We start from the raw sequence: 144179 nt of genomic DNA, 5'->3' as shown, positions 1-144179 counted from the left end.
GATGCAATCAAGTCTTTTAGAGTTGCTACTGTACATCAGTGATGCATAAGTGTCTGTTAATGACAGCAGGAGTCCTCTGGGAATTTAGGCTTATATGAACCACAGCCGGTAATAAGAGGACGAAACAAATGACAGCTGATGTCTTCAAATGGAAATGAAACAGGGATATTTCCAATTACCACACATACTTCTGAGACTCTTTGTACAATGTCTGCATCCATAAGATAGGTAAGTTGCTATCCTTATTGGTTCAACCTCCACAAGTATGCAAGGTTTCAAATTATACACTAGTTTATATCAGACATATTTTTAATCTACCTGATTAAGAATTATGTGACAGCTACTAACTACTGGACTTATATGCTTTCGTGTGAACTGAAAAAGAAACGTTTTAGTAGCTGGAATATTGCTAGCAGGCTTCTGAGTTTACAGCTGGCTGATAAATAATCACATTGGCCTCAAGGGCTACCTGGATTTTACTTCTGAACAATATATGCTTTTTTTAAAGACTAGCACTGTCTGTCTGGGTACTAAGTGCTTGCCTGCTCCCCCCACACTCAGCTCGTATATTTGCAGAAACAGATATTACAGCAACACAGAGAGCATCCAGTTCTCCCTTCTCACAACAAAACAAATCCAGTAGAAGGCTGCAAATTCCTACTACTTTGGAAACAGTATTTTTAATTTTTAAAAAAATTATGTGGGACCAAAGTAACACAACTAACTTTGGTATTCAAGTTAAAATTTCAGTAGTTTTACTGTTTAAGATGGCTTTCTGCTGATCACTTTAAAATAAGGTGTCATAATTAAGAAAGAAAAAATAAACCATGAAGACTAGCATAGACCCAAATTGTAGCTCTTAGTGCCACCTAGTGACATGTCTTCAGCTACGCAAATTTGGCTATAAATGGGAGTCTCCAACAGCACCTTTCACCAAAGTCTGGATCTGTCCATGCTGTAGGTTCACTTTCCAGACATCACTGTAACTATGAGATATATACTCATATGCCACTTTATCCTAGAAACCAGCCAACTTTCCTATATGTTTCCAGCTACCATTCAGAGCTACCAAACCCACAGATATACATACATATATTCCTAAAACTGCACCTAGAAAAGTGCAGAAACAGACTGAGAAAACCATAAAGATAAATCCTGGAACCGCCTATTTGACAATGGTCCAAAGAGAAAGCAACAGAATGGCAATAGTACAAAGTCTGAGTCCAGTGGCACCTTTAAAACCAACGAAGTTTAATTCTGGCTATATGCTTTTGTGCACATGCAGACTTGTTCAGATCTCTCGGCTTGGCTTCGCGAACGAAGATTTAAGAAGGGTGCAGATTGAAAGAAAATGGCAATCATTCTTTCCTTGCAGCTTTCCTTGCAATCATTCTTGACTGTATAATTATCAAAGATTCACAGCCTGTCCTGGAAGGTGGTCTCTTCTCAGGGATCTTACATGGAGCATCTGTCCTTCCTTACAAACATTTACCAGTCAAGACTGAATAATTACTCAGTAGCAACAACAGATCACCCAGCAGTTTTTTTTAAAAGTCTAATGAGTTGCCCTGAAAACAAACCTTGTTCCAATCTGTCCTCATATCTACCCAAAGGACACTATCTTAGGCTCCAATGCCTTATCATAAAGGGCTCATTCACTTGCGTATCTTGGAATGTTATATCTTGCGCAGGGCTTTTTTTTGTAGAAAAAGCCCAACAGGAACTAATTTGCATCTCAGACCACACCCCTGACACCAAGCCAGCCAGAACTGCGTTCCTGTGCATTCCTGCTCAAAAAAAGCCCTGATCTTTCTTAAGAATGCATTGCATGCCAGCAATGTCTGTTATTTATATAGGTGAGACTGTTGTTGCTTCGCCACTATCACCGCACAAAATAATAGATACAAATCCAGACATTAAAATAGCAACTGTGGAGCGGGGAAGATTTCAGTTTCCCTTTTAGACTTGAAAAATGTCAGCAAAGACTTTAAAAGGGAAAACCCAGTCTGAAGATGCTGAGTTGAAGAGTGACGCTATCAGGATCAATAGAGACTTGGAAAGGATGATTACATAATTGTCACTTGGAGGATGCTCCTATATGTTATTCATCCCAAACGGAGAGTGAGTTATACTACCTCTGAATCTTTTTGTTATTTTGACTGCATTATCTCCTTGTTTCTGTTCTGCACAGTAGTGTGACACATCTAAATATTGGATTGCTGGGTCTCCTAGTCTCACATTGTAGCTTCTCACTCCAACCTCTGTCCCTCCTTGGGGCATACATGTCACATGTATGATGAAATGGGCTCTGACCATTAAAGGTCTATACCACAATAAACTGGTTAGACTTATATGCCACTGGTTTGTGTTTAGAGTTGTCAGATCCAGGTTGGGAAACTCCTGGAGGTTTGTTTTATTTTTATTTTTTTTATTTATGTCAAACTTCTATCCCGCCCTCTCCGCAAGCGGACTCAGGGCAGCTAACAATCTTCATATTTACAAGTTAAAACTAATAAAACATAGTTACAATTTAAAACCATTACGTGGTGCTGTACCACTACAATATAAGCAAATTCTTATTTTCTGATGGTGATCACATAGTAGCTCTATAATGATGTGGGTTGGCAGTTCTCTCCTGGCTAGATATCAAAGGCCTGTTGGAACAATTCAGTCTTACAGGCCCTGTGGAAAGTAGAAAGATCCCTCTGGGAGAGCATTCCACAGTTCTGGTGCTGCCACCAAGAAGGCCCTAGCCCATGTCAAACGCAACCTAGCCTCCTTTGGTCCAGGGATGGACAGTAGATTTTTTGTCCCTGAACGCAGTGCTCTCTGGGGCACATGTGGGGAAAAGCGGTCCCGCAGATAGACAGGCCCCTGACAATAAAGGGCTTTAAAGATCAATACCAACACCTTGAAATGGACTCGGAAAACAATAGGTAGCCAGTGCAGCTCTTTCAGCACTGGCTGAATGTGCTCCCACCGAGGGAGCCCCATTAACAGCTGTGCCGCAGCATTACAGTGATCTATTCTTGAGGTGACCGTAGCATGGATCATCATTGCTAAGTTGTCATGGTCCAGGAAAGGGGCCAACCTCCACACCTGTCGAAGATGAAAAAAGGCAGATCTAGTAGTGGCTGCTACTTGGGCCTCCACTGTAAGAGGACTCCAGGAGCGCACCTAAGGGGGTCTTGGTCTTAGGGGCCGGTATTAGTGGCACCCCGTCAAGAGCCGGCAGATGGATCTCCCCACCCCCACAGACCGCCCCGGCTCAGATAGAGAACCTCCATTTTCATTGGATTCAGTTTCAACTGACTCAGCCTGAGCCAAGATGCTACAGCTTGAAGAGCCAGGTCTACATTTTCCGGGGTACAGTTGGACTGGCCACCCATCAATAGATAGAGCTGGGTGTCATCTGCATATTGGTGACATCCCAGTCCATACTTCCTGACAATCTGGGCAAGGGGGGGCATATAGATGTTAAATAACATCGGGGACAGCCTGTGGCACACCGCATATTAGTGGGTGCCTTTGGGATGATTCCTCCCCTATCACCACCCTTTGACCCGACCTTGGAGAAAGGAGGTCAACCATTGCAAGGCGGATCCCTGAATCCCCACGTCGGCAAGGCGGCTAGTCAGTAGCTGGTGGTCAACCGTATAATAACAGCACCGCTGAGCCGCCCTGATCCAGGTGTCGCATGAGGTCATCTATGAGAGCAACCAGAACCATCTCCGTCCCTTGACCTGGTCGAAAGCCAGACTGGAATGAATCCAGTGCGGAAGTGTCATCCAGGAATCCCTGTAGCTGAGTTGCCACCGCCTGCTCTATAACCTTACCCAAAAAGGGAAAGTTTGATACCGGCCCTGGATCAGGGCCGGTTGTCAGTTCCAGGCTGAGAAACACCTGGAGATTTGGGGGGGGGAGCCTGGGGAAGGAGAGGACCTCAATTGGGATACAATGGCATAGAGTCTACCATTTTCTCCAGGAGAACTGATCTCTGTAGTCTGGAGAGGAGGTGTAATTCCAGGGGATCCCCAGGTTCCACCCAGAGGCTGGAATCCCTACAAGGCTTAATTGATTCTGGTTCTGTGGTTTGACTGGGGAGAGGGCCCAGGAACACTCCCTGCTCTCCAGGCAACTCCCTCTTTGGCCAGGGCATTAATTGCTGAATGGCTGGATATGAAGCATGATTCAACAGGGTTGCCAGGACAGCTTTGGGACAGGACATGGAGAATTGCTGGCATTGTGTGTGCATTATGTTACTTCCAGGGCTTTTTTTTGTAGCAGGAACTCCTTTGCATATTAGTACAGGGCCCACTGTAAGCTCCAGAAGGATTGGCTACATAATGGGTGTGTGGCCTAATATGCAAAGGAGTTCCGGCTACAAAAAATCCAAACTGGTTACTTCCAGGAAAAACTGGAAGTAACATAATGTTGCTCCAGGAATCATAAGGAAGCACTCTAGAAATCCAGGGTGAAGTGACACATACATGGGGCAGTGACACATGCATCATGACGTCACTTCCAAGAAGTTCCCTAATGTGACTGAGTGGATTCCCATTATACAAAATCAGGGAATCCCCTACTCCCACGTTGGGACTGGCAACCATAAATCATATTGAACATTGGTATGACTGTGATTAAGTACATGTCTTCCTCCAAGGAGCTCAGGATAGTATGCATAGCTCTTATTTTTTCCACTTTATCTTCACAACTGCCCTAGGAGGTAGGTCAGGATGAGAGAGAATGGCCGAAAGTTATCAGTAAACTTAACAACTGAATGGGAATTTGTAGGAGGTCTCTCAAGTCTTATACCAACGCATCAACCACTGTGTCTGTTAGGGCTGAAATAGAAGGCTTTCTGCACATCTATTAAGTTAAAGCCACACTAAAAGTCCCAACTGTTCCTAAGCTGTTCCAGAAGGGTAATAATGATAGTCTTCCACTGCGCATACATAGACATAGACACACACACACACACACACACAAAGGGATGCCAGCCTCCAAGTGGGACCTGGGGATCCCCCAGAATTACAATTTATCTCCAGACTACAGCGATTGGTTCCCCTGGAGAAAATGGAAAAACTAGAGCAGGGGTGTCAAACATGCGGCCCACGGGCTGAATCAGGCCCCTGAGCAACTGGCTGTTGTCTGCTTCCTTCTCCCTCTCTTGCTTTTTTCTGCATTACAGCTTGCTTTGCCAGGCTTGCTCAATCTCACAGGAGCTACAGAGCAAAGCCTCTATTTTCTCTATTGGCTGAGGCTCCTACCTTTGGGAGGAAGGTGGGAAGGGAGACCTTGCTTTGTCAGGCTCTCTCAGTTGCACAGCAGAACTACTGAGGCAAACCTCTCTTCCTTATATTGGCTGAGGCTCCTCTCCTTCCTGGTCCCCTGGGGAAGGAAGGAAAGAGCAAGAGCTTCCTTTGCCCAGTTCCCTGGATCCCATGGGAGGAATACAAAGAAAACACCTTTAAGACCAATGAGTGCTAATGCTCCCCAGGCTCCCCCCCAAATCTCCAGGTGTTTCTCAGCCTGGAACTGACAACCAGCTGCAGTAGAAGTGTCTCAGCTGCAGAAGGAGAAGGTGCTTGGATCTAGAACAGAGCCGCTGGAGAGGTAAATGAGACTTGATTTGCTTTTCTAAAACTGCTGGGGAGCATTCCCTAGGGTTGCTGTGGGAGGTAACTGTGTGTGTGCTTGGTGCCTGCTGGAGAGGGGTTTCTGATTGCTTTTGTGTGTCCTTTGTGTAGCTGTTGTGAGTGAGGAGAGCTTGTTTGCCTGGGGGTGATTGCTGGCCCTACCCTCTGCTGTTGCTCTGGCTGTTGAGTCAGAGGTGGGTGGGGGCTTGAGCCTTTAATTTGCAAGGCTCATCCTTGCCAGAGGCACGAGCTGAAGGAATCTTGGTCTGTGGCTCTTAGCTTGGGGGTTCTGTAGATAGGTGGGTAATTACCCACAAGTAGTTTCAAGTAGCAGTTGGTAGTGGGATTTAAAGATAAGTGAAGATAAAGAAAATTTTGAAATGGATTGCAGCAGTATTGCTGGTGAGGGAGCAGAGGCAGTAATGTGTAAAGACTGTGGGATGTTTGTATTTTTACCTGAGAGTAGCATGAATTATACTTGCAGCAAGTGTAAGTTAGTGGCCCTGCTGGAAAAGAAGATACAGGGACTGGAGGCATGATTGTCCACACTGCAGTGTATAAAGGAAGGTGAGGATTTTCTTGACAAAACGCATGAGGAGCTCTTGAAAGGACAAGAGACGGCAGAGGAAATGGTATCTCAGCAATTAGAAGAGAAGCCAACACAGGAGGAGGGTTCCTGGTAAAATGTAACCTGAAGAAGAAAGAAAATCAGATTATGTTATGAGCCCCTGCTGCTCAGCAATAGGTTCCAGGATCTCCCCACAGTAACTGATTTTGAACCATTGGAACAAGGCCTACTTCCCCAGCCTCCACGAAGCTTGAACAAAGTTTCTCAGGATCCTGTGGATAAGAAGCCTGGAGCTTCTGCTCCCCAATATAGGAAGAGGAAGGTGGTGATGATTGGAGACTCCTTGCTCAGAGGTGTGGAGCCCAAAGTGTGCCATCTGGACTTGTCATCCTGAGAGGTCTGCTGTCTGCTGGGAGCATGCATCTAGCATGTGACAGAAAGGATTGGAAGACTTATCAAGCCCACGGATTATTATCCTTTCTTGCTGATCCACATGGGAATGAATGATACTACCCATCATAGCCCTGGACGTTTTAGAAAAGATTATGTGGTTCTGGGTCAGAAGGTGAAGGACCTGGGCGTACAGGTTGTGTTTTCGTCAGTGCTTCCTGTTGAAGGCCATGGCTTAGGACGAGAAAGAAGAATACTTCAAATAAACGACTGTCTGTGTCGATCGTGTCATCAGGAAAGATTCGGATTTCTGGACCATGGCTTACACTTTCGAGATGGTGGTCTTCTATCAGGAGATGGTTTGCACCTTACGGCGATAGGGAAAAGGGTGTTTGGTAACAGCCTTGCTAACCTAATAAGGAGGGCTTTAAACTAAATTGTATGGGGGAGCGAGACAATAATTCAAAGCCTTGTATGATGCCAGAAACTGGGGATAAGAACATTAAAGATTTGCAGAGAGTGGCGCATACGCTAGGTAATGTTAACTTGCAGGCTTGTACGGAAACTAAACCCTCGGGATGCATAAAACATGGATTCCGATGTCTCTACACTAATGCACAGAGTATGGGAAACAAACAGGAGGAACTGGAAGTTCTAATAAAGAAGAAGAATAAGATATTGGATTTATATCCCGCCCTCCACTTCGAAGAATCTCAGAGCAGCTCACAATCTCCTTTACCTTCCTCCCCCACAACAGACACCCTGTGAGGTGGGTGAGGCTGGAGAGGGCTCTCACAGCAGCTGCCCTTTCAAGGACAACCTCTGCCAGAGCTATGGCTGACCCAAGGCCATGCTAGCAGGTGCAAGTAGAGGAGTGGGGAATCAAGCCCGGTTCTCCCAGATAAGAGTCCGCACACTTAACCACTACACCCAAAGGAAGGAGACTATGACATAATAGGCCTTACTGAAACATGGTGGGATGACACTCACAACTGGAATATTAGGATTCAGGGGTACAACTTATTTAAAAGGGACAGGCAAATGAGAAAGGGTGGAGGCATAGCAGTATATGTGAAGGAGGTATATACGTGAGGAAATATGTGAATCGGAGCAATCAGAGTCTCTGGGTAAAAATAAAAGGAATAAGAAACAACAGTGCTATTATTGTGGGGGTCTGCTATAGACCATCAAGTTAGGCAGAAGACTTGGATGAGATACTTCTACAGTAGATTGCAAAGTTCTCCAAGAGAAGAGATACAGTGATCATGGGAGATTTCAATTATCAGGATGTAGAGTATCGGACTCTACACACGCGCCGCGCGTCCTCGGGCGACCAGGCACAGCGCAGGGAAAGTCACGGCCAATCAATGTCAAGCGCGGGAAGTTTAACTGGCCAGGATTGGGCTGGCCAGCGGGGGGGTTGTTCCGGGGTGTTTGTATATATTGGCAGACCCGGCCGCGTGTTCCCCAGTTCCGTAATGTACTAGCGAATAAAGCCTGAAGTCTTCACCACGTCTCGTCTCCCAGTACATTACACTGGCGACGAAGGTGGGATCGAGCTAGGTCCGGCCGCCCGAGGGGAACCAGACCTGGCCGGAGACGAGGAAGGCGGAGACCGCAGGATCGCACAGCCCGCCGCCGCCATGGCGAACCCAAGTGTAACGACGGGCCATCTTGCAGAGTTCAACCCGGAGCACCCCGAGAGATGGGAGACCTACACAGAAAGGGTCGAATGCTACCTGCGTGCGAACCTGATCGAAGATGACGACAGGAAGAGAGACGTCCTGCTGAGCGTCTGTGGAGAAGAAACCTTCGAGATCGCACGGGGTCTCTCCGCTCCGGCGAAGCTGACTGAGAGGACCTACGGGGAGGTCGTGAGACTCCTCACGGGCCACTTTTCGCCCCAACCGTCCATCGTCGCCCGCCGATTCCTCTTCCACAAGAGGGACCAGAAGTCGGGGGAGACAGCGGCGGTCTACCTGGCGGCCCTTCGGCAGATCGCCGGGAACTGCAGTTTCGACAAGAGGGACGAAGCCCTGAGGGACCGTTTCGTCTGGGGCCTCCGAGACGAGCGACTGCAGCAGAAGCTCTTCGCAAAGGAGGAGCTCACCCTACAACAAGCCTTCAACGAGGCGACGGCGTTCGAGAGGGCCACCAAGGCGTATGGCCAGCCGCGGGGAGAGGCAGTACACCAAGAAGAAATGGGACCAGAGGACCGAGCAGAGGAAGAAGCGTTCCAGCTCCGACGGCCACAGAGGACAGAAACTCGGGTCCCCGCGAGACAACGAGCGACGGAGAGGGCCCCCACCAACCCCAGCTCCAAGTGCGCCAGCTGCGGCGACCCCCACGAAAGGAGGGACTGCCCGTACCGAAACCTGGACTGCAGAAGCTGTGGGAAGATGGGCCACATCGCCCGGGCTTGCCGGGCCAAGAGCAGCCGTCGACCACCGTCAGCGCATCACGATTCCATGGACACCCACACGACGGCATCCACCAGCTTGCAGGTACTGAACTTGCCCCTCGCAGCCCCGGACAAGGTCAAAATGTCTGTCCGGATCGAGGGCGCCCCCTGCGTCATGGAAGTAGACTCGGGTTCCTCGATCTCCATAATTTCAGAGGAGACCCTTACGAGACTATGCCCCCGCCGCCGCCTCCAAACGAGGCCAGCGGATTTCGTACTGAGGGACTTCCAGAAAAACCCGGTTCACGTCGTGGGGTGGGCCCAGGTGCATGTGGAGAGGGGAAGCTTTAAGGGGCCCCTAGACATACTGGTGGTCAAGCGCCAACTGACCACCCTTCTGGGGTTAGCTTGGTTCCAACCACTGGGGATCAAGCTGGTAGGGGTGGAGCACGTGCAGGCCAGCAACTTCGAAGGGGTCTGCCAGGAGTTCCCCGAGGTTTTCGATGGGTCCCTGGGGAGCTACAAGGGGCCGCCCATCACCCTACCGATTGACCCCATGGTCCGGCCCATACGGCTCAAAGCGAGGCGCGTCCCGTTTGCCCTAAAGCCGAAAATTGAGGCAGAACTGGATCGCCTCACGGCCCAGGGCGTCTTGGAGCCTGTAACTTATGCGGCTTGGGAGACCCCCATTGTAACGCCAGTGAAACCGAACGGGGACGTAAGGATCTGCGCTGACTACAAGTGCACGATCAACAAAGCGCTCCAGGATAACCCGTATCCAGTCCCCGTAGTCAGCCATGTACTATCGACACTCGCAGGGGCACGGGTTTTTGGCAAGCTGGACTTAGCACAGGCATACCAGCAACTGCCAGTCGACGCTAAGACAGCAGAGGCGCAGACGATCGTGACCCACAGGGGGGCGTTTAGAGTTAAACGATTGCAGTTCGGGGTGAGCGTGGCTCCGGGAATTTTCCAAAGCATAATGGACTCTCTCCTTAAAGGAATTCCCGGAGTGCAACCCTTCTTCGATGATGTTTTAATCGCCGCCCCGAACGAAGAAGAGTTCAAAGGCCGCCTGCGAGAGGTCCTCCGGAGGTTCCAAGCGGCGGGGTTGAAAGTGAAGAAGGAAAAATGTCTGTTGGGGGTTCCGCGGGTGGAGTTCCTGGGATTCGCCGTGGACGCGGCTGGAATTCACCCGACTAAGGACAAGACTAGGGCCATTGTGCAGGCCCCCGCTCCCAAAAGCAAAGCGGAGCTACAAAGTTTTTTGGGTTTGCTGAATTTTTATCACTCGTTCCTGCCCCACAAGGCCGCCGTGGCGGAACCGTTACACCGTTTGCTTGATAAACAAGCCCCGTGGGTCTGGGGGAAGCGCCAAGCCGCGGCGTTCCAGGCAGTCAAGGACCTATTGGTCTCGAACGCGGTTTTGCACCACTATGATGAAACCCTGCCACTGATCCTGGCTTGCGACGCCTCCCCCTACGGGGTGGGAGCGGTCTTGGGGCACCAACTCCCGGACGGGAGGGAAGTGCCAGTAGCATACTATTCACGGACCCTATCCCCAGCGGAGCGGAACTACGCTCAAATCGATAAGGAGGCCCTGGCGATCGTGGCGGGGGTGCACAAGTTCAACGACTACCTCTACGGTAGGCGTTTCACCATCGCCACTGACCACAAGCCGCTCCTGGGCCTCCTAGCTTCAGACCGTCAGACCCCCCAAATCCTATCCCAGAGGGTCCTGAGGTGGAACCAGTTCCTGAACTCCTACACGTATGAACTGGTACACCGCCCGGGCAAAGCCATGGGACACGCCGATGCCCTCAGCCGCCTGCCGCTCCCCATAACAGAACCCGATCCCGCCCCCGCACACGGGGTAATGCTCATTGAATCTCTCCCTGAGCGCCCACTGCACGCGGCAGAGGTAGCCCGGGCAACAGGGAGGGACCGCATCCTGGCACGGGTCAGGGACTGGGTGGGGAGGGGGTGGCCGGCAGGCAAAGTGGAAGAAGTGTTCAGACCGTTCGCGTCCAGGAAGGACGAGCTATCGACACACAAGGGGTGCGTGCTTTGGGGCAGCCGGGTGGTGGTTCCCCCCCCCTTGCGCAAACAGGTACTGGAAGACCTCCACGAGACCCACCCGGGCATCGTGAGGATGAAAGCCCTGGCCCGTAGTTATGTGTGGTGGCCGGGCATGGATGAGGAAATTGAGGGGTGGGTGAGGAGGTGCCAACCCTGCCAAGAATCCCGGCCCGATCCCCCGTCAGCCCCGGTCCACAGATGGGAGTCTAACAGGCGGCCATGGTCCCGCCTCCACTTAGATTTTGCCGGCCCGTATCAGGGCCAGATCTTTTTTATACTTGTGGATGCCTACACAAAATGGTTAGAGGTGATTCCGGTAGCCTCAACCTCCACGGCGGCAGCCGTCCGAGCACTCAGGAAGGTCCTATGCACGCACGGGATCCCAGACACCCTGGTGACGGATAACGGAACGGCCTTCACCTCCCGGGAATTCCGGGAGTTCACGGAGAGGTACCTCATACGACACATAAGGTCCGCACCATTCCATCCGGCAACCAACGGCCAGGCGGAGCGGATGGTGCGGACCACCAAGGAAGCACTGGGGAGAATAGTACATGGGGATTGGGACCACCGCCTCTCAGCCTTCCTGTTCCACCAGGATCACCCCAAACCCTATAACGGGATCCAGCCCCGCGGAACTGCTCATGGGGAGGAAACTGACAACCCGTCTAGACAGGCTGCACCCAGACCGGGCCCCCGAGGTCCGCGGGTCCCCAGAGGTCCGGGAGGCAGTGCGGGGGTTCTTTCCGGGTGACCCTGTATACGCGAAGAACTTCGCAAGCGGCCCCGATTGGGTCGCGGGGAGAGTCCTTAGGGTGACAGGTTCCAGGTCATACGAGGTGACCACCGAGGGGGGCCAGGTACTAAGACGGCACATAGATCAGCTGCGCCGCCGCACCCTACCCGAAGAAATGGAGGAGGCAGGGAATAGGGAACAGCTAGCAACAGAAGCGCCGGAGGGGGCCCCGCCAATACAGGAACTACCTACTTATGATGCCCCCAGAGACACCGAATCAGAGCCGGAGCCAGAAGCAGACCCCAGCGTCCCACAACCAAGAGCAGCATCGCCCACACCAGAACCAGACCCAGCTCCACGAGCGACCCCGAGGAGATCGACACGGGAACGGAGAGCACCAGCATACCTCCGGGACTATGTGGTCTGAACTAGGGGGGGAGGAGTGTAGAGTATCGGACTCTACACACGCGCCGCGCGTCCTCGGGCGACCAGGCACAGCGCGGGGAAAGTCACGGCCAATCAATGTCAAGCGTGGGAAGTTTAACTGGCCAGGATTGGGCTGGCCAGCGGGGGGGTTGTTCCGGGGTGTTTGTATATATTGGCGGACCCGGCCGCGTGTTCCCCAGTTCCGTAATGTACTAGCGAATAAAGCCTGAAGTCTTCACCACGTCTCGTCTCCCAGTACATTACACAGGACATCTGTTGGAAGTCCAATTCTGCTAAAAATGAAAAGTCAAATAGATTCCTGACTTGTCTTGCTGACAACGTCCTTTTCCAGAAAATGAAGAAGTAAACAAGGAGAACTGCTATCTTGGATTTGATTCTCACCAACAAGGAATAATTGATTGAAAGAGTGGAAATAGTGGGCACCCTGGGCAGTAGTGACCATGTGATTTTGGAATTTACAGTCTTAGGGAAGGGAAAAGCTATACGTAGTCAGACTTATATGTTGGACTTCAGAAAGGCAAACTTTGATAAACTTAGAACTATACTGGGTAAAATCCCATGCTCAGAAATACTTAGGAGGAAGGGGGTTCAGGAGGGATGGGAGTTTCTTAAAAGCGAAATACTGAAAGCGCAATCACAGACGATTCCTACGAGAAGAAAAAATGGAAAAAGCCTAATAGTGGGCACCCTGGGCAGTAGTGACCATGTGATTTTGGAATTTACAGTCTTAGGGAAGGGAAAAGCTACCTAAATGCAGAACTTTACCATCATCTGGTGCACAACAGACCTCCCTCCTTTTTCCCCTCCATTTAGAGTGAAAACCTCCTCTGTGGGCTGCCTCAGGGGTGCACCAACTCACTTTCTGTTAGGAAAAATACTTTGAAGCAAGATGGGGAGATGAACGAAGCACTGTCTGTCTGTACTGACACTCTTCCATAAAAGGTGTTACCATTATTCTGGGATGTGGCCAAGATGGCAACAGATGGTCATTACCTAATCTATCCCTGCCTAGTCTATCCTCATTTAGGCAAGACAGGAAAGGCACTGACTTTGGTGAAAACTTTTGCCCTTCTCATGTCTTCTGGCAGACTGTTCCATCAAACCAATGGCAGGACAAAAAAGGCTTTAGAAAATAAAACTTGATATCAACAAGTGCTTGGAGAAGTAGGGCTGTCAAGCCCCCGGTCAGGGTGGAGGTTCCCCTGCACGGGAGGTTCTCAACCCGCCAGCCCACATTGGGCCCGTGGAGGAAACCTCCCCCGATGTCGCCGGCACGATGACATCACGCCAGCAACATTCCGCGCAGCTGCTCTAGGCATTTCTAGGAAAACTCTATTGTTTTCCCAGATGCTCTAACCCAGGGGTGTCAAACTCATTTGCTATGAGGGCTGGATCTTGACCTTGTTGGGCTGAGCCATTTGTGTCATAAAATATAATGCCAGGTCAGAGAGATATAAACTTTACATTGGACACAGACAAACGCACACACTCAGCCTAATCCACCTCACTGGCTTGCTGAGCCTCAGTCAACAGAAGGAACAGAGGCTTGGCTCAGTAGTTCTGCTGTGCAATTGAGAGAGCCTGGCAAAGCTAGCTCTCCTTCCCCCACTTCTCCCCAAGGGAGGAGCTTTGCTGTGTAGCTCCTGTGTGATTGAGCAAGCCTGAAAAAGCAAGCAGTGATGCAGAAGGAAGCAAGAGAAGAAGGAAGCAGATGACAGTAAGTGGCCCGCAGGCTTGATAGGAGCCCTCTGGGGGCCTGATTCAGCCCCCAGTTCGCATGTTTGACACCCTTTTTCTAGACCCACTGGGGAAACTGAAACCTTCCTGATAGCATATACCTGAGACCAGGCCTGTAGGTACAACAAGGCCTCTCGGGGCTTGCCAAGCCCCACAACTTCCCATCCAGTCCATGATCCCCAACTTCCAGTGTTTTATCACACCTCCCTCCCTCCCTCCCTTTGCTGTGTCTGTCAGAATTGGCTCAATAGCCCTGCTGAAAAAACAAGCAGTGACCCACTGGGGAAACTGAAAACCATTAAGTCTCTAGGTCCTGATAGTATATACCTTGAGACCAGGCCTGTAGGTACAGCAGGGCCTCTTGGGAACCGGTTCCCTGATTGCCAAGCCCCACAACTTCCCATCCAGTCCATGACCCCCAGCTTCCAATGTTTCATCAAACCTCCCTCCCTCCCTTCGCTGGGTCTGTCAGAATTTGCAGTGGTGGAGAGTTCTTGCTTTTGTTTTGCATTTGGAGAGAGTGTGTGTGTATTCCTTTAAATCTCCTTGCGAGGGAAGCTACATTGGGGGGTTAGGGATGCCAGACTGCAGGTGGGTGACAGGAAAAAACCCTAAGGTTCTGTGACAACCAGCCTCAAAAAAGGAAACCAGTGAAATTATAAATGAATGAAAAAGATTATTATTATTCTAAACACTCAAATGAAAAAATACTATATTAATATACCCTGATGTACAGAACACCCAGATGCAAAAGAAGGACATAAATGAAACCATTTACAAATACAGTCTTAAGTTTTATCCAATAGTCCTTCAGCTTCAAAGGGATCCTCGGTTCTGCAGCTCCTGAGGAAACCGCACAGTAGTTCAATTCCAAAATGGTTCACTATGTCTTGTACATAGCAGTCTTGAATGCAGCGACGAGGTAGTACTTTATATTCCCTCATCGCTGTGTACTACGTCGACGCTGTGTTCAAGACTGCTGTTATACTATCTCAGAGCTAGGAACCAACATCAGGGGAAGGCCTCGACCTCTACACCTTGTTCTTGACCATTCAGAAGAACCGGTTGGTTCTTCTTATGCTCTTACAAAGGGAAAATGACTGCCCTATGGGCAGAAACAGGAAAGCCTAGGTTTCCCCACCTACTTAGCCATCCAGCCTCTATTGTGATCTTTCCCAAAATGCTGTGGGTGAAGAAGGTTTGGAAAAAAGTGGAGAAACCAAGGAGATGCCAGAAAACTCAACAGTGCTGTGGGGAAGTGAGGGGAAAACCTGCTTCTCAATAGCATCTAGGCTGCGGCAAATCCACCTGTGGCAGTGCCCTCCAAATGGAAGCTGCTCCGGGTTCCATTGGCGCTGCCAAATTCCTTGCCTCCCCAAAGAACCCTTCTGGGCCAACTGTAATTTCATTACATGTTTATAGGAAATTCAGTCAAAATGGAAACTGAGGGTCCCACAGATAGTTGGGACTGGAGGTGCCTCCAAATGGGGACTGGAGTTTTCCTGGAATAATCTCCAGACTATAGAGGTCAGGCCTGTTGGTGAAAATGGCTGCTTTGGAGGGCGGACTCTACGACATTCTACCCCACTGAGTTCCATCTCCTCCCAAACCCCTCTCTCCACAGGCTGCATCTCAAATTTACAGGAGTTGGCAATCCAGGAGCCCTATGGACATATAATTGTGATGTAATCAGGTTGCTGATGATGCGTTGTCTTCTATTATGATGTGCTTAGCAGGGAGAGGGCAGCATTGAGTCCCTGAGAGCAAGCTGTAGGGATGGAGAAACAGGGACCTGAGAGGAGAAGATGACTCCTGCCAGATAGTGGAAACTCTCAAAGGTGAAAAGGTCTGGCTGGTCCAAAAATTCTCTGCTGCACCATGAGATCGGATAGGTGTGCCCCAGAATCCTTGTCAAAGCACAGAGCAAGCTGGGTAGGAGGGCAGGGGACACCTATCCGATCTCCCCATTACTTAGTCAATGCTCCAAGATGTTGGCTTGCTGAAGACTGAAGAGGTGAGTAAAAAGCTTTCGAAAGCAATAGCCAAAATCTAGAGCCTATAAGAAAGGGCAGAGAGAATAAACAGAATGGAAAGAAAGTGAAGATTAAAGATAGAGAACTGGAAGCTGCACATCAGTGAGAAAAGAAATTGAGGACAAGGACAGGCCCATAATATTTGGGTGAAAAGGAAAAACTTGTTCTTAAAACATATCATTATGGAACTGAGAACAAAGAGGAGGAAGGGGGCCAGTGAAAGTGAGGTGGACGTCAAAAACTATTTATTGATTTTATTTAGATCATTTCTATTCTGCTCTTTCCCAAACGGGCTCAGGGAGGATAACGTTTTAGAAACAGTATAAAACAACAATTTAAGCCAACAAAAGTGAACAATACAGTTTGGATGCTCAGTTGGGCACATCATAATATACTGAGAGTCTCAAATAGCAAATAGAATAAAACTAGTATTTAAGCAGAGGTGGTGTCTCAGCATAGTGCCAGCTGATAGAATGGGATGGGACGCCTGTTGCTTCAACCAAAAGCCTGGTGGAATAGCTCCGTCTTACAGGACCTACGAAAAGGTAACAATTCAGTAAGGTCCTGGATACCTAAAAGGAGCTGATTCCACCAGGCTGGGGCCAAGGCCGAAAAGGAAAAATGCAATGGGAACAGAACAAAATAGGAAAGGAAGTGATAAAGAAAGTAAGAGAAAAAACGTGAAGGAAGAGTGAGAAAGTGAAAAGAAGATCAAATAAGCAAACATGGAAATCCAGTCAGCGCTCTCTATACAAAACTTCAGGTTGCCTCTGGCTTGTCATGGTCTTTTCAGATGGGGCCCAGATGATGTGCAATTATCATTCAGAGAATTTGGGAAGGAACCCAGGGTACTTATCTTGTCGAGTAGAGTTCTTTAATGGGGCATTTGGTTGAAGCTAAGATCTTTATTATATGCATCCAGTGCTGTTTTTATTATTGTTCTGTTTCTACTTTATTGTTTTCTTGGTGACTGAAGTTGTTAAGTATTCATTGTTCACTCAGCCACCTTGTGTCTTCGGTGAACTAGGAAAGGTGGGAAAAGAGGAAAAAGAAAAGGTGATGGTAGAAGACATTGATAAAGAAGGAAAACTGTTGGCCCAATGTTTTGGTATTCTTGAGGGAAAGCTTCCCCTTCTAGAACTTTGGGGAAATGTCAGATGATGCAGATGATGCCCTGGCCACAGGCCACGGCCGATGCAGATGACGCCCACGGCTGATGCAGACGATGCCCAGGTTGCCGCCCATGGCTGATGCAGAAGACGCCTAAGTTGCCGCCCAAGGCTGATGCAGATGACGCCCAGCTCAATGCAGGACACCCACAGCTGATGCAGACGACGCCTACGGCTGATGCAGTGGACACCCAGGCCGCCACCCATGGCTGATGTAGAAGACGCCTAAGTTGCCGCCCAAGGCTGACGCAGATGACGCCCAGTTCAATGCAGATGACGCCCACAGCTGATGCAGATGATGCCTAGGCTGATGCAGTTGACTCCTACAGCTGATGCAGTGGATGCCTAGGTTGCTGCCCAAGGCTGATGCAGAGGATGCCCAGCTCAGTGCAGATGACACCCACGGCTGATGCAGATGATGCTCAGGCTGATGCAGTTGACGTTCATGGCTGATGCAGAGGACACGTAGGCTGCCGCCCGCAGCTAATGCAGAGGATGCCCAGCTCAGTGCAGATGAAGCCCACGGCTGATGCAGACGATACCCAGGCTGATGCAGTTGACGCTCATGGCTGATGCAGAGGACGCCTAGGCTGCCGCCCGCAGCTGATGCAGAGGAAGCCCAGCTCAGTGCAGATGATGCCCATGGCTGATGCAGACAATGCCCAGGCTGATGCAGAAGTGACTTTGAAGAATTTGGTACGATTGAATGGGCAGTGTAACTGGCTCCATGGTGAGTATTCCTAAATCCAAGGATGCAGAAAGTACTGCAGGTAGAAAATCCTATATCCCGTCCTCCCCAGGTGCCTTCACCCAACATCAGTGCTATACAACCTCAGTGCACAATGCGTCCATATGAAACGTGATGTGGATTTGTTTGTCAGCTGTGGGACCACAATCCAAAGGTAACAGGTGGTTCTTTTCCATCAAAACCGAATTTGTGACCCCAACCAAGAAGAAGGCATTTGCTAGTCACCACAGGAATCTTAGGTAGGCATCTGGCCATACCTGGAGAGGGTGGAACTGCTGGCCGAATTCAAGAAGGATCTGTCTGTTGGTTGGCCATTCTGTAGGCAGGGCCGGCACCGGGGCTTTTGCTACCCCAAGCAAGGCCTTGCCCCCCGCCCGCCCTCCAATGGCTCCATTTGCACAGCGGGCTCCTCTTGAAGAGCCTGGTGTGCAAACACCCGGGCCCGCTCCTCCTCCCCATGGTGCGAAGAAGTGAAGCGGGGCCATATGGTTCAAGAGGAGCCCGGCGTGCAAGCCCCCGACCGGCTCCTCCTTCCAACGACGCAGGACCAGAAATCAAAGCAGATGGCTCGGTTTGCACAGCAAATGCCCAGCCCCGCTCCATCTTCCAGTGACGCAGGGAAGCCAAGCGGACCAGCTGGCATATGGGGAGGGGGCTCCTAGAAAAACCATTTCATGGTGCTTTATCGCTACAATATACAATGTAGGCGAGTTCTTCTTTTCAGACGGTGATCACCTAGTACTCTATATAATGTCGGGTGGCAGCACTCTCCCGGTTAGATATCAAAGGCCTGTCGAAACATTTCGGTCTTACGCATTCTCATTTGCCTGTCTGTTGTTTGCTGACGTAAGAAGTAGAAGGGTGATGCTCCCCACTGGGTTTCTACAATTCGTCAAGTCTCTCCAGCAGAACCAGTCCTGTGCTGACAGATCTTCTGCTGTTGTGGAGAGTAAGAATCCCAAGGTCCAAGGGCCCCAAGATCTGAGGAGGAGGGATGTGATCCTTTAGAAGGGATTTGATCACTAGGAATAGAGTGGGGTCTGTGACTATCATTTTGACCACATGGTGACTTCCCTGCCTGGTGGGCAGGTTGTGGACAGCGCACACGGTCTAGATAGGCTGATAGACAGTGCTCGGGAGGAGTTAGCAGTCAATGCTGCATGTTGACACAAATTACATTGGGAAATGTAGCCATGTGGTCCTGGAGGAAAAAATCAGGTTACTAGGCAGAAAGTTAAAGGGCTAGGACCTCAAAGGTAGCATTTTGGGAAGTGCTGCCAGTTCCATGCACTTGGCCTGCTGTTGAGGCACAGGTCAGGGGTCTTCATGCATGGATGAGAAAGCGGTGCCGAGAGGAAGGGCTTAGATTTGTTAGGCACGGAGGAACTTTGTGGGACAAGCCAAACCTGTACAAAAGATTCAGGCTTCACTTGAACCAAAAGGGAACCAGGCTGCTGGCAATTAATATCCAAAAGGTGGCAAAGCAGCTGTTAAACGAATCCCAGGGGAGTCTCTGTTTAGGGACAAATCAGTCTGCATAAACACTTGGGGCAATATTGACAGGAACTTGGGAGTGAGGGCATGATGCTGAATGAGGGCCATGTACGGTGACTAAGGGGCCAAGGGAGCGAGGGTTACTGGGGAAGAAGAAGACTGCAGATTTATACTCCACCCTTCTCTCTGAATCAGATACCCAGAGCGGCTCACAATCTCCTATATCTTCTTCCCCCCCACAGGAGACACCCTTTGAGCTGGGTGGGGCTAAGAGGGTTCTCACAGCAGCTGCCCTTTCAAGGACAACTCCTGCAATAGCTATGGCTAACCCAAGGCCATTCCAGCAGGAGCAAGTGGAGGAGTGAGGAATCAAACTCAGTTCTCCCAGATAAGAGTCCGCATACCAGACTGGCTCAGTACGCCAACGTGAGAATTCTCTGAGCCAAGATAAGGGAGCTGGAGTGCTTGGTGTTCAATGACAATTTAGCTATAGTAGGGTTTTTTTACTATGATGTACTCCGCTCTGAGCCCCCATGGGGGAATGAGCGGAATATATTAATAATAATAATAATGCAACAACAACAACAATCTCAGAAACATGGGGGAATGGGGAAATCAATGGGATACAGTCATTCCTGGGTATAAGGTGGAATAGGTTTGTGGTGCTGTGTTGTATATCAAAGAGAGCATAGAATCAATTAAGTTAAAAAAACATCAGGGGAATTGATTCCCCAACAGAGGCGATATGAGTGGAAATACTGGGCCCTAAGGATTACTTAGAACTGTGTGGGGTGGGGGGGTGCTATTGCCCACCTGATCAAACACTTGAAGCTGATCTTCAGGGGGAGAAGGAAACAAGGGAAGTGACTAAAGCACAGAATGTTGTTATACTGGGAGACATCAACTACCCTCACATTGACTGGGTAAACATGTGCTTGAGTCATGCTATAGAAATCAGATTCCTAGACACTATGAATGGCTATACTGGAACTCTGTTGGTCACAGAGCCTGCCAGAGGGGTAGTAATTTGGGATTTGGTTCTGAGCAGGTCTCAAGAGATGTAGAGGTTGTTACACCAACTGGGAACAGTGGCCACAATGCAATTAAGTTCAGCATCCAGGTGAACAGAAAGCTACTCCTACAGTCTAAAACTGTAATGCTTGATTTCAAATGGGGAAAATTTCAAAGAGGGAACTTTACCCAAATGAGGGGAATAGTAAAGAGGAAACTGAAGGGCAAACACAAGAGAGTTAAATCCCTAAAGTGTCACTGAGAAGGGCAAATGATAAATCATGTAAATAAAGTAAAATAAAGTAAGGCTATTCTACTGGAATTTGAGACTCTCACAGCATATTAATTGCTGTGAGACTGAAAGCCTTACAAGCTGTTATGGAGGAACTCAAGGGAGGAGAAGTGGTAACAGGGCCATTGTGGGAAAGGGAACAAAACAAAGAGGCCGAAGGGGGCAGGGAGAGAGAGCGGAGAACTTATGATGGTACAGAGAAGAAGAGAAGGAACTTGGAAGTGTTCATATTTATACTATCCTTGTTGACAAGTTGTTAAAATGCAGTTTGGATCCTGTTCCTATTAGGTGGATCTGTAACTGGCTGACAAATCACACCGAAAGAGTGTTTGTGAATGGTTCCTCATCCTCTTGGAGAGGAGTGGCAAGTGGAGTGCCTCAAGGATCTGTCCTGGGACCTGTTTTGTTCAACATCTTTATAAATGATCTGGATGAAGGAATAGAGGGAATGATTATTAAATTTGCAGATGATACTAAATTGGGAGGGGTTGCAAATACAGTAGAAGATAGAAACAGGATATAGGATGATCTTGACAGGCTGGAAAACTGGGCTAAAATCAATAAAATGAATTTTAACAGGGATAAATGTAAAGTTCTGCATTTAGGTAGGAAAAATCCAATGCATAGGTTTAGGATGGGAGAGACCTGTCTTAGCAGTAGCATGTGCAAAAAGGATCTAGGGTTCTTAGTGAACCATATGCTGAACATGAGTCAACAGTGTGATGCGATTTGTAAAAAGGCAAATGCAATTTTGGGCTGTATCAAAAGAAGTATAGTGTCCAGATCATATGAAGTGATAGTATTGCTTTACTCTGAACTGGTAAGACCTCCCTGGGAGTACTTTGTTCAGTTTTGGGTACCACATTTTAAGAAGGATATGGACAAGGAGGGTGATGAATATGGTGAGGGACCAGAGGAGGGTGATGAAGATGGTGAGGGACCTATGAAGAAAAGTAGAAGGAGCTAGATATTTAGTCTGGAGAAGAGGTGGCTGAGAGGTGATATGATCATCAAGTACTTGAAGGGCTGTCATATAGAGGATGGTGTGGAATTGTTTTCTGTTGCCCCAGAAGGTAGGACTAAGATCAATGGTTTGAAATTGAATCAAAAGAGTTTCCGTCTTAACATTAGGAAGACCTTTCTGACAGAGTGGTACCTCAGTGGAACAGGCTTCCTCAGGAGGTGGTGGGCTCTCCTTCCTTGGAGGTTTTTAAACAGAGGCTAGATTACCATCTGACAGCAATGCTGAACCTGTGAATTTAGGGGGGGAGAGGTATTTGTGAATTTCCTGCATTGTGCAGGGGGTTGGACTAGATGATCTGGGGTCCTTTCCAGTTCTATGATTCTATGTATATCCAGTTTGCTTGCATAACTAAACATATCAGAGTTGAAAATGTTATTAAAGCAGGACTGGCCCTAGGGTGTGTGGCACCCTAGGCAGGCCCATTGCCCGCCACCCCCCTCCACGGTGCTGCCCCCTTCTACAGCGCTGCCCTGCAGCACCACATCCACCGCCTGCACAGCAAGAGAGGAGTGATGGTGGTGGGGAAGGCAGAGGCAGTGCAAGAGCGAGAAAGCTGGCGCGAGAGCAGGGAATGTGGCAGGAGAGCAAGAAAGCTGGCATGAGAGTGGGGAAGCTGGTGCAAGAGTGGGGAAGGTGGTGTGAGAGCAAGAAAGCTGGCACAAGAGTGGGGAAGCAGGTGTGAGAGCAGGGAAGGCAGCACGAGAGTGAGAAAGCCAGCACGAGAGTGGGGAAGGCGGTGCGAGAGTGAGAAAGCTGACACGAGAGCAGGGAAGGCGTCTGCGAGCCACACGGGGGGGCACCCAATTTGGCGTTCCCCAGGGCCAGCGCCCTAAGCAAATGCCTAATTTGCTTAGTGGAAGGCCTGGATTAAAGACATTAATTGTGATTGAGGTATTTCTGTGGCACTCTTGTGATAATGAACACATTATTTGAATTGTGCACCCCTGGTACAGCTTCAGAGCCATTTTGTGGGCATATTTTATTTTACTATTACTGTATGTGCACAGACAGCATTGAGTGCATCTTGTCATTGCCTAACTGATATAATAAGGCTTGTTTGTCAGCTTTCAATGTAAGTACAATAAATAACTGTGATTATGCAACAGAAAAAAATTAAGACAATGATCTCCATTAAACCTTAACAGTTATTTATTTAAATAATGCATGTATTATTGAGGAAGACCAGTATCCCTGGTCAGATTATGGCATGGGTTCTGTAAGGGAAGATCTTGCATCACTAATCTGTTACAGTTCTTTGAGGGGGTGAACAAACATGTGGACAAAGGAGACCCAATAGATGTTGTTTACCTTGACTTCCAGAAAGCTTTTAATAAAGTTCCTCATCAAAGGCTCCTTAGTAAGCTCGAGAGTCATGGAGTAAATGGACAAGTCCTCTTGTAGATCAAAAACTGGCTAATTAATAGGAAACAAAGAGTGAGTATAAATGGGCAATCTTCGCAGTGGAAGATGGTAAGCAGTGGGGTGCTGCAGGGCTCAGTACTGGGTCCCATGCTCTTTAACTTGTTCATAAATGATTTGTAGTTGAGAGTAAGCAGTGAAGTAGCTAAGTTTGCAGATGACACTAAATTGTTCAGGGTGGTAAGAACCAGAGAGGATTGTGAGGCACTCCAAAGGGATCTGTTGAGGCTTGGTGAGTGGGCATCAACGTGGCAGATGAGGTTCAATGTGGCCAAGTGCAAAGTAAGGCACATTGGGGCCAAAAATCCCAGCTACAAATACAAGTTGATGGGGTGTGAACTGGCAGAGACTGACCAAGGGAGAGATCTTGGGGTCATGGTAGAGAACTCACTGAAAATGTTGAGACAGTGTGCGATTGCAATAAAAAAGGCCAACACCATGCTGGGAATTATTAGGAAGGGAAGTGAAAACATATCAGCCAGTATCATAATGCCCCTGTATAAATCGATGATGCGGTCTCATTTGGAATACTATGTGCACTTCTGGTCACCGCACCTCAAAAAGGATACTATAGCATTGGAAAAAGTCCAGAAAAGGGCAACTTGGATGGTTAAAGGGTTGGAACACTTTCCCTATGAAGAAAGATTAAAACGCTTGGGGCTCTTTAACTTGGAGAAACGTCGACTGCGGGGTGACATAATAGAGGTTTACAAGATAATGCATGGAATTTATTTATTTATTTATATTTCGATTTGTATCTTGCCCTTCCCACCAGAGTGGCTCAGGGCGGCTTACAGCATATAAAATCAACATAGGTTTGGCTTTAAAACATCAATTAGCAACAGTTTTAAACAGTTAGTTAATAAAACATAAAAACCAGCGGTCTGTCAGAATGCACACTACCACCATCCAAAATTCCCAGTGTCGGTTAGTTGTAAGCCAGCCGGAAGAGGACTGTCTTGCAGGCCCTGCGGAACTGCCCAAGGTCCCGCTGGGCCCTCACCTCTTCTGGTAGCTGGTTCCAACAGCAAGGCGCCGTTACCGAAAAGGCCCGATCCCTGGTAGATTTCAAACGGGCCTCCTTTGGCCCGGGGATTACAAGCAGGTTTTGAGAACCCGATCTCAGTACTCTCTGGGGAACATGTGGGGAGAGACGGTCCCTAAGGTAGGCAAGTCCTAGGCCATATAGGGCTTTAAAGGTAATGACCAGCACCTTGTACCGGACTCGGTATATTATTGGCAGCCAGTGCAGATCCCGAAGCCCTGGCTGAATGTGCCCCCATCTTGGGAGCCCTAATAACAGCTGGGCAGCGGCATTCTGCACTAACTGCAACTTTCGGGTTTGGCACAAGGGCAGCCCCATGTAGAGGGCGTTACAGTAGTCCAACCTCGAGGTGACCGTGGCATGAATTACTGTTGCTAGATCGTCGTGCTCCAGGAAAGGAGCCAACTGCCTCGCCCACCTAAGATGAAAAAATGCAGACTTGGCAGTGGCTGCTATCTGAGCCTCCATTGTCAGTGAAGGCTCTAATAGTACCCCTAAACTCTTGACCCTGTGCGCTGCTGTCAACGGCGCCCCATCAAAGACTGGCAGGGGGATTTCCCTTCCCGGGCCACGACGACCCAAGCAAAGGACCTCTGTCTTCGCCGGATTCAGCTTCAGTCCACTCAGCCTAAGCCACCTAGCCACCACCTGTAACGCCCGGTCCAAGTTTTCTGGGGCGCAGGCAGGCCAGCCGTCTATAAGTAGATAGAGAAAGTAGAGAAAAAAAGTACTTTTCTCCCTTTCTCACAATACACGAACTCATGGGCATTCAATGAAATTGCTGAGCAGTCAGGTTAAAACAAATAAAAGGAAGTACTTCTTCACCCAAAGGGTGATTAACATGTGGAATTCACTACCACAGGAAGTGGTGGCAGCTACAAGTATAGACAGCTTCAAGAGGGGGTTAGATAAAAATATGGAGCAGAGGTCCATCAGTGGCTATTAGCCACAGTGTGTATGTGTATATTTTTTTTTTGGCCACTGTGTGACATAGAGTGTTGGACTGGATGGGCCATTGGCCTGATCCAACATGGCTTCTTTTACATTTTTATGTTCTTATGTCTGTGGCAATTGTGAAGTGCCTACCAAACAGGTAGTCATTGAATTTGTATACTCCCGCCACGATTGCCAATGCTTCCTTATCTATTTGGGCGTAGTTGCGCTCACCCTGGGTCAAAGTGCAAGAGTAATAGGCCACAGGGACCTCTCTCCCATCTGGGAGTTGGTGTCCCAGGACAGCGCCCACTCCGTAAGGGGAAGCATTGCATGCTAAAATCATGGGGAGGGACTTGTCAAAATGGTGGAATACCTCATTTGAAACCAAGATGTCCTTGACCGCCTGAAAGGCCGTGGCCTGCTTTTCCCCCCAGACCTAAGGGGCGCCCTTATCTAGGAGTCTGTGTAGGGGTTTCACCAGGGCTGCTTTGTAGGGAAAGAATGAGTGGTAAAAGTTTAGGAGCACCAAAAAACTTTGTAGCTCCGCCCTGCAAGTGGGGGCCAGAGCCTGCACTATCATCCTGGTCTTGTTGGCCGTTGTGTGAATACCCACGGTGTCCATCGCAAACCCCAGGAACTCCACCCTTGGCATCCCAAGTGAGCACTTCTCCTGCTTAACCTTGAGACCCGCATTCTGGAAACAGCGGAGCACCTCTCAAAGGCAGTGGCAGAACGCATCGGTGTCATGTGCCGCTATTAAAATGCCATAGAAAAAGGGTTGTACTCCGAGAATCCCTTTAAGGAGAGAGTTCATTAAGCTTTGGAAAATTCCTGGAGCCACACTGACCCCAAATTGTAGCCTCCGCACCTTGAAAGCACCCCAGTGCGTAATGATGGTCTGAGCCTCAGCTATTTGCTCATCCACTGGAAGTTGTTGGTATGCTTGGGCCAAATCCAACTTCCCAAAAATCTACAAAAGGACCCCTGAAGTTAAGTAACAGGAACTGGAACTGGATATTTTTGATCTAAATTTAACACAACTACAGAAGAAGACTGGTTGAATCTACATGTTTCATTGGACTTGTTATATTTCCTTAACTTCATTCCCTTAACTTTTTCTGATCTCTTGGTCTCTAATCTGCATTTTGTTAGGGTAATAAAGTTTTTTGCTGGTTTAGTGCCTTGTCTCCTTTCTATTTGTCTTATCTCAAAGATTTACTGCACAAATCTGGGAGATTTGTAGACAATAGACTGGGCAACTCCAATTTTTGCCTTAGCGTTTTGTGCTCTGACTACACATGTAAGGGGACACTCTGGCATAATAGACATGGCATGGGAACTGATTTGGTTAACAATACCCTGTGCTGCCGCTGAAAACATGGTATTTAATTTATTATTGATTTGTTAACTTTCTGTGTTTTTTTCTCATGGCACCATCCAGAGAAAACATTCCACACTGTTGGTGTCAGTGCTCAGAAAGCTCAACAACACACCCTTAGTCGTCACTTCTGAAACAGGCACCTTTTGGGGGGGGCCACTGTGTGACAGAGTGTTGGACTGGATGGGTCATTGGCTTGATCCGACATGACTTTTCTTATGTTCTTATGGTTGTGTTTTTGTCTTTTGAGTCAGCCCCCATCCCAGGATGTTCCCTGCCCTGAAATCTTTTGTTGAGGAGCAGGGCTAACAATGTTTACAATTTTTAAAACCTACTAAAATGATAAAGGCAAGAGCAGAATCTTCCTTGTCAGTTGGAGGACGTTCAGAGAAACACAGGATCAAGTCAATTGGATGCAGAAGCAAACATGCAATCAGTACAAGAGGAGTACTAAGGAAAGCCCAAAAGATACTGTGCCAGTTTAAGAGACCCACTTGTGAGGTCTTTTAGACTAACACAATATATTCTGGCCTCTCAGAATCCCTTTTGTGATTGGATATTACTGAAATAACCAACCTCAGGGAAACTTAAGACGTATTTGATTGCATTTCAGCAGGGCTTTTTTTGTAGCTGGAACTCCTTTGCATATTAGGCCACATACCCTAACCCTGTATTAAGAGCCCTGTAAGCTTTTGGAGGATTGGCTACATCAGGAGTGTGTGGCCTAATATGCAAAGAAGTTCCTGCTACAAAAAAAGCCCTGCATTTTAGAAACACACAAATGACTAAGTCACAGTACTGCTCGGTATATGAATGCTCCCTCTGGCATTTACCACTTGCACAGCTCAGGTTTCTGACTTAAGAAGAAAATAAAAAGTTTAGTTATTTATTCCATGTCCAACATGAACATGTTTCTTTCCCAGCCAAGAATAATTCAGTGTCCTAGTTTAAAAGAGTTATTTAAAACTAATCTAATGAAACATGAGAAAATGTATAATTTAAAAAGATAAGCAAAATATACTGGCATATGTTATAGTCTTATGAACGGAGACAAATACATGACATTCTTATTCTGTGTACATTAGATGTAATTAACCAAAGCTCTATGTCTGTTATTCAAGAAAGGCACCCTCACTGAATTCAGATCTAAGAAGCGCCCACATCACGAGACACTGACAGCATATATAGATTGCATATAAGGAAACATGTTTCCAGCTGAACTATGCTTTATTCCCTGCTGAGGCTCGTCTCTCCTCCACAAACCATGTCCTTCCTAAGATCCACCCCCAAATCTCCAGTACTTTCCCAGATTAAAGCTGGCAACCTTATCTGTTGCCTGGGAGTGAATCTGGGACAATTATGAACCCTGCAGAGCTTCTACTCTATGCAAAAGTGATGCAGGGTCAACGAAGTAGATCAGGTACTAGTCAAGATATTGACTACCTACAAAGCCCTTTATGACCTAGGATCCATGTAACTGTGGAAACATCTCTCCTGCTTCATTTTTCTATGGCAGACTCACTCATCTGAACAAAGACTACTGAAGGTGCCATCCTGCAAATGGGTAAGCTTCCCATACCCAAACATTTTATATTGTGGCTCCCACATGGTGTAATGGCTTGCTTAATAAGTCAGGAAGACTCCCACACCCCTGTTGGTCTACATAATGTATAAAACAGAACTGTTTAGGAGGAAACTTTTAGGAGAGTCAGTTTGGTGTAGTGGTTAAGTGTGCAGACTCTTATCTGGGAGAACCGGGTTTGATTCCCCTCTCCTCCACTTGCACCAGCTAGCATGGCCTTGGGTCAGCCTAGGGTTGCCAAGTCCAATTCAAGAAATATCTGGGGACTTTGGGGGCAGAGCCAGGAAGAAGAAGAAGAAGAAGAAGATATTGGATTTATATCCCGCCCTCCACTCCGAAGAGTCTCAGAGCGGCTCACAATCTCCTTTACCTTCCTCTAGGGTGGCCATAATAGCTGGAGGCCAGCCAGGGACATCTTGAGGGGGGAGTGATGTGAGTGCGCGCGTGCAAAGCACACGCCGCCGGAGCAGGAAGTGACGTCATTTCCTGTGACGTCATGCCACCGCCGGAAAAGGAAGTGACATCACTTCCTGTGACATCATTTCCCCCGCACCACCTGCCAGAAGCAGGAAGTGACATCACTTCCTGTGACATCATTTTCCCCAAATGACCTCATTTCCCTCCGCCGGCTGTTTCTGATAGCCCTGCGCCCCCTCTTTCATTTGATATGTGTCCCGTGCGGGTGCCACCCTCCCGCTGGGAGATGCCACAAAATGAGCCCCCTTGAGGCTTATGGCGGCAGGGCTCGGGGGAAGCGAGCTAGACTGCTGTTCTTTTGAGGGGTTATAGAGTGTTTCGAGCCCGTCCCTGTGGCATCGGTCCCATCGTTGTGGGACCCAGGGGGCCGGCGCAGCGGCCCGCTGAAGCAGCCTGTCGGTCACTTCCGGGTTCCGACCTGTGTTATTAGTGACAGGCTGCTTCGGCGGGCCGCTGCGCCGGCCCCCTGGGTCCCACAACGATGGGACCAATGCCACAGGGACGGGCTCGAAACACTCTATAACCCCTCAAAATAACAGCAGTCTAGCTCGCTTCCCCCGAGCCCTGCCGCCATAAGCCTCAAGGGGGCTCATTTTGCGGCATCTCCTGGCGGGAGGGTGGCACCCGCACGGGACACATATCAAATGAAAGAGGGGGTGCAGGGCTATCAGAAACAGCTGGCGGAGGGAGTCGGGAGCCCACCCCACTGGGAAGGAAGGAGGGAGGGGGGGAGGAGGGAGGAAGGAGGGAGGGAAGGGGAAAGGAAGGAAGGAGGGAAGGAAGAAAGGAAGGAGGGAGGGAAGGAAGGAAGGAGGGAGGAAGGAGGGAGGAAGGAAGAAAGGAAGGAGGGAGGGAAGGGAGGAAGGAAGGAAGGAAGGAAAGAAGGAAGGAAGGAGGAAGGGAAGGAGGGAAGGGAGGAAGAAAGAAAGGAAGGAAGGCCGGCCGCCCCCTCCCGCCAGCCGCCCCCCCCGCTTTCGGCCCCCTCCCTCCCTGCCTGCCTGCCTGGGGGGGCTTACCTTCTCCAGGGCGTGGGTGGCCTCCCCTCCGGGCGGGCTGGCCAGGAGGCGCAGCGGCGGCTGGTGCTGCTGGCGGGGCTGGCGGCGGCTGAGGAGGAGGCCACCGAGCACACCGACCCGGGGCCTCCCGCCATGCCGCCGCAGGCGCCGCCGGCCTGCCTCCCGCTCCGGCCACGGCCTCCGCCTCCGCTGCCGTCTCCGCCGCCTCCCCCTCTGCCGCCGCCGGGCCAAGGCCCTACGCCAGCGAGAGGAGCCGGTGGGCCGCGCGCGGGGAAGGCGGCGAGTGAGGGAGCCAGCGTCCCTGCGCGTGCGCACGGCGGTGTGGCGGGCATGCGCAGAGCATGCCACACTGCCGTGCGCACGCGCAGGGACGCTGGCTCCCTCACTCGCCGCCTTCCCCGCGCGCGGCCCACCGGCTCCCCGCTGGCTAAACCGGGACCTCTAATGGTCCCGGTATAGCCAGCCCGGGAGGCGGGAATTGGGGGCCAGAACCGGGACTTTCCCGGGTGACCGGGACGGTCTGGCCACCTCCTCCCCCACAACAGACACCCTGTGAGGTGAATGGGGCTGGAGAGGGCTCTCACAGCAGCTGCCCTTTCAAGGACAACCTCTGCCAGAGCTATGGCTGACTTTGGGGGTGGAGCCAGGAGACATTGGGGGTGGAGCCAGGAACAAGGGTGTGACAAGCATAATTGAACTCCAAGGGAGTTCTGACCATCACATTTAAAGGGACAGCACACCTTTTTTAATGCCTTTCTTCCATAGGAAATAATGAAGGATAGGGGCACCATCTTTTGGGGTTCATAGAATTGGACCTCCTGGTCCAATCGTTTTGAAACTTGGGGGGTATTTTGGGGAGAGGCACTAGATGCTATATTAAAAATTTGGTGCCTCTACCTCAAAATATAGCCCCCCCCAGAGCCCCCAATACCCACTGATCAATTCCCCATTTTTCCCTATGGGAATCGTTCTCTATAGGGAATAATAGAATGCCCTGTAGACATTTCCCTCCCCCCCCACGCTTTCTAAAACAGGGGGGGGAGGGCCTCCAAACCAGGGAATCCCCTGCCCCCATCTGGGGATTGGCAACCCTAAGTCACAGCATTCCATGGTGCTAGTTTCTAGAGTATCTGCCCCCTCTTTCAACACCCCCTCTTGGTGGCCCAGTGGTGGCTTACAAAAGCAAAGAGACAAAAAAAAGGGGACGTTTGGGTTCATTGGCCAGGGTATTGTGCAAAGCTCAAATGCTAGCAAAACATTTAAGAACAGAATTTAGGGGCAAACTTATGGCCTTCTCTGTTTCTCTCCATCTTTCATTCTCTTGGACTGACAACAATAACACTCCATTCCCAGTCAAAACCTGATATTTCTGGCTCTTAAGGGGGGGGGGGACCCTCTGCAAAACCTTTTAAGTTCTTTTTTTAAAAAAAGCAAGAGAGACCGAAGAAATTAGAAATACTTCCTGCTTTACAGGTTACTTTTAAAACACGGGCTGAAGGTTGGTGAACAGACTCTCAGTATTCGCCCTGGATATAAAAAAATATACAGAATACCCCCGCACACACACAGAAGCCTGGAGTCAGCAAAGCTGTGTAAATATCTCCTCCCCCCCATCCTCCCCCTTTGGCAGGTAAAGGGATAAAAGACATTTTTCAAAGTGATAAATAACCCCTGACAGAAGACGGGAATCATCTTCAAGTCACAAGGATTGTGAAGAGAAGAAAGAGGGCAGGATGTCGCCACTCAGCCCGTTTCCAGTTCATTCCCTTCCGTCGAGGTTTTCACTGCTCTTTCAAAATAGATGCGTTTCTTTGGAGAGTGGGGAACGTGGAGACAATGGACCATAAAAACACACGCGCAAACAGACCTGCCAGATCAAACGAAGAGTCCTTCTAGGTGCGGAGAAGAGGCGGCAGCGCAGCGGCGTCGCCCGCTCCACTTCTGAGGTAAAATGAGAGAAGGGGAGGGTGGAAGCAGGCCAGGAGCCTCAGAAGGACCCAGACTCGCAACTCGCCACGCTCCTAGCCTGCCTCCACCCTCTCCTCTCATTTTACCTCAGAGGTGGAATGGAGCGGGCGACGCCACCTCTTCTTCACTTCACCTAGCTGCTCCTCCGAGATGGGCTCAGAAGGACCCGGACTCTCGGCTCGCCACGCTCCTTGGCGCCGTTCCCCCATCCCCCCACTTTCAAGTTTTTGGAGAGCGGGGGAAGAGGCTGCAAATTTAGGGGTCCCCCGCCAGGGCAGGAGGGTTGGGAAGCCTAGGTCAGCCATAGCTCTGGCAGAGGTTGTCCTTGAAAGGTCAGCTGCTGTGAGAGCCCTCTCCAGCCCCATCCACCTCACATGGTGTGTGTTGTGGGGGAGGAAGGTAAAGGAGATTGTGAGCTGCTCTGAGACTCTTCGGAGTGGAGGGCGGGATATAAATCCAATATCTTCTTCTAAAGTGAATAAGGCTGTATGGAATTTGAGATAAATTTCATTGTGCATATTATGCTGGTGTGCTTTCTTTCCATTTTCCCCTAAATTTGTAATTCAGTTTTATTACTGCATTTATTGTATGTAATACAATGTTTAACTGCATTGTTCTTTAATCTTGTAATTCCTGTTTTACTGTATATATTATATTGTGTTTTTTTGTAATATTCTCTAATGTTGTTGGTTGTATACATTGTATTGCTCTTACTGCTTTTGTGTAATCTGTTCTGAGTCTCATTAAGAAATGTAGGCTATAAATGATGCAACTAAGTAAATAAATAACATCTGACTACAAATATCACCCCTCAGAGGAGTGTAATTATACCAAGGATAGGCAAAACCTTTGTCCCACTGAAGAGGGACCCCTGAATAATTAATGAATACCTCAATAATAATAATGGAAAATATGGTTGTGCCTTCAAAAGAGAATGTCTGATGCAACATTTAGAGTGACTGTTAAGAGGCCCCTCAGAGGAGCTTCTGCTAAACTGTTAAAACCAGAGAGGCTAAGGGTGTGAATCCAAGATAACAGGGGTCCCGCAGAGAAGGAGCTTCTTGCTGATAACAGAGGGACAGAGCAGGGGAAAACTACAAGAAATTACTGGAAGGAAAGCAGGAGGTGGAGCATTTGAATTAGATAAGAGGGGGCTTGTCTGCTTGTTTTGGGGATGAATAAAAATGGTCAGAAGGCTGATGATTTTAACTTAGTCATTTTGAGCTTATGCTGGCAAGTTCTACTTTGATGTCAAAGTAAAATACCTCGCTTCAAACCAAGCAATGTGTGGGGCTTCGTTATTTACCTGCTACACCACCAGCTGTAGGCTCATCATAAATACTCCTCTTTTTTCTGCACAACACTTCAATTTGTTAGCATTCATCCATTCCATCAAAGTGTTCAGACATTTGTTCAAGGAGTATGAAGAAGAAGAAGAAGATATTGGATTTATATTCCACCCTACACTCAGAGTCTCAGAGCGGCTCACAATCTTCTTTATCTTCCTCCCCCACAACAAACACCCTGCAAGGTGGGTGGGGTTGAGAAGACTCTCACAGCAGCTGCCCTTTCAAGGACGACCACTGCCAGAGCTATGGCTGACCCAAGGCCATTCCAGCAGGTGCAAGTGGAGGAGTGAGGAATCAAACCCGGTTCTCCCAGATAAGAGTCCACGCACTTAACCTCTACACCAAACTGGCTCTCAATAGTATGCTGCTGCTCGTGGTTTTGATGAGGGGAGAAAAATCAAATTTGGGTGTTGAAATATTGGTGACAACAGACACAGTCCCAAATGACAAATATCCAAACAACTACACAGATGTTATGAACCCCAGCAGGCCAAATCATTTAATGTACAACAGCGCCTAATGCTACCCTTTGGCACTGTTCTGTAACATTAGAACAAAACCATTGTCAAATATTAGCTCAAATTACTCTGATATGCAAGATCACATCCCTCCCTCAGGGCTTTTTTTGTATAAAAAGCAGAGCAGGAACTCATTTGCATATTAAGCTACACCCCGACAGCACCATTGTTCCACACAGGAACTCATTTGCATATTAGGCCACACACCCTAACACCAAGCCAGCCAGAACTCTGTTCCTGTGTGTTGCAGACTTGTTCAGATACCTTGAAAGAGAATGGCAGTCATTCTTCCCTTTGCAGCTATTAGTTAGTCTCTTCAGTGTATTATTATCAAAGATTCACAACCTATCCTGGAAGGTGATCCTCTCTTCTCAGGGACCTTACACTGAACACCTGTCCTTCCTTACAAACACCTACCAGTCAAGACTGAACAATTACTCAGTAGCAACAACAAATCATGCAGCAGAGGGGCGTTTCTTTTAAAAAAAGTCTAATGAGTTGCCCTGAAAACAAACCTCGTTGCAATCTGTCCTCATATCTACCCAAAGGACACTATTCCAATATAACCTTTCAGAAATCAGAGATCACTTTTAGATACACCACAAACACATTAGTAGTACAATCCTAGAAAGAGTTACCCTTCTAAGTCCACTGAAGTAAATGAGCTTAAAAATCTATAACTCTGTTCAGTATTTCAAGCCAAGCTATTATTTCTCAGCGTTAGCCCCTCCCCCCAGCACTATCAAGATAACAGCCTACCTTACATGGCTGTTGTAAATATTTGAGACAATATATGTGAAGTACTTTGAACATGTGAAATGCTAATGTGATGATAGTAGTTAAATTTCAAAATTGGCCGAACAAGAGAAAGTTACAAGTCTAAAAGTGCTGTTGTTCATCCCTCTCCGTAAGAAATATAATTCAGTTTAGCTGTTGATAGGATAGATGTAAGCCGAAACGATTACCAGCTAGGATCGGGAATTTAATAGTAATGACTTTCTTGGAGGTTTGAAACCCACTGAAACATCTTCTGTCTCTTTTAAAAAGGCCTGTGTACAGGTTTAAAAAAAAAAAAGGCTCGGGGGAACGAAAAGCGCATGCTTATATTACTGACGCCCAAATCCTCATCTCTCCTCCCACTCCTTTCACGGGAAATGCCATACGCATGCGTATTTCCGGTTGAGAACGACGGCGAAAGGGAAAAGAGCTTCTTTCGCACGGCAGGGAGGGCGTCAAGACGCGTGCGCAGTGCGTGTTATGGAAATAGTGCTCCGGAGCGTGAATTTTCTGGCGCGGCCGGAAGTGTCCGGAGAGATTTGAGTGGAGCGTCCGATTAGCCTCCCCTCACCCATTGCGGGCGCTATGGAACCGGGAGCTTGAGGGCGAAGCTGATGCCTTTAGCCCAGACATGTTAGCTGCTCCCCTCAGTGCAGGTGAGTCTACGAGCCGCTTCCGTAACCTCACTCCCCATCATGGCCCACCGCGCTCTTTCTTTAGGTGGGCCCGCCGGCCCCCTCCGTCATTCGCTTCTGCGTTCCGTTCTGGTTTCTTCGCCTTCCAGGTCTGGAGGCCTTGACTTTGGGGAGCAGCTCCGTTTCACGTGAGGGACATGTTGGGTACAGCAAGCAACGGCGGGTGGGGGGAGTGGCCCTTGGCGGGGCTTCGCGGTAGCTCGTGACTTCCCCACCTTTTCTGCCGTCCGCTTTCTTTTGAGTTTGAGGCATCGGATGTGCCAAGCCGGAGAGGAACTCTCTTCCGTAGAGTGGAGTAGCTGCCGTTGGGAAACAGTTCTCAGAAGAAGAGCTGACTGGTCATCCAGTCCCGCTTGAGAGGACGCCGGGGAACCACTAGGCCATGTCCGCGCACTACTGTAGGAGTTACTTCTCCAACTTAGCTAGCTGCAACCAGGTTCTCTGACTTTACGCTGGAGTAAATTTTGTTCGCCTATAAAGTATTACTGGACTCCTGTTTAATTGGATGTTAAGGTATCTACTGTTTTTACACATAAGGGTACTGACACATATTTTTAATCTGGCCGATGCAAGTTGTACTAATGCTGCCACATGGTTTGTCTGAGGATGCAGTCCTGTGCACACTGATATGGGGCAAATCCTATTAAGTTTTCTTGCAAATACATGTGTGCAGATTTCAGCTGCAAGATGTGAATTGGGAAGTTCCCTAGTTGACCTTTCTGTGCATGCATGCATGCTTGTTCTCTGAGAGCACTTCCGCTTTACCAGTATAGGATAGAAATGCTGACTTTAGTGGGCAGGATTGTTGTAAGATGCGTAATGACAAGATAGTGTAAGTGTAGTTCTTCAAATGCCTGAAAGTGATATATAAATGCTAAGAAGTATCACATAAGAAAGGTAGTAATTTCCACAAACTCATTTAATATCTTAAGGGCATCTGTCGCTTGTGTATATTTACTGCCCTTCCTTGCCACCAATGGCCTAACCTGAAATCTTGACAACTGCAAGAATTGTCAGAATTTGATGTAATGTCTGCTGACAAGCAGAGTGTTAGTGTCTAGTATGAGGATGAACTTTTTTTTTTGCTCATGGTTCATTTAAAAATAACAACAACCTCAACCCTGCACCTGTGAAGAGCCTGGTGTTGTAGCAGACAAAGGTGGGGATGAGGAATAGGCAAGGGTTGTACTGGCTAAATTCAATGGGAGGAAGCTAAACCTTGTGGCTTGGTGCCAGTGCCTCAGTCCCTTGAGTGGAGATCTGTGTGCTGATCAAAATAATTTCTGTTGTTATGCAGTATGTGTGCCAGAGGTGCCATCAGAGAGGATAGAGTCCTGTTGATATTGAAAGAAGTAGTGATCTGACCACCCCTGGGAGAAAAGAGACAACTTTGGGTAGGGGTGAGGTGGCCAACTCCATGTTAGTTTCCCGTTTCCCCCCTTTTTAGGGTAGCTTTATTGAACATATGGTAGCAGAGAAGCTTAAATGTCTCTGGATGAAGAATCTTCCTTTGATCCTTTTTCAGTCTAGATCTCCCCCCCCCCCAAAAAAATATTATTATTTTGAAATTTTAGCAGCATTAGGAGCCTTGTGACAGAACACCTTGCACTTTCTGGTAGGAATATTTCCCTGTTTATCTTGCTTGACTTCTCAGGAGTTTTTGTTACTGTGAATCCTATCGTTCTTGACTAATCACTGAAATATCTTGAGAAATTCCTTGAGGTAAAGATACCTTGAGTAGTGTTCCATGGCGTAAGATGGTCTTCGGTTATGCCAGTGTAGCTTCTGCCCTGGTGCATTGGTTTGCATCATGCTGCAGGATCCCATTATTTATCAGTTCTGTTTAACATCTATGAAACTATTGAGGGACCATCTGAAACTTTTGGGGATTGAGTGTTAATCTATATACTGATGGCATCCATCGTTGTGTTTCATTAAGTGGCTAGGAGTAGTTGCCTTGTTTCGTAGTATCTAGAAGCTGTGACCAAATGGATGAAGTTAAGCATGGTGAAGCTGAACCCAGACAAGATGGAAAAAGTACTGATGGGGAATTCCATTGCTCTGGAGGACAGTGAAACATTAAGCAGCATTTTCCTATCTTAGCATGTCTGAAAGGTCTAGGATCCTGCCTTGTCTTGCACAGCGTCTCCTTTTAACTGTTTCTTTTGCTTTAAATTTTCACAGTCCGTTTTTAGAGAGGATGGATCCTGCCATGTTTGTTCATTCTTTCTGGAGGCTCTAGACCAGGGGTTGCCAAACTGTGACTTGGCAGCTACTTGTGACTCTTTCACACATACTGTGTGGCTCTCAAAGCCCCCTCTGCCCTGTTGGCTGGCTTGGAGAAGGCATTTGTCTCTTGAAATCACTTTGCCAAGCCAGCTGGCAGCTTGGAGAATGCATTTAAAGTTAAAGTTGCTTTCTTTCCACTTCTCATTACCTCCTCCCTTCCCTCATCTATTTACTTTCCTTCTTTCCTTCCTTCCTCCCACTCTTCCTTCCTGTCTGGCAGCTCTCAAACATCTGATGTTCATGACTTGTGGCTTTCAGACATCTGACAATCATGTCTTGTGGCTCTCAGACATCTGATGTTTATTCTATGTGGCTCTTATGTTACCTGCTCTAGGCTTTTGCTCATTACAGTAGTCATTATGGAAGGGTTTACCTCTCAAGACTGTTGAGAACTTTGTTAGGTGCAGAGTGCAGTTGGTTTTCTACTGATAGATACAGAGAAGCAAGAACATATTCAGCCAATTTTGTCTTAATGTGAGACTCAGTGTTGTTTTCAAGTCATAGGTCAGGCCATTCTGTGAGTTTCCTTACAACGTGAAGCAGAGAGTTTACTGTCCTTGATCTCAGTGCTATAGGTCTTCCTCTCTTGAGGACATATGGTGGTGCTTCTCCAGCAGTAAGTGAGGAAGAAGTATAACTCCCATTTACTTCAGATGGAATTTGCTGATAGGTTTCTAGTTTTTCTGTTTTTGCTGTGTTTTGTATTCATCTGTGCTTGTATGTTGTTTATCTGAACCACTTAGCTGTGGAAATGTGGCATATAAATCTATTTCCTGCTTGCTCATCCAATAAATTAATTCTAAATATAAAAGGAACCTTGTCTCATTTTCCTCTGTAAATAAGGGTTAAAGCTATTTTAAGGAATTCTCTTTAAGGGCAGTAGCTATGTGTTGGTTAATTCTGTGTAAAGGCTATTCAAGAAGCTTTTTTGATCTTTTGTATTCTGTTTAAGGAAGGGGCATGATCAGCTCTGGAAATACTGATTCATATTCATAGTTAATACATTATAAACTTTCCATACTTTGTTGGCAGATCTATACTAGAGATGAACCATACTGGTATGCTTGTTTCATGTGAGAGCTGTGACAAAAGAAAATCAAGCCAAGAAACAAATCCAGACAGAAACATTTTCTTTCTCATCCCTAGAGAAGCAGATTTCAACATGGATATGTCAATATTTCAAAATGCCAAATAGCTTGTTTTTCATGGCTTTACTCAGCTGCTTCAGTTGCATGGGTGAAAGACAGAGCATCTTTAAGACCAACAATTTATTCATTAGCTTTTGTGTTCCTTGCCACAGTGTGGGTATATTTTGTTGGGCTCATTATGCTGTTTGTGTGTGTGCTTTGTCAGTCTTGTTATGCTGTGGGTTTCCAGGATGCAACTGGGTTTGCCTCCCTTTTTTCATTGTATTTTGCCGTCATGATCCAGTCTTTCTCAGTAGGAAAGCAATGTTTAGATGAGGAATAGCAGCAAGCCAGTGAGGTGGATTAAGCTAAGAATGTGTGTCAGACCAAGTTTACCCAGCACATTTCCTTTGTAGACTGGGGATTTTGAATCTAGACTTCCCAGAACCTAGACTTATACTGACCACTATATATGGCTGTCTCTCTGTTCTTGCATTGCCTCATAGGAAGTGCAGTTATTTTTCTGGGAAGGCTATAGTTTGTAGACAAACACATAGCCCTCACTCTGTGTCATGATAACTTCATGTGTTCTTGACCAGCACATGAAGTAGTTTGTGTACAAAAGCTCATGGTGCCCAGCCATTTCACGTTTTCCCCTGGGTCCTAGGCTTAGAGCACTGACCATGAGATTTCTCTAGTGAATGTCAATGCATCAAAATTAGGTTTGCAGCTTACAAATACACAACTAAACAGCATACTCAAAATTTCTACAGCACAGGCATTTCGATGCAATAATTCAGAGCAAGTGGGGTCAGTTATCAGAGACTGTTAAATAAACAAAATATTGCAAGAGTGCTAATGTTTTAAGCATGTTTTTAATTTAAGTTTTAAAAAATCTTCAATTGTTTGTGTCCTTTTAAACATTTATATCACCGCTGTCTGGCATTACATTTTATGACACATATGGCCTAGCCCTCATAACGAATAAGTTTGACACCCTTGTTTGTTTGTAGTTAAGAGCTGGCATGAGCACATGTCTGGGTAGTCTTCATATAAATGTTCTAAATAAATTCAGGAAGGAAGAGCTGCTGACTTTAAAAGTCAGTCTACTCCAATGCAGCCTGTTGGAATCAGGTGCTAGCAGCTCTGAAAAGGAGACATTGACTTGTCCTTGAGGCTGGCACAGACTTTGTTTGGAAGAGGCCAGAGTAGCCACAGTTACTGGGATAGCTGACTGGGTTGCCAGGTATGTGCAGGCCCCCTGCTGAATTCCACCACATCTCTGCATTAGTGCTCCAATGACAAAGACAGCCAGTTTGGTGTAGTGGTTAAGTGTGCGGACTCTTATCTGGGAGAACCGGGTTTGATTCCCCACTCCTCCACTTGCACCTGCTGGAATGGCCTTGGATCAGCCATAGCTCTGGCAGAGGTTGTCCTTGAAAGGGCAGCTGCTGTGAGAGTCCTCTCAGCCCCACCCACCTCACAGGGTGTCTGTTGTGGGGGAGAAAGGTAAAGGAGATTGTGAGCCGCTCTGAGACTCTTTGGAGTGGAGGGCGGGATATAAATCCAATATCATCATCTTCTTCTCGTCTTCGGCAGCTATGGATTTGGGATTGCTGTCCAGTGTTCCCTTACCTCTTGAATCAATAAGGCCAGGCTGTTCCTCAGGCAGGACTACAAATGTAAAATTTTGGGAAACTTTCAAGCTGGGGATGGGGGTAGAGTTTTCTTCGAGGAAAAAAAACAACTTTATTATATTACTAGGAATAGGGCCCATTGTGAAGAAAAAAACAACTGGCTCTAGAAAGAGGCTCTGAGCGAGTGCCCCCCTACCCTTGCTGTCTTCCCACCCACCCAAGTGAGAGCATTCACTCCCCCCCCCCAGCTGAAGAGGAGTTGATCTCTGCCATCTGGAGAGGAGTTGTAATTCTGATCTCCAGCCCTCACCTGGAGATTGGCAACTGTGGTCTCCTAGGGAAAAAGCATTGTACTTGTCTGAGGTCCCTCCCTTCTTCAAATCCCACCCTCTCCGGAGTGCACCCTTTAATCTCCAGGAATTTCCTAACCTGAAGTTGGCAACCCTATCTTCTTCCCTTTGTCTGCCCCTCTGACTTCAGCTTTCCATCACCCCCCCCCCCCTCCCTGCAGCCTCTACATAGAGAAAGTGAACTGCAAACTGCTGCACCATGTTCACATCTCTGGGGTTGTTCTCTGTCCTCACTGTGCTCCTGACAGGTCAGTAGGCATGTACAACTCCTGGAAAGCTGGAGGGCTGCAGCCTGTTAGCAGAAGGTGAACCAGCTTGGGACTTTCAGAAGTTGTCTCCAAGAGGTCACCATTGGTTGGACTATAGGCCTCTTAGATGGATGCAAATCATGCATGAAAGTGTAGTCATGATGGTTGCTGTGGCTCCCTTTGGCATCAGTGATACGGCATTTCTTGGATCAAGTAAAATGTTTGACTCTTGTCGTATCTCTACTGGGTAGGTGAAAAGCATGGTCAAGTCTTATCTTGATTAAAATGGCACCCAAATGGAGAACCACTGGCTGCATGGTTACCAAGCACCTGCTTCTGTCATTTTGAGCATATAGAACGATTCTTCCACATTGTCAGCTTTACGTGTTGATAGGAATTGTGGATTCCTCACAGTTCATAATTTACAGCAACAGTAGCCACATCATTTTTCACCATGTCTGTTAGGCTTCTTTAGGATGCCATCCTAGTTGGCTGGTACTTTTGCTCAAGAGGTGAGGGGGTTCTCTTCATCCTGGTTTGTTCTTTCTTGTGAACTGTCCTGGGGATTAAATACTGATATAAGACATTCCTCTAAATGTCCCACTCATCTAAGGACAATCTAAAGCTATAGGTCACAGGTGTCAAACTCATTTGTTACAATGGCCAGATCTAACATAAATGTCACTTTGTCAGACCAGGCCATGTATACCATAAAATGTAACATGAGGTACCAGAGACATAACTTTATAAAGGTGATTTCAGCTGCTGAATGGCAATAGCAGGTAAATGACAACAGCAGGCTTGATTGGATTGGGTGTGATATGCAGAGAGGTGGTAGGTGCGGAGATACCAGAAATGGTAATGAGACAGGAAATGTAGGTCTCAGTTCTGTCCAGGAGGATTCAGCCCAGGAGAATGGGATTAGAAACCTGATATTAGAAACCACAACATTCAAAAACCAATGGGGGAACATTTAACCTTCCAGGACATTGTTGTAGCTGTTCTTTTACAAAAGATTTTCAGTAGCTGTTCTCTTACAAAAGATTTTCAAAGTAAGATTAGAAAGAGACACTGCTGAATTGCAACTGACAATGAAGGTCAATGAATCCTCCAGGGCTGAATTGAGAACTAGGTTTCCTGTCTGATTACCAGTGCCTGCTATTGTCATTTGTTGGCAAAACAAGGCCAGTACACTGTGGACAAGTTGGGTTAAGATCCGGGAGCCAACTGCATTATGCACTGGAAGGGCTGTTGTACCCTATTTTTCAGATCTTCCATGGGTGACTGAACTGTGTACTGAGGTTTATTAGTGCATCATACCTACATTTAGTCCATCTAACATGATTGCAGCACAACAGCTCTGGCAGCTACAGGTAAACACAATATTTACACATGCCAGGAGAAAAAAAATTCTACAGAAAAATATAGCATTGGAAAATTTTATGCCCCGCATCACTGGTTCCTAGTACAGCTTCCAAGGTTGTGTTCAGTATCTGCATGCCTTTTTCTCTTAAAGGAAATAAATGTTGACTCCTTAGGAAGTGTGAAGGTGTAGATGATATCCTTCTGAAAGTGTTAGTTTTATTTTCAGTGATGTCTCTGATTATAGCAAAGATGAAGACTGAAGCTTGTGTTGGGGCCATATGCTATTACAAAGTTATGTTTTAAGCCACCACTTTGAATATTCCTGTCTAGATAACTAGATCTTATTTACCTATCTTTTTTTCTTATGGTAGCACACTAGTTTGAAAGGAGACTTTTTGCCATTTGTTCTGTTTGACTGAACGCTGAAACAATGGTAAAGAGTTGGGAAAACTTCTGTTTTACTGCTTCATTCTTGTTTTGTAGGATAAGTACTACTTCTGGTAGTCTCTGATCTACAAAAGACACTTGGGTAACTAGCAGTGCTGAGTGGGCTAAACATTTCTTCTGAATGGAAAACATTAAGATCTTTGTGTACAAAATACTATGTCATGAGTGTTTTGTGTCTGAGCTGTCTGGAGCCTGTTCAGCACATCTCAAATAAGCAACCTTGTTTGTGCCATTGCATGTTAGTTTGGTGTAGTGGTTATGTACGCCAGTTTGGTGTAGTGGTTAAGTAGACAGAATCTAATCTGGGAGAAACAGGTTTGATTCCCCCACTCCTTCACATCCACCTGATGAATGACCTTGGGTCAGTCACAGTTTTTGAAAGAGCTGCTCTCTCAAGACCAGGGGCGAGAAAGGGAAGTTGACTGTAACCACTCTGAGACTCTAAATGAAGGGTGGGCTATAAATCCAATATCTTCTTTTTCTATATTACATGTAACAAAATGGTTCCTGAAGACACTTTTATAAAATAATATATATATTACCTGTTTGTAGTACGTGTTATTCTGCTGTCACTGCCTTGTCTTTACACTTGCGTAAGACCATTTTCTACTATGTTTAACCCTATACCAGGAGTGGCCAAACTGCTGCTATGGGAGCCATATGGGGCTCTTTCACACATATTGTGTAACTCTTGAAGCCCTCAGCACCCCATCAGCTGGCTTGGAGAAGTCATTTGTCTCTCTAAATGGAGAATGTATGTAAAGTTAAAGTTGCTTTCTTTTCACTTCTCTGTCCCCCATCTGTTTTCCCCCCTTCCTCCCTCCCTCAGTTGTCATACATCTGATGTTTGTTCTATACGGCTCTTACGTTAAGCAAGTTTGGCCACCCCTGCTCTATACTTTGTTTCCTAGTCCTGCTGCATCGCCTATTAGATGTCCCATTTTATCGATTGCATTGACTTATACTGTGTAACTTGCCTTGAGTCCCAGTAAGAAAGGCGGGCTGTAAATAATGTAAATAAATAAATCTGTTGGTTTCAAGAAATGGTGTTTTGGCTTCAGTTTCATACTTTTAATACTTTTGAGTATTTCTTTTAAAAATCAGGAATAACTTTAACACTTAGGAATTCTGAATAGACAGTAGGCCTAGGAAAGACTATTCTTTCACAATGTCCACTATTTCAAAGCCTCATTATATGCACCTGGAGTTCATTGCTTTTCAGTTCTGTCAGAATTAGGTACTGTAGCTGAGAAGCAATGAACTCCAGGTGCACAAAACATATCACTTCAACCTTTGTGTATTCACCTTTCTTGATAACTATGGGTGTGCAGAAAGTTATTTTTCAGGTTTGGGGGTATTTATGAATATAAGGTGTTTTCTGATATTCCCAAGTTCTAATACTGGTATGGTATTTCGAATTGGGAACTATTTAGGAAGCCCAATTTTCTTTAGCACCATTATGCCTTATGAGGGTACCATTATAATCAGTGGGTCCTCATAGGGTATCATCTGGGGAATTGATCTGGGGTTATCTAGGGCGTGGGAGGCTGGTTCTTTGCAGCATAACAGCTGGTGCCTCCTAAAAAAAACCCCTCAAGTTTCAAAAAAGATTGGGCTGGGGGTCCAATTCTATAGGCCCCCAAAGAAGATGCCCCCATATGTGTGTTTAAAGCGATCAGCCCTAGGCAGGCATGGCCTCAAGACACCCTCTCTCAAAGGCCAAAATAGGCCTGGAAAGAACCCTGACCTCTTCCCTTGTCTTTTACTGACAACCTAGCCTGGAATACTGTGGTGGCCTAGCAACATCCACCGTGGGACTCTTGCTTAAAGCTACAGCTGTGCCTTTTATCATTTGGGGAGTTTTAAATCCCCAAATGTTTTGTGTGTGTGTTTTTAAAAATATTTTACGTTTTTCTTCAACCTGGAACTCTTTTCAGGTTTGTAGAAAGAGCCATCTTCTCTGTTAACAGCTCCAGTCATTAGATTTAAGAATTCAAAGATTTGGCCAAGTTAGCTATTATTACATAGATGATAATATAGCAGCTGCCTGAACACACAACCATTCTTCCTAGAAAACATGTAGAGACCAAATTTGTAACTGAAGGTGTGCAGTATAATAAATGTATAATATAGAATTCTTGAGAAGTAGACGTAAGCTAACCATCAGACTGAGTTCAAATTTGAAGTAAAAATCACAAATGTGATGTCAGATAATAACCTTTAAGGCCCTTAGCAGCCAGGGACCCACATATCTTTGGGACTATCTCTCTTGGAAGAGCGTTGCACTCTGGGAACAAAAACCTTCTGGTGGTCCCTTGCCTGAGAGAGATCCAGCTCCACCTGGCTCCATTCACCTTCTAAAAATACTTGGCGGGGACCAGGAAAGGTGTTGGCAAGCATCATAGTGCCCATGGACACCACACTGGGGATCTCTGAGTTACGTGTTCATTAAATTCTGTGTGTGGTAGTCTCTTACAACAACCTTCTATTTATGCAGCTAACATTCAGGAATATTACCTCATTATAAAATGTCCTTATACTTTTCAGTGTTTGTATTCCTAAAACCAAAAAGTAACATACCATTACACAAAGCAAAATTCCAGCCTCCATGTGTTAAGTCTTAAAATAATTGTGTCAGTTTAAAGTGTTACCATTGCTCATTCCTTGTGTAGTGTCAACTTCAAGAGAGCAAATGGTCTGAACTTTGTGTATATAGTGGGGGTGGCCAACGGTAGCTCTCCAGATGTTTTCTGCCTACAACTCCCATCAGCCCCAGCCATTGGCCCTGCTGGCTGGGACTGATGGGAGTTGTAAGTAAAAAACATCTGGTGAGCTACCGTTGGCCACCCCTGGCATATAGCTTGCAAACATTGCATTTTGGATTCCTATGCTACTTTATTGCATCTGTTGGGGAGGTCTGCACACATCTCTGTGTGCATGAACTTCAGTTCAGGCTATTGAATGATGATGCTGGTATCTTGCATAGTGTATTTTTGGTTACATTGCAAGCCATTTCTTTAGCATTTTTAAAATTAAAGATGTAGAATTTCTGGGAAGTTGAAGTCATAAGGAGAACCCCTATTGTCTGATGAAGCATGCTTTTAGCACATGAAAGCTTACATTCTGAATAAAACTTCGTTGATCTTAAAGGTGCAACTTAACTCCTGCTTTGTTCATAAGGAGAACTGTTTCCGGGGGGGGGGGGGGATAATGCAGAAATTGGTGGTGATGAGGATTTATGCTATACTTTCCAGACTGTCTATTTGTATGTTTGGTAATTGTCACCTGCTGGGAACAAGGCAAATTACCACAGGACTTTCGCGATGCAATCATCATCACCCTATACAAGAACAAAGGGGAAAAGTCAGACTGCTCCAACTACCGGGGGATAACCCTGATCTCCATCGCAGGCAAAATCCTTGCTAGAATACTCCTGAACAGACTGGTGCCCACCATTGCAGAAGAACTCCTCCCAGAGAGCCAGTGCGGCTTCAGAGCTAACAGGAGCACCACCGACATGGTATTTGTTCTCAGGCAGCTCCAAGAGAAATGCAGGGAACAGAACAAGGCTCTGTATGTGACTTTTGTCGACCTTACCAAAGCTTTCGATACCGTTAGCAGGAAAGGCCTTTGGCAAATCTTGGAACGTTTAGGATGTCCCCCAAGGTTCCTCAGCATGATCATCCAGCTACACGAAGACCAGCGAGGCCAAGTCAGACACTGCAACGACCTCTCGGAGCCCTTCCCAATAGGCACAGGTGTAAAGCAAGGCTGCGTTCTCGCGCCAACTCTCTTTACGATCTTCTTTAGCATGATGCTTCAAAGAGCCGCAGTAGATCTAGATGATGACGATGGTGTCTACATCCGCTATCGCACCGATGGCAGCCTGTTCAACCTGAGGCGACTAAAGGCACACTCCAAGACAATGGAAAAACTCATCCGAGAGCTACTGTTTGCTGATGATGCTGCACTCGTCTCCCACTCGGTATCAGCTCTGCAGCATATGACGTCCTGCTTTGCAGAGGCTGCCAAGCTATTCGGCCTAGAAGTTAGTCTGAAGAAGACAGAAGTTCTCCACCAGCCTGCACCCCAGGAAGATTATCACCCTCCCTGCATCACTGTGGGTGAATCAGTTCTGAAGACAGTCCAGCAGTTCAGCTACCTGGGGTGCATCATCTCCTCAGATGCCAAGATCGACAAGGAAATTGACAACAGGCTGGCAAAGGCAAACCGTGCATTTGGCCGACTGCACAAAAGAGTGTGGAGCAACAAGCATCTGAAAAAAGGCACAAAGATTAATGTTTACAAAGCGGTTGTGATGACAACCCTCATCTATTGCTCCGAATCGTGGGTTTTATACCGTCATCACCTGCGACTCCTTGAGCACTTCATCAGCGCTGCCTTCGCACCATCCTCAACATCCACTGGAGTGACTTTGTGACCAACACTGAAGTCCTCAAGCGGGCAGAGGTTACCAGCATCGAGACACTGCTGTTGAAGACGCAGCTGCGCTGGGCAGGGCATATTTCTAGGATGGAAAACCACCGCCTTCCCAAGATTGCCCTGTATGGCGAACTCTCCACCGGCCATCGAAATAGAGGGGCACCAAAGAAGAGGTACAAGGACTCCTTGAAGAAATCCCTTAGCACCTGTCACATCAACCATCACCAGTGGTCTGACCTAGCCTCAGATCGCAAAGCATGGAGGCACACCATCCACCAGGCTGTCTCTTCCTTTGAGAACGCACGCATAGCTGGTCTTGAGGACAAAAGGAGATTGAGGAAGAATCGCACTGCTACAGGACCAACCCTAAATCAGACTTTTCCCTGCAGCCGCTGTGGCCGGACCTGCCTGTCCCACATTGGTCTTGTCAGCCACCAGCGAGCCTGCAGCAAACGTGGACTACTGCACCCTTCTTAAATCTTCGTTCGCGAAGCCAAGCCGAGAGAAAATTGTCAAAGACTTATAAAAGCCTCCAAGGCAAAACCGCAGAGTGCTGTAGTGTGACTCCTCACAACTGCAGTATCACACTTTCACTAGTTTCCTTAACTAACTTTCCAGCCAGAGACAAAAGAACTAAGTCTCTTTTCCTCCCTGGTTTAAGATCAAGCTTTCAAAGTAGGACACTTAAAATTCCTTTGATTCTCATAGCTGTAGCCATTAAAAACTAAAGTAGTGGGTTCAGATTGAAGCCCCCAAACTCAAGAACATCACAAGACATAATTGAAGTGTTTTATTAAAAAAATGTGCAGGAATATTCAATAAGAGTAGTGAACAGAGACAATAAAATAATAAAGGTGTATATCTAACCATTTAAAAGCATTGTTTTAGTTATTACATTGTTATATCACATCCTCTCCTATACAGCCTTGAAGCCATAAACAAAACACACTGAAACATTAAAATACCACTAGCTAGTCAAATACAATAACAATAAAAAGATTAATAAAACACCAATAATATAAATACATTTCTAGAGAGTAAGCTTTTCACCAATTACTAAGTATAGAGAATGGGCAGTTCCACAAAATTTGACTAAAGGCCTGATGGAATAAAGCATTTTTACACATCCTGCAGAATGCAGGAAGATACCATGGAGTGTGGGCTTCATCAGCAAGCTGGTTCAAAAGGGCAGGTGCAACAATCAAGAAGACCCTGGTGAAAGATGCAGGCCATCTTGGGGCTAGGCGTCTGCAAGAACCCCAAGACACTGATTGGAGGAGGTGTGTGTGGGGGTAAACTGGGAAAGGTGGTCCCACAGGTATGAAGGCCTCAGATGAATAAGGGCTAAAACCATCACCTTGAATTGGCACAGGAAACTGAGAGCTAATGCAGCTGCCTCAAGATAAGGGGTGATATGACTCAACCGTGGAGACCTGGCCAGTAGCCTGGGAGCTACATTATGAATTACCTGCAGTTTCCAAAGTGTCTTCAGAGGTAGCCTTATGTAGAATGCATTAGTAGTCCAATCTGGAGGTAACTGTTCTACGGTTCATTGAAGCAAGGTCTAACTTGGACAGATAGAGGGCCAGTTGATGAGCTTGGCGCAGGTGGTAACACGCAGTCTTTGCCACCATGAACATATATTTGTTCAAGGGAAGAGTCAGACCACACCTCCAAGCTCTTTACAGTGTCCATTGCAGTCACTTGTATCCTGTCGATCATTGTGTGACCTGACCTTCCCAAGCCACATGACCTCATTATTTGATTGATTTAACTTCAGTTTACTGTTCCCAGTCACTCCAACACAGCATCCATGCAGGAGGCTAAGGTTGAAATCCTGACTGTTGATTGCTTCTCAAGAAGGGGGTGAAGCTGGGTATCATCAGTGGCACCAAACTGTGAATCTGCTGATGACCTCCATAAGAGGGCATATATAGGTATTAAAAAGCATCAGGGAAGTGGATGATAGACCCTTGTAGATCAGCACAATTCAGCTGTGTCAACTTCTCTCACCTGATGGCTACCCTCTGTGATCCTGGAGCATAGAGGAGAACCACCACAAGGCAGTGCCCAAGGAAAACAAGGCCATTGGTGACCATTTGGTGCTGGTCAGCTGGGTCAGAGGCAGCCAACAGATCCAAAAGATCAGCAGCTCTGAACGGAGTTTCAAGTTCAAATTCCAAAATGGGTTCAAGTGAGCATGACCCATCTAGAATTAAGAAGTATGCCAAAGTTAGATGTAATCCAGACAAAGGGCAAAACGAGAATGAAAGGTATTCATTTATGCCAGATAACCTGTGTTTAATAAACAACCTGTGTTGGTGTCATGAGCCCTGACAAGGAGGAGCTGGAAGGGTTAACAGACCTGGAAGAGTTGCCAGCCAGTTCCTCAGCTAAACAAACAGCAGCTGGCCCATCAATCACCTGGCACCAGTGTCAGATGTTGATGATCAATCTCCTCCAAGCTCTCCTCCTCCCATCTCAAGAGTTCGAAGCAGGCTTCGGAAAGAACTTTCAGAGCGAAGACATGAGGTACTCCGATGCCTCAGATCTCTCAGCCCTGAGTTCTAGCAGAGACACTGCCACCCAGGGAGCAGGCTGATTGAGACTCCCATATAGCTCCCACCCAGGACCTGGTAACCTTGTGGAAGCAACAAGTCTGTTTTCTGGCTTGCATCCACGTTCCTTCCTGATGCTGACCTGCTTGATTTCCTTGGCACTCTGACCTTTTGGCTTTTGGACATTGACTTCTGACTTTGTGATTCTGCATTGGTGACTTGGCTCCTGCTTGACTTCCTGGACTTTGACCTTGGACTAGCTTTGGACTCCTGCCTGCCTGCACTCTGAGAATGTGACAGATTGCTTCCATCACACACTCACTCCACAAGATGGATGAGGAGGCAAGCAGAGGCTCTGGGCAGCTAGCAGCCTTGCTCACTCAGGTACACCACCTCACTCAAATGGTGGCTCACCTGCAACAGCAGCAGCAAGCCACTGTCGCTGCCCCACCCAAGTGCCCAGCGCTTCCCCCAGAGAAAATCACTGGGAAGGTGGAGGAATTTCCTGCATTCCTGGCACCGTTCAAACTGTATATTGAATTACGTGCCAGAGACTTCCCCCTTGAACTAGCTTTGGACTCCTGCCTGCCTGCACCCTGAGAATGTGACAGTTGGTATTATTCTAGTTGTCCAGTTAATGTATAGCAAATGATATAACCAATCATGACCAGTCAGGTATATTGCTACCTAGGTGATCTGATGAATTGCCTTAATGAGATCACATATCCTACAGCTATATAGGACTTAATCAATCAAGCACCTACTTCCACACATGGGTCCTTGCACTAACAAGATGGAATGCGTTGACCAAATTCCCTCTGAATTTTTTGACCTTGAAAATGCTAGGCCTAATGGTCTGGTCGGCTCCTGTGTCATCTCCCTTACCTCACTCTTTGTTTCCATGATTTTTACTAGGCCTCAGCATGAACCAGTATTTCTGAATAGACACTTTTTTGCTCACTATGCTAGATTCCTCGTGTGATGAAGTGTGCTTAAGAGCACACGAAAGCTTACATTCTAAATAAAAATTGGTTGGTCTTAAAGGTGCAACTTGACTCCTGCTTTATTCAGACAAGAGACTGTTAAGGGAGCTAGTGTCTTGATATAATAACATGAAGATAAACCATGTGCTGGGAGTCAGTCCACATCGCAAAGTTCATGTTGGTTTTCATATGTATCAGGATTACTGTTGGGGAGAAAATAAGAATAATATCAATTGTTTATGTGTTTTTGGTGGCTGAAGAGTTTGATGTTTTTGGAAAGCAAACTGGAGGATGAACAATGATGGCTGGAGAGGTTCTATGTCAGTTCAAGGGATGTAAAATGAAGTGACTGCTAGATTAGGGTTATGCAACTCAGACTTTTACCCAGATCACAATGGTCTGCACAAGGCCACTAAGTAGATTACCCTGGGCCCTGTCTTATAGTCTCTGGGTGTCCTGGCTGGCTACATGGGAAGGCTTCTCTCAAGAGGCAGCTGGGATGCTGCAGTTGCAACAGTGATTGGAGTGCTATGACTCAGGCTTTTCAAGAGGGGAGGGAGACAGATTTTGGGTACTGGCTGAGACTGTGGCCATAGGGCAGGTTCCCCCATCTCATGTAACTGAATTGTTGTAATGGACCATATTTTGTGTACTTCTGTTCTATATTCTACAGTAAATGGCGTAGGTTTATAGGTAAAAATAGCTGTCAGCTTTTTAAAAAGGGCTTTGTGTTATACTTCTTAGTACTGAGAGCTTGTGGTAGACTTGATACCATTTTTGTGGAATGACAATTTTTTTAACTTAATCTAGTGTATAATTTTAACTTGTTTTCTTTTTTCTTGTTCTCTTTGTTCCAGGTACAGACTTCTCTGGAGCATAAAGGCACTATGTACTCAGAGTGGAGGTCCCTACATCTTGTAATTCAAAATGATAAGGGTCACACCAGTGTACTTCATAGCTATCCTGACAGTGTGGGGAGAGAGGTGGCAAATGTTGTTGTGCGCCCTCTTGGCCAAGCTTTGAATGCTTCACTACCAGCTGAGAGTGTATTGAAAACAGACAAAGAAGTGAGTATCATCTGCAGATCTTTCAGTTTTGATGTAATGGTCAGTGAACAGCTTCTAGTAGATTTTAAATAGCGTTGCAATCCTAGGTCTGCTTACCTAGGAGTAAGTTCATTATAGAACTTATTATAGAAATGATTTAGAGTTGGGAGTGAGCAGTGAAGTGGCCAAGTTTGCGGATGACACTAAATTGTTCAGGGTGGTGAGAACCAGAGAGGATTGTGAGGAACTCCAAAGGGATCTGTTGAGGCTGGGTGAGTGGGCGTCAATGTGGCAGATGCGGTTCAATGTGGCCAAGTGCAAAGTAATGCACATTGGGGCCAAGAATCCCAGCTACAAATACAAGTTGATGGGGTGTGAACTGGCAGAGACTGACCAAGAGAGAGATCTTGGGGTCGTGGTAGATAACTCACTGAAAATATCAAGACAGTGTGCGTTTGCAATAAAAAAGGCCAACGCCATGCTGGGAATTATTAGGAAGGGAATTGAAAACAAATCAGCCAGTATCATAATGCCCCTGTATAAATCGATGGTGCGGTCTCATTTGGAGTACTGTGTGCAGTTCTGGTCGCCGCACCTCAAAAAGGATATTATAGCATTGGAGAAAGTCCAGAGAAGGGCAACTAGAATGATTGAAGGGCTGGAGCACTTTCCCTATGAAGAAAGGTTGAAACTCTTGGGACTCTTTAGCTTGGAGAAACGTTGACTGCGGGGTGACATGATAGAGGTTTACAAGATAATGCATGGGATGGAGAAAGTAGAGAAAGAAGTACTTTTCTCCCTTTCTCACAATACAAGAACTCGTGGGCATTCGATGAAATTGCTGAGCAGACAGGTTAAAACGGATAAAAGGAAGTACTTCTTCACCCAAAGGGTGATTAACATGTGGAATTCACTGCCACAGGAGGTGGTGGCGGCCACAAGTATAGCCACCTTCAAGAAGGGTTTAGATAAAAATATGGAGCACAGGTCCATCAGTGGCTATTAGCCACAGTGTATGTGTGTATATAAAATTTTTTGCCACTGTGTGACACAGAGTGTTGGACTTGATGGGCTGTTGGCCTGATCCAACATGGCTTCTCTTATGTTCTTATAGAGCATGCATAGGATTGTACTGTAAATAATTTGTGCTCTGAAGCATATGCTGGTGTTGTTCTGTAGAAGGATTTTCTTTTTTTAACCAAAGGAAATAACATCCTTTGTGTTTCTGCAAACTGGGATATAGTCTTTTTTTTAGTCGCTACAGTTCATACTAGCAGCTAAAGTTCTTATTTAGCTAACTTGGCTCAATATGTGGCCTAATAGGAAAATATTGTTTTGCTGTGTTATCAGCATAGCATACCCTGTCAGCAACCTTTGATATGATCTTTCATGCCTTGTTAGACTGGTTGGAGCAGGAATTTGAAATGTTTGGCACAGTCCTACAGTAGTTCCAGGTGTTGCTAACAATATGTCTAGATGCTGCAGTCTCTGTCCTGGATGGTGTGTTGAAGTTGATGAGACTCCCCTCTACTTCACAGCCCCCCACATAGTCCCCCAGAGTCCCCTCATTCCTCAGAGTGCTACTTCCAGCCTTTAGGGTTTTTTTCAGGAACAGCTCTCCTGAGAATTGCTAAAATGCCCCCAACAGCAGAAATGCCCTTCTAGCAGTAGGGAACAAATATTAAATCCAAACAGCATGGGAACCAGCATAGTGTAGTGGTATAAATGTTTCTAGGATCTGCGCAGTCAAGTTCAAATCCCTACTCTGTCATGGAAACTTGCTGGGATGACCTTGGGCCAGTTACATGCTCTCAGTGTAACCTATCTCACAGGATTGTTGGGAAAATAAAATGGAGAAGGGGATAATATTGTAAGCCATTTTGGGTTCCCAGTGAGGAAAAACAGGATACTAATGATGTACAATAAAAAAATACCCATTATATTTCTCCCTTGACACAGCACATTTATATTTGAGAGCTCAGAAAGTATATCTGACTTTAAAAGCAGTTTTGAGCGAAGGTAGGAGATAAATGAGCACTTATTGTGCAATAAAATCGCTTTATTTTGGAAAATGTAACAGGTGTAGGCACAATGAGATTCTTATTCTCTAGTATGGTGTTTTTCCTGAATGAAAACTTAAGGAAATTATTTGATGTGTCCTCAGAGTGCATAGCAGTTTGAGCATTTGATTTATGCCCCTCTTTTTTCATCTCCAAATCCCACAAGTGGCTAAGTCATGACAAGAACACAGCAAATATAATTCAGTACAAAATAAAACAATAAAACCACCAAAGCAAACAGCTTAAAAGCAGATAACGTTAGCTCTAATCCCTTGCACAATTTCTTTAGTTTATAAAATCAAACCTTTGATGAATCAAGGTGGGTCAGGTGTCCCAAGTGACTTTAGTACTGCAGCAATGAAATCCATTCGGTAAACAAGAGCATTTCCAAATTGTTAATTTCATAATTTGTGTGCGTGGTTGTGGTTGTACCTGGCTGAATAAGTGGTTGTTGTTTTTCTTTTACTCTCTATAATGGATACTGTATCCAAAATGATATCTTGTAACATAACTGTAACACAATAGGAGAGCATGTTCCAGCTGGGCTGCAGCTCAGGCCTTTAACTGATGGCATGTTAGGCATGTCTGAGTTGTTGTCTCTTCCCTCATTAGAGCGTTACCATCTTCCTTCTCCCTCTCTCTTGCTTTCTTCTTGCTAGGCTCTCTCAATCATACACGAGCTATGGAGCAAAAGAGCTTGCTTTGCCAGGCTCTCTCAGTCACACAGCAGAGGTACTGAACCAAGCTTCTGTGCCCTCCAGTGACTGAGGCTCCTTCCCCTCGTTTCCTGGGGAGAGAGGGAAACAGCGAGAGCTTACTTTGCCCAGTTCCCTCAATTGCACAGGAGAGGTACAAAGAAAGCACCTTGTTTTCTTCAAAGTATGAGCTTTTTGCCTTCCTACAGGGTGAGACAGAGAGAATGTGTTTCATTGGGCTGTTATGCCAGAGTTCTCCTGGGTACAACTGGGTTCCCTTCCTCTTTTCACTGTATTTGTAACCCCTTGATCCAGTCTTTCTCAGTAGGAAAGCAATGTGAACTATTTAGATGAGGAATAACAACAAGCCAGTGAAGTGGATTAGGCTGAGTGTGTGTCCAGACCATGTTCACCCAGCACATTTCCTTTGCAGACTTGAGATTTTGAACTTAGACTTTCATTATTGTAGACTGATACTGACCACTATACATTGCTGTCTTTCTATTCTTGCACTGCCTCAGCGGCTGTATTCCTGAGGAAGACTATAGTTTTGCAGACAATCACATAGTCTGTGTCATGATGCCTTCACATGTTTTTGACCAGCACAAGAAGCAGTTTATGTACAAAAGCTTGCCGTGCCCAGCCATTTCATGTTTTCCTCTGCATCTTAGGCTCAAAGCATTGGCAATGAGATTTCCGTAATGTGTGTCAATTCATCAAAAGTAGGTTTACAGCTTACACACACCTGATCAGCATACTCAAGATTGCTACAGCAAAGACATGGTCTCGAGTTTTTGATACAATAATTCAGAGCAAGAAGTGTCAGTTATTAGAGAATAAACAAAATATTGCAAGAGTGCTAGTGTTTGAGTGTTTTTTTATTGTAGGTTTAAAAATGTTTGTGTTGGTCTGTGTCAAGGGTGTCAAACTCATTTGCTATGAGGGCTGGATTTGACATAAATGAGACCTTGTCGGGCCGGGCCATGTGTATCATAAAATGTAGGGCCATGTGTATCATAAAATGTAATGCCAGGTAGCGGACATATAAACTTTTTAAAGGGCACAGACACACAATTAAAGATTTTTTTTTACTTAAAATAAAACATGCTTAAAATATTAGCCCGCTTGCAATATTTTGTTTTACAATCTCTGATAAATGTCACCTCTTGCTATGAATTATTGCATCAAAAACTGGAGACAATGTCTGTGCTGTACCAGTCTTGAATATGTGCTATTCAGGTGTGCACATCTGTAAGTTGCAAACCTACTTTTGATTCATTGACATTCATTACAGACATCTCATGGTCAATGCTTTGAGCCTAAGACTCAGAGGAACATGAAGCAGCTGGGCATTGTGAGCTTTTGTACAGAAGTTGCTTCACGCACTAGGCAAGAACATGTGAAGGTACCATGACACAGACTGAGGGCTGTGTGCTTGTCAACAAAACTATAATTTCCCCCAGAATAATGACTACAACTAAAAAAAAATACAACTTCCCTCCGAAAAACAACTACAAGAACAGAGACACAGCCATGTACAGCGGTCAGTGTCAGCCTACTATCTGAGAAGTCTAAATTCAAGACCCCCAATCAAAGGAAAATGTGAAAGAAAATTTAAGGAAAATTTGCTGGGTAAAACTGGGGTGGAACACAGTCTCAGCCTAGTGCTGATATTTCTCTTCTAAATAGTTCACATGCATTCCTATTTAGAAAGACTGGAGGGCATGAGTACAGTGAAAAAGAGGAGAGGAATCCAGTTACACCCATAACAAGCCCAACAAAACTCTCTCTCTCTCTCTCTGTAGCAAGGCAAAAAGCTCATATCTTCACTAAAACGTTGCTAGTCATAAAAGCACTCTTTGTAACTCCTGATGGTGGGGACTATGCAAAGGAAGCTCTGGCTCTTTCTTTCCTTCCCTGAGCATGAGGAGGGGGAGGAGCCTCAGCCATTAATTAGAAGGAAGAGAGGCTTGTCCCAGTAGCTCTGCAGGGTGATTAATTGAGCCTGGCAAAACTTAATCACCCAGCAGAGCTACAGAGCCAAGCTCTCTCATTGGCTGAGGCTGCTCCTCCCTCCTCCTCCCTTTGGGAAAAGGTAGTGGGGAGAGGGAAAAGCTGCATTGCTGCCTGGCTTATCTGGGGAGAAACACAAAATGGCTACTGAAAAAAAGCAGGCAAAGGAAAATGAAGCAGATGACAGCCAGTTGCTTGAGGGCCTGATTGGAGCCCTCTGCGGGCCTGATCCGACCCCCGGGCCGTGTGTTTTACACCCCTAGTATACGTCCTTTATAAGGTTTATATCTCTGCTACCTGGCGTTACATTTTATGACGCATAGAGCCTGCCCTGACGTCTTATTTATGTCAGATCCATCCCTTATAACAAATGAGTTCAACACCTCAGCTTTAGTTCATTTAAGTGTGTTAGTTTAAGAATGAGCAGTAGCAGAACAAAAGGGTGTAAAGCAAGATTCCAAGCTGACCAGCATTGAATTGATATGTTAAAAAGCATACTAGTTTGTAATTTTGCTGCTTCTGGTACAACAACAAAAAAATAAGAACTTTTATTTTGTTTCCCAGGAAGGAGTGATTCTGAATTCTTGCAGTAGGGACCTTGTTTATGCAGTCTTCACACTGGCTAAATTACTAAATGCTCAGTAAATTAGGAGTCCAGCACATAAATATCCCCTCTCCCTCCACAGGCAACTGCTATACAGTGTATGATGCAAACATGAGCTAGTATGTTCATTCATGTGTGCACTAAGCTTTGGTAATCTTGCTGACCTCTTTCTGTGGCTGCCAGATGAGACAGTGATATATTTAAAAACAACCACAAAAAGTGTGGTACTGTAACACTTCACTTTTCTTCTAGGTAAAATGGACCATGGAGGTAGTTTGTTATGGCCTTACGCTGCCTTTAGATGGCGACACAGTAAAGTACTGTGTTGATGTTTATACAGACTGGATTATGGCTCTGGTTTTACCAAAAGATTCCATTCCTGCACCCATTGTGAACGAGCCAAATCTTTATGTTCAGATCATTCTCAAACATCTGCAAAATCTCTTTGTACCAAGGTGAGTAGCAACAAATAGAAAATAATTTTAGTTTAATGTATGCAGTATTCTTAACCAAGTGTTTCTGACAGATTAGTAGCTATAACATAGACTTGGTCATATTTTAGTTTAATGGATCCATTCGTTTATAACATAGGATGTAAAAGAGTCTCCTATTTTGGAAGAAAAATTAAAATGAAAGATAATTTATAAGAAACTGGATTCAGGTGGGTAGCTGTTTTGGTCTGAAGCAGCAGAACAAGCTTGAGTCCAGTGGCACCTTTAAGACCAACAAAGTTTTAATTCTGGATATAAGCTCTCATATGCACATATAATTCTTCAGATCTCATATCTGAAAAAGTGTGCATGGTAACTGGATGGGAGACCATGAAGGAAGACTGGAGCTACTATGCAGAAGAAGCCAATGGCAAATTACCATATTTTTCGGTCCATAAGGCGCTCCGGACCATAGGACGCACCTTCCTCCTGGGGGGCGATCCGCTGCCTCTGCCTCCGATCCAGCGCTTCCCCCGCGCCTGCCTGCCTGGCTCCATCCTCAGACACCCACAGATCGACCTTCAAGGGGGAGATCTGCTAGTTGGACGGTGGCCACATTACCCCGGTGGTAACGTTAGCTTTGCAGAGTGCGGCGTTTCCAAGCTGAGGCTAAGAAATCCAGCAGGCTGATGAGAAGCGGGGAAGGCCCAGCCTCAGCGAAGTGGAAAGGGATGGAGCTCTTTGAGGCTCAATGGCATAGGAAAGCAAGACTGGGGGGCGATCCGCTGCCTCTGCCTCCGATCCGGCGCTTCCCCTGCGCCTGCCTGCCTGGCTTCATCTTCTTCAGGCAAGCGCTGGGATCGCTCCACGTGGCCCCTCCGCAAACCCAGCGTTTCGCGAGCGCCAGCTGTGGAGAAGGCAGCGTGCTTCCTCCTTGTCTGTCTGCCTGGCTCCACCTCTGATGCTTAAAGCAAGCGCTGGGATCGCTCCCTCCGCTCTCCGATCCCAGCGCTTGCTTTAAACATCAGAGGTGGAGCCAGGCAGACAGACAAGGAGGAAGCACGCTGCCCTCTCCACAGCCGGCGCTCGCGAAGCGCTGGGTTTGCGGAGGGGGCGGGTGTTTCCTCCTTGCCTGTGCGCCTGGCTTCAGCTGTGATGTTTAAAGCAAGCGCTGGGATCGGAGGGCGGAGGGAGCAATCCCAGCACTTGCTTTAAGCATCAGAGGTGGAGCCAGGCAGACAGACAAGGAGGAAGCACGCTGCCCCCTCCGCAGCCAGCGCTTGCAAAGCGCTGGGTTTGCGGTGGGGCCACGTGGAGCGATCCCAGCGCTTGCCTGAAGAAGATGGAGCCAGGCAGGCAGACGCGGGGGAAGCGCAGGATCGGAGGCAGAGGCAGCGGATCGCCCCCCCCAGGTACGTACCTTCAGACCATAAGATGCACACACTTTTCCCCCCACTTTTTTTGGGGGGGGGAAGTGCGTCTTATGGTCCGAAAAATACGGTATTTCTGCTTATCTTTTACCTTGAAAACTTTATGAGGTAGACCTTCAAGGGGGTCATCATGAGTTGGTTGTGACTCGATGGCGCATTTCTCCTTTCTAGTTTATATATCATCATTGCTGAATTCTGTGTTGAAGCTTACCAGACAAGTTCTGACAAGTTTTCTTTTTTGGTAAAATCATTTAGACCTTGTTGCTTAGGATGGTGGGAACCATGATGTAATTGGTTGTTTAAAAATGGATCTGTGCTCCTTTAGAACAAGGTGGCATCAATGACACTTGTTAACCCATGGTAGTGAAACAAGTTTGCTCTGAATTGTTGGGAGCCATAGCAGCCATGAATTATAAAGGTTATGAGTCTAGATACTTATCTTAAAGTTAGTAAGTGTTCAGCTTGCCTGTTAAACTTGAGTAGTGTTTTGTGTACCCTTACAGCAGTCCCATTGTTGTGCCATTAATACTTGTTCCTGACTGCCTTTTCTGTTTTTATTGTGGGGAAACATTCATTTGTTTTTCTTGAATATATGTGAACAATTCATAATTGAGAGCGCAATATACTTGCTTACTTTCTGAATTGTGGCATTACAATACCAGATGTGAAAAAGCAGAAGGTCCACAATAGTGAGTTCTGGTGCTGATTTTGATTCTCTTGTATAGGATTTAAAGGGGCTGTCTTTTGGCACCATGAAGACTAAAGGAATTTTTGAGGCATAAGATTTTTTGGATTACAGCTCGCTTTCATGCACCACCTCTTCTTGTAGGAATTGTATGAAGTCTCTAGCAGGTCACCATATGTGGCTCGTAGGTTATTTTCAGTCTGGTTGCTCAAAGGTTCCTGAATCATTTATATTAATACCCCACCTTTCTTTCATGGAACTTTAGGCAGGCTGCATAGTGCTCTCAGGTAAACCCTTATCGAGGCACTTACCAGGGCCAGATATGCTTAGCTTCAGCAAGATTGTGGCATTGTGTGCTGTTGGACCATGACCTGAGAGTTGGTACATGCTTATGCAATTATTGCATGATTTGTATATCTACAAATCTATTGATGCAAAATGATTCTTAATGCTGTTTTGAATGAGAGAGCCTTTTAAAATAATATAGTTTATGAGGATTCCTGCTTTCATTTTAAAAATCCCCCTGTCATATTGAAGATTTAAGTGTGGATGTTCTGCAACTTGTTCTTAAGAGCTGTTTCTTTGGCTACAGGCAGGATCAAGGTTCCAGTCAGGTTAAACTGTGTTTGCAAGTTTTGAAAGCTGTGCAGAAATTGGCTCATGAGTCGACCACCATGGCTCGAGAAACATGGGAGGTTTTATTATTATTTCTGCTACAAATTAATGACACTCTGCTGGCAGCTCCAACAGTGCAAGGTTTGTATTCATCTTTCCCCCCATCTGCAGTTTGCAGTGTGTAACTTTGTATGGTATGTGATCTCAACAGGCCTCAGCCTCTAGGTTTGTAGCCATAACGAATGAGGTTGAAGCAGTGAGTCTCCTGCATAAATTCTTAATTTGGGTTTCTACAAAATGATTATGCACTTCCATTATGATGATCGCATAAACATTACCTGGGTTGTTGAACTTTGTGTTCACAGATGCCATAGATAGTTTGGATATCTTTGGATATTTAAATCTGGTGACTGGAGCTGTGAACAGGCAAGACAGATCATTCTACAAGCTTGAAAAGGGCCCTAGGTTTGCAGAAAAATGTGAAATCTAAAAAAAAAAAAAAAACACTGGGCAGCTTTAAAAAATAAAAAAATGATAAAAGGAGCACCTGTAGCTTTAAGCAACTGATTCCCTCAGTGGCTGTTGCTAGACAACCATAGCATTCCAAGCTTGACTCTGTCAGTACAAGGCAGGAGGAAGGCGGAGGGCCCTTTCCAGGACTATTTTGGCCTTTGAGGAAGAACTTACTGGGGCCAGGCCTGGCTAGAGTTGCCAGCTCCAGATTGGGAACTGGAGATTTTTTTAAGGTTGGGTAAGAATGCCACTAAACTTCAATTCACTTGCAGTATCAGTAAATTGAAGTTTGGTGGCATTCTTACCCAGCTTTAAAAATACTTTCTGTAAAGCTTGAAGCAATACCTGAAACAAGGATACAAGTGCAACCTTGTTCTATTACTGGACTGCTGGCTGCACTCCGAAGAAGATATTGTACAGTGTTGACATCATCAGTTCTTTTCTGCTCTTCACTTCTCACTACCAGACTCCCTGATAGGAGACAGCACTGAATTCCGTTAAAAGGATATTGGGACTTTTGCTGGTCGTTTTGAATACTTTTTATGTGGTTTTGTATGAGACTGATTAATTTCATTATTGATGTTTTACATTGTTTACTAAAAGGACTTTGATACTATCCTTTGTTTATTCTTTGAGGCTGGTTATCACAGTAGTTTTGTGCTTGTATTCGCCTTACCTACTACTGTGATTCTGTTGTGTTGCTTAACCTCCAGGTGGGAGCTGAAGATCACCCAGAATTACAGTTGCTTTCCAGATGACAGAGATCAGATCCCCTGGAGAAAATGACTACTTTGGAGGGTGGGCTTTAATGGCGTTGTACCCTAATGAAGTCCCTGTGCTTCCAAGGCTCCACCCCCACATATCCAGAGAAATACCCCAAATAACCCAGTCTCGATCTGGCAACCGTAAAAGGAACTGATCCCTGTAGCTGCAAGATCTGTTGTGATTCCAGGAGATTTTCAACCCTCACCCAGAGGCTGGCAACTCTAGAAGGAGAGAAGGCAGCAGGAAAAGAGAAGGGGCTATGGGGGCTTTCAGGAAAGAGGAAATAGTGGAAGAGGGAGATGTGATGCCTCTTGCAAGTCCTTGTGGGTTCCCCTTTTGTATGATAGTAATAGCCATGAAGATCTGAATTTTGATTTACAGTGAGAAGTTGTCTAAAGTGAAATATAACTATGATTTGCTAAAAGAAATGGCTACAAGATATAAATTATGGTTGCCCTTTAGAATTTTGTAATATACACCTAAGAAACTTAATCCTACATTTTAGTGATAGGCCTGTGCTGCTGAGGGTAGAAGCAGATAGCAGACAGCTCTTCATGTTATCCTAAAGACTTTTAGCAGGTCAAGAATTGGTTATTGTGCATTCTTGTTGCTCTTTGCAACACCTATGACAGTATTCTTATCTACAGTGTTATAGGATATACTTTCCAATCAGTGTGGGGGTTCTTCCATTACACAGGCATGGGCTAGAGTGCTCCATACTAGGGATGTGCATTCGGATATACCTGAGTAAAAAACATACCCCAAAAATACCTTACCAGTATTTTTCAGGTATATTTCAATATCCAATAGACATCCAGGATTTTTTTAAAACTGGAAAAATATTCAAAAAAAAAACCCCAGGATACATTTGAGATAGAACTGAAAAACAGTGGAGAGGCTGAAGCACATGGCTCTTGCATCTCAGCTGATTGTTAGGCTTTCTTCTGCAGTCCCTTTAAACTTTAAAGGGACTGCAGAAGCCGGCTCAAGAGTCAGCTGAGCTGGTGGGAAGCAGAGAGTTCCCTGCTGGGTCAGCTTTGGGCTAGCTTCTTCTGCAGCCTTGTTTAAATAGAGCTACAGGAGAAATTAGCCCAAATCTCAGCTAACCTGGTGGGAAGCAGAGGGCTCCCCTCTGGGTCAGCTTTGGGCAGGCTTCTTCTGCAGCCATATTTAAATAGAGCTACAGGAGAAGTTAGTCCAAAGCTCAGCTGACCTGTCGGAAATACTGTTCCCTGTGGGTCGGCTGTTTGTTGGGCTGCCTTTTGCAGTCCCTTTAAATGCCTTCTGTTTAAAAGAAATGCAGTAGAAAGTCCAAAGAACAGTTGACAAGGAAGCAGTCTGCTCCTCCTGTCAGCTGTTTTTTGGAACTTTGTCTCTACTCCCCCCCACCCTGTTTTTTTTCTTCTCAGGTCTGTTGGATCTGAAAAAATAAAGGATTTCCAAAGAAACACAGATCTGAATACAATACTGATATTGGGATCAGGGATTTTTCAGAAATCCTGGATTTTTTTTCCCCAGGTTTAATAGACCTAAACTGCAAAATACCATTTTAAAAAATTGCACACAGTGATGATGATGACAAACCATAAATGTGTCAATAGGCAGCACTCCAGGATTGTATTTGTACAGCTGAATATGCTTCAAGGTTGATGATAGGTAATGAGGCATAGTATGGAAATACTTAAAAGATCCTGAGAGATGAACAGGGATTTCCAAAGATAATGTTATAAAAATATGCACTAGGTCATTGTGTGTGTGTGAAAGATGAAACTTCCTTTCTCTCCCCCCCCCCCCCTCCAATTATAGGTGGAATTGCTGAGAATCTGGCTGAGAAGTTGATTGGTGTGCTGTTTGAAGTCTGGTTGCTGGCCTGTAACCGGTGTTTTCCCACACCACCTTACTGGAAAACTGCCAAAGAGATGGTAGCAAACTGGCGGCATCATTCTGCAGTGGTGGAGCAGTGGAGCAAAGTAATCTGTGCCCTGACAGCCAGGTAGGTGAAACTTTGTCTTTTTTCCATAATTCAGTTTGATTATGTAAACTTACAATGCAAGATGAAAAATTCCAGCAATTGAATTTTGTGTTTTCAGGTAACGTGGTTTAAAAGCTTGTGACACAGCATTATGTTTCAGAAAGGGAATGCTCTTCACTAAAATTGGGCTGGCCAAAGCACTTCTTCCTTGATTTCTAGTTTTGTATGTCGGTACATTTCACACAAAATACCATTAGGGTTGCCAACTGCCTGGAGGAAAGAAAAAAAACTCTGCCTCTTCAGCAGATGTTTAATGCAGTGTTATTTACCAGGTAATGTGATGTACCTTTAGCTATGAAAAACTCTGGCTTTTTTTGAGGCCTGTTGGCAACCCTAAATACTATCTGACCCTAAATACAACCCTAAATGCAAGTTTGCTGATGAGAGGTAGGATTCATCTCTGGCCTATGAGGTGAATTGGTGAGGGCAGCCTGAGAGGCACTCTGAGAACATAGCCACATTTCAGGTCCCACTCTAAAGTTAGTTGTGCCAGGCTAATGCTTACCTGAGTGAGATGAGCAGCAGGAGAAGAATGTTCTGTGTGTGTGTTTTGTCTCTTGTATAGATGCTGCAAGCACTCTGTTTGCACAAAACATTCCTTGTATGTAAGCTTGAGTGTTGCATCTAAAAGTCTCTTTTTTGTGTGGAAACTTTAATGTTAATTTATCACTTCCGTTTATTTCAGGCTAACCACATATATAAGAAGGTAGTAGGTAACTAGGAACCTGTAGGGTTGATCTGCTGTAGTATCTTAATTATACACAACTGTACCATGTGGTGCCTTGACTTCTGTATGATTAAGTAAGAGTTTCCATTACTGCTCAGTTATGCATTTGACTTATGCATGTCTTGAGACTGGGTAGCTGGCAGATAGCCAAAATGGGTGTAATGTGCATAAACTGCTAAATGGGTGAAATGGGCATACTTTGTCTAGGTACCAGCTATAACTGAGCCATGGTATTCTGTGTCAACAAGAGTTTCAAAGTTGACTTCAAGGGCCAACCCACATAAAGTGCACAGTCTCATCTCAAGCTCATCATGGATTCATATCAGTTGAGCCATAGTAGGGAGCTATCTTCCAGGCTAAATGAAGATGGTAGAAAGCATTTTTTTATTGTTGAATTAACTTCTCCAGAAATAGGGTTGGGTCCAGAATAATCCCATGGCTCTTATCAGAGACAGCATGGGTTAGCTGAACCCCATTAAATGTGACAAGTACACTGTCCTTCAGGGCCTTTGTCTTCCCAGCCAGCATTACCTCTGTCTTGTCAGGATTCAGTTTCAACTTGTTCACTTTCTGTAATTTAACTATAGAAATCACAGTTACATTCTAAGACCACTAAAAAACCTATACAACATACTTTAGTATCTTTGAGGCTGCGTAAGTGTATATATATGTTTTGGGACATTTCTTTCCTTGCATCATTGTATAATCTATTACGTCCTTATCTTAACAAATTCTTCTTTACCAGCAATTTTGCTACATCTGATAGTCCAAGAGTATTCTGAAACTAATTGTGAGGAATCACTAATGAAGGAGAAATAGGGTAATTAACGTTAAACAGGTGATGGCAGGATTTTAAAGGTTTTATTGAGGAACTAGCTCCAATTTAATATTGATGCATTATATGTAGTTAGGTAGACTAAAAGCAAGAAGAACTATAAACTCAATGATGGTCTGATTTGTCCTCTAGATTGCTGCGTTTTACATATGGACCTTCATTTCCACCTTTTAAAATTCCTGATGAAGATGCCAGTCTGATTCCTCCAGAAATGGATAATGAGTGTGTTGCCCAGACTTGGTTCCGCTTTTTACATATGCTCAGGTACTGTACTTGAGAGAGGGCTGCAATATTGTCAGCATGTGTTATATATGAGTCTTTTAAGGCTGCAAGGTTTGTTGGAATAAGATTTCTTGTAGTCAAAGTTACAGCTTAAAACTCAAAAGTTGCTCCATGGATGTCATAGCCAAAAATCCTATTGATTGTAACAAGGTGGTATTCCTAGATATGTCTTACCTGCATGTAAATAGAAATGTATTAATTCTGGTAATGTATTTTATAGTTAATTAATTTTTTGTTTGAGTTCCTCGGTTGTGCCCAGAACAAAATCTTAGATTCTGGTTCTCAGTATTTTATGAGTTGGGGTAAAAAAAAATTCTTTTGGAGCTGTTAATACCCCTTAATTTTGTTCCCTGCAGAAACATAGCTGCAGTCTAATCATTCTTCTACACTTTATAACCTCTCTGCTGCTAACTATTATCTCTCAGCACTATCTTAATTAAGTGCATGAAAGCTTCATGTACCCCATGGTGACCACTCTTTTAATTTTCAACATGCTTTGCAGTCTTTTTTGGCCAGATGGCAGCTGACCACTGCTCCTTGTAATGGGATGCTGTCAGCTTTTGAGAAACTTTTGTGGAAGCTGAAAAAATTTCTAAGAGAAACTTAGTGTAATAACAAATAGTAATTCCAGTAGAGTAGCCATGCAAGTATCCACTAGCTAAAGTTGTAAACTTCATGCTAAAATTACTTGTCTTTTTTATTTGTAAAATTTCTTCATTCTCCAGATTTGATTGCATTTTTTTGTTTCTTTAATTGGAGGTTTAAAACAAATTCAATATATTTTAGCATCTATCAAGTGCATTACAATTAAATGTTTTTGTTTTCGTAGTAATCCTGTGGATTTGAGTAATCCAGCGATTATAAGCTCTACCCCCAAGTTTCAGGAACAGTTTCTGAATGTGAGTGGAATGGCTCAGGAATTGAATCAGTATCCCTGCCTTAAACATCTGCCTCAAATATTCTTTCGTGCTATGCGTGGGATCAGTTGCTTAGTGGATGCATTTCTAGGTAACATTTCAATTTTTAACCGCTAGGACATTGCTCACCTTGTATAAATAATTTAGTGGATCTTAACTTTTCATATTGATACATAACTGCTGCACAGATAATAGCAAGATGCAAACTTCTGAAATATGTTATTTCCAAGGGGATATCTTGTTGCTGTGCTTGTATGCAGAATATATAGGCCTGCCTGAACCCATTAAAAGGAATTTTCTATCCCAGGTTTATTCTGCCTTCATTTACCTTCTCTCTATGGTGAGGAATGTTTGAGAACCATATCTGATCTCTGAGTAGATGAGAAGCAGGAGGGAGTTTCAAGTCAGATCTAAGTAGCAATACTGCCGTTAATTCTTGTTGGTTCACCTTGTTAGGAATAAAAAAATGGCAAGCCACTAAAACTCACAAGGCATGGTTCCCAAAGATCATATATACGTTACAAATATTTTCCAACTACAGTGTAAGTACTTTTATGGTATATTCAGAACTTCTTTCCTAATAACTAAAAGATTGTATTGAGCAATCTAAATATAACCTTTTTGTTGGATGAGAAAGCACATCATAAAAATTCCATTGCATAACAGTGGAAATCTAGCTGATATGCTTTCCACTTTTTTTTTTGTCATCAAGCCACACTTGACTTATGCCAGCCCCATAGGATTTTGAAGGCAAGAGATGGTAGAGGTGGTTTACCATTTCCACCAAGTTCTTCAAAATAGTGCCTTTCTCAGGCTGTGAAATTGACTCCCTTTTCACTGTATGTCAAGGCAAGGTTCTTTAAGGATTTGTGTATTTTGTTGTTGGGTCTTTTGGAGCTCGTCTAGGACTACTTATTTTGTGTGCTGCGTAGTGACATTTGCCTCTCCCAAGTGAGACTTTCCTAATGCTACTCAGTTTTAGCTTAAACTGGGCTCTGGGATAATGTGCTAATGGAGTCAGTCGTTTTCCTTCATTTGAACATATATGAACATATGAAGCTGCCTTATACTGAATCAGACCCTTGGTCCATCAAAGTCAGTATTGTCTTCTCAGACTGGCAGCGGCTCTCCAGGGCTGAGGTTTTTCACACCAATTTGCTGGGACCCTTTTTTGGAGATGCCAGGGATTGAACCTGGGACCTTCTGTTTCCCAAGCAGATGCTCTACCACTGAGCCACTGTCCCTCCCCTGATTTAGTGATTTGGAATGTTGTACTAGTTGATTTCTCCCCTTGTTTGCTTGATCTGTTTCAGTTTCCCTTCACCAGAATAACAGCCTTTAGTATGGGAACTGAACGGTGCTTTTTGAAATGTTTCCTTTTTTAATTTTAAATTTCTTCAGTTAGGATGTAATGCATCCTATTTTCTTGTAGGATGTTTCCCCCTCAGTTTTATTTCTAATAAATGAACAGTGTGGGGGGAAACTCCTGGTTATATTTTCTATCTCTTTGTGACTGTTTAGTAGAGATCAGCTACTGGTGGCCCTTGAGCCAGACCCATCCTCCACCTCTGATGCCATCTCCTCTTCCCACAGGGCTAGTTGGGATAGATGAATGTGGCTGTGCAGCTTCTATGACAATGAGGCTTGGCAATGAATCCATGGGTGGGCATTAAGCATTAGTCTGCAACTTGAGAGCCTCTGAAGTTGCTAATGTGTTCAGAAAAATGCTTTAAAATCAATCATGGCTTCCATTTGTTCTTTATAATAGAACCTATTTTGACAGAGTCTCAGCAGTTCAGTTTGTTTTAATTAAAGTGGTTGCATAGTTTTATGAAACTGTAAATGACTGTAAATGTTTCAGTAAGTGTTACTCATTTCATTTTCTCAAGGAACTGCTTTTTGGAAATGTTTCCCCTGTGGTGTATAATATAGCAGCAATTAAATTTCTTTCTTCTCCAGGCATTGCAGTCTTTACAGCCAGTGGGTGTGAAAGATTACGCAACTATGGTATTAAAACTTGTTGCACTTGCCTGGGTGACAAGAATCTGGGCAGAGGGGTGATGATTTTAACAGTGACTGGGGATAGTTTCAAACTTTGGAAAGTTGCAGTATTCTGTCAGAGTAGTTGAAATTAAACATTAATAGTTCATAGTTGGTTTAGCTTTCAAATGTAATTAATATAAAGATTGTCTTGTAGTAATAATTGGGCTGTATTGAAGTAATGTGTGCTACATACTATAGATTGTTTATAAAGCCAACCACCCTGACCTTTCGTACTTTGGCAATCATTGGTCTCTCTAACTGTAACAAACAGTTTCAGATTGTTCATAGCCAGTGTTCGTCATTACATAATACATAAAATAAGACAGATGATGTTACCACCTATGCAGTAGTAAAGCAGTACAAGTTTCCATACAGAATGTCCTGATGTAGCAGTGAGTTTTGCCCCACAGCCCTCCATGTCATTTTTGTATAGCCCATGGTCAATCTTATAACACTCTTGAAAATACAAGGGCAAAAATATGCTAGATTTTGAAAAACAAGAAAGTTAAATGAGTTCTCCTTCCTTCTAAAATCACTAGATATTCTCTCAAAGACATGTCTCTTGTTTTTGGGAGCGACCATTTTATGACCTAATAAAAAAAAAATCCAAGATGTCTAACTAATTTTACACGAATTTGAAATAAACATATCAGTCTTGGCTTTTAATAATACTGTTCATAATAATCCTCCCCAATATTTTTAATGGAAGGCGGTTATAAAAGAAATGGATTCTTAAAGTGCAGTAATCTTTTAATAATTGACATTGGCATGTGGTGACTTTTGAAGAATGCTATTTAAAATGTGTTGCAGTATGAGAAAGCAGCCCTTAATTATAAGTAACAGAATTCACATTAACATGGCCATTTCCTTAAACTACATTTATGAAGAAAATTACTATAATTGTGCAATAATATGCTTCAATAAAAATATTTTTGTTTAATTTGATATTTAAATAGTCTTTTTGAAAAGTCTGAGTTCCTGGACAAATGTTTCCTTACAACAGAATACTGCTTCTTTATGAATCTAATAGCACCATTCATTTTCAATTGTGTTAATTGCTCCACCAGCGGGGAGAAAAATAATGTCAATCACACGCTTGCAAATTGCCTCTGTCTTTTCGTTTCCCATGGATTAAGATTCTTCCTGATAATTTTATTCATGAAAAAAGAACTTTTGAAAGGATAGCATGTGTTCTAGTTCTAAAATTTGATTGTGTTAACAGTTTTTAGGTATTTTATACCCAAAAGTTTAATTTCTGGTATGCTATGCAGTATACCATGCTGAAAGAGAAGGGAAGGGGGACATTTTCATTAAGGTGAGGTAGAGGAAGCAAAGAATTAACCATGTTTTGGGAAATGTCAGCTTTGAGCTGTGCCTGTGACACATGGGGAAAGTAGTATATTGGACTGTTTCCAAGAGGAGTAGCTTCAAACTTCTAAATGTTTTGTAGACGTTCTCCCTTACTTAGCCTGATCATTGTAAGAGAGAAATTATGGATAATATGAAAATAGCAAAACAGATACCATTATAACTGTGTGTGCCTGTAACTTCCAAAAATAAGCAGAAGGGAATCCTCACTATCCTGGTGAAATTGGCATTTAACTATCTAGTAATTTTTAAAAATAAAATAACAGCTTAAACTGGCAATGATGAAAATTGTGTCAAAGGTGAACCTTTGTTTTTTACTATCTTGTTTGCTCTTAATGAGCAGTCTTCAAACACTCAACCTGAAAGAAAATAAACCCTTTTTGAATACAATTATACTCAAGTAGTGCTATATGCTGAGTAACAGCATAACAATTTTATTAATTCTTTTTCATGCTTATTGAGTATATGAAAAGATACTGCAGTTTTCTGAGCAGAAAGCTCTATGGCTGAATACAGTTGAGGGTGAAATATTCTGTGCATGCTGTTTTCACATGCCTGATTTAAAGATAGTTCATACTTGGAGACCATTCCGATTTAATGCTTTAGTCCCATTCTAAATTGTATGATTGAATGCAGGATTGGGAGCCAATCTAAGTTCCTTAATTAGGGAGCTGCTCATCTTAATGGGAAGGGATGTTCTTTACAGATCAGGTTGTTTTTGCTAGATCAGAATATTAATGGCTTGCTAGGTCAGAGAATTAATGGCATTTTTGAAAGAAAATGGCTTTCAACCAATCCTTGTTTCTCTGCTTCCTACTGGTTCTCTTATTTTTCCCTTCTTAGGTTCAAAGGTATGTATTGCTCAGCTTTTAAAGGTAAACAGTGAACTCACATGTAGTTATTCCAAATAATTTCTATAATCACTTGTCAATCTTTGATCTAACAATCCTTTTAACTTTTGGTGCTGGTGTGGAAGGAGTTTTGTTTGGTGCTGATGTCTTACTTAAGTATGAATCTCAAACTTCCACAGTGGGGTTTTGGGACAATCTAATATACAGTTTTCCTCTTTATCTTTCAGGTATTTCACGGCCAAGATCAGACAGTGCTCCACCCACACCAGTAAATAGACTTAGCATGCCCCAAACTGCTGCTGTCAACACAACTCCACCTCACAATCGAAGGCATCGAGCTGTAACTGTAAATAAGACAATGAAAAACAGCACAGTAAGTCTTCGTGCTTAGTATAACAAAGATTGGCTGTTTGACAAAATGCTGGTAACGAATTAATAGCATCTACTATGGCAGAGTTAAATGACCTTTTCTTATTCTCTTTTGTTCAAATAGGCTAGCACGGCTCATTCTTCCAAAGTCCAACACCAGCCATCCTCCACTTCTCCACTGTCTAGCCCAAACCAGACTGGTTCTGAGCCTCGACCTCTTCCTGCTCCCCACAGGCCAAAGGTTAACAGTATCTTGAACCTCTTTGGATCATGGTTATTTGACGCAGCATTTGTTCACTGTAAACTTCATAATGGAATAAACAGAGACAGCAGTATGACTGGTAAATGCTACTTATCGAATCTATACATTCTCTTTCATGTTTGCTGACATTTCCTACCTGCAAGATTAACATGTCTGGCTAACCAAAACCCAAATCTGAAAGAGCAGCATAATTAACTGATATACAATTATATTAGAAGTTCTAATTATAGCATTTGGCTTTTATTTAGAAAATAAGGAGGTGTTTGTCAAAGGCTGATTTTTGAGCTTGGGTTAAATGTAAACTGGTTCTTCCCAGCATCTTAACCTGGGGAATGATGTAGAGCTGAGGAGAGTGCTATATGGTGTCTTTTAGAGGAGCTTTTGCTTCTATGAAATAACAAACAGTTAATTAGTTGAAAGGCAGGCAATCATTACAACAGGTCTGCCTGAATTTCTTTAAGAAACTTTATTGCAATCTTTATAGGATGTGTGCCTTTTCAGTGGTTAGTCAAATATTTTAACTTCAAAGGTTCTGTAAACTTGTGGCTTTCAATCTTCTTAACTGCTACACCAATTTTATTTTTATTTTATTTTCTTCATTGTTTTCCTGGTTTCCATATTCAGACTTACAAGACATGATAGAAATAATGTTCTGTCCAGAATAAATGAATTCAGTGCAGCAAGTGAGTTGCATTCTATTAACAAGAGATAGTAAGGCTTGTCATCACAAACATATTATACTAAAATTGATTTCATGGCTGATGAGCCAAGAAATTTTATCAGAATAAAGTATTATAATAGCAAGGGTACTGGGGGAGTTGTAATTGATTAGCTGTATGTCTGGCTAATTAATGTAATTTCATATTACAGGCAGTTTGCTCCTACGTGTATAAATGGCATATGTAGGCCCAAGAGATCTTTTTGTAGAGAATGAGTTTACACCCAAATAGCTTGGTTGTGTTTTTAGTAAAGCAAAATCACATACATTACCGGGGTGTCAGACTCATTTGTTATGAGGGCTGGATCTGACATAAATGAGACCTGGTCGGTCCAGATTGTGTCAGGCCATGTGTGTACCTATTCAAGATTAGGTAGCAGAGAGATAAACTTTTTAAAGGACACAGACAAACACAACTAAAATTTTTTTTTGAAAAAAACTTAAAATAAAATGTGCTTGAAACATTAGCACTTGTTGGTCTTAAAGGTGCTTTCTTTGTATTTTTCCCATGGCAACCAGGGAACTAGGCAAAGCAAACTCTGGCTCTTTCCCTCCCTCCCCAGGGACCAGGAGGAGGAGGAGCCTCAACCAATGGAGAAAATAGAGGTTTTGCTGTGTAACTCCTGTGTGATTGAGCAAGCCTTGCAAAGCAAGTTCAGATGCAGAAGGAAGCAGAGGGAAAAGGAAGCAGACAAGAACCAGTTGCTCAGGGGCCTGATAGGACCCCTCTGGGGGCCTGATTTGGTCCCTGGGCCGTATGCATGACACCTTTTAAAATTGTTTGTTAACCATATGGATTCAATAGCAATAGCAATCCGACAGGTTCTTAGATTGGACCAGTGTTTAATTCTGCTATAAAAATGCCAAATTGGAGTGCTCATGTGAGCATCACTTTAGATCAGCTTCAATAATTGACTTCTCTAGATTTATAGAAAACTATACCTTACAAGACTGGTACCTTAGAAGACTGATACAAGCTATGATCTCTTTTCTATGTGTGGGGCATATTTGCTTCAGTAACTACATTTCTAACTAAAGTGATATAAGACAGCAGACAGCTTCATTCTTAGACAGATTTTTTGTTTTCTTTATATAGGCCATGATGCTGTAAGTTCACAGCAATATTATAAAATATTTTTCAGTACTTTTAAGTTCTTACTAAGAAATATATGATTGTGAGCCTTTCTTATTTATTTATTTACATTAGAGTTTTATCCCACCCTCTCCACAAGTGGACTCAGGGCGGCTTACAACAGTTTTTTACACGATTTAAAACAATAAGTCAATAAAATCTATAAAAAATTAATACAATTAAAATTTAAAAACTATTCCACGGTGCTGCACCATTACTATGTTGGCGGTTCTGCTTTTCAGAAGGTTGGTCACCGGGAACTCTAGCTGATGTCAGGTGGCAGCTCTCTCTCAGTTTAAGCATCGAAGGCCTGTCGAAACAATTCGGTCTTACAGGCCCTGCGGAATATAGGAAGGTCCCGCAGGGCCCTTATGGCCTCCAGGAGAGCATTCCATAACTCTGGTGCTGCCACTGAGAAGGCCCTGGCTCGTGTCAAACGCAACCTGGCCTCCTTTGGTCCAGGGGTGGACAGCAGATTTTTTGTCCCTGAACGCAGTGCTCTCTGGGGGATATATGGGGAAAGGCGGTCCCACAGATAAACAGGTCCCTGACCATAAAGGGCTTTAAAGGTCAATACCAACACCTTGAAACGGATTTGGAACACAATAGGTAGCCAGTGCAGCTCTTTCAGCACTGGCTGAATGTGCTCACATTGAGGGAGCCTCATTAGCAGCCGTGCCGCAGTATTCTGCACTAACTGTAGTTTCCGAGTCAGCGTCAAGGGTAGCCCCAAGTAGAGAGCATTACAGTGATCTATTCTTGAGGTGACCGTAGCATGGATCACCATTGCTGAGTCATTGTGCTCCAGAAAAGGAGCCAGCTGCCGCACCCGCTGAAGATGAAAAAAGGCGGCTCTAATAGTGGCTGCTACCTGGGCCTCCATTGTAAGGGAGGACTCAAGGAGCACGCCCAAGCCGGTATCAATGGTACCCTGTCTAGAGCCGGCAGCTGGACCCCTCCCCTTGGACCACCCCGGCTCAGATAGAGAACCTCCGTCTTCGTTGGATTAAATTTCAGCGGACTCAGCCTAAGCCAGGATGCTACGGCTTGAAGAGCGAGGTCCAGATTTTCCGGGGTACAGTCGGACTGGCCACCCATCAATAGATAGAGCTGGATGTTGTCTGCGTATTGGTGACAACCCAGTCCATACCTCCTGACAATCTGGGCAAGGGGGTGCATATAGATGTTAAATAACATCGGGGACAGAACTGCACCCTGAAGCACACCCAGAGTGCCTCTGGGATGACTCCTCCCCTATCACCACCCTTTGTCCACGATCTTGGAGAAAGGAGGTCAACCACTGTAAGGTGAACCCCTGAATCCCCATGGCAGCAAGGCGGCCAGTCAGTACCTGATGATCCACCGTATCAAAAGCAGCTGACAGGTCCAATAACAGCAGCACTGCTGAGTCGCCCCGATCCAGATGTCGCAGGAGGTCATCCATGAGAACGACCAGAACCGTCTCCGTCCCGTGACCTGGTTGAAAGCCAGACGAATGGATCCAGTGCGGAAGTGTCCTCCAGGAATCCCTATAGCTGAATTGCCACCGCTCGCTCTATAACCTTACCCAAAAAGGGAAGGTTTGATACCGGCTGATAGTTCGCCAATATGGTCGAATCTGCAGATGGTTTTTTCAAGAGGAGACGGACCACAGCCTCTTTAAGGGGCGTGGGAAAGATCCCTTCTATCAGGGATCTATTGATGATACCTTGCAGTGGTTCACGTAGCATCGCCTGGCTAGCTTTTATAAGCCAGGACGGGCACGGATCCAACCTACAAGTCGTAGGGCGTACAGCTAAAAGGATCCTGTCGACTTCCTCCAGGCTGAGTGGACTGAAGGAATCCAGAACTGGACCAGAAGACGCGCTCGGTGCCCCAAGTTCTTTCACTGTATCAAATATGGCGGGAAGGTCGTGTCGGAGTGACGAGACTTTATCTGCAAAAAAACTCGCAAAAGCCTCACAGCCTATTTCCAATTATCTAATATTTTGTTTACCATGCGGTAAAATTGTTAGTGACCGAACTATACTAAACAATTGTGCTGGGCGCGAGGTTGCAGATGCAATCTGGGACGCAAATTAATTCTTCTTTGTGGCCTGGACTGCCATCTCATAGGTCCACATAAATGACCTATAGGATGTTCTTGTAGCTTCGTCACGAGTATGTCGCCATTGTCTCTCTAGTCGTCTTAATCGCCGTTTCATTGATCGCAGCTCCAGGGTATACCATGGAGCGGATCGTGAACGAGGATGAAGAGGATGTCGGGGAGCGATCTCATCGATGGCCATGGAGAGCTGGCTATTCCAGTTCTCCACCAGTTCATCCAACGAGTCACCAGAGGGCCAGGGATCCCGCATAGCCGTTTGAAGCCGCAAAGGGTCCATCTGGCTACATGGGCGAGCTAAAACTTGCTCACCGCCTAGATGGGGTAGAGGTGGCGTATTCACACGAGCCCTCAGGGCATAGTAGTCAGACCATAGCACCGCCTCGGCAGAAATCTGATCCACTCCAACTCCCGCCGCAAAGATCAGGTCTAATGTATGCCCAGCCTGGTGTGTGGGCGCTGTTACATATTGGGAGAGTACCAGTGCTGCCATGGAAAGCACTAGGTCCATTACCCGAGTGGAAGCTGCATCCTCGGCATGGACATTGAAGTCACCCAAGACTATATTTCTATCCCCTAAATTCCTGGTGAGGCATTATAAAAGCTGAAACAATTACTTGTATTGAGCCATATGATATCAAAGATACTATTTAGCAGCTAGGAATGTGGCTTACAATGTTCATATTTTTCGCTCACCAAAAGAACTTGGATTGTGTATCCATGCATCTTTTCTTGGGTTGCTGTGGATTCTGTGGGAATCATTGCTGCAATACAAAATGTTTACGGAATGTTTGGCAAATGTAAATGAACTATTTCTTCTTGTTCTCCATTGTTTATCTCTACATCGTAATCCAATATCCCATTCGCTTGTGCTTTGTGTTTCTAATGTTTCTTTCCCAACAAAGACACAAGAGAATAATTAGTAAGATGGGGATCAAAGGGGAGAGCTATAACCTTTCAGGATGGTATTCTAAAGGACTACTGTCCATTCTTATACAAAAAATCCCTGCAATTTTTGATTAACTTTATTTAACTCAGTGGTGATTGAAAAGCTTTCTGATAGGTTGCAATTGAGTCAGGTCTCCCAGACAAATCATATAACAAATGGTCCATATGAGTTTCAGGGAATGCTGCTAGTATGATTTTGCTTGTCTTTTGGAATTCTGGTGGTCTCTTTTTGCTTCATATGTTTGCACTCTGTGTTAGGATACACAGTAGGCATTGGTATCACCCATCTTTTCTTTAAACTGGGATGTCCATTTGTTGAAATTATTTGACTTTTAAAATAATTGTATTTTATTTCAATAGAGTTTTAGTGGGGAATGTGGATATAGGGAGTAGCCTAGTATACCATTCCATTGCAGTTTTAACAGTTGTAACATTTGCTTTGGCACTTGGCTCTTAGAGTAGCTGTCTGTTGCTTCAAAGAACTGCCATCTGCAGTTTAGAAAGTAGATAGTTTTTGTTGGCTGAAAATTCCTGCCTTTTCTCTATTCCCCGAGGATGGGGTTTTTGCTATGTAACAGTACATCCAAATAGCACATTCAGCTGTCATCAAATAAAAAGTAGGCAGTTTCCCTGAATATAAATCATAGATGGCCTTCTGTACCTTTCTACTATCTTTCAATAAAAATCCTTCTGTGGTAGTATACACACACACCACAGGTTACAGCCACAGGTTACAGAACCCTTGAAGGGGGCCAGGGGAAGATGTGTCCTTGTATGTTTAAACTGGTATCATTCATAGGTGAGCAGCCGCTTAGTAGCAGAAAGCAGAGACCAGTTCACATGTTACTTATGCACTATAGTTCCTGTGGAGATAAGAGCCATGTGAAAGCCAATCAGATGGGAAACTCTATGAAGAAGCTTTCATGTGGGGGGAGGTGTTAGTGCCACATGAATGGCTACCCTGACAGTGGTTATACTTGCCAGTAAGCCAGGTGAGAACTGCTTTTCCTGTGATTTGACACCTTTATGGTTTGGGTCTCTGCAGTGACCTCACCAAATTGACATTAACTTTTACTGAAAATAAGCAAGCTCTCAATATTCCTGCATAACTATTGATTCTTTGTTTGCAGAAGCTTGGCTGTATAACATGAAAACATCTTTTAGTGTTCTGACTAGGGCCAAGCAAGCTGCTTAACTTCCTTTTTGCATAAACAGTGACAGCTCTCTGCCTATCTCCTCTTTGGAAGCAAGTTAGTTTCCAAGATTGCTTGCATTCTTCCAGTTTTCTCTTCTTTGAGAAGTATGGTTAAATTCTTGAATAAGAATTCTGTCAACTGTTCTATTTTTATTTTGCACATTTTTGTTCTGAGGGAAGGAGTTTGGCTTTTCCTTCCTTTGTCAACATTGGCAAATAACCAGTTTTGAGTATAGATTGACCAGTGTGGGACAGTGTCCAGCTAGTTTATGTCTAAAGTAGATTTTCAGCTTTTGGTACATGAAATGTAAGCCAAGAACTGCCTGAACTGAGAAGGGATAACACTTCTGCTACAAGTCTGAATGTACATTAATATACAAGCCTAACCCCGTGGCAGTATACTACTGTAACCTTTGCTGTTCATTGTTCTGCATGATGCTTTTAAAATTATAGTTTTGGGCCCTAACGCAAATTTCCTGTGTGTGTTAACAAGCCTGCTATATCACAAACTTTTAATCTGTTTTTCAAAAACCTAAGATCAGCTTAACTTGTATTACAGTTTCACCATCTTTAAAGTATTTTATAACTACTGCTGTCCTTTGATTTGTTTCCATTTTATTTCTATTATCTTGCAGCATCTTTTATCCAAATTCTTCTTTCTTATAAATCTTGTAAGTAGGAACTAGTAGCTTCTGTTTAATTGCAGTCATTTTTAAATTCCTTTTTCCATAATCCCATTTTTAAGTTTTTATCATCTTCATCATCCCTTGTAGCTTTTGCTCTTTACATGGGAAAAACCAGTAACTGTGTGTGGCTTTTTTAAATGGGGAAGATTGTTGGCAAAAGCAAATTAATCTGCCTGAATTAGTTCCATCATTTTCTGTACTCTAGTCTGTGATCATGTCATGAATTTAAGGACTTTGCACTAACCGTGTTTTTTTTCTTAAAGCTTATTTTATACAGACCTAGTGTTTTGATTTGTATGCATTTTGCATGTAGTGGTTTTTTCTTTCTAATTATAATATTTTGCTGGATAGCTTATTCAGGACAAAAATGGCTCATGGGAAAACGCATAAAGATTTGGATTTATTTACTTACTCAATAACATCCAAGAAGAAATTTTAAAAGCTTAATGAAATCTGCCACTTGTTCTAAATTGTTGATACAACAAATTTGTAATTAACATTAAAAACCTGAGCACAGCTTCTGTTTGTAAGACTGCAGCTAAGACTGCAATCCTATGCACACTTAGTATGGGGGATAAAACTCACTGAACTCAGGGTTGCTTACTTCTGAGTAACTGAATTCAGGTTAAGAAGGACCTTTCCTCAGATAACTGTTGGGTAGAAAATATATCTGAATTATAAATTGGTAATAAATCAACAACCTTTTCTAGAAGTATCAAAGCACATAACTGTTCCAGTCAGTAGAAATAAGGCAAACCTCTAAGGAAATTACAATTATTGCCCACTCTCTCCTGCTTGTTGGCAGTTGTTGCCCCAGAAGGAATGTCATGACTGCAGTTGTTGTGCAAGGTATTGACATTAACAATGTTTTTATAAATGTGTGAAGCTTGACTGCTGTAGAAGAGCATATAAATAGAGAAAAGAAGAGCAGGCATTCCTCCATAGCCCTTTGATGTACTTTTAAATGAATGCTTGGAACGAGGCAATTATTTGATCCTGCTCTTAGTCTACAGCACCAAGTAAGATGCAGGCTGCATACATGTAGTGGCTTCAACCTTGCTGTAAGACTCACCTCTGTCGTTAGTGCCCCTCAGAAAATCCTTTTTTATAGGTTTTTAAAGCAAACCAGTGGAGCTCAGAAAACAGCTGCCTCAAGGGACATCCTTGAGGTATCTAGGGCATAGGCATATGCTCTAGGTCCTGGCACACATTCCTGAATAGGCTTTAGCTGCTCGTGGGTAATGGTCCTTGGAGCAATGTGTGCAAAAGTTGCAGCTCTCCCACAATAAGCTTGAGCAACTCAGTATTTGCACCTTTTTCTAAGCACACTTTTGTTATTGTCATCAGACATCTGTCTCATAAAATTATACTCCTAGTTTCAGCAACGCAGAGAGTACTAAAGTAGTTCCCCAAGGATGACAAAAGGTGAACAGAGCCCATGGGGAAAATTGGAGTCCCTTGTGCCACTGAAAGGGTTGAATCAGTTTTTGACATTGTAGTATAGGGGAGTGAGGAAATGAGTGATGCAGTTATGGAGAAATTTCAGGAGTTATATTGTTGTTTGTGGCTGATGGAAATAGAATAGAGGCTTTGGGGCTTGGGTGGAATGCATTGTGCAGCCTAGCTAAGAGGGATGGTGTGCGTAGTGTAAAAAGGCACTGATTCTCATATCTTATGGAAGGAATTGTATATTCCCTAAACACTTTATAAACAGAGGCAGCAATTCAAATGTAATCAACTAACAGTTTTTTATGATGACTAAATTTTACTTGATCTTTGTGTCCAGGATCCCATGAGCCTATTGAGTATGTTGACAAATGTAATGAAACTCTATGCTTTTTGTTTATTTTAGCTATAGCAACACAAGCTAGCGTGGAGTTTCGGCGGAAAGGGTCGCAAATGTCTGCAGACACAATGGCGTCCAATCCCATGTTTGATGCAGGTGAATTTTCGGACAACTATGATGCAGGCAGAGCAGAGGCGTGTGGAACACTTTGTAGGATATTTTGTAGCAAGAAGACTGGGGAGGATATACTACCAGCCTACTTATCTCGGTATTGACTTAACTTTAAATTCTTTTCTTGTCAGAGTCTTCTGTTGAATATCTGCTGTTTGTCTAAGAGAGGTTTTTGCAATTTCTGAAGAATCTTTTTGTGCCCTAGCAACTCATTTTAGAATAAATGAAATTGCATTCCATTAGTATGAATTTACAGAACAAGCTTCTATCTCTGCCATATAAACAAAGCTGTCAGATGAGTGGGTAGAAGTTTGTATCATTGTTTCCATGTTTTGTCAGGATATGTAGCACAGTGTATTACAGCTTTGTGGTTTTTTCCTTATACAACGTGGGAGGGCATTGGTGTGTTTCATGGAGGGAAAATGGAACTGATACTAGTATTTACTCATTCTATACCTAAACAGCTATTAAACAATAGAAGCGTTTGTGGAAAGAGCTAATACAGAAGCATGCAAGCCATTTTTTTCTGTAACTTGATAACATTTGTAGGAGATGACATTTCACTGAACAATCAATGCATATGATACTCCTGATATGAAATATGCAGATTCTGAAGCAGAAATTCATCTGAAATGGGCTCTGGCTCACAAAAGCTTATGCTACAGTACATGTTTTAGCCTTTAAGGTAGAGGCCCCCAACCTTTTTTATCCCAGGGGCTGGCCCCAGGGCTGGCTGGCCCACCGCGGCCCCAGAGCTAGCGGCCGCCCCCCCACCCCCCCCGTTTCCTCCTCCCTCCTCTGCCTCACCCCCTGCAGCCTTGCCGACCGCCCCTACGCAGCCTCACTGCCTACTGTTTTTACCACTTTAAGGTCACTTTACCACTTTAAGGTGAAGTGCCTTCCAGACTGACCTCCACCCCCTGCCAATCAGCTGATCCAATCAGCCTGGAAAACTATGGCAGTGTGGCTGTTTCAGCAGTCACTCACCGCTGCTGCCGCAGTTTCCCCCGCTGATTGGATCAGCTGATCAACAGGGGGTGGGGGAGGTCGACCTGGAAAGCACTTCATGGCACCTTCCCCGGCCTTAAAGTGGTATAAATAGGGGACGGCGAGGCTGCACGGGGGATGACAAGGCTGTGCGGGGGGGGGGGGCAGCTGTGCAGCCCACTCAGAAACAGGCCATGGACCGGTATTGGTCCGGGTGTTGGGGACCCCTGCTTTAAGGTACCACAAGATTTTTTTAAACTAGGAGAATCTCATTTTAACAAGGAAAAGCAATCCTTCTACTTATTTATAGTGGAGCAAGTACTGTAGACCCAAATGCAAATGCTCAGATTCTCTTGTTTTGCATGTGACCCAGCCCCAGTAATATTGGATCGCAAATGTTTGTTTCTTACAGCTTATTAAATCTGTCTTTCTCTGCCAGATTTTACATGCTTTTAATTCAGGGTTTGCAGATTGCGGATTCTGTTTGCCATCCAGTTCTGGCTAGCATTATTCTAAACTCACCTGCATTGTTCTGCTGTGACCTGAAAGGGATTGATGTCTTAGTTCCTTACTTCATTTCAGCCCTTGAAACTATCTTACCTGACAGGTAAATACATATATTTCACATGCTGCACCATTTTCATTTTATTTTTAGCTTCTAAGTGTTCTCTGGAGGTGCTTTCTAGGAGATGCTTCCAGAGAAATATGAGCAGAGTTCTGCTTATGGAATAATGCCTGTTTCTTTCCACCTTCCTGCTACACTGTTGTGTGCATCCCTCTCCTGTGAGTTCTTAGATATTTTTGTGTTGGATATTTGGGAGAGGGACTGCATCTGGAGAGGTAAATCTGCAAAAATGGTAGAAAACTGCCACCCCTTGAAGAAATTAAAATGCCTTTTCTGGCACAAGGGTTGCAGGTGGGAGGCAAATCTGGCCCATAGGTGAGCATGGCTGTTTACTAACAGCCGAAGGACTTTAAAATGGAAAGGAAGGGTTGTTATTTCATTGATCCTTTTATTTTAATATAATGCAGCATATAACTAATGTTGTATGACTGTTTGCTAGGAATTAAAGATGCATTTGCATTGTTCACCTGATTTTATTATGTCTCATTAAAAGTGATATTTTACAAAATTCATAGTATTGGAAAGTCTAGCTAATAGGTTTTTGTTTAGGCGCCAGCTATTGAAGCTTATTAGTACTTACCTAATACAGAGCTACATGACCATTATGGCTTGGATCCTTGAAAGATTTCTGTGGACAAGAAGGGGGGAGGCAACCTTCCATGATTCCTCGTTCCTACTTTAGATCTCCAGCTTCTTTGCTATTCCTGGGGAATCTCTCCCTTCAGAAACAGCATTTGAAGGAGCATTTTGGTCTGTAGTGGGATGGGGAGATGGAAGTCTGACTCCTTGCATAGCAATCCCTTCCACTGACAGAAATCTCTAGAGGGCTGGGCTGCTGAACTTCCCAGCTCCTCTTCGCTGACAGAAGCTCCTCTGGGTTCCTTTTGAAATATAGCACAACACAAAAAAAGTTGCAAAGAAAATGTGGAATGGATTTTCCATTCCCAGACTAGTCTATCTGACCCTAGAGACCTTAATGGAAAATCCATTCCACAGTTTCTTTACAACTTTTTTTGTTCTGCAGTTTTGTTTTTTGTTCTGAAGTCCATGCAAGTCAGTTTGCATTCTTGACTTCCATTATTTCCAAAGTGCCTTCAAACCTCTCCCATCTCAAACTACCCTGTTAAAAAAAGCCCTGAGACTCTGCCTGGAGAGTCACTGGCACAGTGAATGGGAGGTGGGGGAAAGAAAGCTTGCAATGCCCAGCAATTCCATGTTTTTCTAGGCTCAGAGCATTTTTTTGTTTATATTTTTTGTTTCTGCTCTGATTTTTGTGCTTTTTCTGGATGTTCTTTCTGGATGCAAAATTGCATTGTCAAATCCCATGATTCCCCTACCTCTCCATTTTAGGCAGTAGGGTTGTCAAGTCGCATCTGACCACTAGCAAGGGATGGGAGGTAGGGTTGCCAAATCTAGGTTGGGAAACTCCTGGAGATTTGGAAGTAAAGCTTGGGGATAACAGGAACTTCAGTGGATACAGTGCCATACAGTCCATCCTCCAAAGCATCCATTTTCTCCAGGCGAACTGAACTCTGTAGTCTGGAGATGAACTGTAATTCCTGAGGATTTCCCAGGTCCACTGTAGAGGCTGGCATCCCTAGGACTGGGACTGCAGAATCTGAAAACAAATTAGAAATCTGAACAAAGCATAAGTAGGTCCTAGATCTCACCTGGAGGATGGCATCCCTAGGCAGGCATCTTTTAAGTGCTGGGTGAGGGGAAGAGTTGAGAGGTATCAGATCCTAAAGACAGTTAAATAAAAATAATATTGCAAGAGTGTTACTTTTTTAAGCATGATTGTATTTTTAGTTTAAAAATAATATTTGTGTCCTTTATAAAGTTTATATCTCTTCTACCTGGCATTACATTTTATGACACACATGGCCCAGCCTGTCAGGTCCCATTCATGTCAGATCCAGCCCTCATAACAAATGAGTTCAACACTCCTGGATATAGTTTACAGTACACTGGATCCTACAAGCTCAACGCTGTTCTTGAAGATTTTTTCCCACCTTACAGCTGCTCCTGAATACCCTTGAAAAGCTAATGTTGGGGTTGGAGGAGTTTTGTGGACAAAATGCTGTAAAGAATCGGGGCTGCAGCGAAAAAGAGGTATTGAGTGAAGTTGCCCCATCTCCCTCTTGTAGCAACAGAAAGCTTGCTTCATCGGCAAAAGGAGCTGGGCATAACTATGTTTAATTTTCCCTTCTCACTGCAGCCACACCACACCTTCTGGCATTTTGTCTATGGGCTTTTTGGGGAGCCTGAGGAAGCTGCTAAGTGAAGGGGAGAAAAGATTTACATCTGGTGCTTGCATTTCTTAGGATCCAACCCAGGCATTGTAACGACCCATAACAAACGTAATTTGCCTGTCACTTTAAGATAGTGAGTAACAAATTACAGTTGGCAGTTGTTTTGTAGTTTCATTTAACTTGAAACAGGCTTACTGCAGAAAATGTAGCACTTAAATACCAAATTACCTGTATTGTACAGCTTGAAGAAACAAGCAGTGAAAAAGCAAATTTTAGCTTTGTTTTTACTTGTGTCCTATTTTCCAGTCCTCTTCTTCCCTCCCTACCAAGTCTCTATGGCCATGCTGTAAACATATTTTCAACATCCTTGGTACGCTTAGAAATCAGGTGTATGCCACAAATAAGCACCAAGGACTGGGTGCAACCTACCTAATAGTTCAAACCCTTGAAAAATTCCAGCGTCTGAGTATGGAATGTTAATTTGTTTTAATATTAATACGAAATTGAAGTCTTTGTGTTTTTAACTGTAGGCATAAATCCCAGAGTTAATGCTGAATGATTATTCGGATTCTTACACTGCAGTGCACTGACTTCTTAAAGCCAGTTAGTGCATCACAAAATCCCAGCACTTACGCTTTGGCTCTTTGTAATCAAAGTGAAAACTTTCACAACAACTTCCCTCCATTTCACTTAAGATATTTTGAGCCTTGAAACAGACTGATACTGAATTGATTCCATTTTAGGGAACTTTCCAAGTTTAAATCATACGTGAATCCCACAGAGCTAAGAAGAGCCTCTATCAACATCTTACTCTCCTTGTTGCCTCTTCCTCATCATTTTGGAACAATAAAATCAGAGGTAATTGATCCAACAGTTTTCAATGTTATGTTATACAAATTTAGCCTGAACCTAAAGTCCTACAAATCGGTGCTTAAGAGAGAGCATTTCTGTTAGTATTGCCCCCCCCCAAAGCTTCTCATATATAAGGGTCACATGGAAATTGAGGATGTTTAATACTTCGCACCTGTCATAAGAGTACTTAAACTAGCAAACAGATGTTCGATTTGGAAGTGAACAGAGAGCTGGGGTAGCAAAAATAATAAGCAATTGAAGCCTGACTCCAGAACTCCGTAGTTTGAATTTGCCTGCTTCCCTGTACTCACTATCTGGGGTTAAAATAACAGGTTGTGTCAAATGATTTGCGAATGATTTGCAAGTAAAACTCTGCTTACGGAATAAAATTTTCCTGCCAACGCTGCTTTCACGAATGCTGTCTCCAGAGTTAAAGCGGCCCCTCCATAGGTATTACAATGGATGCTCTACAGTGTGTTTGTGTGGGGCGGGGGGGGGGGAATTCAGTGGAAATGATGTCTCATCCCCTCTACTACCTTGTTGGCTCAAGGGCCTTCCTGCCAGAGAACAACCCTAGAATTCAATTCAATGTATGTGGAATGTTTTAAGCACCAAAATATAGACTCTAAGTATTATTATCCCTGTATACACTGTATAAGTATACACTCTAAATATTTTTCCTGTTCCTAAACATAAATGGCAATCTACATGGGCTTTCTAGAGGTAGCTTATTAGAACCCGAGTATCTTTAAATGTGGACATCAATAGAATTTATTCATTTTACATAGAGTACAAACTGCTGTGCTTCACTGATCATGTTTTCGTTTTGTTTGGGTTCATGAAAACCAATTCTGCAATCTGTTTAACTGCTTCTTTTAGTTCTATCCCTGTATTAAGTTTTTGTCAGGACAAAAAAGGGTTTGAAAAATAAAGTGGCATTAAAGTATATGGTATACTATAAAATGTATCAAAAGATTTTAGTGCATCATACTGCTGTCTGTTTATTCTGTCCTTTTCCAAGGATAACATGTATTTATTTTTTTAGGTTGTTCTGGAAGGAAAATTCAGCAATGACGACAGTTCATCATATGATAAACCAGTAACCTTCCTTTCCTTGAAACTGAGGCTTGTGAATATACTTATAGGAGCACTGCAGACAGAAACAGACCCCAATAACACACAGATGATATTAGGTTGGCTTTTTAAAAAAATTGGTGAAATGTGCATTTCTTTTGTAGTTCAAGGTTCACGGTAGTCTTTAGGGACACTGTTAGGAATGGTAACTGACTGGTGGCAAACTCAGGTTTCAAATGTTGAAAAGACTACAAGTAACAAACTAGGAAGTTCCCTTATTGGAGAGTTTATAGTGCAGGCAGGAAGCCAGCATTCCTAAGGTTGGAGGATATAGCAGAGAACTGAAACTGGAGCAGGTACAGTGTGCATGAGTTTTCAGCTAAACATTAGGAAGACCTGACAGAGTGGTTCCTCAGTGGAACAGGCTTCCTCGGAAGGTGGTAGGAGCTGTTTCTTTGGAAGTTGTTCTGGAAGGCTAGATGGCCATCTGACAGCAATGAAGGCTAGATGGCCATCTGACAGCAATGAAGATCCTGTGAATTAGACAGATCATGAGAAGAAGGGCAGGAAGAGTTGCATCAGTGCTTAGTTCTCATGGCCCTTTCTTACAGGCCCAGGGAAATGCTGATTGCCACTTTGGGGCCAGGCAGCAATTTTTCTCCAGGCCACTTTGGCCAGGGATTCTGGAGGTTTTTTACTATCTTCTGGGCATGGAACAGGGGTCACTGGAGGTGGGTAGGGGAGGTATTTGTGAATTTCTTGCATTGTGCAGGGAGTTGGACTAGATACCCTAGAGGTACCATCCTACTCTGTGATTCTATAATTATAAGACGGCAAGGGAACAGTAGGTACTTGTGATACCATTGGGTTCTTCAATGATAAGCTGCCCAGATTAAGAGCACAACAATATGGATGGGCACAATCCAAAAAAATCCAGTTTGGTTTGGGGTTTGGAGTGGCACCTGAACTGAACTGGTGAGTTCAGATCCCCCTTTCTCCCAGCCACAGCCAGGAGAAAAAAAATTTTTTTTTGGGGGGGGGGGGGTTTGGCCTGGGAAGGGCTGACAGCCCTATAACCTGTCAGTTGCCCCTCTCCCACTTCAAAGCGGGGGGAGCGAAACCCACAGGTTTAGTGGCTGGCAATCATTTAAACCTAACAGCTGATGGGTGATCTGCACCTCTATTAGATTTAAATGACTGGCAGCCATTTTAACCTGATAGTGGGCAGGGCATGCCAGTCAGCTGTGAGGCTGAAATGGCTGCTAACCATTTCATCCTGACAGGTCAGCTGCAGACCTGTGCTGCTCAGCTGTTAGGTTTAAATGGCCTGAACAACCAAACTGGGCAAGAGTCCAGTAAATGTTCAGGGAAGGCACCTTCCCTAAACATTGGTTTGGGGACTCTGAACCATGCTGAACTCATGCTGAATTTTGGCTCATGAGCCGAATTGTGCCCATCCCCATGCAACAAGCCTCAAAACTATATAGGCTCCAGCATTGGCACTTAACAGTCCTCTTGATCCTCCAGTGGCTTCTGCTTATTGCTTATGTAGAAAAGCATCTTATTTTCATGAGGGCAGCCAGTAACAAGCTCTGGCTTACGGTGGCTTTGCCAACTTTCTGAAAAGCTTGGCAGGTGCTAGGGGAAGTACTAGCAGGCATAATGGCACTCATGGTCACCATATTGGGGAACCCTGGCCTATGTATTTAATCTGCAAACTCACTGTATTTATGATGGAAAAGGCCACAGTGCTGTGGGGTGAGGCTGTTGCTTGCTAGTAGAAGTTCCAGGCATCTTCAGTTTTAAAAAAACTATCAAGTAGCAGGTAATGTGGAAGACCTGTACATGAGCCTCTGGAAAGTTCTCCCAGTTAGAGTAAACAGTACTGACCCTGACTTGTGGTCTAACTTGGTTATTTCCTGTGTTCAGCTGTATAAGCAATAAAACCGTAGCTGCTTCAGCAAAAGGTGGAGCTTTGAGCTCAGTCTAATTATTGCCTTGTTCACATTTCTGTTGTCCTACAAAAAAGTGTTCTCTATTGCAAAGAAGGTTTGCTTTTGAGCATGTGTCTCTTTTTAATGACAAAAAAGCTACATAAATAAACTTACCAGTGTACATTTTCTGCCAAACTCAGCCATAATTCTCTAATCTGTGCAATCTTGTATTTATTTGTATCAGCATGAGAACCTCTTTTGTCTTTATGGATTTGTCTCCAATATTTTCTAGGCAGCATTCCTTCCATATATGCCAAAACATCCTGCTTGGGTTTAAGGTTGCCAGATCCCCCCTGGCTACTAGCAGGGAATGGGAGTGAGGTAGGGTGACCAGATCCAGCTTGGGGAACTTCTCAAGATTTGGGGATGGATCCTGGAGAGGACAGGGACCTCTGTAGGGTACAATGCCACTGAGTCCAGCCTTCAAAGCATCCATTTTCTCCAGGGGAACTGCTCTCTGTAGTCTAGAAATGAGGTGTAATTCCAGAGGATCCCTAGGCCCCACCTGGAGGCTGGCATCCTCAGGGATGCTTTTTTTGTAGGTCTATGCAGTAATTAGTAAATAGGACTAATAATAGCAGTACCTCTTGAATCTGTCTATGGGGTCATGATCATTAATGCACCTAGATTTCTCAGCTCACCATGTTCCAAATGGTATTTTATCATCAATTTTTTGTTAATCTCAGCCTCTGTTTCATTTTTTAATGTTTTCCTTAATTTAAGTTGGGGGGTTATCTTGCTGCTTTATTTAATCAGCAAGGCTCTTAAGACCAATTTAGCAAAACATTGTTGCAATGATTGCTGTTTTACATGATAAAGTATTTTTGTTGTGTGCAGAAGCAGTAATTTTTTTAAAAGCAGGTTCATTGGAGTCGTTGGAAAGTTTTTCTTGGCTGTTTAGGCAAGTGGTGTTGTTGTTTGCATCTTCCAAAATTCTGCATTCAGGGAGTCATTTGGATTCCCTGAAAGTTGAGTTTTGCAATAGAGAATTGGAATCATTGCTGGCAAAAAGTTCCTGCACAATAAAATCCTAGCTGAGCATTCTCTTTACAAAGCCCACCTGTTTTCCTTTTTTTCTATTGCCTCAGCTCACAGCTGTTGGTTAGCTTTGTTAATGTTGTTTAAGCTTAGATTTGTACTTAATTCTCAGTCCAGGTCTCCTGATCATTCTTTATGTCGGTTTAATTGCAGTTCTTTATTTTTGTGGCATTTAAAAAAGTTTTTTTTCTAGTTTTGCCCATGACATTGTTCATGTAAATGTCACTGTTAAATATGATGCATGTAGTGATATTTCAGAGTAAAAAACATTTCTTTTGTATAATCTGAGAAATCTTTTGTTAAAGAGTAAACATTGCACACAAAATGTATGATCTTTTTGCATATTTTGCATGAGCCTGCTTTGACAGTGAGGGTAGGATATAAATCCAATAAATAAATAAATAAAATGTTTTCCTGGTTTTAGTATAGCACTGGGGCAAAATCTGACTGTCAGTAAAGTCACCTCTTCTATGGGTTTGAAAATCCAGTTTATTCCTGTTTTCTGTTTGTGTCTGAGTTCTACTCTTAGCACTGTGATCCTAAAGCTAGTGTGCAAACTATGCTCTGTTAAAATCTATGAAATGTTGTTGAGAACCAGTTAAGCTTAGTAAAATGCTAAGTTAATACCCAAAGTTTTATCAAAATTCTCACCATCTTCCAGACAAGCTAAAAATGTCCAATGTATAACTTCTGCTTTCTCAAATGTTGGAAGCCTAGCCCACCCTCCAACTTGATAGGGGAAGAGGATTACTTCATGGGCTGTCAAAAAAATAAAGGCGTGCAGGGGGAGGGGGGGCAGTTTTACCAAAAATTGATCTGAAAAGAGTTCTAGAGTCCTCATAACTTTAGAATACTTCCATTAATCCTTTCAAGAGCAACAAGTTTGCTAGTAATGTATAGTATACAAATGCTGTTGATGTCTTGTTTTTGGGGTGTGTGGGGCGGAGGAGGTCTGTTGCAGCAAACTTCAGATATGATGTCTATCTTTTTTAATTCTGCAGGTGCAATGTTAAACATTGTACAAGATTCAGCACTTCTCGAAGCCATTGGCTGCCAGATGGAGATGGTAAGATTCTTCTCATTTAGATGTCCTGGGGTGTTGAGAAAGGTTGCTAGATGTCCTATTAAGTTGTAGTAAATTATTCCATTAAAAAGAATGCAAGTGATTCATAGAAGCTGATTTCTAACTTAACAGAATGGTGAAAATAATATCTTGAAAAGCCACAGTCGCACAAACAGTGGCATTAGCACCGCAAGTGGAGGAAGCACAGAGCCTACTACTCCTGACAGTGAGAGACCAGCGCAAGCTCTCCTAAGAGATTATGGTAAGGACATAGATTTCTTAAGTACCATGATATCCCACCTTGATAAATTCTATTTTAATGCTACTTTATGCATCAGACACATGAAGGGTTTTTTAAAAGTTGATTTTGGCCAACTTGTCTTTAATATATAAATAAAGAAAATATATCTGCAATTCTTTATTTCATTATTAACTGGGGCAAAATCATAGAATAGAATCACAGAATCATAGAGTTGGAAAGGGATCCCCAGAGTCATCTAGTCCAACCCCATGCACAGTACAGAAAACTCACAATTACCTCTCCCCTAAGTTCTGCCTAAGTTCACAGAATCAGCATTGCTGTCAGAAGAAGTACCTACCACATCCCAAGGAAGCCTGTTCCACTGAGGAACTGCTCTGACTATCAGGAAGCTCTTTCGAATGTTTAGTCAAAAACTCTTCTGATTTAATTTCAACCCATTGGTTCTTGCCTGAACTTCTGGGACAAAAGAAAACAGCTCCACACCATTCTCTATATGACAGCCCTTCAGGTATTTGAAGATGGTGATCATATCACCTCTCTGTCATCTCCTCTCAAGGCTAAACATACCCAACTCTTTGAACCTTTCCTCATAGAACTTGGTCTCTGGACCCCTCACCATCTTCATTGCCCTCCTCTGGACACATTCCAGCTTGTCTGTATCCTACAAGGGGGTCCCCAACCCCTGGTCCGTGGACGGGTAACGGTACACAGCCTGTTAGCAACCGGGCCACACAGCCTCGCGGCCTGTCCCCCCGGTGGAACCGCGCAGCCTCACCCCCCCCCCACAGCACTGCATAGCCTCACCGCCCTGCCCATCCCTCACAGCACCTCCTCCCCCTTCCATTTTCATAACTTTAAGGCCCTGGAAGGGGCGGTGAAGTGCCTCCTGGGCTTTTAAAAGCCGACCCCCCCCCCCCCGCTGATCGGTGGGCAAAACTGTGGCAGCAGTGGGGAGCAACCCGCTGAAAAAGTGGCGCTGCCCTTGCCCTCCTCCCCACTTTCTTCCTGAGTATGGGAAGGAAGTCGGGAGGAGGCAAGGGCGGCGCCGCTTTTTCAGCGGGTTGCTCCCCTCTGCTGCCATGGTTTCCCCTGCCAATCAGCTGATCGTGGGGGGGACGGTTGGCCTTTAAAGAGCCCAGGAGGCACTTCATTGCCCCTTCCAGGGCCTTAAAGTTGTGAAAACGGGAGGAGGAGGCAGGATGCGGGGGGGGGAGGCAGAATTCGATGCCTCCACCTTGCTGGGCCTGGTGCCAAAAAGGTTGGGGGCCACTGTCCTACAATGACAACCACTATTATGGCTTAAATGGGAAGGTGGAGCTGTGTATAAAACAGGGACCTGGATGAGGTGTATGTGAGATGAATGTCTCTGTACAGAGATGTATTACCCAAAGGATTCAGTGAAGATGGGTCACCTAGTGTCATGGGAAGTTTTAAGTATATTGGGTGGGGAAGGAGGTTCCAGCTGTTGCCTATTCCATTACTGTTGCTCCAGTCCCCACTCCCACTTGCTGCTATTGATCTCCCCCACACTGCTGCCATTATTTTGGTCTGTCCCTGTGCTAGAAAAGACTTCTATGTGGAATGATGCTGTTAGGTTCTGTAGGATGATTGCTTCCACTTAGCTGCTCCATGGTTTCAGCAACTGGATCTCATTGTGACAGTGATGGAGGATATTACTTAACATTGTGTGTTGTGTTCCAGTTTCTGATTTGTTTTTAGCTTCACATTTGATATATTCACATTTTACAAGGAACAATGAGTGTTAACCCCATCTATGTCATGTGTTGCCACTTTTCAGAAAGTTTCAGGATTCTCCAAATTGTTTTGTCATTCTACCAACAACTTGATATTAACCAGATGAACCTGAAGATTTATGTGTTTTTGTGTAGTACTGCAAATGTGTTGAAAGAGTATGACTCCTGCTCCAGAATGTTATCTTTTTTAGAACTGACTTGAGGAAGCGACATAACAGTGCATAATTGTTGTCTATAGCAGTCTTGACATTTTCCCCCTTGTGGCAAATGAATCTAGTCTGCAGTGTTCTCCTTTTGACTTGCAATGCTTCTGTTTTGCATTGTTAACATGCACATGTTGTTTGTATGTTGTTTGCATTAAGGCGCTGTGTTGAAAGGCCAGCCTCAAGGGCCATGCCACTGATTGCTTTACTGCCTGGTAGAGGTCCCGCCTTTACCCATCCAAATACACAAAATCTCATATATATATGTAAATGCTGCTGCTACCTTTCAATATTTAAATAGAACACTGAGAACACCTTTAAAAATAACTTCTTTAGTTGTTAAAAGCTGCCAAAAGATGCCTATTCAATACATTTTATAACAAAGTCCCCCAAACCCCTAATATTGCGAGAAACAACCTAGTAAGTATAGCTGAAGCATAGTGCAGGTAGGCAGAGAATAAAGGCACAGTTTGACATTCAAAACGAAGAAGTTGCTCATTAGGCAATTTAGAAATGTACATGGCACTTAAAATAAGTAGGGAATACATTTTATTACTGTCTGGTGCATGATGTATCTTTAAGCAGGCTTCAAAGCTTATTTATAAAGAATGTTCTCAAGTCATGGCCCAAACTGGGAAAAGTAATAGGGGTTCTGTACCACCCTCAATCAACAGAGCAGAATTGCTGAGGCCTGTACCATCCGCAGTCATCAGAGCCCTGTGTCAGAAAATTTGGGAAACCAACACATGACCAAGGGACCAGAAACGCTCAGTGTTCATTCCACTACCAAAAAAGGGAAACTCTAGAGACTGCTCCAATAATCACACAATTGCTCTCATCCCTCACATTAGCAAAATTCTGCTTAAAACTATACAACAACACCTGGCACCAACCATTGAAAGGGAATTATCAGATGTCTAAGATGGCTTCCAAAGGGGGTGTGCAGTTGTGACCATACAGCAAATCTGCACTGGATCATGGAGAAATCTCATGAATATCAAAAGATTATCTACTTATGCTTCATTGGTTACAAGAAAGCCTTTGACTGTGTCGATCATGACAAGCTGTGGAGAGCCCTACAAGACCTGGGAGTGCCAGCACATCGGGTCAAATTGATACAATCGTTGTATACAAACCAGGAAGCCATTGTGTGAACACTGTATGAAGATATTGATTGGTTCAAGATAGACAAAGGAGTATGATAAGGTTGTATCCACTTTTCCTTGTCAACATGTATGCCAAAACAATCATGAGGAAGTTAGAGCTCGAAGAGTCAAAAATTGGGATAAAGATTGGAAAAAGTAATATCAACAGGCTTCAGTATGCTGGTAACACAGCCCTCCTCTTGGAAATTAAAGAAGGCCTGGAATATCTGATCAAGAAAATCAAAGAAGAAATTGTAAGAAATTTGGCCTCTTCCTAAACATAAAAAAGACCAAGGTTATGACCACTGAGAAGAATAAAAACATCAGAATAACAATTGATAATGAAGAGACTGAATGTGTGGAAGAATTCGCTTTCTTAGGATCAGTGATCAACCAAAGCAACTAATGCAGTCCAGAAATAAAACATAGAATTATACTGGGTCAAACAGCAATGATGAGTATGAGTTGCTTGTGGAAGAGTGAGGACATCAGCCTAGCAACCAAATGCAGATTAATCTGTGCTATTGTGTTCACCTGTGGCTCCGAAAGTCGGACCATGAAGAAGCAAGACGAGGAAAATCGGCTCATTTGAGCTGTGGTGCTGAAGAAGGCTCCTGAACATTTCTTGGACTGCAAGGTGACAAACAAGTATTGGAGCACATAAAACCAGATTTGCCATTGGAAGGAAAAATCACAAAACTGTGACTGACTTAATTTGGCCATGTCATGCAGAAGAACTCACTAGAAAAAGCAATTATGCTTGGATTGGTTAGCAGTAAAAGAAAACCAGACTGCCAGAGAACACAGTGGCTAGACACCATAAAAGTCAACACCAGCCTGAGCATGGAGCAACTCAAAGAAACAGTACAAGATTGGAAAACGTGGGGAGAGCTGGCCCATAGAATCACCAAGAGCCAGACACTACTGAATGGTTAACAACAACAATAGGGGTTCGATCAAGTCCAGTACTTCCTTCATGCATTCCTAGCAGCTAGTTTACTTACAGCTCTGCTTAGGTCTCAGCTCCCTTTGACTAGCCTGGTAGGCAAGTCTAAAGAGAATGAGCTTTCTGTCACTGGTTGTGCACCTTTGAATGCTGCAGATAATCTATCCCTACCTAAACAGAGAAGGGAAATTTCTTCCAAAAAACCCCATAAATACGCACAAGTCATTGCTTAGACTAGGAGAGAACTTTTAAGTTTGCATTTGAGGGTTTTGTGTCATGAGAGAAAATTCTTACTTTTTAGTAAGCAGCTCAAATGAGAGTGGCAAGGGGGGGGGGGAAGGCAGCTTTATTTAAAAGTTTTTAATGATTTGCTCATGCTTAGACTGGCAGTTAGGTAAAGCAGTATTTTTAAAATTCTGTAACCCTAGCTTACTGCTTTCACACCTTCCAAGTTATGTCACAAATACACAGCCCTCCTTTTATGCAGAAAGTTCCTTATCATTTTTATGAGACTTAAGCAGTATCTGAGCATACCAGATTTCCATAGAGTGAGAATTGCCCCGGCTACTTATATTCTTAACTTGCTCATGTAAGCCATTATCCTTTCTTAATATAAAAGCATGAGAAGTTTTAGATAAAGAACTGCTTAAATTACTCTTCTCACAGCCAGTTTAGGTATTAAGTTGAAGCATGCTTTTTCAGAAACAGAAGTTGTTTCCATATCATTCATTTAGAGTAGCAACACAACAAATGGGTGAGTAATGCAGACTTTGAACATTGATGCTGCTTTGGTTTGTAGTAGGTTAAATCAAGCATTTTTGGCTTTAGAGAGTTCTACATTTTTGAAGTAATAATCCTCTCCTCTGAGGCAGCTATGTTTCTCCTTGAAGGCACTCACAATATAAAACATCAATAGCAAATGTGTAAACAAACTATAAAAGCTTTCTGGAAAGAGTAATAGAAGAGCAACAAAGGGACCAGCATAAAACCATAGTAATAAGGCACCAGCAGGGTATCTGAAGCACTTAAAAGGGTTGCTGATGCAAACAAACCTTACTTTTTTATCCTTCAGACTAGCAACAAAGGTATATTTACACACCTCAGCAGGGAGCTCTTTCCACGGCCTTAGGGCAGAAGGATTTTAGTGAATTAATTCTTCATCTTGCCATAGCTTAAGCCAATATCACTTACAATTGTTTTGTGGATGTATTTATGTGGCATGCTCATGTGAAATGAGCCTGGAGGCACACCAAGATACAACATGGAATTGCAAAGAGGAGTAATGTCATATGCAGTGACTTAAGAAGCTCTGGGCTTGAGAAGCAATGGCGTGGGATATCTGGGAACAAGCTACAAGTGGCACAACTTGGGAGGACAGTCTTCGGGTTAGGGTTGTGACAGCGGTGGTGGCCCTGTTAGAGGGGGAGAGCCAAGTAGCCGGAGCCAAGTTAGCAGGAGGCAGGGGTCAGTGGAAGAACAGGTCATGGAGGTTGGCTGTTTTCTGCATGACAGAGCAGCACTTCTTAAAGAAACAGGAAAAAGGAATCTGGATAGGGAAATGGCAAAGAATGGGAGTCTGAAGATAAGATAAGTGAATGCTGTAGTGCTGGAGATAAGAACCTAAAGGCTGAGGAAAAGGGGGTAGTTGAAGAAAAGGGGATAGTTTGAAAGGAGGAAGAATTACTACAAGAAAAGAAGATTGGCCCATCAGGTTATCTCATTTTATAGTATTGAAGTTAGGGCCTCGTACAGAAAGAGATTCTGTGTGGTATGGTGGGCCCAGATCATTTAAACCCTAAGCTGGGCCCAAAATCATAGGAAGTGTATTTGTGCAGAGCCCTGGAAAGATTGAATGGTTTTGTTTTGTTTGGAAGAAGGGCAAAATTAATTCTTGGAAATGTGCTTTCCTGCCTCCTCCTTGCTATTGCTACCTTGTGATTCCTGAAGACACGCTCCTAATTATTGAGGGGATCCTCCAGAATGTCATTCTGTACAACTTGAGAGGATGAGTGACTTTTAAAAAATGAAGGACAGTTTTGAATGCAGTTGTCACGTGTTACATATTGTAGAGCTGAGAACATGGAAAGTGAGCAAAAGAAAGATGGGATTCTGTCCTGGTCATATTCAGTTGCATGCCTCTGGTGCAGTGTGTCTTGCAGCTGGATGCCGGTTATGAGTTCAGCTCTGTGATTTGAGCAAGGCATTCAGTTTACTCACTTCTGTTCATCTTTAAATGTTCAGCATTTCTCCTGGAGAATAAAAAGTCTCTGCACTTGCCATTAGCACAGCGTACTTCTTGAGCTGCATGAAGACTATAGCGATTAATATAGTTAAAAAGTCACGTGGTCGTAAATGTTCTATTGAGTGCAGAGTTGAATGGTGTAAGACAACATCCTAAATGATTGGGTGAAAAGGGTGACATTCACAGTTCTGCTTGTAAACTTTAACATAACAAAGTTCATGGGTAAACAGGTGTTAGTTAATGTTAAAAAAAGAAAGCAAGTCCAGTGTATTTCTAACAGAATTTCATAAACTATGAAGGACACCTAGTTGAGTAGGTGGTTCCTCTACCATGTTTACAGTCTCTCATCCAAAAACAGCAGTCCTAACAAGTTGTTTAACTGGAAAAACTTGCTGAATTAACTTGGGAACAACCAGTATTTTGGGCAGTACCCACCACATAGCCTCAGGCCATGGAAAAGCTTTGTGCTCACATAACTGGGGAAGGTTATCAATTTATGAGAACAGGTTCCTCTAGAAAAAGTTAGGTGGTTTGTTAGTGTTGGTGCAATTTAGCCATTTTCAGGTGCCACATCTTAATGTGAGCTGTTGCAGCTGTGAAGTTTAAAATTCTGACTTATTATTTCTGAAGTTTAAATATATGTTAATATTTTATATTTAGACCAAGCATATTGAGTTGGGTCATACCAGTCTGTTTCTCTGGAGCTGACACTTGCCTGTGCCACTAGGAGTCTTTTGCCAGCAGAGGAGATGTGTGTGTCTGCTGAATGCTCCTTGCTGCTGGAGAAATGCACCAGCATCAGAGGGATGGACTGGTTGCATTCAACTGGTTGTTAGCAACCTATTAATATGGGTTGGGGTTGTCTGCTTGCCCAATAATCTTTTATTGTTTTCAGTCTAGAAATAGCAGGTAGCTTCTACTTGCTGACTTTAATATCATTTAACCTGTGTGAGCTGTTGAATGTTTTGCTTCCCAGACCAATGTGTTCATTCTGTTTTGTGTGCATACTGTGGCTGCTTGGGCTTCTGCCTGATGGCATCGCTTTGCTGATTGTTACTAATGCTTAGTTGTTTTCCTTCCCTGTGGTGTGTGGTATTGGGGTTCATATCCTAGCTCTTCATACAGATACAGCAGCTGGACTCCTGATTCGCAGCATACATTTGGTAACACAAAGGCTCAACGGGCAGTGGAGGCAAGAAATGAGCATCTCGTTGGCTGCATTAGAACTTCTTTCTGGTTTGGCCAAGGTGAGTCCCAGGCAGTCTCTCTTCTTGTGACTCTTTGTTAGGCTGAGAGACTTGGCCTTAAACTCTCTGGCCATCCTTATCCATCGATTCCTTCCTGATAATATTGCGGAGGGTTTTACCACTTTCTTAGGTAGCTGTCCTCTGTATATTTATCCGAGAACATGCCCTGTCACATAAAGTGAGACTTATTCTGAGGAGGCTTGCTCTCTCTAGTCAGGGAACATCTGACAGAACTGTAGAGAAGTGCATTGTTTGCTGAAAAGTTCTGTTTCCTGTAATTAGGATTAGGGTTCTCCCCCCCCCTCCTTTTCATGGCTAAAGAATTTAAAGTGAATAGGATCTTTGCTAAAACAAAATAAATGAGCAAAAGGCCACAGAGTTTTTAAATCCCAGTGGCAAAGCAGTTACAATGGTACCAAAATACATAGGCCTTGTAGGTTGTTTTGTTGTTTGCCTTAATTAAAGTTTTTTTGTTCTGTTCTTTTATGGCCCCCAGGGAGCCTGGCATTACACTGTACATAGACTTGTAGGTGGGAAGCTGCAGAGTAGATTTTTGGGGTGATTTCCTAAAGAGGTTTCCATCTGAACATTTATCTCTGCCGCCCAATTCAGGTGAGAGTTGCTGTTGATTCTTCTGACAGGAAGAGAGCAATTAGCTCAGTGTGCTGCTACATTGTGTATCAGTGCAGTCGTCCTGCCCCTCTCCACTCCCGAGATCTGCACTCCATGATAGTAGCAGCATTCCAGTGTCTCTGTGTCTGGCTCACTGAACATCCAGACATGCTTGATGAAAAGGTATGTGTAGCTGAGCTGTTCCTGTCTTATTTATAGGTAGGCAAAGACTTTTGAAAGCTGGTAGGTGCAAAAACCTGTGATGGTATTAGGCAGCAGCTAGTGGTGAGTTCCTTTGTCCAAAGAAGGACATTAAGTCTCCTAGCTGTGAAGCAGATTCAGTAATTTGTGTAAAATGTTGTATAGGTATCTCAGGCCACATTGGGGACCCAAAAGACCTGGTCATGCTTGATTTTTCTTTTTCCTCTTGGACTTTTCGATTCACTTTCTCTTCCCTGAATTTTCAGGCTGATGCTTTTATTTTTTGAACATATCCATACATTGGGTGGAGTCTCCAGAAGTCTAGGCCATTTGCAACAAAGCAAACAGGCTTTCTTCCCTCTGCTTGTATGGCGGATAGTACTTCGTAGCTTTTTAGATTAAATTTATTGTATGAAAACATGCTTGAAGAATTGTTGTCAAAAGAGAACTGATGTGATATAGTAATTAGGATGCCCATAGCAGGATCAGGTCCCCACCTGGCCATGAAATTCACAATATAATCTTAAACCAGTCTTTCTCTCTCAGTGTAATCTACAATTTTATGCTTTTCCCTCTAGGACTGCTTAAAAGAAGTGTTAGAGATTGTGGAATTAGGCATCTCAGGAAGTAAATCCAGAAACAGTGAGCAAGAGGTCAAATATAAAGGAGATAAAGAACCAAACCCTGCTTCTATGAGGGTGAAGGATGCAGCTGAAGCTACACTTACATGGTATGGAAGGTTACTAGCCATAATTTATAATTTAATAAGGTAGAGGAAGGAGGAACATGTGTCACTTAGAACAGCGATAGCTATCTTCCTCATGGCTGGCAAGATTCTGCTTATACATGCTGTTCAGTGGCCTGAAGTTGCATAGGACTTTAATCAGCTCTTTGTGTGTTAGTTAAAGGAATAAGAATAGCTTCATGTTTTGGAAGCATTATCTGAAGTTTTGCTTTTGCCTTTGGAGTAGGATTTTGTGAAGTGCAGAAACACTCTTGAGGACCTTAGCTGTATTGATTGTATTGATAATGAGTCCTTAAGATTACAATTCATTTGGTAAGATTTAGTTTATTTAGAAATTTTCAGGGCTTTTTTTTTAGCAGGAATGCTAAAACACTTAGTGTCAGGGGGTGTGGCCTAATATGCAAATGAGTTTCCACTGGGCTTTTTCTACAAAAAAAGCCTTCAAATTTTTATGCTGCCTCTCCAGTGAACCTGTTCAAGATTGAATTGTTCCTGTGTACAGTGCTTCAATCGTGACGTTTTCAAGGTAGTGTGTGTTTGACTCAACCAATCTCTTGTTTTGCAGTATTATGCAAATACTTGGAGCTTTTCCTTCTCCCAGCGGCCCTGCCTCCCCTTGCAGCTTGGTGAATGAGATCACTTTAATTAAATACTCCCGTCTGCCTTCCATAAACAAATACAGCTTTCGATACTTTGTTCTGGATAACAGTGTCATCCTTGCGATGTTGGAGCAGCCCCTAGGGAATGAGCAAAGTGAGTAGATCCATTTTGGGCTTTCTCACATAGGTATAGCACAGCCTTCTGGAGAATGAGGGCAAGAATTGTACAGTGTCTTAGCAACAATGTTTTCCTGTTTCATTCCAGTGTGATATAGTGGTTGAAGTGCCAGATAGGATATTTGAGACCCAAATTTGAATCCCACTCAGCTGTGAAAGCTTTCCAGCTGTGAAAGTCATTACCTTCCAACCTAACTTACCTCTCAGAATGGTTGTTAGGATAAAATGGAGAAGGGGAAGACTGGTGTCACAAGGTGCTCTGGGTTCCCATCAGGAAGAGCAGGCTATAAATACCTAAATGCATATTTGTTACATAGTAGTGGCAGAAATGAATATTGGCAGAGGGTATACACACAATTCTGGCAAAAGATTGTAGAATGCACAGATGTCTACTAGGGTGTACAGAATTTCACCTGCCAAGTTCTTTGTTTTTACATGCTGTACTTGCATTAGATAGTAATGTAAAATATGTTTGAGAATAAATCATACCTGAAACTATAGAATAACAAAGCAATAAACTCCCTTTTGGTGAATGATCTTGAGTCTGTGATCATCAAACTCCCTAGATCAGCATCTAAATCTGCTGTCTATAATAAGCAAATGTGAATATGAGGTTAAAATGTAGCTATAGATAGCTGATGTACTAATGAGAGAATTTTTGAAAACAGAAAATACTGAAGCTTTCATTTGAGGCTAGTTTATATTTACCAAAGGTGGAAAAACTTTTTTCCTCTGGATTGTAAAAATCTTAATGCTGTTCTTAATAAATACTGTGATGACACAGTTTTTTTGACTCCCTGTCCTTAAGCTAGACATACAGCTAAATTAATTTTGTTTCACAAACAGAGTAACTATAAGTTGTATCAAGCACTTACCTTGTGCTTGCATAAGGGTTATTCTGACACTCAGAGGAAAGGTTGTTCCTGATTTTTTCCCTCTCCCAGCACAGATTCTGGCACTTTGCTTAATGTTCCTAGATATCCCCTGAACCCCGAGGCAGTATCTTGGAGGGTATTACGGGTGATGGGAAGGAAGAAAGTTCTCCTGAAATTTATTTATTTATTACTTTCAATTTATATCCCGCCCTCTCCGCAAGCGGACTCAGGGCGGCTTACAACATCATAAAATACAATCAATCCAATAAAACATACAAAACCATAATTTACTTATATCAAATGGAGTTTGGTTTGCAGTTTGTTGGACATAACACTGTGTAGGTGAAGAGGGTTTGTTCAAACGCTTGTGGTTCAAGTTTCTTTGGCTCAGAACTTGTATTTTCAAATTATGCTCATGCTCATGGTAGGCAACCATTTTTAGCATACCTGTAAGTGCTTTTTGAACATTCTGAAGCACTTCGCATAGAATATCTCAGCAATCTTTACAACTAACCTGCCTGTAAGGTACATCAGTGTTATCCTTACGTTGCAGATGTGAGGGTGGCTGAGCCTGCAGAGTAGGTGATTCCCTGATAAGTTTATGAAAGAAAATAATTTGAACTTGGATTTCCTGGCTCACAACTCAAAAACTATACTGTGGGTGGTTTTGGAGGTATTTCTTAACGCTTACAGTGTCATATGTTTATTTTATCTCTGTTAATACTTTGAAGACTTCTATTTACTTTTCCCTCCCCAGATGACTTTTTCCCTTCAGTCACAATTCTGATCCGTGGGATGTCTGGGCGACATGCGTGGGCCCAGCAGCTTTGTCTTTTGCCAAGAGGAGCCAAAGCAAATCAAAAGGTGCCTTTGTCAAAGCCTATAGTTAAATGGTCTGCCACGTTAAAAATTGGTCTCCAGGCAGCTGAGAGAGACTAGAAATGTTGCAGTACTCTGTAATGAGTTATTAGTTTTAGCACAACTTAGTGCAGTTTGTTTCCATTCATGCAGTGCAGCAGTGAGCATTGCACTATTTTTACAGCACTGTTTTCTGATGTTATAATCTTCCTTGAGTCTCAGTTGGTGGGGATACTACTATAAGTGAAGTAAATAAACACTTCACCTCTTCAAATTTGAGGTGTGCTGTCAAGGACTACAACTTATTCATTGTAAAGACTCTTTATGTAATGCTGAGATTTTTGAATATAGTTGAATGCTTGAACTTGCATCCAAATCTGAAGATATGTGCTAATTAAAAGGCTGTGTGTACAGGCATAAAGGCCATATACCTTCAGGCACAGGTGTGACTTCTCAACATGATCTCTTGTTAACACAAAATATGTTGAAACTCTCCACAGACCAGTAGCTTTTAATGTCTACCTGCTTTATAGTCTGATTTGGAAAGTTCTGAGACACCATGCAAACAAAATCAAATATGATCCCAGATTTTGAAGGAGGTAAACCATGAAGGAAGCTATTTTAATAATAACATCTTGCTTTAATAATAACTTTAGAATGATTTTTTAAAAACCTCAGTTGCTACAGTGATGCATATTATGGTGAAGTACACATTTTTGCTATTACATCATCAATATTTTACATACATTTATAAGATTGGTTTTCCCCTTGAAACAGATGTTTGTCCCAGAACCTCGTCCTGCGCCCAAGAATGATGTTGGACTCAAATATAGTGTGAAACATCGGCCATTTCCTGAGGAAGTGGACAAGATTCCTTTTGTAAAAGCTGACCTGAGCATTCCAGACTTACATGAAATAGTTACTGAGGAAGTAAGAAGCTTATAGTATTTTGATGATTTCTTACATCCCTTCATTGAGTAAACGCATTCCACTTAAGGGCTAGCAGTGGTCCCTCTCAGTAATTTTATTGTTTTGGCTGTATTCATATAACCAAAACTTATTGTGTGATGCATAGTGTGCATTTCAGCAGTATTATCCAGTGAAAATGGTAAAACCCTCAGCAAAGTGTTTGCACACTGTACTCTGAGCAAGGTGTTGCTACAGCAGATATCCTTTTCAGAAAGTTGCTGCTGAATAGGAATGGAATATCCTATTATCCCTTGCATTTTCTTGGAAAGTGAAAAGTCATATTGGTTTTTGTTGTCTTGCATTGATTTCTTTGGAGGGTCAAAATATAAATACTGAGCAGAAGGGACTATCATATCTTAATCTAGCAGTTGAAGAATAGTTTCAGGCAGAACCCTGTAGCAGCATTTCAAAGGCCACTACTTCAGTGCCTTTTGGCTTAGCAGAGGAAGTGTACTGTTCTTCCTAGGTGGCTGCCCTTAGCAATTTCCTATGCCTGAAATGCACATTAAATACATTTCAGCTTGAAGAGAGGCATGAGAAGCTGAAGAATGGGATGGAACAGCAAGTTCTCTATGAGAAGTCTATAGAGCAGCAGATGGAAGAAGAGTGGCGGAAGAAGAGTTTCCCTGATCCCATCACAGAGTGCAAGCCACCGCCTCCTGCACAGGAATTCCAAACCGCGCGCCTCTTCCTCTCTCACTTCGGATTTCTGTCACTAGAAGCATTGAAGGTGACCTGAGGCTACTCTGCTTGATAGTGTGCAGTTTGTTTCAAATGCAGCCAGTATTAGTTGATAGTTTTGCTAATATTTATTTAGCTTAACAGCTAACAGTTAACATTAGGCAGAACTGTATGATAAATGATAACAGAATAATACCTTTGAGCACTGTTTTCAGAATGAGTTAACTACTACAGTGCTGTCTGCCTTCATTATATGAGCTTATATTCAGGAAATTTGGGGCAATTGTGTATTCTAAAATTAGGTTTTTCATTCCTAGTCCTGTGTTTTCTGTGGGAAAGAAAAGTCCATTTTTGTTCGTGACAAATGTTATAGGGTTTTTCCCCCATTACGCTTGCTAGTTCGGAGAGCTACTTGTGTGTTTTCTTTAATACTATATTAAGATTGAGTAGTGGCAGTTCTTCCTTTTCCTTTTTGTTGTTGCTGCTGTTTTCTTTTCTAAGATGTAAACAGTAAACGGGCCTCTTCCAGTCCCACCCCCCCGCCCCAAAAAAACCTGCACAGTTTTTTTGCTAGCTTGCTATTTCCAGAGTGTGTAAGTGTGGCTAAATCCTATCTTCCTTGCATTGCTGCATACTGATGCAAACTCCAAATGAAGATAGGTTCAGATGGGTAACTGTGTTGGTCTAAAGCAATACAACAAAGTTTGAGTCCAGTGGCACTGTTAAGACCAACAAAGTTTAATTTTGGGTATAAGCTTTTGTGTGCACACAAAAGCTTATACCCAAAATCGAACTCCACTGGTCTTAAAGGTGCCACTGGACTCAAAAGTTAGTAGCAATACTTGAATCTTTCCCAAATATTAGTAGTAATACTTGGATCTTACCTAGTAAATTTATTACAAATAATCAAATTTAAATTGTTCATCACAGTTAATAACAACAAAAGAGATACTGCGTCAAGGTATATAGTCTGAGTAACTTCTTTGTTTGCTCAGGAACCTACTAACAGTAGACTACCTCCTCACCTGATTGCACTTGATTCTTCCTTACCTGGCTTTTTTGATGACATTGGCTACTTGGATCTGCTGCCGTGTCGCCCCTTTGATACAGTTTTCATTTTCTACATGAAGGCAGGCCAAAAAACAAGCCAAGAAGTAAGTCTTGTGCTGATTTTGCTTTATGTTTGCTTGTGCTGTAAACAGGTGCTTCAGTTTGATAAATGTTGATAGTTGTGCAGCAGAAAAACACAATATGTGAATTTTGTGTAGTTAGTGGTAAGCAAGAACACTGCTTTAAGATATCTGAAAAAGAATTATCTCTGCATGCTTTGAGAACAGTAGTGAATAGGGAGACTTCATACACAATTATCTTGCAATGCTTACACCCATCTGACTTCAACATTATTTATACGTCATCATTGTACATGATGCCATGCAAAAATGTCCTTACCCCGAAGTATTAATACAGAAAACCTGTGCCCTTTGATTTAATAACAGCATTATTTTTCCCTGAGTTTTTTTTCCTTGTAGAAGATTTGCAATAATGTATAACTGTGAGCTGTTTGGAATTTTTTTCTGTAATTAAGAAAAGTGCCTACTCAGATACTTAAAAAAAATCACAAATCTTTGCCAAGTTAACAAGTGTACTATAATAAACTAGATTCTGCAACCTGTATCTATATACTATTAGCAGAGTTGGCCTAGAAACCTGAAAAGTGTCCCAGGTTTACAGAAAAATGTGAAATCTAAAAAAAGCCCCCAAAACGATAGAGCACCTGTAGTTTTATGCTATGGACTTCCTCACTGGCCATTGCTAGGCAACCACAGCACTCTAGTGCTTGGTTCTGTCAGTAAAAGGGAAGGGGAGAGGGCAGGATTCTTTCCAGGCCTATTTTGGACTTTGAGGGAGGATTCATTGTAATTTTGGGAGATCTCCAGATCCCATCAGGAGGCTGGCAACCTGAGGCCTGAATGTAAGCTCTGGGTAATGATACCACTTGACTTCCATGACTCAGCTAGGCCTGGCTGCTTGCTACTGGTCAATAGTAGCTACCCTATGACAGTCAGTGTGGTGTAGCAGTTAGATATTCAGTGTAGGATCTGGAAGGCCCACATTTCAATTCTCCATCCTACTGCATAAAGTGATTTTGGACCAGTCACATACTTTCAGCCTAATGTACCTCACAGGGTTGTTGTGTGGATAACAAGGATATGAGAGTCATGTTAGCAGCTTTGGTCCTCACTGTGGAGAAAGTTGGGTGTGAATCAAATAAGTAAATAATAAATCACTGAACATAGGAGGCAGATAAAAGGTAGATTGGTGAATGGCTGAGAAGGCAGGAATGAGGCAGGCAAATGGGAGAGGATATGGGGGTTATCAGTGTGGGGAGGGGGATAGACTGGCTATTGAAATGCTACCCCATAAGTCCTTGAGGGTTCCCTACCATAGAAGTGGGCATGGCCAGCAGCACCCAACTGGGCCACAGTTTTTCTAGGTAGAGGCTTCTGGACAGGGGAGCCTAAGACAGAGGAGCAGATAAAGGTGAGTTGGCTGTTGGATGGGAAGAATACAGTTGTCATCTCCAGGTTAGGAAATTCCTAAAGCTTTGGGGTGTGGAGTCTGGGGAGAGTGGGGTTGAAGGAGGAGAGGGACCTCAGGGTGGCATAGTTCCATAGATTCTACTCTACAAAGCAGCCATTTCCTCCAGCTGAAGTTCACCCAGTATTGCAACTGCTATCCGGATGACAGATCAGTTCCCCTTGAGCAGGGGTGTCAAATGTCCCACCTAGGGCTTTGATCAGGCCCACAGGGCTCTTTTCTCTACCTCCCCCCCTCCTGTTCTCACCCTTTGAAGCTCCAAGACTGCCGAACTTCCTTTCTCTTTCTGCCTTGCCTTTGCTGGCTGCAGCAGGAAGCAAAGCTGCAAAGAAAATGCAGAGTGGATTTTCCATTAAGGCCTCTGGGTACAAAGACCTTAATGAAAAATTTATTCCATATTTTCCTTCCAACTTTGTCTGTGCTGCATTTCAATGGCAGGGAGCTCAGTTTAATTCCCAGCAGCATTCCTTTGGCGGGCTGAAGCTTCCCAGAGTTGTGTCCTTGCAAATAAAGAGTTGATGCTTTGAAACAGCTTTGTCTCTGCTGCATGGACCTGAGAACCGGGGCCTAGTGAGTACTCTAACCTGGGAACCCACAGCCAAAGGGGGATATTACACAGGAGAGCCATTGTCAATCTGAGTAGACCTGGGGGCAGGGGAGAAGCTTGCAATGTCCAGCCATTTCATGTTTTCCTAAGCCCATAGCATTTTGTATTTTTGGTTTATATTTTAGTTTCTGTTGTGATCCTTGTGCTTTTTCATGATGTTTTATTTTTCAAATTGCATTGCCAAATCCTTTCCATTTTAAACAAAATATTGCAGGAGTTTTAAGCATGTTTGTATTTTAAGTTAAATATATTTAATTGTGTTTGCCTGTGTCTTTTATAAAGTGTATATCTCCACTACCTGGCATTACATTTTATGACATACATGGCCTGGCTCCACAAAGTCCCATTTATGTCAGATCTGGCCCTCCTAACAAATGAGTTCAACACCCATGATCTAGAGAAAATGACTACTTTGGAGAGAGGACTCTGTGGCATTATATCATGCTGAGGCCACTTCCCTCTCCAAACCTTGCCCTCCCAAGGCTCCATCCCCAAATCTCAAGGAATCTCCTAACTTGGAGGTGGCAACCCTAATGGGAGATCTGTTCAGGAGATCTTCAGGCCCCACCTGAAAGTTGAGAACCCTAGAAGGAAAGGAAGCATGAAAAAGGGAGAAGCTATGGAGGCTTTCAGGAGAGGGAAATGAGATGCCTCCCATGAGTCCTTACAGGTTTCACTTGCAAGTCTTATTTTGCACCATTCTGCCCTTCATTCATATTTTTGTATAACATTCTGCTTCTGCTAATCTTCAAGGAGGACAGGGTGTTCTGTATGGCACTTAATCTTTACTCCTGCCTATACAGGAACTTCTTCTTGACCAGGTTGTCCACATTCACTTTTAATATAGCAGTGACGCTTAAAAGCTCTCTTTTTAAAAGTTGAGTTTGAAGTCTGTTCCCAGTAATACCTCCCATTGAAGTTCCTCTTCCTGCTTGAATGGAGTTGTAGCATACACACAGCTCTGGGCTATATTCCTAATTGATGTGAGCAATATGTACCATAGTTCTATTTAACTTCCTGTACTGATAAGTCTTGGTACTTCAAGCACGTGTCAAAACTGAGCGTGCCTTTTTGAGGCTTCAGCAATGGCTTTCTTACATAGCCATCTGTTCTTACTTCAATGCTCATCATTTTTCTTCTAGATCTTGAAGAATGCAGAGTCTTCCAGGAGTGTTCAGCCACACTTCCTAGAGTTTTTGCTCTCTCTTGGTTGGTCAGTTGATGTAGGAAAACACCCTGGATGGACAGGACATGTTTCAACTAGTTGGTCCATTAACAGCTTCTGTGATGACGAGGGAATTGAACAAGGTGAGAGGCTTTCAAGGAGAGCTCTGTTTGCTTTAATAACTGTGTCTTTATGATGTTCTTGCACCTTAAGAGCATTTGCTATAACATTTTTTTCATATGTGTGTGTCTGTTTTGCACTGAACGCTGACTTTGTTCTAATGAAGACTCTTAACAGCAGGAGACTTTCAGACATGGAAAGACCTTTACTGTTACAGTCTGGCTAATGCACTGCATTGTGTGCATATTTTCTCTATGTATTTGGTAGGTAATGTCAGAATTGGGAAGCCGTGATTCATAACAAAAAGTGTTCCCATCATAGAAAATTTGGGCAGTAGTGATTAGTGAGTAGGAAAAAAAAGAAATGTGAAATATAAACTAGACTAGTCTCAGTTATTCAGTGATATTATAGTGAAAGTGCCTGCAAGACAAACAAACACATGAAACTTTGTCTACAAGAAATGATAAAGAAAACAAATAAATCTTGGGAAGGGATCAGGGGGAGAAAATAGTCTTTTGCCAATCTCATTCCACCCATACTGCCTATTCCCCACCTCTGTCTCCGTTTACCCTCTTTCAGCTGCCCCCTCATCTCACTTCCTGCCTCCTATTTGTACTTTCCCCTTTAATGTTAAGGGGGGGGGATGGTAAAAGCTACCCAGCAGAGGAGCTAAATTGCCCTTAACAAAAGAAGCGAGACAGTTTCCTTTCTGACAGGCATAGGGTTATCAGCTGAATGCTGCCCTCTGCTGTTGAGGTTTCCAGTGGCTTTAGGAAAATTTGTGTGGCATACATCCTGTTACCATTGCAGTGAGGAGGGCACAGCTGAGGTTCATTACCATCGCTTGCTCTTTTGACGTCTCCACCATTAATAAAGATCCCCTTCCTTGCCCAAGGTTCTTTCCCTCCCCAGTTTACAGCCTTCAATATTCACATGCTGAGGTCTGCAAGGTTGCAGCCACTGATGGTTACAAATATATTTTGGAACAAGCTGGGGGGGATTACAGGGGCAGTGAGGCTTGTTTGTTTTGAAGTGATCTCATCGACTTATGGCTTCCAGGCTGTGCAGAAATAGCACACTATGAGGGGGTGTTGCAAGGGCAGAGGCTGATACTTTTTCCTCTTCCTTATCAGAAGGACTTCCATAGGTTTCTAGGCAATAACAGTGATGGGGAAGGGAGTTGGATGAGTCATCTCAGGACTGAAAAAGGGAGGGGAGAGGCTGGTGGTGGCTCTGTTGAAAGGTCTAGTGAGCAATGGAACTGTATAATGCTATTTGTCAAACACAACAAAACCATCTATTTGTTATAGACATCTTCTGTTAATAGCTAATTATATTGGCAGTCTTTAGATTCTTTTTCAATTAACCAAATTTTTTGATGAGAACTACTGGTGTCAGTTTTGAATGTGAGATGGCTGTTGTCACATGTTATTCCTTAAGGATGTGTTGGGCATCTTATTTGATCCTATACTTTTACCCCAACACGGTTTTCTAAGATGTATTCCAATGTAAACATAAAAACAGCAATTAAAGTGGATTTTTAAAAGTAGACAAGTAAACAATAAATTAATATCACAGCATTAAAATCAGATGTAGCACTTGCTTATAATAATAAAATCTAAAATCAGCTACTGCAAAGTCAGTGAAGGGACAGTATAAATGAACAGGTAAAATCTTGGGGATGTAGGAAGGAATGTTTTTCCTGGTGCTTAACTCTGCAGACTGGCCAGCAGATGAACTAGTCAAATCTCTGCATTTGAAGCCGCCATAGAGGACTTAGTTATCTAACTGTGGCAGTATGCTTTTGTGGGCATGGGAGCACACCAGAGCAGAGTGTGAAGTTCCAAAGAGGAGAGGACCCAGAAGCAGATAATGCCTTCCTTCCCTTTCCAGCCAAGACCTAGATGTAATGCCTCTGGCAGCTGACCTCTTACTGAGCCCCACTGGATTTGTGGGAAGTGGCTGCACCCTTATTGCCCTGTTAACCCAATGTGATTTGTGGAGAAGAGAGATCAAAGATCTGGTGCTTTGTGCTTAGGTTTTTCTGTGCATGTTTTAGGAGGGCATTGGAGAAATCCTGGTTTGTTTTTCTCATGTAGGTGCTAGAATATTAAACCCCCCTCCCAATCCACAGATCGTTGTATGAAGCAGCACCTGGTATGTACATGACTGCATGTGAGGATCTTTACAGGCAGAGTAATTTTTGGAGGGGCCAGGTTCAAGTAGATTGAGTAACCCTTATTGATAGGTGACATAAGGAACAAGACCACCATCCCTTTCATTTCATTTTTGTTTGCTTTTCTTTCTCAGATGAAGTAATCTCTTCAGAAGATGTTGGGGCAAATATCTTCAATGGACAGAAGAAGGTGCTATATTATGCAGATGCCCTTACAGAAATAGCTTTTGTTGTCCCCTCACCTCTGGAGTCCTTGAGTAAGTGATTTCTGCATGTGTCTTAATGATTCAGAGTTGTTTCAGTGTTCACATTAGAACTGCATCCTACATTGCAATAGAAATGTCTGTGTGTTAGACATTCAAGGTGACTCCACTTTGGCCCTGTAACTGAGTCAACCACATATTCCCCTCACCCACCCAGTGGAAATGCACTGTGGCAAGCTGGAAATGCTTCTGCTTTCCAATGCATGTGTACAGTATGCACATGACATAACACTGTGTGACCCTTCCACATGTATTGTGCACTACATTTGAAGTTTCTAAGATTTGTTTCTACAATAAAAATCAACACAATCTTTAAAGGAGCATCAAAACTTCCTAGAAGAATGCAGATCTCAAAGTAGGTCTTGTTTATGTATTCTTTCTTGCAGCTTACCTTGTCGGAAGTACACATTTCCATTTCTTATTTTATTTCAGCGCTTAGCACAAAAATAAATCTGTGCAATACTATATTAATTCATCCAATGAATGATAAACAATTTCTGTTTTTCACTAGGCTTTTAAACATAACTATTCCTATTTTGCATTTTATCCATTAACATATCAATGTCTGTTAAATCCAAGATTCTATTAACCATTTTGACTGAAGGAGTTGATGCTGTTACCCAATAATGTATGAACCTTTCAGCAATCATGGGCTCTGCAGTAATATCAACTAGTAGTTGAAGTTACAAGTTAACACATCAGATTTTGGTCAAATCCTTTTATTTGAAAAATGACAAAACCAGTAATTTGCATCCAAGTATATCTTGGCTTTTGAAGTGTTTCCATTCTAAATGACCAAAGACTTCATTTTCATTGTCACTGCCAGTGTTTAAGCCTAGCTGTTGTAAAACATGTGTTAAATCATACAGGAATTAAATTGCTTTTTAAAAAATCTTGAGTCTCTCTTTGAGGAGTTAAATTTAAAGTAAACTATTTTCATGGTCTCAAAAGTTCCCTCCGTTTTTTTGAAAATTTGAAAACCAGTATCCCTGTTCCAAACATATTTGTAAAAGGGTTTTTCGTTACTTAGACTTGCCAGTACATTCTGTAATTGAGACAAAGGGCCTTTCCTCTAATAACTTCTCCAGTACATCTTCATAGTGTATTAACTTTCTCAGTTGGCCAAAAAGCCTTCACTTCTATATGGCAAAGTATCACACCCAAATGAAATTAAACTGTGGTAGTATCTACCTCTTTGTTCTCAGGAGAATGACTCTTATTGATCATCAAATCTTTAGACGTGACTGCTTTGTGTGCTTCCAGTGGGGAGAAATTATCTAATAAGACATTACTGTTACACGTAGAATTTTTAATCACCGATGCATTAAAATTAAACTCATATGCAATAGAGCCATGAGTATTTGGGTATGTCAGGTGTGCATTTTTTGATTTTGCATTTTGTGCTTGATGAAAGAAATGGCTGCTTATGTACAGAAGACTGGGAACTGTAGCACTGTTCACAAATGCATTGGTGTAACTGTCGGGAATGTTCTGTAGAAAGATGTTGCATGATGGATGACACCTTAAGGTGATTGCAATTTACACACTACTTGACTATGACACACACACACCCCTTTCTTTTAACTTCTAGCCAATTCATTAGAAAGCAATGTCTCTGACCAGGAGAGTGACTGTAATGTGGATCTTCTACCTGGAGTAATAAAGCAGCCAGCATTGACCCTCGAGCTCTTTCCCAATCATACAGATAATCTCAGTTCTTCACAAAGGGTAAGACATTCTCTGACCAATGAGTAGAGATTCAAGAGGTGTTTTAATAACAGGGTAGCTTGCTCCTTTAAGCTCTGATGGTTAGCAATGCACTGCGGTTTTCATGACAGACACAATATTCAGTTCAGAAATCAAAGTTAATTTTTAGGTACATACTATGGTTGATCTTTTCTGGGTAGTAAGTGAACTGTGGCTGCTTTGCACTTAGCCCTTTCATGTTCTGTTTCTTAGAGAGCTGTCATTTACCAAGCACTCAGCATGCCATATTTTGTACGTCTGAAACTTCCCCCCCCAAAAGCAGCTATTGTTGGTGAACCTAAGTAACAACTCTAAAATGGGCCCAAGCCTGGACATCTTCTGTTATCAGGGCTGAGATTGTCCAGAGCTGTTCCATGTTCAGGGATGAGGCTGAAAAGAAGTTGCTGTTAAGTTATGAGTTTGTCTTAAAGACTTCTGAAATATGGATGAATGAATTAATTCAATGTAAAAATGCTTTAATTGACAAATGCCTGTGTTTTCTATTTGCAACAGCTCAGTCCTACTTCCAGATCAAAGAGGTTGCCTCAGGGTCGGGCTGTTCCCCCAATGGGACCTGAAACCAAGGTGTATGTGGTCTGGGTTGAACGCTATGATGATATAGGTGTGTAAACCCTAGAGTTGTATTTCTACCTGACTGGATAAGAGAAGGAGAATTCTTTATATTTGATTTGAATACTACACACTTGTTGACTTCATTTTCTGATACTGTGTTTTTTGTACCTTTCCTTGGTTCCTAGCAAAAGTAATACAGTTGACCATACTGTGAATATCTTTGTCTTACAGAGAACTTTCCTCTCTCTGACTTGGGTTCAGAGACCAGTACTGGAGTAGAAACAACTGCAAACAGCAGCACTTCACTGAGGTATGACTAAATTTGCTTTGCAAATATTTTCTGAGGTCTGACCCATAGATTATGTTCTTCTGTTTTCTTCAGTCTTGGAAGACTGTCTACTGTAACATGCAAGCTGGGTTCTCATAGATCATAGCCCCAACAGCTGTTGTAATCAGAGAAGTATGCTTTGGAACCTTAGAGACTGGGAGTTAGTGTGGCCAATATTGGTGAGCCATGGTTGTGTGGTTGGGTGCACAATATCTGTGAGCCAAGGTTTTGTGTTTGAGTGCGCAATGTTCCCACTTGTGTGTACTCACCATGCATAAGCCCTAGGAAGCTGCAGTGTAATGGCCACAAGATACATGAGTCTGTTTCAGCTATCCATCTGCTAGTCAAGCTTCCCACCCACAGAAGTTTGTTACATGTTATTTTATGAACCTTCCACAGGGCCAATTGCATTGTCTCTACATCAGCTAGACTTTACCCATACCGGTAGTTAGACTAATACAGTGAGTTCTGTTGGGGACTACCTTTGTAAAATGGCTGAAAGATTCAGTTGGCAATAGCGACTACAAGGATTCTAACTGGAGTTCTCTGTGGGGTGTCAATCTCTAATGCCAATCATGGCTCAGTGGCAGTGGTTAACAATTTGTTTCTGGGCCCAGTTCATAGTGTTGGTGTTGACCTTTAAAGTCCCAAATGAGTGGGACCCAAGTACTTGAAGGAACATACCTGTGCTGTCATTGGCTTTGACCACTTTTATTGAGTTGGAGTCTCTTTTTGTTAGCCTTAAATTTGTTGTTGTTGCTGATTATTATTATTATTATTATCTTAGTGTGTTACTTTGGTGCTTGATGTTATTTTTTAAAGCTTAGTATTTGTGGGTTTTTTGTTGTAATCCACTTTAAGTAAATCAGAAAAGCAAGTCATACATTTGTCAAATAAATGAAGAACATTTGTGCCAAGGAAAGTAAATATACCTGGATTCTTCTTTTTTTCTGTTTTAAAAAACTGGGATAGACAATGCTAGCACAATATCTTTGACTTTAAATTAACTCTTATGTGTTTAAGATCCACTGCTCCTGAAAAAGAAGTTCCAGTGATCTTCATCCATCCTCTAAACACTGGCCTGTTTAGAGTAAAAGTGCAAGGAGCTACTGGGAAATTCAACATGGTCATCCCACTGGTGGATGGGATGATAGTTAGCAGACGAGCTCTAGGTAGGTCTCTGAACCGGTTAATTGTTAACTTGTCCAGCATAGGATATTAATGTAGTGGATCAGGGTGGATCCTAACCATGTTTTAGCTGGGTTCTCTTTCCCCCTTCCCACTGAAGGCCTTCCCCCATCCTGTTCTTGGGGAAACACTGACCCCTTGGGCATGATTTTCAGAATACAACAGGTTTAATTTGGAACATTTGTTTATACAAGCTTAGCTCTGCTCCACTAATATTTGATAGTATACACCTCAATGATTTTTCCTTAAATCTCTTGTTCTACATAAAACAGTACTACTTTTTTCCCTTTGTTCAAAAGCTCTTCCTATGGCAGTATTGCAGTCAAGGAGGGCAGCCTAGGAGATGGAAGTCGAGGGACTCAGATTGTAGCTGTGTCTGGAGGAAGCATTGCTGGTGGCAAGAGAGATGGCAGTGTGCTGATATAACACTTTTGATTTCTTTTCTCTTTACCCAGTTTTCCAGGCGGGATAGGGGGAAAATATGAGCCAGGGTGGGGAGCTTTGCACCAAAATGGAGTGGGATGATATTACTCAAATTACTCTGCATTCAGATGAAACCTGCCAAATATAAGTAGGACTTTAACATTTAAGTGGTTACTTTAAGGCTGACAGTTGTGATAAGTATCCAAATCCTCACAAGTCATGCTGACTTGAGCAGGCTAAGAATACTTTCTTTTGGCCTCAAGCTCTCTTTAAAAATAATGTTCCTGGGATTGTTAACTTGGCTGTTAACGTCTCCTTTCTCTTTCTTTAAAGGTTTCTTAGTGAGACAGACAGTAATAAACATTTGTCGAAGAAAAAGGCTGGAAAGCGACTCGTACAATCCTCCTCATGTCCGCCGAAAACAGAAAATAGCTGACATTGTCAATAAATACAGGAACAAACAGCTGGAGCCGGAATTTTATACCTCCCTTTTCCAAGAGGTTGGGCTAAAAAACTGCAATCCTTAGACCAATATCCTTCTTGAACAATTAGATCAGAGCTTGGTGTCTACTGTAATGAAAAGGAAAAAAACCCGATCTTCCCCATCTTGGAACTCCTGTATAAAGAAACCACAACTTGAGCATGACCTCTGCTTTTGCTGCAAGGAAGAAATGGGGACTGGATCTGGGTCCTCACCCTGCAGGTCTCTGAATACAGCCCCACATCACCAACTTCTGCAGAGGGATAAGCTGTAACATCTTTCACCATCAAGCATTACTTAGCAGTAGTCACTATTAGTAAATGTCTGACACAGAGTGTGAGCTACATTTTGCATAGCTCATAGTGTCCCACAGTTGCATAAAGTGCCCTGTTCTGGGCATAGAGCTAATGTCTAGAGTTTCAAATTTAGCTTCTCGAGCAGGTTAGGTTCAAGGGCAAGTTCTCTCAGAGACCACAACAATTGCAAGGCAGCTTTTGTGCAGTTCACTAAATTCTTCTTGCTTGCCCACTTCATGACCAGTCCTGGTGCCAGACTTTTGTCATTATTCTCCCCCCCCCCTCCACCGGTCAGAAAGCTCCAGTGGCTCACCTTAGAATCTGAGGTGTATGCACCATAGCTCTGTTGCTCAGAGTTTGTTCACCAGTATGGATTACTGTCACTGCTGCTGGGATCTGTTTTAATATGAACATCCTGAGCAGGAGGGGAAGGGAGTGATAACTACCTTGGGCCAAGGATAGACATTTAGGTCACTAACCAACTTTGGGGCATCGATATGCTGCCTGTATAGTGATTGTTTCCTGTGTCTGAGTTCATGACCAGCACTTAGTTTCATGTTTGTCTTCTGGGTGGCAGTTCCTTTTTTTTTTTTTACTGTTATAAAAAAAGTAATATAATCATTACAGAGGAGGATGCAATTGGAATGTGTCCATCTCTGTACTCAGGGATGGAAAACTGGCACCACCACAAGGAACCATCTATGAGTATGAAAGCATTTCCTTGGTCTCATTTCACTTCATTGGTTGCTATGTTTTGTGTTAGAGGAAACAGACACAAAACTTGTTTTGGGTAGAAGCCCTATGTCACATCAAGTTCTGGCTTTTGAGAAAGGAAAAAAAAAATTCTATGGGTTTTCTTGCTGTTGAAATCTAGATCTGAGGCAGAACACCACTATTTTAACGGAACTCTTTTGATGCTGCTAAACGGTTTAAAAATTAGCCTATGCCTTTTAGTCTTTCAAAAGAGTATCTATAAAATCCATACTTGAAGAAAGTGGTTTCTCTGAGTAGTACTTTTAGAGATGACTGAGAAGGCAACCGATTCTAAACAAATTAATCATGTTTCTTGAGAAGTACACCTATTGACTTCAATGGGACTTGCTTCCAAGTAAGCATAAGATATTTAAACCAACAGGAATTAAATTCCTGTGTTGCCAGCTTGGCGTGTTGCTTTTGGAACTTCTTTCTGTTGTGACTCCGTAAAACCATTAGCTGCAGAGTGATGCATGTTGGCCAGAAACCTTTGCGATGATGATGCTTAATTGCGGGAAGTTGCTGCAGGTGTCCACAGTTAAAATGTTAATTATACCTACTCAGAAAGATGCACCATCAAGCTCAGTGGGATGCTTCATAGAAAATGTGTTCAAGATTTAAGTGCCAGCATATCTGTATGTTTTCAGCTGCTTTTGGAACATAACTGAGAAATTCCATAGGGTGGCTAGCTTTCAGTGTTAGGTATCCCTTGCTATTATACCTTTTGTTTTCAGAATTAATACATATGCAGGTGGTTCATAAGTGATCATACAGTATCTTTGCTTTTATTTGTTCATCTTTGTTAATGAGCTCCTGCTTCCCCAGATTAGTTCATGGCCAGTAATTTTATTGCAGCACACAGAATTCTCTCCCAGTGTTAGCAAACAAGTCTCTGGGCCTTTACATTGTCAGAATCAAATAAGTTTGGTATATTCATTTCCTATGCCCAAGTACTCCTGTAGCACAGAATGAGAACATTGACACTGTTGTGCTTGATAACCATATTTAAAGTCTTTGCAAAACTGTTGACCTCCACTGGTCTGTGCCTTTTCCTTTTTATATTCAGTCATTGTGGTGGGTTAGGCTGGAAGCTTTAAAAACCTTGACTTTTGTAAGGAATATGAAAAACAACTACAGAGTACAGTTTTGCATAGTTAGACCTGTATGTCTAAATATTAATATGCAAGATACTATTTAAGAGAAGAATATATGAGAGAAGAATTAGTTGCCCTTTGTATCATTAAGATAATAAGAAAACAGATTTTCGAAATAGGCTCTTAATTTTTAATGCTTTGGTACGTAATTAAATTGGGCCAAAGCAGTAGACATGACCAGTTGTGGAGTAACTTGTGAAGCAAAAATGTATGGGAATCAGACTGTTCATTTGGTAGCTTTGCACGAATTTCCAGTGACTGAGGTATTCTAAAACAGCTCCTTGTAGAAGTACTGTCTTTGTGACTCTTATAGTAAGGAAAGTCTGTCTTTGTACAAGGGATACCTTTGTTCATACAAGCTGTCATTGTAGCTTTTTAAGGAGAAAAGTGACATGTGAAGAATATCCCAAAGGGCCTTAGACATCTATACAAAAGACTGAGCAATGGATCATGCGGTTTACACTGGAGTAGCATCCCTCCTTGAAGTACTGGTGCAACTAGCACTATATTTGAAAACAAGGACACCAAATGAAATCACTCCGAAGTCTGGCATGTTGGGTGGTCTTGCCAATTAACCCACAAAATTAGAATAGGAAATAATGCAGCCGATGAAAATTGTGAGTGCACCAAACACTTGTATAGCACCTTGCACTTGATACTGAATATTTGCCAGGAATAGGATAGTGCATGAGCACTAAACTGACTTTCACTCCTAGGCACTGTTCAGATCCATTATGCCATCTGTCACATTTAGTCTTTTGATTAAATGCCATTATTGTACTACTAAACCTATGCTAGATACGTGGTTGAGCAATTGATTGTCTGCATATAAAAAGAATTGCCAACATTAGTGATAATTGTTTGAACCATATATGTACTCTGCATCAATGGCATTATTTCATGTGATTAATGACTGCCCAAACCATCTTTCTGAGCTGCTCAGATGAGAAAAAAGTGTCTTAACCTACAGTGACTTTGGAACTGAGAGAAACTTGGCTAAGGTTTGTGAAGTTCCATCTGAAATAAATTGCCTTTAATTATATGCTCTCGAATTTAAAGACCTCTTCGGTATATGAAGTTTCAGGGCATTAGAAACTCTGCCATAAAGCTACAAGAATCACCTGTGTTGTAAAGGCTTTTTTCTTCAGGAGTTCCTTTCCTTTTGTGCATGTTTGTATTTATCCCCAAAATTTGACAGGACTTTATAATTTGCTTGAAGCAGCCTTAATTTAGTCTATTTCAAAAGCTCTCGAACAGGCATGCTATCCTGAATCCACTTGCATGTTTGTAAGTCCTCCTGACTTCCAATCTGTACTTACCAGCACACAAGTGGACTTGGCATTGAGAAATAAATTTGCATGCATGACTTTGGTTCTGCTAATAATAATAATGTTAAGAAAGGTGGAGGTACAACAGTGGTTCCTCCGAACGGCACTGAACAATGAATGGAAATGTGTAAGGGCTCACTTTCACTGTGTTCTCCTAGGTGTTGAGTGTGATGTGGTCCTTCTGTACAGATGCTGGTTGTCTGTGTGTACATGTGTAAAAGAGAAGGCTTCCGAATGCACTAATACTTTCCTGTCATCTGTGTGGAACTGTAGGCTGCCTGCAATAAAATGTTCTGGTTAAGATCTCTCTAAACACTGTTGCATTTGAAAAACTGGCTCTTACTGAGTCAAATGAGATGTCAGAATACCATACTTAAAGGAGCTGTCAGGATAACCTTTTAAATTTCCAGTGCTTGTTTTGAATAACATTCCAAAAAAATTAAAAAGTAGTAAGAGAAGTGTAAATTGACTTGGTTCTTGCTATTTGTGCTGCTTGTTTCCTATTACCATTTCATTTAGTTATTTTAATTTCCTTTTAGTATTTATTTTCATTCTCTTGAAGAGATGCAATATTAGGGCTACAAACATTTACCTAGGTTTCTGTTGTAAAGGCATTACACTCACAGTTCTCATAAGAGAGCATTATGTTAATATAAATGGAGGTCGTAAAATGTTGTCATCTTCATAGCACTTTGATATGGAAACTGTCAAGTTTTTAATACTTTGGTGAAAAGTTCCCTTTTAAGAAATGAAAAGCACCTTTCTTAAACAGGGGCCCTTCAAGGAGATTTTAAATGCAAAGCAAAAATCAAACAGGAGGAGAGATGAGGGGAATCATGTCTGGGGGGAGGGGAGTAGCTATTTTGTATGCAGAACTGCAATGGTAGGAAACAAAGTTTGCTTCCGGTACAACCCCATTGACTTTCATGGGCTGTAGAAATGAAAGAAGAGCCTTGAGGATTAGGCTGCCCCATTATCTAGTCACTTCCCAGCAGCAGTGGTATGCAATTCACATGCAGTGTTCAGATTATATAGCCCAGGAGGATTATAGGACTGTGATTCCAGATGAACAGTGCACAAAAATCCAGCTGAAACTCAGTGATGTGTTTTGCAATGGCAAGAAATCATCGCTTGAAGGATAACTGGGGTCTTTGCAGGGAGTGGCTTGGAAGGAGATGGCGAGATACCATGTGCTTAAAATCATGTACAATTGTGTATAAAGTTCTGTATGTTGCCAAGACATGATCTTTTTGTTCTTATTGTATTTTCTGTAAATATTCCTAGCACTAAGTTGTAAAGGCAGACTGTAAATACAAAGATGGAAGCTATGTTCCCCTGTCTCTAGTACTTTATCTCTTGTTTAGGGAAGGCACAAAGGCTTGTTTGTATTTATGCCAACTCTATGTCCAGAAGAAACACATCAGATATTGAATGTAACACAATTAGTCAAATAAATTTTAAAGATATTCTTATGTATTAAGTTGGTGGTCTTCAGTTTGTGAACTTATTCTCCTTGTGAGCAAGTGTAACTTTTAACATGCAGGTCACAGTAGTAAATAACAGCTAAGCATCTCATTATTTGGGGGGATCTGTGATTGGCTCCCCCAGGGTGTAGTTAAATGAGGGGAAAGTAGGGTAATTGTGCATGTGCGCATACACACAATAGGGATTTGGGCCTGCAGCACGAATGAAGAAGGGTTAAACTGCTTCTCCATCTCAAAAACATTGCCCTATGGCTTATTATATTTACTTCATTTATTCCCCACTTTTCTACCCAATGGAGTGGCCTAAAGTGGCTTGCAACATCATCAACCATGTGAGGTAGATTGTGCTGTGTGTTTGTGACTGGCCCAAGTCACCCAGGAAGCTTCCATGCAGAGGGGGGATTTGAGCCTGGGTCTCCCAGATGCTAGTTTGACACTAGCCACTGCACAACAGCACCCTGTCTCTTCTTGGTCAGGGAAATGGCATGTGGAGGATCCTCCTTTCCCCAGTGCTACAACCTTGATCCATATTGGAGCCTGCAACTGCTTCTTGGAGTTACAAGCGGGGAGGGATCCACTTGGAGAGCTCCAGTCTTTCTTGTACTATAGTTTGATTCTGGTATATGATGTCCAAGACTGGTGGATCCAAACCATTAAGTAAGTGTCTATCTGTTAAAAGTTGTGTGTGTGGGGGGGGGAGATAAAATCACCTCAGTGACATGCTTCATGTGTTCTCAGTCTTTACAGAAACTCTAAGGTAGGTATGTGTGTTTTCTTCCTGATGCAGATCCCCGGAATGACGTATAATTGACATTGGATAGTGACAGTCCTAGGCATCGTTCCCTGTTCTTAAAATGAGCCAACCTCATACTGAAGGACATTTTGTTGGTATATTCTAGAACCAATATAAATTCTGGATCCTGAAAAACAGGAGGCTATGATCCAATTAGAAAATGAAAACATCACAAAAGCTGAGTGAAGGATTTAATAAGTCTTCCCTAAGGGGGGGGGGGAATCCAATTTTTTCTCTTAATTGAGAAAGAAATGCACCCTTTTGTAATGTGGGCCCTTGAATTCTATGCTACACATATACAACTAAGGAGTGGTCTAGCAGTGTGAAGGTTTGGGAAGATGTTGCCTTCCTCTAAGCATCTTTTGCGTTCTGAAATTTAGCAGAATCTCCCTGCTCTTCAAATTTCTCTTTGATGGAAACAGAATTCATTAGAAGCTAACTCTACATTCTTAAAAGGAGGGAAATAAGACGAATTGTTGGCTCATTGAGGAAAATGGTGGGTATGAATAATTTTATTTAAAAATTCAAGGAGAAATTGGATAAAGAATTGAGATAATTTCTCTTAATGCTACTTTTTAGACTGCTACAGGACCAACCCTAAATCAGACTTTTCCCTGCAGCCGCTGTGGCCGGACCTGCCTGTCCCACATTGGTCTTGTCAGCCACCAGCGAGCCTGCAGCAAACGTGGACTATTGCACCCTTCTTAAATCTTCGTTCGCGAAGCCAAGCCGAGAGAGAGACTTTTTAGACTGCAAAAGGTTCTTGTGAACAAACAAGCTTGGAAGGTGAAAACTGACAACATTCCAAGAGAAAAGTGCTTAAATATATTTAAAGATAACACAATCACAAGAAAGTTCCCCTGAATTCAGTTGCTTTCATTCTCAAGTGTGTACTGGATTGCAGCATCCTTACCTGAGAGAGCCAACTGCTTTGCTTGGAAGTTTCTAAAACGCTCATGCTGCAGATAGAAATAAGAAGTCACATCAGGAGTTGGTATGTGATAGACTGCAACCTAAAACTGATTTGCACTTTTGAGAGCAGTTAGCTCAAACTATAAAAATAAAAAGGTGTTGGCACATTTGTTCTTATTTGTAAGTCATCGATGCATTGTGAGTGAAGATTTAACAGCCAGCTGTTGTAATAACTTGTAGAGGGATTTTTGCTTCATTCCGTTTCCATTTTGAGAAGGTTTTTAACGTTTATGCAACCCATTAGCTGCAGTCAGATAAATCTCAGCTCTGCAATGACTTGGGCCTCTTCCAGCAACAGTGTTTCATGTGTGATCAGTTTTCTGAATCCAAGCATCAGACCTTCAAAATCCACATATTCAGGGTGTTGATTGTTGCTATCCCAGACAGTCTAGCAGGATATTGCAGCATAGCAAATATTGACTGTGAACTAGGCAGATCTCAGTCTAAATCTTGTGTCTACCATGAACTCAGTAGGTAGCGTTAATAAAAAAACGTTTAAAGTACTCTGAACTGAACAGTTTCTGGCATTAAAAAGCTTAAGGAAGATTTCTTAACTGCTGGTTATTACAGTACTGTGCTATTTGGCTTCAGTTTCTAGAAGAGGTAAGAACATAAGAAGAGCCCTGCTGGATCAGATGAGTAGTCCATCTAGTCCAGCATGAGAACTAACAACTGGGAGACCCAGGTTCATAAGCTCCACAGTGCCGTGGAAGTTGCTGGGTGATTATAGGCAAGTCACTCTCTCAGGCTAATGTACCCTGCAGAGGCTTTGTGTGAAAACAAAAACATAGATATGGGGAGAACGATACTTGTAAATTACTTTGGATCCCCATTGAAGAAAAACAAGGTACAGATGCCTAGAAAATTTAAATTTTTTTAATTTAATTTTTTGTTTTATACCCCGCCTTATCCTGCAAGTGCCCTATACCCTGCCCTATCCCACAAATAAAAATGATGGATCAAAATCTAATTAAGTCTTTAAGGTGGCTTAAGACTCCTTGTTTTATCTGAGCCTCCAACTATATCCCTGCTCTTGCATGTGCAAACACATTCAGCACCTTCCCTCACCACGGCAGCTATATTTCTCCTCCTCTCCTATGACTTTCCAAATGCAGTTCTCACCTTGCAGCACATTGCACACACTTAAACCCTTCCCTTCTATGTCCATCCCTCCAGTCCAGATACACTCTGTCATTCCCATTCCTACCCTTCCCCCTAACGTCTGTTTCCATCAGCAGCTTCCCCCACCACCCTCACGCATAATGATTTTCTTCCTCCCTCCTCCCAAAGGGCCGCTTCTTTGTCATTGTGGTGGAGGAAGATTGAAAGGTGGGCAGAGGAGAAGGTGACAGTGGCAAAGGAGGCAGCTTCTGCAGAAGCAAAGAGGGAGCTCAGAGCACATGCACACAGATGGGGAGGTGGCAACCCCTGTCTCTGCCAGGAGGAGGAGAGCAGGCAGCAGCCACACATGCACAGCCAAGAGAGAGAGAGAGAGAGAAAGGGAGGATGACCTCCAGCCATCACATCTGACGTATTTTTGCTGCTCTTGCCACTGCCACCACCTCTCTCCTTTTCTTTGCTCATGGACCAGATAGCAGACCTGGACAGGCCAGTTTCAGCCCCCAAGCTGTATGTTCAACGTCCCTGCCACAATATGTCTCAAGGAAGCAAAGGGGACAAGATTCTGGGGGTCAGGGCTAGACCTCATGTGATACACCTTGATTCACTTGGATAAAAATTTGTCTTCTGCCCTGATAACTCATATCTCATGTGAAGGGCATGAATTGTGCCCTCTGAATTGTGTCCTGTTTATTTTATGCTAAAAAACTCAAATCAGAGCTACTGAGGATTGAATCTGTTCCTCACTGCATAGCCCATCATCTGCACTAGGGGGTCAGTCAGCAGTTTTTCTCCAGGCCAGTTTGGCAAGGGATCCTGGAGATTTAAATGACTGTTTGTTGCATGGCACGGTAGTTTAAGATGAGTGCCTCTGTTGGGGAATACTGCATTTTCCCATCAAGTTACAATACAGTATTGTTTGAGGAAAACACAATTATTCCCTCCATAGCTGTACCAATAAAATCACTGCTAATGAACTACATAAACTAAGAGCCCCATGGCGCAGAGTGGTAAAGCTGCAGTACTGCAGTCCTAAGCTCTGCTCACGAGTTTGATCCCAGCAGAAGCTGGGTTCAGGTAGCCAGCTCAAGGTTGACTCAGCCTTCCATTCTTCCAAGGTCGGTAAAATGAGTACCCAGCTTGCTGGGGGGAAAGTATAGATGACTGGGGAAGGCAATAGCAAACCACCCCGTAAAATGTCTGCCGTGAAAACGTTGTGAAAGCAACGTCACCCCAGAGTCGGAAATTACTGGTGCTTGCACAGGGGTCTACCTTTACCTTTTTAATTAACTACACTAATCTCTCATCAGCACTCATACAAGGGAGAACTCTTAGTATGATTGAAACTGATTAGACTTAAGGTACATTCTTGGAAGTAGCTAAATTAGCTTTCTAGTTTGAGTTCAGTTTGCAGTTTACAAACTTTAAGATCTGGGAACCTAATAGCTGCTGGACTATCACTCTCCATATGCCCCTGTGCTCCAATTACAGGCCTCTGAAAGCCGCCTTCTGGTGTGTACTCTCACGCACCCAACCTGACCTTCTAACATGCTACCCTAGAGTTTCCTAAACTTTGGAAAATTAGGGGAGCAAAACCACAATCAGGGTCCTGTAAGCATCCTAAATGTGATTAAAGAAGTCCCAGATAAGAGAAAATGGGACATGAATACCATCATTCTCCTTGTCAGCCTCCCCAGCATATGTCAGTCTTTTCCTTCCAGCTGGATGGGTAAGAGGCAGATTCTACTGGGAAAGCCAGTTTGGGGAGGGATTAAATCATAGAGTTGGAAGGGACCTCCAGAGTCATCTCATCCAACCCCCTGCACAATGCAGGAAACCCACAAATACGTACCCCATCTGGAGAGCTACCGTTGGCCACCCCTGTTCTACTGCATTAGCAACCCCTCCCAATTTAGTATAATCGGCAAATTTAATAAGCATTCCCTTTATTCCTTCATCCAAATAGTTTATAAAGATGTTGAACAAAACAGGACCCAGGACAGATCCTTGAGGTACTCCACTTGTCACTCCTCTCCAGGAGGATGAGGAACCATTCACAAGCACTCTTTCGGTGCGATCTGTCAACCAGTTACAGATCCACCTAACAGTAACAGGATCCAAACCACATTTTACCAACTTGTCAACAATATTCCCTCTCCCAGCAAGTCTGTGGTGTGTGCTGAGTCAGCAAAGATGAACTTATGTCAAATATCTAGAAAGGAGCCTAATTTTTTTTAAAATCACTCATGACTGTATAGAAAGCATGCTCTCATGAGCTAAGGAGTGATGGGAAATGTTACCTGTGTTGCCAACAGCACAATGTTTCTGATAGCTGCATGTTATCTATCTCCTTGCCTCCTTTTGGTATTCTATGACAAGAGAAGGGAGAAAGGTCTGCATCTCATTTGCGTTTACCTGTTGAAAAGTGAGAGGCAGGGCCGGATTAAGGCTGACTGATGCCCTAAGCGCAACCCAACAGTGGTGCCTTTCAGCCCTTCCATTGCTTAACTGACAAGACATGAAGACTCAATAAGTGCTCACTGTGCCAAGTAAAACTTTTTTTAACAATACAGATTAAAATCAAACACAGCAGATAAGGACAATTATAACAAATTCTAGTAAAGTTGACTGTGGTAATGAAAGTGAATGGCATGATAGCTAGGGGAAGAGACTCTGTGGTACCCCCCTTCCTTGGGTGCCCTAAGCATCTGTTTATTTGGCTTAATGGTTAATCCAGGGCTGGTGTGGTGGGGGTAGCATATCTTAATTCATATCCTATTCTTGTGGTTATTTGATCCAAAGTATTCCCCCCCCAAAAGGAGGAAGAACTGCCCCCAATAGAATTATGTGCTCAAACTTCAGTTTTGCCCCAGCTTCAGACTCCAAATGCGCAATCCCCCTCATAGATCTTCACCAGCTGAAACTACTAAATTACTAGTAAACTTGCCAGCGATTGTAGCACAAAGTATTAATGTTTTTAGAATTTTAATGGATTTTAATCAACTGTAATTATTTGTTATCTATTATATTGTATGTATCGAGCTTTTGTTGTTAGCCGCCCTGAGCCGCCTGGTTGGGGAGGGCGGGATACAAATAAAATGTGAGTGAATGAATGAATCTCTGCTGACAGTATCCCCTGGCAATATACATGTGCAGCCATTAGTTCCCTCCATCATTTTGGCAGCTGTGGAAAGATGCAGTGTTTCAGCACCTCTCTAATACTTTCCTGTAACCTTAGATGCCATCTTATTGGGATGGGAGACCACTAAGGAAGTCCAGGATAGCTAAGCAGAGGCAGGCAATGACAAACCATCTTTAGTAATCTCTTGCTTTAAAAATCCCATAAGATTGCCATAAATTGACTGAAACTTGACAGCAGTTTCCATCACCACCATCAATGTGACAAACCACTAGGTATCATCTTTACTTACATTAAATTAGAGTTTATTTTAACACTCCTTTGTTGTGTGTATGTATATGGACTAATGCTCCATATATAATGTTTTTATCAGACTGGAGGCTTTGTGAGGGCCTCATCAAATCTCTACTGTACTCTAAAAATAAACTGTAATTTAATCCATACAAAAGACAATATTAATGGGGTTTACTTGGAAGGAACCTGGATCCACACCAAAGCAGATTGTCTCTGCAGTCAGAAAATCTGGAATGTTGAAACATTCTGAAGATGTAGTTCTATGAAGCTTTCCATTCCAGCTACTTCCTGGTCTCCAAAACCAGCAAGACAGCCTGCAGCAGCAACACCATCTGGCTACTCTCAATAATATTTAATAGAACTTCAAATGCAGCCAACACGCTGCTTGTGTAATTGTGAGGTTTCATTGAGCAAGACTTAACACTCATGTATTTAAATAATATTTTTTGCTTAGCTGGAGGAAGCTGTTAATGTTCTTGGTCAAGGCAATTCAGATGGATGAGAGATATGGGGTTCTGCAGAAATCTGTTCTTGTGATTGTAACTGTGCAGAGCCCATATCTGCTAATGAGTTTTGGCTATGGAAGCTCTTAATGTTCTTTACACCAGCTCTGCATATACCTGAGGCTGCAGTTCTTTGAGCTCTTAGGAGCAGTAAGTCCCACTGGAACAGTGGTTAGATTGTGACTACATAGGACCCATTAAATAGTATTTATTAGCAAACATCCTTCAGCTATATACAAAGTCTGTGATCTACAAACTACATAAGAGTCTTGTGATTCCTTTTTTCCACCTTCTCAAATGTCTTACCTTCAGCATGTCCCTCAGAATATTCCATCGTGATCTCTGGAATCATACCATCAAATGTGTAGATCTTTGTTTTTATAAGGAATCCTAGTCTTTAAGTAAGTGCCATTTATTCCCAGGAGAAATTGGATCAAAGGGCTGAACTAGATGTTACAAACATCTATGAGCCCACCACAAGGGCTTGCAGACATACTGGGGCTTGGAGTTCTTGATAGGAACTCCTGTTTAAAATTGCTGGGGGGGCCAGATTTGCCCAGTGATTGCAGGGGGACTACTTTTGGAGTCCCTCTCCCACTGTGCAACAGTCTTGACCTGAACTGGGCCCCTGCTGTGATTTTAAAAGGAGTTCTCAATGGAAGCCCCAAGCTTCACTGTGTCTGAGAGCCCCTACTGCACACTCAAAGAAACTAAAAAGTGATTCTGCATGGTTGATTCTGTTTTCTTGCTACAGCCATTTCTCATGGGAAACTGACTGCAAGCAATGGAGCTCCATGTTCCTTGACTGCAAGCAATGGAGCTCCATGTTCCTTGATAGTTTCAGTCCATATGAATGTGACCAAGCATTTAAGATGTATGTGGGCTGACATCATCCATATGCAGCAGGTTTTGTTGCTGTTGGCAGGCAACAAATGTGCGAATGTACACATATGAATAAATGAACCCTAACAATTGTTGTATTTGAACATGTGAATCAGCAATCTTAATCAGAAAACAACAAGCAGTAGACCTGTACGGACTTGCAAGGGGCATCCCATTTACTCCCTCCCCAACTATTTATTCTTTTTCTTGCTGAAAAGTCCTCACATTCTCTCCTCTTTTACTGCTTTCTTCTCTCCTTCCCACCCACTAGTCAACCTACCTTTATCTTCCTCTCATCTTCAGTTTTTCCTCTTTCCATTCCCCTAGCAACCTCTACCCAGAAAATTATGGCCAAGTTGTTCGATGCCAGCCATCAAGCCCAGCTGCACAGTGGGTAACTCACAAGGACTTGTACGAGTAGGGTTGCCAAGTCCAATTCAAGAAATAGCTGGGGACTTTGGGGGTGGAGCCAGGAGACATAAGGGCTGGAGCCAAGATCAAGGCTGTGACAAGCATAATTGAACTCCAAAGGGAGTTCTGGCCATCACATTTAAAGGGACGGCACACCTTTTCAATGCCTTCCTTCCATAGGAAATAATGAAGGATAGGGGCTCCTTCCTTTGGGGCTCATAGAATTAGACCCCCTGGTCCAATCTTTTTGAAACTTGGGGGGTATTTTGGGGAGAGGCACTAGATGCTATACTGAAAATTTGGTGCCTCTACCCCAAAAAACAATCCCCCCAGAGCCCCAGATACCCGCGGATCAATTCTCCATGATTTTCTATGGGAATAAATATCTGCAGGGAATAATAGAGTTCCCAACAGACATTTCCCTCCCCTCCCCCCGCTTTCTGATGACCCTGAAGCGGGGGGAGGGCCTCCAAACCAGGGTATCCCCTGCCCCCACCTGGGGATTGGCAACCCTATGCACGCGGCATCTCACTCTCCCTTGTATCCCCCTGTCATGACCCAGATGGGGGTGCCACCTGATGCTGCCACCACTTTGGAATTAGGGAAGGACCAGAGTACCCTCCCAAGCCCTTCCAGTCTCTTGCTTTGGTCAAGAAAATAGGCATATAGACCAGGCAGAGTAACAAAGAACAAAAAAGGGTTCATTTTAAACAGCAAAATCAATAAAGGTGTAATGTACTGAGAACTGAGACGGTTGGAAGGCAACATTGGTTATTGTGAGCACATTACAGGAGAGCTAGCACGCGGGCCGGGCCCCGCTTATATACATTGCCCGGAACTGCCCCCTGGATTGACCAGGCCAATCTATCCAGACTTCCCGCCACAGGTCTTGGTGGGCGGGGACAAAGGGTGGCAATTGGGGGAGAGCTGTCCCAGAGGCACCCACTAGTGTGTGGGGTGCCACAGGGTGCAGTTCTCTCCCTGATGTTATTTAACATCTACATGCGCCCCCTTGCCCAGATAGCCCAGAGGTTTGGGCTTGGGTGTCACCAATATGCAGACGACACCCAGCTCTATCTGCTAATGGATGGCCGGCCTGGCTGCGTCCCGGAGAACCTGGACTTAGCATTGCAGGCCGTGGCAGGTTGGCTCAGGCTGAGTGGGTTGAAGTTGAATCCAACGAAGACAGAGGTCCTTTGCTTGGGCCGTGGTTCCCTGGGGGTGGAAATCCCCCTTCCGGCTTTTGATGGTGTACCGCTGAAAGCGGCCCATAGAGTCAGGAGCTTGGGGGTTCTTCTGGAGCCTTCATTATCAATGGAGGCACAGATAGCGGCCACTGCCAAGTCTGCGTTTTTTCATCTTCGACGAGCGAAGCAGCTGGCCCCCTTCCTTGGGCGCCAAGACCTAGCAATGGTGATCCATGCTACAGTCACCTCAAGACTGGACTACTGTAACGCCCTCTACATGGGGCTGCCCCTGTGCCGAACTCGGCGGCTGCAGCTGGTGCAGAACGCAGCGGCTAGGCTGCTGTTGGGGCTCCCAAGATGGGAGCACATACAGCCGGGGTTACGCGGACTGCACTGGCTGCCGGTGGCATACCGAGTTCATTACAAGGTGCTGGTTATTACCTTTAAAGCCCTATATGGCTGAGGACCTGTCTACTTGAGGGACCATCTCTCCCCGCATGAACCCCAGAGAGCGCTGAGGTCAGCTGGAAAGAACCAGCTGAATATCCCTGGGCCAAAGGAGGCCAGATTGAAGTCCACCCGGGATCGGGCCTTCTTTGTAGCGACCCCCCTACTGTGGAACCAACTCCCGGAGGAGGTACGGGCCCTGCGATGCTTAGATCAATTCCGCAGGGCCTGTAAGACCCACCTCTTTAAAATAGCCTTCACATAAACCGAGCCAAGAAAGTCCTGTTGGATATGTTCTATGTTTTATGTTTTAATCACTGGATTTTATGAAAGATCTTAATTATAGCACCATAATCTTAAGTTTAATGTAATTTTAATGATTTTAAGGATGATTTTATATTGAAATTGTATATGAATTTATAGTTGATTGCACATGGTTTTATTGTATACTGTATTCACATGTTGTGAGCCGCCCTGAGCCTGCTTGCGGGGAGGGCGGGATACAAATAAAAAGTTATTATTATTATTGGTGGGCGGGGCGAATGGCGAGCTACATCCGGGGACCCTGGGGTCGCCTTCTGTAGGGCTCACCATGCGGTACACTTAAAGTCAATACATAACAAAAGGGGAAGTGAAAGATAAGGTGCTTTAAAACTATAGTAACATGGGTGAAGGAAAATAAATATAAAGTCCCTAACGCTACTGAACTTAACTGTTCCTTGTCTGTAAGGCCCCAGGGCTCGGCCTGCTCACTCTCTCCCTCAGAGTGAGGGTCTTCCTCCTAACAGCAGCTGTCCTACCTGCTGGACCTCTCAGGAGGAAAGAACAGCGTCTGTCTCCTGAGAGAGCTTTTAAACTATTCCCCTCAGAACCTACTTGGACGCTGATTGGCTGAAACCAGCGCCAAGCATTCTGCGAATTGTAGGCTGTCTCTTTCTACTGAAACACAGGCCTCACAGGCTCCTTAGGCCTACTAGGCTTCTCTCTCACAGCACAGCACAGATCATGACACCCCCTCATCACATTATGTCATCTTTCCCCTCATCCTGGCAACTCTCCTATCCTCACCTTTTCCTGCTTGCTTCTCTTCTAACCATCCACAAACCATTAACACATGATGCTGCCTTATACTGAATCAGAGACTGAATACAAAATAAGCACCATGGTATCCAAGCAAAATACAGAGAAACAAAATCATGGAAACAATTTCTAGACTATTCCAAGTAATTGTATATATTGTGAATCATAAGAATCATAAATCTAAATACATAATCAATAATTACAAATATAACAGACATAAACCAAGTCTGTCTCTCTTAATAAAGGACAGAAGATTGTTTCAAGCAAACTTTTCCTATGTAGGTAAGTATAAAGTCAATAAATCCAAGTCCAAATGGGCTTTTCTGGTATAGACAGGTGTGAGGTCAAATAAGTCCAAGCCTGACGATGCTTTCAACTTAGTTTATCTTTCTCAAGAGCCTGAAGTTTTTGCCACATATCTGTGGACAAATTCATCAGTTTCAAAGTGGAACAGCAGAGCCTTCAAGCAGTAACCAATGCAATGCGAAATGTTCAGAACAGGCACCCTATTCTCAATAGACCATTCATCTATCAAAGTCAGTATTGTCTGCTCATACTGGCAGCAGCTCTCCAGGATCTCAGAGATCTTTCACATCACCTACTACCTGATCCTTTTAGCTGGAGATGCCATTTGGAGAAGTGGGGAATCAAACCTGGTTCTCCAGATTAGAGTTCTCTGCACTTTGTGAAAAAAATAGTTTGAAAATGGGTGGGATCCAGACAGATTTTTCACTCATTCTCACCCAGTTTCATTCCTTATTGCAGCTCCTGTCAGGGGCAGTCTTGGTCAAATAGCACAAAGAGTAGCTGCCTTGGTCCCTCATGCTTGGAAGGGCAAAGCCTTACCCACTTAGAAGAGTTGGGCAAAAAAGTAAAAGTTCCTGCCACAGCTTGCACCTGTACAGTCTGAGGTTCTGGCAACTGTTTTTTGGACTGGCGCCCACCTTGTACAGAGAAAGAGACACTTGCTGCCTGCCCCTGATGTGAGGTGGCAGTGGTGGGCAGTGATTCTGAGGTCTCATCCTGGACTTTTAACTGAGGACCCAGACTCACTAAGATTGCCCTTGGCTCCTGTCCTTCATGGCTTTTGTCCATACAGGTCTCTCAATGTCCTGCATAGTCTTTTTGGTGGTTAAGGAGAATCTCCTCCAGAAAATTTGGTTTGGTTCAACCTGTAGTGGGGGAGGGGAACAGAATATGATGGAAAAGTATAGGAAAGCAAGAATTGGGAAGAATGTCATCTGGATTGTGTGTAATAAATGAATGGAGAAGGCATTGCTAATTTAGGCTAAATATTTAACATAAACTGGCCTCTAGTTCTTTGGATGAGACTAGAGCTTTATTCAAGACAAACTAATTGTTTATTGAAGATATCGTATAATTTAAGGATTCTGACTTATGAATAAATTTATGCTGGCTAGTTTGCAGATCAGTTTTTGGGCCAAAGAAGGGATGGGTGGTACCTGTCTTGTTGGGATGATGAACATTTTTAATGTACCGTATTCTCTTAATGTGTTCTTAATTTGATTTTTATTGTTAGCCACTTTGGGGAATCTTGAGCTGGAAGCAGGCTTAAGTGAATAAATGATGTTTGGGAACATATTTGATCCCTACAACCCAGTGCTGAGTTATACCCACCCTGGTTATTTGCCCATCTGTATGGCAGATGGGCTTGAAAGCAGTTCTGTGCACGGCTGCCCTGCCAACATGACTCAGAGTATTATTTGTTATTGTACCATTGCCAACCACTCCTTTCTTATTGCTGATTAATAGTCCAGAGTGGTCAGTTGATGCTTCATTAGAAGGGAGCTAATGATTTAGCCTCCTTAATATTGGGAGATTTCTCTGTGCTTGTGAATAAGAGGTTGGAGAAGGTGACACTCCTCAAGTTGACAGGAGAGGGCAGATAAGCTGCAGAAACAACAGTCTGGAGGCTTGAGAGGGATGAAGGTGAAACACCTTTGGGGCACAATCTCTCTCTATTTCTACAGGGATCTGAGGCAGGGTGTTGGATCTGTTGCCTTGTAGGAGCATGTCTTTGCTTCTGCTGATAATCAGGTTACCTATTTGCAAATAAATAAAAATCACAAAGACACTGAGATTCCATTCTTCTCTCCAAATTCTGTAACACAATCCCCGGAACAGCTCATGGCTCAAGGAACTGGGGAGCCCATAATGGCACAGTTTCATTAAGAAGAAGAAGAAGAAGATATTGGATTTATATCCCGCCCTCCACTCCAAAGAGTCTCAGAGCGGCTCACAATCTCCTTTACCTTCCTCCCCCACAACAGACACCCTGTGAGGTGGGTGGGGCTGGAGAGGGCTCTCACAGCAGCTGCCCTTTCAAGGACAACCTCTGCCAGAGCTATGGCTGACCCAAGGCCATGCTAACAGGTGCAAGTGGAGGAGTGGGGAATCAAACCCGGTTCTCCCAGATAAGAGTCTGCCCACTTAACCACTACACCAAACTGGCTCTCCTTAAGGAGGTTACTGCATACATTTAAAATCCCACTCCCCTATTTTGTACTGAACCAGGAACAGGGATTACTCCCATGAAAATACAACCTCAGAATATCATCAAAATCTCAAGGAGTTTTCCCAAAATCCTTAAAAATGGTTGATTTCCCTTTACTGATATTTAAAGAGATATCTATTTGATTGCATTTTTATTACTGTGTCTGCAGGACTCAGTCTTCTATTATATGAACTATGATTCAGGAGGTTCTTGGTTCAAATCTTGCCTCTGACTCTGAGCTAAATAGGTGGCCTGAGGCAAACTGCTCTTTTCCCAGTCTCAGCCCCCACCTGCTATATGGAGTTGAAAATACTGACCTTCCTTACAAGGCCGTTGCAATGATTACAAGATAATGTAAGCAAAGTGCTTTGAACACTGAATGCATTACAGAACTGTATATGAAGATCAGCACTCAGGTAAATGTTGCTACATTACACTGTTTAAATAGAGTTGTCCCTGTGAATCCACATTATATCTGATCCTCACAGTTGAGAGATTTTGCAGTCCCATATTTCTTAGCACAAGCCAATCTGAGCAAGATTAGGAAGAATGTTTGTTTCACCATGAAATAAATTAAGATGTCACAAAACTCTGTTGATTTCCCTAGTATGTGTGTTTTATATAATTTAGGAGACCTCTAAAAATCTGAGTTTTTCATAGTGCAATCCTAAACAGAATTACATTCTTCTAAACCCATAGAAGTCAATTTGCTTAGAAGAAAATAATGGTATAACTGTGTTTAGGATGGCACTATCAGTGGCTTACAAAACTGTATGATGATGTGGGTTTGCTATTAGAGAAAGTTGATTATTATAAACTGGGTTTGTTATGGCCTTGTCAAAAGTGACGTTGGATGAGATTCAAGGATATGATACATACCTGTGGCTATTTCCTGAGCAGGCAGTTCATGTGGATCTGAAATGAGTGTATGACAGATGACACTTCAGAAACTGTATGGGCAAAGAGAGGGGGAGAGCTGGGAGCAGGCCAAAAGTGAAGCACTCTGGTGTACTTCCTGAAGATCAGATGCAGGACAGCAGAACTGCTACCTTGTAGACATTATAACCTTTGCCAACTGAACCTATGCTTTGCTTGTATATTTGTAAATCAGTCTCATATATTATTAAACACACACATACACACACACATGTAAAACAGAGAGGTAGTAGCTGTTACATATAACACCTAATCCAATCACACCTTGTATTGTCATTTGCCTGTTAATGTCATTTGGAATCTGAAATCTCTCTGCTTTCCAATATGGAATCACATTCTAGCATCTAGCTGTATCTGAAGAAGTGAGCAGTGACTCACAAAAGCTCATACCCTACCACAAATGCTGTTAGTCTTTTGGACTCTTACTATTTTCTACTACTAAAGATAAACTGATGTGGCTACCCATCATATTTTTTACATTTACACTGATTTATGTAGAACCTGGAGAAGCTCATCAGGATGACTATAGAGTCAAACTTGTTCATCAGAGAGGTTCACCTGAGCAGGTTGTATCACAAGAGTAATGGGGCTTAGCTTAACAATGCCTGACATTACTACAATTGCATTAGTTGTAGATTTACAGTTCAAAGTTATTTCAAGTTATCTCCTTCACTGTCTAACTCATCATTGCCATTCTTTGAACTTTCCTATGAAATTATATTAATGAACTTCTGCCTGATAAATGTTATAAGGACATTGCCCTATTATAGAATGTATACATTTATAGTAGAATTGTTTTCATGTATTTGAGAGCTTCCTCTTTTTCTAATTTAAAGCCTAGCTACATGTGTCATTAGGCATCTGTGACTGGATGTGTTCTATTTTTCTAATGGCAAACTAGAATGATGTTTATATGTTTTGCATGTTTAAATTAGGTGGACAGGAAAAACCTCTGAGAAAGAAATGTCCTCATTTTAACCCAGACTTGTTAACATTGCAACAGACTAACAACAGACTAAGCACTTCACACTTAGCATACCTAATGACATAGACATCAATCTTCTATTCTGATGTTTATTGCCTTTGCTGCTGTTTCTGCTGAGTCAACACAAACCAGCAATCACCAGACCCCAACTTGTGATTCTTTTAATCTGCTAAAAAATATTTCCATGACTTTGCATACTAATTAACTACCCACTCTCTCCACATATAGGACTGCTTTCCATTCCATCCCATTGTCAGATGAAGTGTGCTTCTAGCACACAAAAGCTTACATTCTGAAAAAAAATGGTCTTAAAGGTGCTATTGGACTCCTACTTTTGTTCTACTGCTTCAGATCAACATGGATTCCCACGGGATCTATCTACATGGATCCCTCAGTGTATAATTTAGCTACAAAAAGCAGTTGCAGAGCAGAGTTTACATGGATCTGGGCTGCAATGCTGGAGAAGAAGGATTAACTGTCTCCCAAATCTAAACTGCCCCCTAGCGGGGGCAGGGGGTGAGTGACAGGTACCCATCTTCTTTCTCTACTGAAGCCAAAAACAGTCTGGGAGACCATTTTCAACAGACAAACCAGTGTATGGACAAAATATTAGGGTGAGACATAGTGAATGGTCCAAGTTCACCTAATGAACTTAATGGCAGAATATGAATATGAGCACAGGTCTCCTTCCTTAACCAAAATGCCATTTTGGTTCTTTGCTGTATGTTTTCTTCCCTGCAAGAGCATGATGGAGAAAAACAAAACAAGGCACTGCCTCATAATCAGAGTGGTGTAAGTGCTAAATTCTTATGTACATGGATAATGTAATAATCCCATTTTAAGGACATCCACAAGCTAGTATTAAGCAATGGTGGATGCAGTTCTTTTGTCTGCAGACATTGTACAAAGGCTGCGTGGATAACCCTTTCCCAAGAAAATGGCTCTCCTCCAAGCTCTAGCTCTCTCCGCAGTTTGTCACATGCTGCATCGCTGCCTTCTTTTCTCCCAGAGCCAGCGGCAAAGTGGAATACACATGCTGAGCACATGGATATCAAGGGAGTCGTTTCCTTGGCAACACAAATCATGTGACAGGAACACATGGAGACCAAGAAAGTTGTCGCTAAGCAACAACAATCAGATAAAAGGTTTCTGAACTTCTCTGCTCACTTCTTTTTGTTTGTGTTTCTGTTGTCCGTTTTTAACACAGGAAGATGTCTTAATGGGAAATGCCTCTTGTTCTCGCTGCCCACTTGGATCTAGCCTCTTGTTCTGAACATCTTTTTGTTCTTCCAGAGGTAAATCCTCAACAAAATGTTCCAGTAACATTATTTCATCTGGAACTGAAGCAAAACTAAATACCAAGGATCTCCTAAAAACACTTTAAAAACTGATACAATAGAACAAGACTCTAGCTGTGGGCTTTGTAATCATCGCATGGGTTTCTATAGCAGTATTTGATGGCCAAGTTAATTGCACTAATCTTTGAAAACCTTCACTTGAATTTTGCAGAAATACTTTTGAACGCAGACACATATAGTGACATTTGGGTGCTTATTATATAGGTATACTTTTAGAAATGTGGGACAGAATGAAACATGATAATAATATCCAGAACATTATGGTTGATGGATTTTATAGGAAGAACACAGGCTAGTGGCTTTATACATGAATGGTTTGAAATTAAAGCTGTTTCCTATGGAAATATACTGCAGCTGAATAGTTGTGGATGTGAAAGTAGTTTTAATGTTTCACTGGATCTATTTTTTTTTAATATCCTTAATTTGGAAGCTAACAGTATATTATAGTAAAGTAGGGCTAGTAAGCAGAGTTTATCATATTGATCCAAAAGTCAGTCCTCTTGAGATCTTTAAATAAGGGGACTAAATATGCACACGTGAGGTTGAGACTCACCTGCCACCCCCAACTAATATGTGATGACTTCTGCAGAAACAAGAGGTGAGGTAAAAATCCCCCCTGCCACTTGTCAAGGTGTGACAATGGAATGTGAGTGGTAAGAGGGTTTTCGTGATGGATGGAACATGCAGAAACAATCACTTGGGTTGACCACTCTGCTCTGGCTGACCACCCTTCTGTGGGCTGAATACAGCTTCCAAGTGACCTCCGTTGTGTCATCTGATAAAAGGAAGTCACTGCCTTAGGTCTGTTCCCAGTGACTTTGTGGAAAGTGGAATCTCAGAACCACTGCCACTGGAGGTGGTGGCGGCTACAAGCATAGACACCTGAGAACGAAACGTCTGGAAGGAAAACTTTCTCCAGTAGAACATGGCACTTGAGCCCGAAAGATTCTACAAACCCTAATGAACATGAAGCAGTTGGGCATTGTGAGCTTTTGTACAGAAGTTGCTTCATGTACTAGTCAAGAACATGTGAAGGCACCATGGCACAGACTGAGGGCTATGACCTTTTCTACAAAACTAATTTTCCCCAGAAAAATGACTACAACTAAAAAAACCCAACAACTTCCCCCCCAAAAACAACTACAAGAACAGAGAGACAGCCATGTACAGTGGTCAATGTCAGCCTACTATCTGGGAAGTCTAAATTCAAGACCCCCAATCAAAGAAAAATGTGAAAGAAAAAATAAGGAAAAGTTGCTGGGTAAACCTGGGGTGGAACACACTCTCAGCCTAATGCTGATATTTCTCTTCTAAACAGTTCACATGCTTTCCTATTGAGAAAGACTGGAGGGCATAAGTAGTGAAAAAGAGGAGGGGAACCCAGTTACAAGCCCAACAAAACTCACTCTCTCTTTCTCTCTCTGTAGCAAGGCAAAAAGCTCATACCTTCACTAAAACGTTGCTAGTCTTAAAAACATCCTTTGTAGCTCTCCTGATGGTGGGGACTGGGCAAAGGAAGCTCTGGCTCTTTCCTTCCTTCCCCAGGGCAGGAGGAGGGGGAGGAGCCTCAGCCATTCATTAGAAGGAAGAGAGGCTTGTCTCAGTAGCTCTGCAGAGTGATTAATTGAGCCTGGCAAACTTCATCAACCAGCAGAGCTATAGAGCCAAGCTCCCTCACTGGCTAAGGCTGCTCCTCCCTCCTCTTCCCTTTGGGATAGGGTTGCCAAGTCCAATTAAAGAAAAATCTGGGGACTTTGGGGGTGGAGCCAGGAGACATTGGGGGTGGAGCCAGGAACAAGGATGTGACAAGCATAATTGAACTCCAAGGGAGTTCTGGCCATCACATTTAAAGGTACTGCACGCCTTTTTAAATGCCTTTCTTCCATAGGAAATAATTAAGGATAGGGACACCATCTTTTGGGGCTCATAGAACTGGACCCTCTGGTCCAATCGTTTTGAAACTTGGGGGGTATTTTGGGGAGAGGCACTAGATGCTATACTAAAAATCTGGTGCCTCTACCTCAAAAAATAGCCCCCCAGAGCCCCCAATACCCACCAATCAATTCCCTATTATTCCCTATGGGAATCGTTCTCCATAGGGAATAATAGAGTGCCCAGTAGACATTTCCCTCCCCCCCACACTTTCTAAAGGGGGGGAGGGCCTCCAAACCAGGGAATCCCCTGCCCCCTCCCTCTCTCACACACACAAATACTTACTTGGTCTTCTTCCTGCAGAACTTTGCTTGCTGTGAAAACGAAAGCAAAAGAAAAGGAGGGGCTATTCTCCATGGAAACTTACTGACCCTTTCCAATGAAGCCCTTCCTGTTTCCTGTTTCCTGCGCAGCCTTAAAGGGGCACACATTTTACAAACGGATCAGGAGCTCTACAACAACATGATGCCTACACGTATGTTCTCTCTCCCCCTGCTTCCAGATTTTTGGAGAGCGGGGGAGGAGGCTGCAAATTTGGGGGTCCCCCACCAGGGCAGGGGGGTTGGGAAGCCTACTTTGGGAAAAGAGAGGGGGGAGAGGGAAAGACTGCTTTGCTGCTCTGGCTTATCTGGGGAGAAACACAAAATGGCAACCAAAGAAAGCAGGCAAGGGAAAATGAAGCAGATGACAGCCAGTCGCTGGAGGGCCTGATTAGAGCCCTCTGCGGGCCTGATCCGGCCCAAGGGCCATGTGTTTGAGGATGCTTGGAAGCTATTTGAAACCACACTAATTGAAGCCCAAAGAGAATGCATTCTGCAGGCTGGGAAAGGCACTGCCAAATCTAAAAGAAGGCCTCTGTAAAGGAAACTCTAAAAAGTGAAGAAACTTCTTTTGAACAAGTAGAATAGCTGTCCCAATGAATTGAACAGGAGGAACTATGGGCTCTTGCAAAAAAAAAAGTGTAAGTCAATTATTAAAGGTAAAGGCAGTCCCCTGTGCAAGCACCAGTCATTTCCGACTCTGGGGTGACATTGCTTTCACGTTTTCACGGCAGATTTTTTTTAATAGGGTGGTTTGCCATTGCCTTCCCAGTCATCTACTTTTTCCTCAGCAAACTAGGTATTCATTTTACTGACCTCAGAAGGATGGAGGGCTGAGTCAACCTCGAGCTGGCTACCTGAACCCAGCTTCCGCCGGGATCGAACTCAGGTCATGAGCAGAGCTTAGGACTGCAGTACTGCAGCTTTACCACTCTGTGCCACGGGGCTATTCCAAGTCAATAATTAGGCAATGCAAAAGAGATTTTGAGGAACAGGTTGCTAAAAGTATCAAGACAAACAATAAACATTTTTTAAAATATATCCAGAGAAAAAAACCAGTCAGAGAAGCAGTGGAGCCTTTGTATGACACAGGAATGAAGGAACTGCTATAGAAAGAGGAGGGAGATGGCAGAGAAGCTCAATGACTTTGTGCTTTTGTGTTCACTTGGGAAAGTGTGGAGCACATGCCCATGCCACAGCCCCTGTTCTCAGGAAGTGAGTCTGTAGAACTGAGCCAAATTGAGGTGAACAGAGATGAAGTTCTAGACCAGGGGTGTCAAACTCATTTGCTATGAGGGCCGGATCTTGACCTTGTTGGGCTGAGCCATTTGTGTCATAAAATATAATGCCAGGTCAGGGAGATATAAACTTTATAATGGACACAGACAAACGCACACACTCAGCCTAATCCACCTCACTGGCTTGCTGAGCCTCAGTCAACAGAAGGAAGAGAGGCTTGGCTCAGTAGCTCTGCTGTGCAATTGAGAAAGCCTGGCAAAGCTAGCTCTCCTTCCCCCACTTCTCCCCAAGGAAGGAGCTTTGCTGTGTAGCTCCTGTGTGATTGAGCAAGCCTGAAAAAGCAAACAGTGATGCAGAAGGAAGCAAGAGAGGAAGAAGGAAGCAGATGACAGTGAGTGGCTCGTGGGCTTGATAGGAGCCTTCTGGGGGGCTGATTCAGCCCCCAGGCCGCATGTTTGACACCCTTTTTCTAGACCCACTGGGGAAACTGAAACCCTCCTGATAGCATATACCTGAGACCAGGTCTGTAGGTACAACAGGGCCTCTCGGGGCTTGCCAAGCCCCACAACTTCCCATCCAGTCCATGATCCCCAACTTCCAATGTTTTACCACACCTCCCTCCCTCTCTTTGCTGGATCTGTCAGAATTGGCTCAGTAGCCCTGCTGAAAAAGCAAGCAGTGACTCACTGGGGAAACTGAAAACCATTAAGTCTCTAGGTCCTGATAGCATATACCTTAGGGTTGCCAAGTCCAATTCAAGAAATATCTGGGGACTTTGGGGGTGGAGTCAGGAGACTTTGGGGGTGGAGCCAGGAGACACTGGGGTGGAGCTAGGAGCAAGGGTGTGACAAGCATCACTGAACCCCAACGGGAGTTTTGGCCATCGCATTTGAAGGGACAGCACACCTTTTTAAATGTCTTCCTTCCTTCCTTCCACCCTCCCCTTCTCTGATTTTACCTCAGAGATTTACCCCTTCCTCTTTGTGGTCTTTAGAAATTACAGTAGCTTCATTCATGCAAGAAAGGAGCGTTTCACAGTACTCAGACCCAGGGTCCGCATTGGTAAGCTCCATCTAAAACTACAAACACACGACCCTGGCAACGAATGGATCAGGCAAGGACATCTTTCCCCCAGATCCAGAACTGGGACACCAAAATCAGAGCAAACCCCCGAGTCTCACCCAGCTCGCTGTCCCGTTAGCCCTCCAACCGATCGCTCACTTTCTGTGAAAACCGCAGATGACCGCTTCGCCAAACAATGTTCTTCCCCTACCTTAGTTCAAAACCTTGCGGTTGATACGCTAACCAATCAGATCGCCGAAAACATAAGCTCCCAATCAGAAGCCAGGGCGTGGTCAGAGGCCAGCCAAAGAGGGGGGAGCAGCTAAGCAGTTCTCTTCCATCTTGGTAACTCCCGGCTGACGGGAAAAGTTATTCTTATACCTGGGAGGAGCTGCTGGGTGACAATGTTTGCCTAGAAGGACCCGGATTTGCAGCTCACCACGCTCCTGGCCTGCCTCCACCCTCCCCTTCTCTGATTTTACCTCAGAGGTGGAGCGGGCGATGCCGCTGCGCTTCTGCTGCCTCTTCTCCGCTTCACCTTAGCTGCTCCTCCGAGATGGGGCGGCTCGCCACGCTCCTTGGCGCCATTTCCCTCCCCCCTCCCCCCGCTTCCGTTTTTTTGGAGAGCAGGGGAAGAGGCTGCAAATCCTGGGGTCCCCCACCAGGGCGGGAGGGTTGGGAAACCTAATATACCTTGAGACCAGGCCTGTAGGTACAGCAGGGCCTCTTGGGGCCCGGTCCCCTGATTGCAAAGCCCCATGACTTCCCATCCAGTCCATGGCCCCCAACTTCCAATGTTTCATCACACCTCCACCACTGTCAGAATTGGCAGTGGTGGAGAGTTCTTGCTTTTGTTTTGCATTTGGAGAGAGTGTGTGTGTATGCCTCTAAATCTCCTTGCGAGGGAAGCTGCATGGGAGTTAGGGCTGCCAGACTCCAGGTGGGTGACAGGAAAAAACCCTAAGGTTTCCTGACAATCAGCCTCAAAAAAGGAAACCAGTGAAATTATAAATGAATGAAAAAGATTATTATTCTTCTAAACACTCTCAAATGAAAAAATACTATATTAATATACCCCGATGTACAGAACACCCAGATGCAAAAGAAGGACATAAAATAAACCATTTACAAATACAGTCTTAAGTTTTATCCAATAGTCCTTCAGCTTCAAAGGGATCTTCGGTTCTGCAGCTCCTGAGGAAATCACACAGTAGTTCAATTCCAAAATGGTTCACTATGTCTTGTACACAGCAGTCTTGAACGCAGTGACGAGGTAGTACTTTATATTCCCTCATCGCTGTGTACTGCCCCGATGCTGTGTTCAAGACTGCTGTTATACTATCTCAGAGCTAGGAAGCAACATCAGGGAAGGCCTTGACCATTCAGAAGAACCAATTGGCAGTGTGTGTGACAGGATGCTGGACTAGATGGACCATTGGTCTGACCAATCAAGGTTCTTCTTATGCTCTTACAAAGGGAAAATGGATGCCCTGTGGGCAGAAACAGGAAAGTCTAGACTTCCCCACCTACTTACCCATCCAGCCTCTGTTGTGATCTTTCCCAAAATGCTATGGGTGAAGCAGGTTTGGAAAAAAGTGGAGAAACCAAGGAGATGCCAGAAAACTCAACAGTGCTGTGGGGAAGTGAGGGGAAAACCTGCTTCTCAATAGCATCTAGGCTGTGGCAAATCCACCTGTGGCAGTGCCCTCCAAATGGAGGCTGCCCCGGGTTCCATTGGCACAGCCAAATCCCCCCAGAATTCCTTGCCTCCCCACAGAACCCTTCTGGGCCAACTGTAATTTTATTACATGTTTATAGGAAATTCAGTCAAAATGGAGATTGAGGGTCCCACAGATAGTTGGGACTGGAGGTGCCTCCAAATGGGGACTGGAGTTTTCCTGGAATAATCTCCAGACTATAGAGGTCAGGCCTGTTGGAGAAAATGGCTGCTTTGGAGGGCGGACTCTACGACATTCTACCCCACTGAGTTCCATCTCCTCCCAAACCCTTCTCTCCACAGGCTGCTCCCCCAAATCTACAGGAGTTGGCAATCCAGAAGCCCTATGGACATATCATTGTGATGTAATCAGGTTGCTGATGATGTGTTGTCTTCTATTATGATGTGCTTAGCAGGAAGAGAGCAGCATTGAGTCCCTGAGAGCAAGCTGTAGGGATGGAGAAACGGACCTGAGAGGAGAAGATGACTCCTGCCAGATAGTGGAAACTCTCAATGGTGAAAAGGTCTGGCTGGCCCAAAAATTCTCTGCTGCACCATGAGATTGGATTGGTGTGCCCCAGAATCCTTGTCAAAGCACAGAGCAAGCTGGGTAGGAGGGCAGGGGGACACCTATCCGATCTTCCCATTATTTAGTCAATGCTCCAAGATGTTGGCTTGCTGAAGACTAAAGAGGTGAGTAAAAAGCTTTCGAAAGCAATAGCCAAAATCTAGAGCCTATAAAAAAGGGCAGAGGGGATAAACAGAATGGAAAGAAAGTGAAGATTAAAGGTAGAAAACTGGAAGCTGCACATCAGTGAGAAAAGAAATTGAGAAGGACAAGGACAGGCCCATAATACTTGGGTGACAAGGAAAAACTTGTTCTAAAAACATATCATTATGGAACTGAGAACAAAGAGGAGGAAGGGGGCCGCGAAAGTGAGGTGGACGTCAAAAACTATTTATTGATTTTATTTAGATCATTTCTATTCTGCTCTTTCCCAAACGGGGAAACGATAAAACAACTATTTAAACCAACAAAAGTGAACAATACAGTTTGGATGCTCAGTTGGGCACATCATAATATACTGAGAGTCTCAAATAGCAAATAGAATAAAACTAGTATTTAAGCAGAGGTGGTGTCGCAGCATAGTGCCAGCTGATAGAATGGGACGGGATGCCTGTTGCCTCAACCAAAAGCCTGGTGGAATAGCTCCGTCTTACAGGACGCCCAGGCTGATGCAGTTGATGCCTACAGCTGATGCAGAAGATGCCCAGGCTGATGCAGTTGACGCCTACGGCTGATGCAGAAGATGCCTAAGTTGCCGCCCATGACTGATGCAAACGATGCCCAGGTTGATGCAGTTGATGCCTACGGCTGATGCAGAAGACCCCTAAATTGCCACCAAAGGCTGATGCAGATGATGCCCAGCTCAGTGCAGATGACGCCCATGGCTGATGCAGACGATGCCCAGGCTGATGCAGTTTGACGCCTACGGCTGATGCAGTAGACGCCTAAGTTGCCACCCAAGGCTGATGCAGATGACGC

At 43.7% G+C, this 144179-nt stretch overlaps 1 protein-coding gene across 1 annotated transcript; it reads left to right on the top strand.

Moving 5' to 3' along the window:
* Positions 1 to 34603: 34603 nt before the first annotated feature.
* Positions 34604 to 119734, top strand: RALGAPB (Ral GTPase activating protein non-catalytic subunit beta). The gene is made up of 30 exons (XM_060231027.1): positions 34604 to 34889; positions 51233 to 51442; positions 57046 to 57248; positions 59932 to 60095; positions 63039 to 63225; positions 64959 to 65090; positions 65938 to 66116; positions 70515 to 70660; positions 70781 to 70997; positions 79554 to 79755; positions 81085 to 81252; positions 84266 to 84380; positions 85420 to 85567; positions 89482 to 89546; positions 89676 to 89805; positions 97209 to 97342; positions 97955 to 98137; positions 98734 to 98885; positions 99466 to 99653; positions 101309 to 101415; positions 102187 to 102339; positions 102899 to 103108; positions 104055 to 104213; positions 107407 to 107572; positions 109860 to 109982; positions 111580 to 111716; positions 112248 to 112356; positions 112539 to 112617; positions 113659 to 113807; positions 114580 to 119734. Exons 2-30 carry the CDS (start codon positions 51263 to 51265, stop codon positions 114771 to 114773), a joined length of 4479 nt encoding a protein of 1492 aa, XP_060087010.1. The 5' UTR covers positions 34604 to 34889; positions 51233 to 51262; the 3' UTR covers positions 114774 to 119734.
* The last annotated feature ends 24445 nt before the right edge of the window (positions 119735 to 144179 follow it).

Source organism: Heteronotia binoei, chromosome 2 (assembly GCF_032191835.1).
Source record: "Heteronotia binoei isolate CCM8104 ecotype False Entrance Well chromosome 2, APGP_CSIRO_Hbin_v1, whole genome shotgun sequence".
In the NCBI taxonomy this organism is placed as follows: domain Eukaryota; kingdom Metazoa; phylum Chordata; class Lepidosauria; order Squamata; family Gekkonidae; genus Heteronotia; species Heteronotia binoei.
This window is presented reverse-complemented; position numbering and strand designations above follow the sequence as displayed.

Bases quoted from the DNA above. Each gene is read 5' to 3' on its own strand.
- RALGAPB (XM_060231027.1), top strand. From the start codon at position 51,263: ATGTACTCAGAGTGGAGGTCCCTACATCTTGTAATTCAAAATGATAAG. The intron at 70,661-70,780 runs GTAAGTCTTCGT...TTGTTCAAATAG, and splicing joins AGACAATGAAAAACAGCACA to GCTAGCACGGCTCATTCTTC. The intron at 81,253-84,265 runs GTAAATACATAT...ATTCCATTTTAG, and splicing joins GAAACTATCTTACCTGACAG to GGAACTTTCCAAGTTTAAAT.